This window comes from Callorhinchus milii, unplaced genomic scaffold (genome assembly GCF_018977255.1).
Source record: "Callorhinchus milii isolate IMCB2004 unplaced genomic scaffold, IMCB_Cmil_1.0 Scaffold2, whole genome shotgun sequence".
NCBI lineage: Eukaryota > Metazoa > Chordata > Chondrichthyes > Chimaeriformes > Callorhinchidae > Callorhinchus > Callorhinchus milii.
This window is the reverse complement of record NW_024704743.1, coordinates 20540223-20684401: the sequence shown is the minus strand read 5'-3', so window position 1 is coordinate 20684401 and position 144179 is coordinate 20540223. Positions and strand designations below refer to the sequence as shown.

The 144179-nt window shown below is 40.1% G+C and overlaps 1 protein-coding gene across 1 annotated transcript; it reads left to right on the top strand.

Moving 5' to 3' along the window:
- The first annotated feature begins 66780 nt into the window (after positions 1 to 66780).
- Positions 66781 to 125139, top strand: pip4k2aa (phosphatidylinositol-5-phosphate 4-kinase, type II, alpha a). Its single transcript, XM_007889794.2, has 9 exons — positions 66781 to 66896; positions 78050 to 78146; positions 95216 to 95368; positions 101946 to 102092; positions 107951 to 107989; positions 112154 to 112267; positions 117111 to 117366; positions 121230 to 121333; positions 122813 to 125139. The coding sequence occupies exons 1-9, from the start codon at positions 66832 to 66834 to the stop codon at positions 122891 to 122893; spliced, it is 1056 nt and encodes a 351-aa protein (XP_007887985.2). The 5' UTR covers positions 66781 to 66831; the 3' UTR covers positions 122894 to 125139.
- Positions 125140 to 144179: the final 19040 nt, after the last annotated feature.

Genomic DNA, 144179 nt, shown 5'->3' with positions numbered 1-144179 from the left:
ATTCACTTTATGAGATTATATTTGATTTTGGTTTAGTTGTGGTTACTATTTTCATTTCAAATGAGTATTTTGCGAGCATATAATAATTATGCTATTTATATTTGAGTTGTTTTAAAATACCAGATTTGTATAAATTTGTAAAATATCAGGTTTGTTTGTTTGCATAATGTTTGCATGTAAATAATATTAATAAATTGGTCACTTCAATCCACGACTGTTTGTGGGACACTGCTGTGCACAATTGGCTGCTGCATTTCGCCCACAAATATACAGTCAATTCACTTTACAGTGTGTTCTGTGAAGCGCTTTGGGACGTCCTCCCGACGTGAAAAGTGCTATATCAAAATGCAAGGATTATTATTATTATCTCGAAGACGTGATAAAGCGCTATATCAAATGCAACCATTATTATTATGTATACTTTCTGTCACATTCTTCGGAACTTGGTCTGTTTGGTCCAATTTTCAAAGGACATTATTTCTTATCCAGCATAGTTTTTAAGTGGAGAGGAAGAAATGACCTTTGAAATTAACATTTGCTAATTACTTGAAATATTAGGTGCTTCTGAAGTGTGGAGACTGTTCAGTGTTAAGTCAATGTTCCCTTTTCTCAACATGAATGGAAAATGTTCTCCAGCTGATAAATTTCTCCAGTTGCTAATCTTTCATTAATATTATTAAAGAATGTGAATGTTTTTACTGTAAAATGTTTATGTATGTATCAAGTATGTACCTGTATGTCCAAAACAGGTCCCAGTACCCAATGAGATTGCTCATTGGTTCTGAGTCGATGCTATCTTGCTGTGCGTAACATTGCTGTGCACAAATTGGCTGCAGCTTTTGGCTACAAAATATACAGTCACTAAACTCCTGTGAAGCACGGTGCGACATTCCCCCCCAAAGTGAAAGGCACTATATCAAATGCAAAGACTTATTGTCTAAGAGATAACTAATCAAAATAAAACCAAATTAACTCTTTAAAATTTACATGGGAAATGTTTCTGCTTCTTAGAAATCACCTGGTCATGTAGTTTTTTTTGGACATCTTCGAAGAGCTCCTTTCAAATAAGATATTGATTGTTTTGTATCAGTAAATTGGTAGACTTAAGGTACACTTGGGTTTTTCCTCAAGATTTATGTTGTGGGTCTTGTACAGTTCTGTAATCAAATAATTATCAACTGCAATTTTGCACAACATCTGTCTACTTCCTGATTTAATTACTCTATTACAGAATTGTTGCAGGCCTGAAGGGTGTAAATACTGCTTCCTCTCTCACACCCAGACCATTATATCATGTTCATTGCTACATTTAGGCTTGCCCATTGTTAGTTAAAATGTATGGCTTTGTACGCACAAAGTATAAGCTTACCATAATTCCCCATTAATAGAGCACCTGTATGGAATAGTGTGACCTTTTAATTGATGAGATGGAGGAAACTATTTGAACTTTGTTGGCAGACTGAAGACCTCTGGCTTCAATCACCAATAACTAGCAGTCAGCAGCCAGTTGGGTTACGGAAAGGAAGGCAGACCCACAGACTGCTCCAGTATGACTACCATAACCTAAGAAGTGCACAGCAGAGAATTACAAGGCAACAATACAATGATGGGCTTCAGTTGACACACTCTGAAATATGTGCAATTTATACAATTACAACAAACGGCAAAATTACATTTGTATAGCACCTTTTGTGTCGCAAACGAGGGACTTGGGTTTGATTCCCGGCAGGGCGAAACATTGGGCAAGTTTCCTTATTCCACACGCCTCTGTTTACCTAGCAATAAGTAGAAACACAGTTAGTCGATTGGTGGATCACTTTTCCGGGGGTAATAATACCTTAAAAAAAATAAAGTGATCACTCAATCCACGACTGTTTGTAGGACACTGCTGTACGCAGTTGGTTGCCGTGTTTCGCCCACAAAATATGCAGTCAATTCACTTTACAGTATATTCTGTGATGCACTTTGAGATATCTCGAAAACGTGATAAGGCGCTATATCAAATGCAAGGATTATTATGTTGAAGAGCTAATGCAATTGAGGAGGATTAGTTGATTAAGTAAGCAAATAATGTTAGACTGGTTTTATAAAGCACTGTATTTCTGGGTCCTGATTTTTTTTGTAGCATTGAAAAATCAATATATGATAAAATTATTAGTTCATAATAAATGCAGAGTTGTTGCATTTTGCTGTTCATGGCTCATTTCTTGTGCAACGATCCCCTGTTTTGCTATTTGGGTTCAGATCTCCTGCAGCTATTGCAAAGTAAATACTCACAGTGTTACAACACCATGTGATGAAAATTGCGAGGTGAGATGTGGTTATTTAGTCCCCCAGTGAAATGTTATTCTGCGTGGGACAAAAAGTAAAAGCATTGTGCACAAGCATAAATGGAAATGTTAACCATCAATTGTTCAAAATGAAAAACAGTTTGCAGTTGTTGCTTCTCTTCAGAAATGATTCAACTTCAATTTGTTGAAATCGGCTGGGTTTGGAAATCTTTCAGTGGTATAAGCAATAAGCCTCATTCTAAAACCATGAATGTGAGACTATTCCTTATTGGATTGTAGACAGACAAAAGATATTTAATTTAGAAACCTGATTTTTAATGTTTCTGATTGCATATTAAGAACACTTAGTTTTGTCGGATCAAGCAATTCAAACCTTTTTAAAGTGGACTCCTGATTTAGCTATGTGCTGGATGTGGGAAAATATCGGTGAACTGCTGTTTTAATTAGTGCTGTGAGGAAATGATCCATAAAAAAAGTTGGATTCTCGCCAAATGGCTACAGTAGATGAACTGTTAGATCCTATTTGTTGTCCTTCATGAATCTGAAAGATTTCCAATGGAATTCTGACCTGAAAGTGCTAAAATATAACCTGCACTGCATTTGTTTCACTTTAGTGATTCCAACTGAATGGTGTGCCTATAATGCATGTTGTACTTTAATTGGCAAAATCCCACTGAGAAATCAGATACCAAATCAATTTTGACTCCAGAGTGAGGGGGTGGTGAAATTTCAGGATTGTTTGTCTGGAGTGGGCGACTTTTGTTAGATCTATCCTGTGTTTTCTTATTTCTGGAATATAGCTGTATATGACATTTGCGTACCTTTTAAGAACAAATAAGTACTCAATTCATTCTTCAATGCATGTGAATCTTAATCAGCAGGTACAGAATTGTGGTCTCCCAGTGGGTACTCCCAGTGGGAATTTTACACCACCTGCCAATCTGTTTAGTTGTCACAGGTTCTCAGATTATATTTGCAGTCCTTCAACAACAACACATTTACATTTCACGTTGGGAGTCCAATATCAAGAGTAACTGAAATTCTGCTATTGCTAAATAAAGTTGGGTTTGTGAAGTTAGAGTCTCCCTACATTTCTTTCACAAGTTTCTATCTTAATTTGATAATTTGATTCTCTTTTACTTATTTCTGTGGATTACTTGTTCTTTGTTTCCTATTTGCCATTTTTTGCCTTAAAATTCGGATTTCTTCATTGTTCATGAAGAATAGTGGGTTTATTGTAGAGGAGATTAAGAAGGGTGGTAGGGGAATGCTCAAATGGAGTGTTAACACTGGCACGGACTAGTTGGGCCGAATGGCCTGTTTCAGTGTTGTACAGTCCTATGTAATTATTACTACTGTGACAAAATTTTAAATTAACAGATGTGAAGCTGTTGTGTGACCAAAACAAATCTCCAGCTCTCAACAGTAGTGGTTCTAGTATGTCTGGGAGAAGCTTGGAAACTTATATTCCAAAGTACTAGTGCTTGGGTGTGAATGTGTTTGGATGAAGATGTTCTCAAAGGTCAAGTTCTTTCATATCTTGAATTGAATGAGGCTTCCCTGAAACTCGATCAATGATTTTTTAAATTCAAAGGCTTTGGCCGAGTGTGAGAGATCCCTAAAAATAGTTTATCTGGCGAGACTGAGGAGGAAACATCAGAACTGCAGCAGAGTTTGTTTCTTTCTTTACTGTGAAGAAAAGGACCGATTATAAGGCAAAACAGATTACCCGTAATCTTCCTTTTTTCTATTGTGTTTAATTCTTTTAGTTTGACTTTGGTGCTTGTGCATGTGTATATAAACAGTATATCTGCTTAAAATATACCTCAGTTTATAAGATTTGCTTAGATTTTGTAAAAGAAGCTGGTGTGATTGTTACATTTCTGTCCTTATTTCGGGGAGACTTAAAAATGATTTCCCGGTCTTCTATTATCAACCCAAGGTGGTGTGAGCTTATTTGTTTGCACCTAAGTAAATGGTGCATGCTGCAGATAGGCTCAGAAGGAGTGAAGCTGGGTGCATCTGAAATTTGTAATAAGAATAATCTTGCATTTAATACTGCGTCTTATTACATCTTTGAGACGTCTCAAAGTGCATCACAGAATATACTGTAAAGTGAATTGACTGTATATTTTGTGACCACGAAAGGGACAGCTGAGGTCATTCAATAGAGATATAGAGACCAGTTAAATAATCATAAATGTTTTCCCTAATGAAGATATCCATTACAGTCCCATGCCATTGATGTTCTTCCCACATATTTTGGAGCTTTATTCTACACGTATATCCAATTTCATGTTCGCCTACAAAATACACAGTAAGTAAACTTCACAATAGAATTCAGTGAAGTGCTTTGAGGTGCCTTTCTGACGTGAAAAGCACTATATCAAATGTAAGCATTATTATTAGTTTCCCATTATTCCTAATTTTGTGGTAAATGCTAGGTTTGATATTCTTATCCCCTTAACAAAGTACAAATTATTTATGCTAATGGAATACTGCACAAGGGAGAGTACTACACACACCCCTTGGGGCATCCCTCTCTCCACTGCCTTTGTGCGTTGAGTAATTTTCATGCTAATTAAGATGGTGTACCCATACTCTATGAACTCACTCAAATTATTCCCAGTTATAGAGCGATTTTACTCAGGCCGAGCAGCTCGATATCTATTGTTATGAAACTGGTGCTCGACCTGTAGGGGAGAATCTGATAATGGATTGTCCGGTGTGTAGTGGGGAATGGAGCTTGGAGAGTACTATTTCTTTCAATACCTTCCTTCTATGTAAACATGACTGTGCCAATGACCTAATTGTTCCTACACCGCATACTCCCTGTGGTTGGAACTTTGTCAGCATTTTAACTTTATCGCAGGGCAATATAATTAGTTTACTGTACAGAAACATTTTATCATAATAAAGCTGAGGTATCCCAGAACTCCCTTGATGTTTCAGTGGGTTGGTGCACTGAGAAATGTGGTTCTTAGCGGCCTAGACCAGGGAGCTCATGAGCGCCAGTCTGTGCTGAGTTAGTTGATCTCAGCTGGAGATGTGCTGAGATCACCACTGTTAACGTATTATTCTTGGCTCAGAGCAAAGGTAAACCTTAACATTCTTTTGTAGTATTATTCTAAAGAAAGATGGCAGAGCAATGTGCCCTTAAGAGCTCTGGGACACTGCCCTGCGTGAGGGGCACTATATAGACGCAAGTTTTTTTGTGTGGCTCTTGAAATATTGCTCCTTGAAGCTGACGTAATGTAGCCAGTATGAGTGGTGGGATTGAGCGGGAGGGGAATGCAGAATGTTCCTGCCTTCCCAAGCCTAACCCTGCACAAGCCATGCTCTCAGCTGTTTGTTCTTTATCATACTTTTTTTTAAAAAAGTTAATATATTGTACAATTAGTACAGGTGATGTAATGTAGATGAGATTGCAATAAAGATATTAAGCTAGAGAGGACGTGTAGTAAATAATATTTTTCCACTTTATCAGAGTTGGGGATATATGTACAACTTATAATATTGTCTATATGCTTTTGGAAATTTAAAATGAATAAATTGCCATGAATTTATTAGTTGTACAATATTGCAGGATTGCAGAGTTTCTCTCTCGTGCACATTTTCTTATTTCCCTTTTCTGTGTGATTTCTCTTTACCCTCACCTCAACAGAATAAAGCAACTGTATCGCTCCACATATGACAACAATTACCCTGTTTACCAAATGGTGTAAAATTTATGATAAGCAACTGACAAGGTGACATGTTTGGCAGTGGACTGTCAGAATTGAGCCAACCCTCTGGCAGACTCGGGAGCCAACCCTCTGGCAGACTCGGTAGCCCAGTTCTTGAGCCAGATAAATCCACGGTATTCTACGGCACTGATGATAACAACCCAACCAGCCTGGCTCATCAGCAGGACTTGGAAAAGCAGACAAGTCACTGGCTGTAGGGGATCCTCTTACTTAGCTCCTGGTAACCCAGCAAGCTAAAGTCCTAACTGGTAAGGGGGGGGCTAGCTGGTTTGGATACTTTTAAGCATATTAATGAATTTCCGCATGTGTCAGAAACCTGGTAGACCAAAAAAAGAATCAGCCGAGGGATTCAGAGAGTTTTGTTCAAAAATGCAACTAGAGAAAAGAAAAAAACAGGTTATTTTGAGGATAACTTTTTAAAGAAATGTTACAGCTCTTCCACTACACTTTTCAGCATTGGACACATCGGTTTGTTTACTCTAGTTCTGGCAAATGTGAGCCTATTAAGTGGATTTCCTGTTTAATTTGAAGCATTTGCATTGTGTGACCTTGTCAACCTGCATTTTTATAGTTTTCCTTTTTCTTAAAAGCAAGGGATTGGGGGGGGTGGGGGGTAGAACATTCAAGCAATAAAGTTAGCAGACAGCTGGAGTGTGATAGCGTTGGCAGTACACAGGAAATGTACACTATATTTAGCTCAGGGACATAGCTTTTTCATTGTCCTGCCCTTGCCAATGCCACCATTCTGCATTAAAGTTCCCATTGAGCTGCAGATTCCCCTTTTGGCATATTGCAACTGAAAAGGTTATGCATTGATGCAGTGTCATGTTTTGTTATATGAGGCTGAGTAGTCCATTGATTGCTTCACTGTGTTTGTGAGAAATTTACTTTTTAAGTGAGGCCAGTAAAGACTCGCTACTTTATTGCCCTGCTTTTCAATAAGTATTTGTGTTTGTCTGTAATGGACACTATTTGGGATATCCTTGTAATTGATTGCTTGTTGAATTTTCTGCAACTATGACACTTTGGAGTTTGAAAGTACAGTGCCTTCTAATATTATGGTATTGATTTAACAATTTGCCACGTGTGAAGTTTAATGTGCTGATTGAGGTTTAACTGAGGCTTGTCCATGTTTCCGCTCTCCCCTCTCCTCGATCGAGGTTTTCTGCAAAGTTTCTTACTACAGTTCTGCAAACTGAATTAAAAGTTAAGACTGAATTCAACAATTTGCCAAATGTTGCAGCACGCTCTGAAATGTTGCGAAAATAGAGTAAGGTTTTGCAGTAACATTGTAATCTCATTATTACGATATTGATTCTGTTCTGTCAGTAAGTTTGTTGCTGACGTGTAGACTTGGTGGACACTATCACATTTTAATACTGTAGTTGGGTGCCACATAACAGCAAGCAGAATGAACATTCTCGGAAATTGACCTTTTTTGGAGATTTAGTTTACAAAGTTAACAGAACGAAAGAATAATTGGTCATTCTGCAGTATTAACTTATTATAGTTCAGGATGGTCCAATCCTTTGGCTGCCAGGGGTCAGATTCCCTATTTGACAAAGGTCCAAGGGCCACATCCAGCGTGGGCCTAGCTGGCGGCCCGAGGGCCACATCCGGCCCGACAGTGATTTTATCTGTCCCGCAACCATTTCCAACATTCCAACTTCCGCGCTCTCCCTCTCTGGTGAACGTCCTCCCAGAGCAGCAGCAGGAGTCGGCAGTTGGGAGAGTGGAAATAATACCGGCCTTTACTGCAGGTCTGTCAGGAAGGCAAGCGCATCTCTTACCAACCGTGTCCTTAGCAACTTAGTCTGGATGCCGCCCGCGGGCTGCCTGTTGGACCATGCTGTTATAGTTGACCGTAGGGTCAACAGCAAATTGCCCTTGTAATCTCCAAATAAATTTCTGCTAATGTAAATAGTGTATGACAAATTTGCTGGCTAGGCTTCAGTTCAGTTGGTGACTAAGTGGGGAGAGGAGAGAAAGGAAAAAATATCAGACTGAGTTCGGTGACCATTGGCACCTCAAACCCAGTGAAGTTAGCAGAATTTGATCCCGTTTTTGTTTATAAACAAATGAAGAAAATTGTGGAGGTTCTGACTATCAAAGTCATAACAGGAAAATTAAGTTTCAATTTATGCTGATTGTTGAACAGGACAATAACTTTGCTGATGAAACGGTTTTGTTGTAGAGGAGCAAAGAACAAAGAGATGGAAACAGAAGTTTACTGAAGTGATTTAATAATCATAGATATAAATATAATGGAAATTACAGCAAAGCACAAGATCATTTGGTCCATCAACCTTATGGTGATGCCCGCTGCTCTTTTTTAAAAAAAATCAGATCCAGATCTGTATAATAATAATAATCCTTGCATTTGATATAGTATCTTCTAGACGTCTCAAAACGCTTCACAGAATAAACTATTAAGTGAAATGACTGTGGATTTGTGGGCGAAGCGACCAAATTATTATTGTTTTCTTTTGAAGGATTATTATCAGGCGTGTGGAGTAAGGAAACTTGCCCAAGGTTTTGCCCTGCCAGGAATCGAACCCAAGTCTCTCGCTTGCGAGGCGAGTGCTCTCACCACTGAGCTGCAGGACTCCACAATATATTAAGATCAATTGATTAATAGGATCTTAATTTAGCCTTAACTACATTAAATTATCTTTACAAACAAAGTATGTTTAAAAGCCCAACAGACCCTGGGACAGATGTACACCAATTTAACTAGTCGTAATCGCGGTGAACAGGACAGTAACTTTGCTGATGAACGTTTTGTTGTAGAGGGGCAACAATAGTCAGCAAAGTACAATTTCCAGTGCACTTGAGATTCAGATACATATACTGTGCAGATTACAACGTATAGTAATTAAACTGATCAGTGATAAAATACACGAACATTGTTCTTTGCACAGATTGTAATTCCTAATAAAGCATTTCCCAGTAAACAATCCTGACAAAAAACAGAATGATGGCTACCGCAGTGGCTGATGACTCAGTGATAGATTATTGTGAATATTTTTGTGATTAATTTTCCAGGCCTTCTGAGGTTGGTTGATGCCAAAAATATTTTGGGAATGGGAATATGCTTCAAGTTACTGCCAGCACAGATTTCCTTTATCTTCCCTGTTCATTTATTGTTTCCACGAGGCAAACTCAGAGGCTGTATTTTGGTTATTTCTCCAATTTGAAGGTTAATATGCACTTGTAAATCATAAGAGATTTTAACCAGTCTTCTTAACCACTTAGCGCCCGCCCTCTCAATCTCCATTCCAGGCCACTCTTACTTGCTCCCTTCCTTCTTTCAAGACATGTCTCAAAACGTATTGCTTTGACTGTGCTTTCAGTCACCTTTCCCCTTCTCACCCCTCCCACGCCCAATCTGCTCTGGTGCCTAGCTGGAATTATCAAGCGCTTTGATGTGAAAGGCTCTATATAAATATAAATTGTAATTTGAATTGTTGTTCACTTGCGACTTGCAGATGCATCATGCTCAATTTGGGAAAGTTTGGTTGGAGAACTTGAATTGTGCAGGCCATTATATTGCTGCAGTATATCTAGAAACTGGATATACTGGGCTTTAACAGGCAACAAAAATGCACAATTGTTTTTGCTTTAACATTTGTTCAATGACAGAACATGCCTGTATGGTGAGGGAGGAAGAGAGAGCAAAAAAGGGAGAGGGCCTGTTTTCTAGAAATAATGTAACTGTGGTGTCTACATGCTTTTTGTCCCCTCTCCAGACCTTCTTCCCCCCCACCACTCCCCTTTGGTTTTAGTGGAGTGTTGCAGTGTTTGCACCAATAATCCGCGCCAGACTGATGAGTAACACGTAAACATTTTAATTCTGTTTGGCCATCAGTGTTGTGCTGGCTGCTTGACCTTTCCAGTAATAAATTAATGGGACTCCTCCGTGATCTGTTTTTAAATGGCCCTTTGGACAGTGATCCGAAGGCAAATGGTTTGTTTAAATGATGGAATCGTTCCATAATGATTGGAGACTGCTCTTTTTTTCGAGTGTTAGCGTTGCCAAGTAGCTGTATCCGTATTAAGTTATTAAGTTCAACTCCATTGTGAAAATAACAACACCTGAAAAATATCTTTTCCAGACAAAATTGCAAGTCGATCAATTTAATTCTGTTTTGGACACTTGCTTTACAGAATAAAAGTATCTAGTAGTAGTTTTATATTCTTCTTACAGTACTTCCTCTAAACAAACCCTCTTTTTCGGTGGTAATAACTTTGCTTAATCTCTGTCCCTTTCATTTAATATTCTAAATCCCTTGACATGTGCAGATAGAAGATGGGGTTTTAATGCTAATTTTAATTGCTTCCAAGTGAAGGTTTTTTTTAATATGTAGGCTGTGATGTGAACTTCTGTTTAAAGGTGCTGGTAGCTTATTGGTTACAAAGCTCACTGTTCTTTGGACTCTGTGTAATTATGAATGTGAGTACACACTGAGTGTTTAACAATAATAATACATAATTATCCTACATTTTGTATAAAATAGATTATTATATTATCCTCCTTTCACGTCTGGAGGATAATATAATAATAATAATCCTTGCATTTGATATTGCGCATTATCACATTGTTAAGACTTCTCAAAGCGCTTCACAGTCAATTCACGTGTAAAGCGAATTGACTATATTTTGTGGGCAAAATACGACAGCCAATTGGATGTCCCAAAGCACTTCACAAGATGTACTGTAAAGTAGAGTGACTGTGTGTTTTGTGAATGACCAATTTTATTTGGGGGGGTTGTTGGCCAGGACACTGGGAGAAACCGCCTTCACTTTTCAAATAGTCACTCATGTCCCCTTAAATAGGCAGTTTATTATAGTAATAATAATAATAATCCTTGCATTTGATATAGCGCTTTTCTTGTCTTCTAGGCATCTCAAAGCGCTTAACAGAATATACTGTAAAGTGAATTAACTGTGTATTTTGTGAGCGAAACGCGGCAGCCAATTGCACACAGCAGTGTCCCACAAGCAGTTGTGGATTGAGTGACCAAATTATTATTGGTTTTTTTCTTGAGCGATTATTATCAGGCATGTGGAGAAAATATTTAACGTTTCATTCAAAGGACATTACCTCGAACAATGCAGCACACCCCCAGCACTGCATTGGAGTGTCAGTTTAGACTACAGTATACAAGTTCCAAGTCCTGATGTATGGCTTGAACCCACAACCTTCCTATAATTATTTATTATTATACATGATCCTGCATAATTCAAAATAGTGTTCCATAAAATGTTGACTAAAGCAAAACTCTCAAATAAATTATTGGAGACTTCACCATTGTATACATTTAAGCAAATTCTCCCGGGGTAATTTCTGCAATGGCTGCCTGCTTGAATTTAGTCTTCAAAGTAATACCTGTCCACTACATCGCTTTTGCTGTCATTTATCTGATTTCAGAGAGATTCAGACTCTTAGAGGTGTCCTGTTAATGCCCAGTCAGATGCTTTCAGCTTCTTTAAAGTTAAGGAGTCCATACTTTAAAAGAGATGAGAGAGCTAAAGTAATCATTTTGTGGAAGGGGGAGGGGTGGGGAGAAAGTAGAAAATGGGGGGGGGGAAATTCTAATCTTTTAACTGCCAAAAATGTAATTAATAGAAGTACTTTTTTTTCCCCTTCATTTCCTGAGTCTCCATAGGAAAAATGCAGAGTAGCACTGAATTGTACACGCTGGGAAAGTTCCAAGTTTGATTAGTATTCTGTGCTGCGTTTGCTGATCTCAGCGAGGTTGGTGAAGGTGACCTCTTGGCATCTCTGGGTTGCAGAAGGGGAATTCTTGGCCAGGGTTACAGCTTCTGATTGCTATTATGTCTTTCGTGGTTGAATAGCTGAGACCTGCTTTCCAGACTCACGAATGGACACTTATGGCCCGACCAAGATTCCACGCAGTCAGACTGTTTTGTCTTAATACTGTTTTTAAGATGGAGCAGAATTGTGGAAACTTCTTAAGTGTAGTTTGGAAGCCAGTTCTTTTTAAGAACTGCAGGAAACCGCTTCCAAATTAAAACTGAATTGAAGACGATTCTGCACAGTGTTAAGTCTATAGGACTACTTTGTCATTAACGTTGACTAGGTGGAATTTCAGGCCTGCGGTACAGTGGACTGGAAGATGGGGGTGACGGGGAGCTTGCATCCTATGGAACAGTTTCCTAGTGTGGGAGGAGGGAGTGGGTCGATTCCCTTAGGAATGGAGAGAGCTAAGGTCTAAGGATTACTTCCTTCGTGGCTGGAATAGGCTATGGGGTCACTACCTTCAAGTGAGCCCCAAGGGTGTCATTGCCTTTAAGGAGTCCCGACTTTAAAAGAGATGAGAGGGTTAAAGGAATCATTTTTTGGAGAGGGATGGGAGGGGAGAAAGTAGAAAACTAGGGGAAAAAATTCTAATTTTTGAACTGCCAAAAATAGTAATTAATAGAAGTACTTCTTTTCCCCGTTATTGAAAAACAAACACATTTTGTTAGCCGTCGGCCTAACTCACTCTCATCTTAGAGTCAGGAAGTTGTGGGTTGAAGTCCCCTGTTTCGAGTTTGAGCTCATAATCCAGGCTCGCACACAGCGTTACGAGGTGTTCTCCCGAGTGAAGGACCCTATAAAATTACAGCTTGTTGCTGTGGAAGTTCCAGTGCAGTGGCGGAAGAGCACTGACACCAAAGGTGTCGTCCTTTGGATGAGACATTAAGCTGACTGTTCAGGTGGATATTAAAGATCCATAATGCTACAATACATTACAAATTTACATTTAAATAGTGCACGCATACTTGCCCGTACTACAACAACAACAACAAGATTCCATTTATAAAGCGCCTTTCACGTCAGGAGGACGTCCCAAGGAGCTGCACAGTTGGGTCATGACCCGAGCAGGGGGGAAATGGTCAGGGTGAGGGGAGGGAAGGGAGGGAGCAAGGAGGGGGGAAATGGTCAGGGTGAGGGGAGGGATAGGAGGGAGCGAGAAGGGGGAAGAGAGTCGAGAGGGGAGCTGAAGGCACGGTCAAAGAGAAAGGTTTTGAGACCGGCCTTGAAGGAGGAAAGGGAGGAGGCGGCGAAGGCACTGGGGATAGAGTTCCAGAGCCTCGGGGCTGAGAGGCTGAAGGCCCGACCACCAATGGTAGGGCGATTGGGGCGGGGGACGTGGAGCAGACCGGAGCCGGAGGAGCGGAGGGTACGGGCTGGTAGGTAGGGGGATAGTAGGTTGGAGAGGTAGGAGGGAGCAAGGCCATGAATGGCCTTGTAGGTGAGGATGAGGATCTTGAAATCAATCCTCTGGGGGATGGGGAGCCAGTGGAGGCGAGCGAGGGTGGGAGTGATGTGGTCCCGAAGCCTGGTGCGGGACAGTACACGAGCTGCAGAGTTCTGGATGACCTGCAGCTTGTGGAGGGAGGTGGCGGGAAGGCCGGCGAGGAGAGAGTTCCCATAGTCCAGCCTTGAGGTGACAAAGGCGTAAACCAGGGTTTCAGCAGCGTGAGGGGTGAGGTACTAACTTCTGTACTCCCATCATACCGATTCTAGCCAAGCTCCACTGGCTCCCCATGACTGAACGGGTCGATTTCAAGATCCTCACCCTCGTTTTCAAATCCCTTAGTGCCCTGGCACCTCCCTACCTCTCTGACATGCTTACCCCACAACCTGCTGACTCCATTCCACTGGCCTAGGCTTTCTGCATGTCCCCCGTGCCCTCTGTTCCACTATTGGTGGCCGCACTTTCAGTTACTACACCTCAAAACTCTGGAACACTCTTCCTCTATCCCTCTACCTTGCCTGTTCCTTCCCCATTTTCATATCGCACCTGAAGACCTTGCTATTCGACTGTGCCTATGAGCACTTCCCCCACCCCGTGGCTCGGAGTCATGCTCCACCTCTGTCAAGGGCTGAGGGACATGAGGGGCGCTTATATTAATGCAAGTTGTTGTCATTCATATCAGGAGGATATCCCAAAGAGTTTTAACAGTACTGGCTGGGCACTCGAGCTGGGGGTTGGTAGCCGAGTGGGGTGCGGAGTGGAAAGATAATAATAATAATCCTTGTGTTTGATATAGGGCCTTATCACATCTTCAAAACGTCTCAAGGCACTTCACAGAATATACCATAAAGGGAATTAACTGTATATTTTGTGGGTAAAACACAGCAGCCAATTGTGCACAGCAGTGTCCCACAAACAGTCGTGGATTGATGTGACCAATTTTTTTAAAAAAATTTTGAAGGAATTATTAACCCCAGAAAAGCAATCCGCCAACCAACTAACAACCGGGTTCCTACCTACTGCTAGGTAAACAGAGATGTGTGGGGTAAGGAAACTTGCCCAACATTTTGTGCTGCCCAGAAATTGAACTCAGATCTCTTGCTTGTGAGGCAAATGCTCTAACCACTGAACTACAAGATGACTGAAACACATGAAGAGAGGAGAGTTTCTCCTGGTGTCTGTCCTGAGCCAACAATCCTTCAGATATTAATTGGTCATGGCTGTTTGTGGGCATTGCTCTGTGCAAATTGGTTGCCGTGTTCGCCCAGAAATAGACAGTCACTACATTTTATAGTAAATCCTTTGAAATGCTTTGAGACATTTTGTCGATGTGATAAAACACATGCAAGGATTATTATTTGAATGTTATGTGGCTGTCTTGGAATAATAACTGTTTCCCACTGTGTGTGGACACTTTTCTTTGCTTGCTTTCGTTTGATTTATTTGAGATTTGCTTTTAAGAATTGCGCCAGTTTATTTGTGCTTAAGTTGGCTATCTGACTGTTGTTCACAGCATGCTAGCTTTGGTGCAGGCCACTGAGAATAAAAGCTTGTATTCTCTGACCCAACTGTCCAGCGCCTTGGGACGTCCTCCCGACGTGAAAGGCGCTCTATAAATGGAATCTTGTTGTTGTTGTAGGACTGTTATAATGACTTAATTTTGCTCTCTGAGTAACATTTTTGTTGGTCTCTAATGACCTTAGGCTTGCTTGTTTTCTGTATGTTGTTTGGCATCTCAAAGTATATTGTACCTGTGCCATATTAACAAATTGGCATGATTCAAATAAATAGCCATTTTCCACTCCAAAGCCCCTGACAACTCAAGTTTGGTTTGTGAAATCAACGATTGCCTGCCAAAGTGACACACATGAAGAACTTCCCTATTTCAAACAGGATGTGTACTGTTGTAGTTTAGATAACAGTTCTTAAAAAGAACTGTGAATTGCACTTGAAATTACTGGTATTTTGCAATACAGTACATAGTTTTGCATGTGCAGAAAATCCAGGATGTTCATCTGTCCCATCCCCCACCCCCGCAAGAATTTGACGATATTCTAGCACCAGCAATATGTTTCCCCCTCAATTAAATCATCCACAGGCATGAGGTTAACATTCCACATGTATGCCAATGACCCCGCCCTCCCACCACCTCGCCACTTCTACTCTTGATTCCAGAACTACTGCTGCTCTAACTGGATGTCTGTTAGACACTCAAAACATGGGTGAGATTTCTCTTCCTTCCAGCTGAACGTTGGTCATTCACTTCATGGTTCTGTGGGACATTGCTATGTGCCAATTGGCAAAGTACGGTCATTACACTTTACAGTAAATCCTATCAAGCGCTTTTAGACATCTTCCCAATGTGAAAGGTGAAATATCAACTGTAAGGATTAAAGGATTTTTAATATTATAATATCAACCAAAAGAAGTCTTCCTGTTTGGCTCTAGCCGCCTTCATCTTACATCCTGCCCTCACTCTCTGCTCTTCCAGCTCTGGCTTTTTGCTTGACAAAAATGGAAACCTTGCTTAAGAGTATTATTATTATAAGAGTATCCAAAACAGACTTAGTTCCACATATGCATGCTATCTTCAATGGAAATAATCCTGTGTCTGGAATGGTGTGCACACTATTCCTTGGTGATCCACATCATCTCTGTAAAGCTCTTCAAGACTACCCGGAGTGAAAGGTGCTATAAGTGCAAGACCAGCAATCAAAGCACCATCTCTTTTTAAACAAGATGTTAAAATGTGCATTTGCAAAGTGGCTCATAGTGCAATTGCTTTGATTCTGAATTGACCTAGTGGCAATCTAATGGGTTTAAAACCAGTGTCATAAATGTTTGAGTAGTGATCCTGTTGGCATACTTTTGACTATGAATGAATACATCAGTAGGTTAAAATCTTGATGATTCAGTACATGGAGAGGCCCTCAGATAATTGGGATTCCACTCTAATGTTACAGATATCTGAATGCGAAGCCATCTGTAAAATCATAGTGATGGTTCCTGTTTAATATATAAAGTATTTATAATCAGTTGTGGTGTTAGCTCATGAGCAATATCTTTTTTTATATATCCGTGTATAATATGTCCAAAGGCCGCAAAATGTTCCATTGAATGAATATATCAGTAGGTTACGATTGTGGTTGTAAATGCATCTTTAATAGTAGTTCTTATTCATTTAGTAAAATTGAAATGTAGATGGAATGAATGACAGGCATTCCAGAGATTAGCAAATTTAAGAAGATGTCGAGCTAATTGTTCATCTTAATGTAGCCAAATTACTGTCATTCTGAACACCTATCCATTCACTGAGATCGATCAATAGGAAACAAGCCACAGAATTAGCAGATGCAGCCAGGCTCAGTTTAACCCTTTTAATTGAAATGCTGAGTTTAACCCTTCAAATAAACTTCTTAGTTTAACCCTCAGTTTGGTGGCTATTTAAAGTTCAAACTTGTTTTTAAATTTTAAAAAACCCTCTAATTTGGGGGATTTTAAGGTAAAGCTCATTGAAAACACTGCAGATTCCTGCAAAAATTATGACAAATAATTGAGGGGTGAATAATGTACTCAAAGTTTTAGTGTATAGCATTTAGATAACTAGAAGAGAAGTGTTTCATGTTGGGAGGAAATCTTTAAAATATAATAATAATCCTGGCAGTCGATATAACACCTTATCAACTATCCTTTCTACCCCACATCTGCGCCATCACCTGTTCTGCCTTCCCCCAGCTCCGCAACGTCGCCTGGCTTCGACATTGTCTCACACTGCAGGCGGCCGAAGCCCTCATACACCCTTCATTACATCAAGGCTCGACTATGCAAACTCATTCCTTGTCGGCCTCCCCTACTCCTCCCTCCACAGGCTGCAGATCATCCAGAACTCTGCAGCCTGTGTCCTCTCCCACACTAGGCTCTGGGATCCTATCATCCCCATCCTTGCCCAACTCCACTGGCTTCCCATCACACAGAGGATACAGTTCAAGATCCTGGTCCTTATCTTCAAAGCCCTCCACAGTCTTGCTCCCCCCTACCTCTGCAACCTCCTAACCCCCTTCCATCCTGTTTGCTCCCGTCCCCCGCCTTGCTCGGCCCACTATTGGAGGGTGGGCCTTCTGTCACTCTGCCCCCACCCTCTGGAACTCCATCCCACAGTCCCTCCATCTTGCCCCGTCCCTTGCCACCTTCAAGATCCACCTCAAGACCCTCCTCTTCAACCGTGCTTTTGATCTCCCTCCTTCCCCCCCTGCCCTCCACCCTCCCCCACCCCGACCCCCAGCTCAGGTCCATAACTCTGGCTGTCCAGTGCCTTGGGACGTCCTCCAGACGTGACCTATACAAATGTAATTTTGTTGTTGTTATCACGTTGTTGAAACATCTCAAAGCAGGATATACTTTAAAGTGGATTGTACTGTATTTTATGGGCGAAATGCAGTAGCCAGTTGCTCACAACAACGTCCTGCAAACAGACATGAACTGAATGACCAATTTTGTTCGGAGGATTGTTGGCCAGGACACCGAGAGAACTCCTTTCTCTTTCAAACCATGCCATGGGATCTTTAATGTCCACCTGAAAAGGCAGACTGGGCTTCAGTTTAACGCCTCATCCAAAGGATGGTATTTCTGACAACTGAACCCCCCCACACTGTATTGGAGTGACAGCTGAGATTGTGTGATTCCAAATCCCGATATGGGTCTTGAACCACAACCTTCCAACTCAGAGGCAAGAGTGCTCGCAACTGAGCCAGGGTGACACTCAATGCAAAACCCAATTCTAGTGTCCACTAAAATCTAATTGCCTCAGAAAACCCCTGATACTGGAGCCAGTATGAACAGTCACATGAACAAGGGAAATAACTTGGTTCCATTGCTGGCATGTTGCATTATGATGTCTTACAAGGATAGAAATGACATTAGATTATTTTAAGACTAACTGTCCATTTGCCTCTTGTTCCTGCAGCATTTTAAGAACTAATTGAACTTGCTTATCAAATGTTTAACTAGATTTGATAATGTTCTGAAAGCTCAAGTTTTGTTGAGTTCCTTAGGTAGGAAACAACCTCTCTTTTTGTTTGTATGCTTACAAATGTTACATTAACACAACATGCTTGTGTTTTAAGTTAAATCTCAATATTTCTCTAAAATGTACAACCGGTCAGCCTTTTTCTTTATGTAGTCGCACTTGCAGGAGGTCACTTGATCTAACAGCCCTGCCAATTTTCCATGCAATTCTTGATTTTCAACTTGTACTGCTTTTTCCTTTGTTCAGTGTTTCGCCCCCACCTTCCTCCCACTTTTTTTTTGTCTGAACAATCTTTAGTTTTTCGATTTGGGTTTAGTCTCTTTGTTGCAATTGCTTACAATTTTTCTTTCCCAGACCAACAGCAATTATTCCAAAGCTGTCATTCCAAAGCTTCAGCGCCTTGGGATGTCCTCCTGACGTGAAAGGTGTTATACAAATGTAATTTGTTGTTGGTATGTGGCATTGGTGCGCACTAATTCGCTGCCGCATTCACCCATAAAATAGAGTCCGACACAGGGAAATGTTGATGCGGTGCTGGCATACGTGTGGAACTCTCATGCTGGTTTGAATATTGTTAAGCATGATGATGAGCATCCTGTTTGTGTCAGACTCCTGCCTGACCAAACCTTCTGCTTACGATCATGTTGCTTAAAAATCTCTCTAAGCCCTACCCTAAAAATATCTTCCTATATTAGGAAGGTTAGGTGAGGAAGTGAAAGATCATTGGACGTTTTCTTCAGCGGATGTGGGCACAAAACTACATTTACACTTTGCTGTAACCAATGAGTAGGCAAGCTGTTAAGTCAGCAAAGCCACACTTAATTTTGATCATACAAGTGAAACCAACCCCATTCATTGCAGTGGTAATGCTAGCTCTCAGTGTATCATGTAAACATTGCTTGAAACCTAAATGATAATTCTGTACATTGATGTTTTGTGGCTTAATACTGGGATGAAAGAGAAGATGAAATATGCATGTGACTTAACACTTGCATTGGTGCTGAAATACCAGCATGCTGGAAATCGGGTTCTGTGGATCAGTAAACAGCTGTTGCTCTTTTGTTGTGTTGCCCATCCATTCTCGTCTGTCTTTAAAGCCTAATCTATCTCAACAGTCATGAACAATCTGGGATCATCCATATCTCTAAGCACTGATGTGTGTGTGTTTTTTTTAATAGTGGAAATAGATGATAATTCCAGAGAAATTTTCATGTTCGAAATCCATATCCATGTTTGGTGGTTGTACAGATAGTTGGAAATTTTGTTCAAGGTACTTTGTTATAATAATCCTTGAATTTGATATAGCCCTTTTCACGTCTTCTAGACGTCTCAAAGGGCTTCACAGAATATACTGTAAAGTGAATTGATTGTATATTTTGTGGGTGAAACGCGGCAGCCAATTGCGCACAGCAGTGGCCCACAAACAGTCGTGGGTTGAAGTGACCAATTTATTAATGCGTTTTCTTCTTCAGGGATTATTATCAGGCCTGTGGAGTAAGGAAACTTGCCCAAGGTTTCACCCTGCCGGGAATCGAACCCAGGTATCTCGCTTGCGAGGAGAGTGCTCTAACCACTGAGCTACAGGACTCCAGGATTTATTATATTCTGTATTTGAAACTTTCACTGTTAACTTTTTGTCTTGTGAAAGCATCGACTTATGCAGGTGTCTTGTTCAAATGGCCATTTGTCATGTAGTAGCTGGGACATTGATTGTGGACTGTGTGTTTGACTTTGCAAGACAATCTGTACCAAACTCTATCTTAAAATCCAACTACTTTTCAGCAGAGTGAGATGAGTCCCTCCAGGGAGAGAGTGCATTCCATTCCAACAATATATTTTTGGTATTTCCATGTGCAGGTGAGATACATGGAATACTCAGTTTGGTTTCAATACTCTTAAGCATGGTGATGGGTTTCAGTATGTTTCAGACACCCAGCTGACCAAAAAAAAATTCATCATAAATGGGTAGTGAATCTAATGACTAGTTGTGTGTGTATTTCCTTTCTCTCTGTCTGGGAAATCTGGAAGCAAACTATATCGTGTGAAGGTCATGGATTAGTGTTTTATTGAAACTCTTATGTACTCAACTCCGTAATTTGATCACTGTGTAAACAATTGATCTTGATTCAACATTAACAAAAAGAATTGAACTATGTTAAAATGGCTTGGCTAATCCCTTCAATGTATTTTAATGTTGCAAAAATATTCATTAAAAAGATAGACAAGATGAGAAATTGGGCCAGGTTTTACATGTAATACTCCACTCACTTTCTACTTTTTGGCTGCAATGTTTTGTCCTTTAGATTCTTCTCTAAACCTCTGATGTTTCGATCACAGCTGTTCTTTTGTTCCACCGTTATCATCCATGAGGTATTGGAAAACCAAGTAACAGCTGAGATTCAACCACTGTAACCTTATAACACACTGGACATTACAATTACAAGCTAGGATATATTGTGTACAGTGGTGAGAATGGCAAGAGACTGCAAGAGGATTTAAACAGATTAGTGAATGGGTTGATCAGTGGCAATGAGTTTCAATGAAAGGAAATGTGAATTGATTCAGTTTGGTAGAAAAAACGAGCGAAGGGAATACAGTATGTATTGAATGGCAGCGGCTGAGGAGCAAAGGGATTTGGGAATGCAGGTACATAGGTCATTGAAAGTAACATTGCAAGTGGCAAAGGCTGTATATACTGCAGATGCTGTAAATCTGAAACAAAAACAGAAATCACTGAGCAGGTCAGGCAGCATCTATGGAGAGAGGAAAGTGAGTCAATGTTTCGGGTCCATTCTGACGAAGGATCCTGGACCTGAAACGTTGACTCACTTTTTTTTTTGCTGCCTGACCTGCTGAGTGTTCCCAGCGACTTCTGTTTTTGTAATAATATGCTGGGTTTCATACACAGAGGCATAGAGTAATAAAAGTAAAGCAATTGTGCTAAGTTCGTATAAATCATTAGTTAGGCTGCACCTGGAGTATTGTGTCCAGTTCTGGGCACCTCATTTCAGGGAAGATTTTAGAGTAGTGGAGGAGATGCAGAGGAGGTTTACAAGAATGTTTCCAGGATTGAAGGGCTACTGTTATGAAGAGAGATTGGAGAGGCTGGGCATGTTTTCATTGGAGCAGAGAAGGTTGAGCGAGGACCTGATTGAAGTTTACAAAATCATGAGGGGTTTTGTTAAGGTAAATAAAGAGAAGTTATTTCAATTGATAGGGGAGTCAATAACTGGGGGACATAGTTATAAGATTAAAAGAATAGCAAAAGGAGCATTCAGGAGGATTTTTTTTCACCCAGAGAGTAGATGGGATGCAAGACTCCTTACCAAGTAGGGTGGAGGCTGAGAGTACTGTAGCTTTCAAGAAAGAAGTACGCAGACAATGAAAGAGAGGGGTTTGGAGATAAGTGTGTGTTGTGGGGGGGCGGAATTGAAACAATATCCTTGCTCTGATACCCGCTGCAGCCTTGCGAGGCCAAATGGTGCCCCTCTGTCCTGCAGATTTCTATGTTTCTAAAACTTAATCTGTGCTCTTTGCTGTTGTTAAAATGTTCTTTTCAACTTAAAGCAATGTCGACTTCAATATTGGGCATTGCGATTTCTGGTCATGGAGTATGCCATTTGAACTTTAGGTTATTTTAAGTATACCTCTTATCAGTTTTATGTAAAAAAAACACAATTGCTAACTTTGGAGCATACTCCAAAGAAATGTGCCTGTAGGTCTCACACCAGCTACAGTGTTCACCAAATATGTACTCACCATCTTTAGAAGGTCATGGCAGATCTTCTGCTTAAACTAGATGAACTCTAAACCATGATACAGCAGTGCATATCCACAGATATTTGATTGTGAACTCAATAACTTCAAATGCTATTTTTATCAAATTGGTAAATGGCTTTTGATCTTCAGCCTGTTTGTGCTGGAGTGTGTGTCTGCCACTGTTGACCTGTCATCGCTGCTCACTTTTAATTCCACTAAATGTAATGCATCTTTCCCTTGTCGTCAGACCAGCTTAGATTTCAAAAGTCAGTTTACTGGAGCCAGCCTGCTCGTTTACATTCAAACAGCTCAGTTAATGTTAAGAATCCAAAACCATTTGAATAACAAAAAAACAAAATGTGTTACAAAGTGTTCAGAGACATGTGGAGTGGTTTCTGTGACTAAAACTAGAAAAGGAACTGGATTTGGAGAAAAGGTGACAATCCAGTCCTTCAAAAATGCTGAGGCCACTCATAATTTGGACTGCCAAATAACTAATAACACCCCAGTAGTAGACGACAACAACAACAACAACTACGTGTGTGTGTGTGTGTGTGTGGGTGTATATAGCAAGAGTCTTATCTTTATATAAATCATATAATTGCCTAAGTTGGACCTACACCCGAGACCCATTCAGTTTCCTACCAAAAACACTTAGACTTCTTTGCACTAATCGTATTAATCATCTCCTAACTCCACTCCCTTGTACTCCTTTACTCTTGCACTTATCAGCTCCGTTGAATCGTGGGAAATCAGGTCTTGAACGGTCGATGCATGCGGGCTTACTGGCCGGATGCAGTGAATCACGGAAATGTAGCTTTTATCCGTCTACACTTGCGCAGAGGAACGTAATTTTGTGAGAATTTTGATGAGTAAATAAAACAGTGTCAATGCTTTTATGGCCGCTTGATGATGCTTTGGGATATTACAGCCCTTTGGTGATATCTTTTTTTCAGAGACTTTGGAGGAGAGAATTTTAGGCTTTGTTCTTGTGGTAATAATGGCTTTAGGATTGAAGACTGTCCAGCTCCTGGGGGCATCCTCCTGTTGTGAAAGACGCTATAGAAATGCAAATTTGTATTGTATTGTTGCTAACGATTCACTACCGAATGTCAATAATAAATGCAACTCAACTTTTACTCACTTATTCTGCACCTTATTCCTAACTTATATTTCCCCCCCCCCAAGAAAATAAGCACGTCAGATTGGAGCCCGAGTGGTTGAGGAGGGATAATGATGGCGATTTTTCCAGATGGCACGTGGAGTCTGGTCATTGATGATTGACACATCACGTTGGGCAGCATTTCAGACCCAGATCTGATGAGAGGGTTGTGTTACATGTTTGATGCTGATGCAGTGCAATTCACATGGCGAATCAATGAAAATCATGTAGAGCAACTGCGGTCTTCATTTTCACACACCCTCTGCTGCCCAGGTACCGCTGTCTGTTTTGAAATTGGGGCCTGCATTGAAAGCATAAAGTGTGAACACTGAATAAAAATAGCAGGGCGCTCGCTGTCACTGTTACAAACTTAGCACATTTGGCCTTGCCAAAAAAAGAATTTGTGTCCGGGCAAGAGAATTCGCCCATCGTGCTGCTCAGAGTGTATCTGGTTTTGTTTCCTTTTTAATGTGGTGTGTGCAGTATTTGAATTTGTTACCCTTTTAAAGCGTGCTGCTGGTTTTCAATTCAAAGCTGCAGGATATGTGAGCAATGTTAGTGTTCAATTCCATTCAGACTGGAGGCTGCAGAGTGACCTCTGTATAGTGCTTCCAATGTGTTCTTTCACTGTGGAACGGTTCAGTCTCCTTCTCCAGTGTGTATCCATAGCTGCCCTGTTGTTTCCGGTAGCGGGCTTCTTCTTCTGCTTTTTCTTTGAAAGAAACCACCAACAACAAACTCAAATTACCCCCACTGCGTGTTTTCATTTGGTGTTGCATGTATTTTATTTATATGTACACACACACACCACACGCACTCAGACACACAAACATGCATATTTTCTACAGAAGGCAAAATACTGCAGATGCTGGAAATCTTAAATAAGAAGCAAGTCGCTGGAAACACTCAGCAGGTCAGGAAAATGAGTTAATGTTTCAGGTCAATGATCTTTCGTGAGGTCATCGACCTGAAACATTAACACACTTTCCTCGCTCCGTAGATGCTGCCTGACCAACTGAGTGCTATCAGCGACTTCTATATTTTCTACAGTTAGTGCACTGGTCTCATTTCACCATCCTGTTTCTTGCAGAAGGCTGCGTGTTCAATATTAATTTTTATGTGTTGAGTAAGTACTTGAGCAGCTGCTAGTCACAATGGTTTTCTCAGAGATGATTACTTCCTCCTTTCTTTTTTGTAATCACCTTATTGGTTTTACATGGACGTCTTACAGGCAACTTGCTTAAGGATCTTGGATATTTCCACTCCACTGTTTCACCTCCTGGAAATCTGGTTATTGCCACTGTCTATCTTACCTTCACGATGAGTGGCTAACACCACTTACCTAACGCCACTTACCGTACTGATGTAGATCGAGGACCCATCGAGCCTGGGATTTTCTTTGGACGTGAAAGGCGCCATATAAAAATGTAATTTTGTTGTTGTTGCCTGTTCGATTCCTATCTCACCATCTCCACTTCGTTGCCTCTAACGGTTTCTCCTCCAGCCCCCGCACTGTCACATCTGGCGTCCCCAGGGCTCTGTCCTTGGCCCTCTTTAATATCTACATGCTCCCCCTTGGTGACATCATCCGCAGACATGGGGTCAACTTCCATATGTATGCAGATGACACCCAACTCTATCTTTCTGCCTCCACCCTCAACTCCAGAACCACTGCTGTCTTGACATCAAGTCCTGGATGAGGGCAAATTTCCTACAGCTGACTGTGAACAAGGCTGAGGCCCTCCTGATTGGCTCACGCCAGTGCCTCTGCAGCTCAGGCTCTGGCAGCATCAACCTCCATGGTTGCACACTTCAACTCACCGCCAGTCAGGAACCTCGGTGTCTTGTTCAACCCTCAACTGTCTTTTCTTCCCCACATTCAAGCCATGACCCGCTCTGCCTTCCCTCACCTCCGTAACATCGCCCGACTCCGCCACTACCTCACCTCTCAGGCCGCTGAAGCTCTTGTTCATGCCTTCATTACCTCCAGGCTCGACTACGCAAATGCCCTGTTTGTCGGCTTTCCCAACTCCTCCGTCCACAGGCTGCAGATAATCCAGAACTCTGCAGCCCGTGTCCTCTCCTGCAACAAACTCCGTGACCCCATCTCCCCCACTCTCGCCCGACTCCACTGGCTCCATATCCTTCAGAGGATCCAGTTCAAGATCCTGGTCCTCACATATGAAGCCCTCCATGGCCTCGCCCCACCCTACCTCTTCGACCTCCTAACCCCCTACCAAACTGCCTGTTCCCTCCGCTCAGCCGGCTCCGGTCTGCTCCACGTCCCCCGACCCACCCGCCCCACCATTGGCGGGAGAACCTTCAGCCACTCTGCTCCCAACCTCTGGAATTCCAACTTCCCATCACTCCACTTCACCCCCTCTTTAGCCGCCTTCAAGTCCCACCTCAAAACCCTCCTCTTCGACCATGCCATCGGCCCCTTCCCCTCCCCTCCGTTCCCCCCCCAACCCCAGCTCAGGTCTGAAATGCTGTACTCCCGACGTGAAAGGCGCTATACAAATGTAATCTTGTTGTTGCAACTGCTCTTACCGCTTCCTGCGTGCATACGCAGCATGGGCTTGATGACCCATTAGCAAGCTGACATACAACACAATAAAAATTTACATTTATATAGCACCTTTCACATCGGGAGGACATCACAGAAGCACGGACTGGCAGGAGTTTTTATGTGAGGATCTGATTTGATGGACCCAAATCAGTGTGTTACAGTGTAACACTGTATTGTTTTCCTTCAAATATTTATGCAAGTGTTTCTAAGCAAGATTTAATTTGAGCAGTTGTCAACTCCACTTCAACTGGGCTTGAGTCCTTTTAACACGCACATATGGCTCTCACTTTTGAGTGCACACAAAACAAAATGGTCCCAGTGGTCATTCGCACATCTTGAAATTGCTTTCGATAAATAAAGAAGAAAAAACATCTAAGCTGGAAAGCTGCCATGTCAGTATTATGAAAAATATTCTTGAAGTCCCCTGTGATAGTGGAACAACACAATGTGCTCGCTGGTGCTTTTCGTGTTGTCAGTGTATTGCAAAGAACAGCATACATCTTTGAGTGGATTCCAAGCCTTCAAAACAATCCTCCAGTCCAACTGATTTCCTGCACCATTTGTGTATTACATTTTTTTTATTTTGATAAACATGCACATCCTAACTAAATTTTTAAAAATAAAAATCCTGCCATACTCCTGTATGTATTAATTCCAGACGATTTATTGATTCTCACCCAGGTGATTGAGATGTAGCTAATAATAATAATCGATAGCTAAGAACACAAATAGAAAAGTTGCGGGAAAGGGTTTTGTAACCATTTGTAGCTTTATTTGGTGGGACCATCTGGGTGCAGTTTTGTCTCTAATTTTAAAAAAAGGGTTGAGTTGTCGGAAGGAGTTCAGCTGAGGTCTACTTGATTAATCTAGAAATTATGGGTCACTGTTGGACTTTTATCTCTTGAAAAGAGAAGACTGAAAGAAGTTTTTGGATAGTATTGTTTAAAGTTATGAAGAGTTTCGAAAGGTTGAGTTGCACATAAGTTTTTATGCTGTGTAGATATTCCAAGAATGGGGAGGGAGGAGGTCTTTAGAATGCATGGGACATGAGAATAAAAGGAGCAAATGGGAAATGTAGATATTTCTTTAATAAAAGGGTTCGGCAATAACAGATGCAATATGAAGGCTCATCCGATTTAAGATAGTTGTTAAAAGAAACAGAGTGGAGGTTAGGAAAAAAAATTTCACCCAGCAAGTTGTTCAGATCTGGAATGCATTACCTGAAACGCCGATTCAATAACAACTTTTAAGAGTGAAGTACATGGGTATTTGGGGAGGACAGGATTGCAGGGCTATGGAGAGAAGGCGGGCCAGTGAGATTAAGTTGGATTGCTCTTTTAGGAGCCGGCGCAGACGAGATTGGCCGAATGGCCTCTTTCTGTGCTGTATGATTCTTTGATCCCCATGAGAACCATTAATGTTAGCACTTCCCAAATTTAAATTAGTTCAATAACATTTCACATTTGTTATAGCAGAATATTGTACTTGTAAAATACTAGAGCTTATTACGCTCCCAAAATGGAGTAAGCTCACAAAATATACAGTCAAATCACTTTTCAGTGTATTCTCTGAAGTGCTTTGAGACGTCTCGAAGAGGTGATAAGATGCTGTATCAAGTGCAGGTATTATTACTAAACTCAGAGTAGAATTTGCAGGAAAATTCATAATAATAATAATAATCCTTGCATTTGATATAGCGCTTTTCACGTCTTCTAAAGCGCTTCACAGAATATACTGTAAAGTGAATTGACTGTATATTTGTGGGCGAAACGCGGCAGCCAATTGCACACAGCAATGTCCCACAAACAGTCATGGATTGAAAATGACCAATTTATTATTGTTTTGTTTTTTGGAGGGATTATTATTAGACGTGTGGAGTAAGGAAACTTGCCCAAGGTTTCGCCCTGCCTGGAATTGAACTCAGGTCTCTCGCTTGCAAAGCGAGTGCTCTAACCACTGCGCTACAGGACTCCACAACCCTATGTGAAGTTTCCTCTATGTATTGAAGGGTATCCATACAGTATCCTGCCCACATTTTTTCTGAATTAAATCCAAGTATCAAGTAAATTTCCTGTTTAAAGAGGGAGTATTTATATTTGCATGATCTTTAAAATAGGCCACCCCCCTTTAAATATTTGTGTGGTCGGGAAATATTACAAAAATTTGATTGGTCTTCTCGCCCCGTGTGGTTGTACTGGCTTCTGAGACCTGAAATTTCCAAATGCTTTAGCCTGTAAAACCCTTCTATCATTAAAAAAAATGAAGATTTCGTAGATTTGTAAAAAAAATTCTTAAATTCGGTCTTAGTTGGAACAGCAACAAATTGCATTTATGTAGCGCCTTTCACGTCAGGAGGACGTCCCAAGATGCTGGACCATGAGGGTTTTGCACCCGATTGGGAGGCCAATTTTGGTTCTTAAAAGGTACTGTAATTTTTCATAGGCTAAGATAAGGTGTCATTTGGGACCTCTGTTATTTACCTGAGGACACTTTTTTCCATCTTATTGTTGCCATTTCAGTCCGAGTTTAATAATAATAATAATCCTTGCATTTGATATAGCGCTTTTTACGTCTCACAGAACGTCTAGATGTCTCACAGCTCTTCACAGAATAGACTGTAAAGTGAATTGACTGTATATTTGTGGGCGAAATGCGGCAGCCAATTGCACACAGCAGTGTCCCACAAACAGTCGTGGTTTTGAAATGAACAATTTATTATTGTTTTATTTTCTTGAGGAATTATTATCAGGCGTGTGGAGTAAGGAAACTTGCAGAAGGTTTCACCCTGCCAGGAATCGAACCCAGATCTCTCGCTTGCAAAGCGAATACTCTAACCACATAGCTACAGGCCACACAAGTTTACAGTTGATTAAAATAAAATTCAGTTATAATTTGGGGTGTGGTGGGAATGAAGGAGGAGGAGAAAATAACACAAATTTAGAGAGCGGTTCACTGAGTTCAGAGATCCAATGAACAGGGTCGGTGGTGCTCAATAGGTGATTTACAATCCTCTTTGCTCCTTTCCAGCGCCTTGGGACGCCCTCCCGACATGAAAGGCTATATAAATGCAATTTGTTGTTCATTGTTTTTACGATTAAATGAAACAAAATGGCTTTCATGTCATGATTAATTTTTTTTTGAAAATATATATTTATTTATAAATGTAACATTTTGTACAACAGGAATCCCAAACAAACACAACATCTTCTGTTACAATTTTTTCCTTTTCTCCCGATACAAAAAACATTCCGCTGTTTACGGTACATTCCTTCCCCACACATAGGTTGCACACACGTTTTTTTTTGGGACGCTCCCTTTAACATAGTTGGGGGTTGATACGTTTCAGTTGTCTTGTGAGGCTGTATGTCAAGAAATTGGAAGTCATTTGGGGCAAAATGTATAAAAGAATTTTACCACAGCTCTGGCGTGCGTTAGTCAAAATTGTTCCTGCTGTAATAATAATAATAATAATAATAATAATAATACTTGCATTTGATATAGCGCTTTTCACGTCGGGAGGACGTCCCAAAGCGCTTCACAGAACACACTGTAAAGTGAATTGACTTTATATTTGTGGGCGAACGCGGCAGCCAATTGCGCACAGCAATGTCCCACAAACAGTCGTAGATTGAAAATGACCAATTTAATTATTGTTTTTTTTTGAGGATTATTATTAGGCGTGTGGAGTAAGGAAACTTGCCCAAGGTTTCGCCCTGCCTGGAATTGAACTCAGGTCTCTCACTTGCAAAGCGAGTGCTCTAACCACTGAGCTACAGGACTCCGCTGTAGTTTCCACGTGCAACTTCATTTCTTTTTCTTTAGCACTGTGAGCTGCGCAGGTGCAAAATCTTTTGGCAGCCAAAGGGTTTAGAGTGAGAAACAAACAAGAAGCATTTTTGCTGGTGGTGCTGAAATGCTCTCTTGATGTGATGCCAAGAAGCGTGGGAGTGCTGCATGTTTAATGTGGGTCACAGAGGCTTTCCTGACTGCATTAATAGGGAGTAATGTATGCCAGAGACCTCCTCAGTAAGTTGGTTGAAGAAAGCTTTTGTTTAACATGGGTCTGAAGGTGACAATGAACTTATTTTTGAACTTTTTGTCAGCAAAGATTGTTCCGGTAGTTGAATGTTATTTTCAGTCTTTAAATAATTAGCCCTCAATTTGGTGAATTGCAGGAACACTGTACTGTGAATTGTGTAGGCATACTGATTAATGCTGACAATTTATTGCAACTTTTAGTCATTTTTATTATTTCATTTCTTGGCATACTGCCCACTTTCAGCTGGTTGGGTAAGTTGGTGAGAAGGTTTGGGGTTTTTTTTCATTTGGTGTATAGCGCATTATCAGGTTGTCAAAACATCTCAACAAGCTTCACAGGATATAGTACTGTGTGTTTTTTTAGGCGAATGTGGCCGCCAATTTATTCACAGCAATGTCCCATAAACAGCTGTGAATTCAATTACCAATTTTTTCTGGAGGATTAAATAGTGTCATGGGATCTTTAATATCCACCCGGCGGGAGCTTGGTTTAACCACTCATTCGAAGGATAGCACCTATAGCAATGCAGAACTCCTCCAGCACAGTACTGGAGTACAGTGAGCTCAAAATCTCAAACAAGGGATTGTTTGACTCTGAGATTAGAATGCTACCAACTGAGCCGAGCTGACAACTAAACATTCCTGCTGAGTTTCATAAGTCAAATAGTTGGGAAATTAACTGGTAGGATTCCTCACCAAACAAATTAAAAAAACTTGTGTGGCAATGGCCCCATGAGATAGTTTTCTGTTCTATTTCCATCCTGAATGATCACAAGTGAAGCTCTAATGAGGAAGACTCTCGGTCCATGTCACATAGTCGCAAGAGGTTCAAATAAAGAAGGCCCATATGATTTCATCATTCCCGAATGCAGACCCTACCGTTTTTCCATTTACTAGTATTAGGTGCAGGTTGGCGAGAACCAAGACATGGGGACCCCAGTGTATGAATTGAGATTCTACTGGAGTCTAACTGGCTAAAACGGCTTAGCTTGTCATTTAGAACATTACCTGGAAAGCTTTCCCGTTGTTTGTCCAGCTAGGAACACCCTCCCCATCAGGGCTTTGGCTTGCAGGTTAATGGGAACTGAGGGGGAAGATTCCCTGCCCCCAGTGACTGGTCTGTCCTTCCAAGTTCTGCTGATGAGCCTGGCTGTGCTGTCATCATCAGTGCCTTGGAGTACTGTGGACCCGCCTGGCTCAGGCACTGGACTACTGAGACCGCCAGAGGGCTGGCTCTATTCCGATATTCCGTTTTCAAGTATGTCACCTTGGAGCCAGTTCAATTCCTTGTTCAACATGAAATTTGTGAGAGCATTGTCCCCATCTTTGCATTAAAGCTTCTAGCTATTTTTGGAACAATTACAGTGCCTTGGCCTCAATCACCCTTTCTCGTAAATCATTCCAGTCATCAGTTACCTTCTGGATAAATAAATACAAGTCACCTCAGTCTTCGAGAACATCAACTCCATCATCATCCTTTTATACTTAAATGAGTCCAGAGACTTGTCCTTACCATTTTGTTTCCGGTAACTGCTCTGCATAAATAATCACTCCCTACACTGAACCTTCATCCTGATAATTCCTTAAAACTAAATAAAAAATAATTTGGTCACTCAATCCACAACTGTTTTGTGGGACATTGCTGTTTGCAATTGGCTGCCGAGTTTCACCCACAAAATATACAGTCAATTCACTTTACACTATGTATGTTTCCCAGTGATCAGTCCATCTGAACATCCTGGGATCGCTTTGTGAGATCTCGGCTGTTCCCTCCACAGTTTGCAGCCCCCAACCCCCCACCACCACCACTACCTGCTCCTTACCTTGGTGGTGTTGGAGTTTTTCTCCTCTGAAGGTGAGTTTAAGTTTATGAAAGGATTTGATAAGGTGGACATAAGTAGGCTGTTTCCACTTGTTGGTAAATCCAAAACAAGGGGGCATAAATATTAGATGGCAAATGTAAAAGGGAGTTTAGCAGGAACTTCTTTACACAGAGGATGGTGAGAATGTGAAACAAAAACAGCAATATATTTAATGGTAAACATGGTGACTGCATGAGGGAGAAAGGAATGGAGGGGTATAGAGGATGTGAATGGGAGGGTGGAGGCTCATATGGAGTTTAAACATGGTAATGGTGACACTGATGCGATGGGCTAAATCGCCTCATTGCTTGCTGAAAAATTCTGTCTCTATTGGGCTTCTCACAGTTAAATTGGGAGATTACTGCCTTAAAGTTCCGAGGTTGGTCATCCATTAAAAATTTGGCTCAGTTGATAGCACACTCACCTCAGCGCCAGAGAATTGTGGTTTTGAGCTCCCACCAGGATTTGAGGTCATTTGAGGCTGACAAAGTGGTGCTTTGCTGGCTTTCCGATGAGATGTTAAAGCAAAGACTAGCTTCTCTGTTTGTTCACATGGGTGTTGAAGATCCCTTGGCATTATTTTAAATTCTCTTGCTGTTCTAGGTTTGCCTTTCATCCAAATTATATTTTTAGTGCTGTGTGTGAGACCTCTTCTTTCTATCCCCCCCCACCCCGATCCCATTTGTTCTGGTTCAGAATTCTCATCTGCCATACAGAAGACCCAGATTCGATTGCCAGTCAATGTATTGACCTTCGTGGAGTAAAAGAGTGCTCACTCACTCTTATGCCAATCCTTAACTTCCTTCCCTATAGCCAGATACTTATCTGTGTCTTGCCCTTAATGCCTCATTTCCACTTACTAAAAATGTGTTTGTGAAATGCACCACAAACATCTGATGCTTTTTATACAAATAGTTCTCTGTTTAGTTTGTTTTTTGTGGTTATGACTTCCATTTTTGGGCTACTAATTTTGGCTTTAGTTTGTTTTAAATTCAATGTACTAGATAAAGGCACGAGTGAGTGAAAGGCAGAAAGCGTGCAGAAGAGAAAAAAGAGAAAAGCAAATGCATGTTACCTGAGAAGCTTGAACAAAATATTTGCTAATATTTCTGAAGTTCCTGGAGAAATCATAAATTATTTGTATTCCTTCAGCTCTCCCAGCTCTTGAGCAAGCTTTTATTGAAGTGTTCCTGTGGAACTTTGAAGCATTTACACATGCTCTTTGTCCCCCCCCACCGCTGCAAAATAAAATTCTGAAAAGGTTTATTGTAACATGGCACAGAGCAAATGAGACAGAATTTCAGCTGTGGCTTTGCACTATACACTATACAGCTGATCCCAGTGCAAGTCTGCAGGGAGGCCTGCAGTGTGTAAACTACTTGTGTCATAATTGGCCTTTATCTGATTCGAATCGCTGCTTGCTTCACTCTCTGCTGCTGAGCTGATATAGTTTCCTGTTTGAAATAGCTTTAGCCAACCAAGTCATTGCTGTGACAGAATTGATGCCATTTGCTAAGTGCATCAGTTTGTGTTGAACTATTTCTTCCTATGCTCGACTAATAAAATCAAAATTCACCTGAAATTGAGATTTAAATTGTTGTTTTTCCGTATAGAACACTTGCTCTTAAATTGCCCATTCCTACCCAGAGCCTAGTCCCAGAGGTAGAAGTGATGTGGAAAAACACAGCTTCCTGAGACGATGTGCTTGACCGTCATGGTTCATTCCTGTACGTTCCTGAATGGTCAGATCCGTTCTCAAAATCCAAACTTCTGTTTCCCTCTACAAACTGAATGAATTGTGTTTTCAGAATCAGTGCTTCTTCAATCATATTCATCTCAGAGGATGGACTCAGTTTGTGCTGTTTCAGAAGCACATCAGTATGAACTTGTTTCTTTCTCTCTCTGTTTCTCAAACTTGCTTTTTCGCTCGCTCTCTCACCTTTCAAACACCACAAGCTCCCTAGTGCATGCCCTTTTACTAATGCCAGCCTGTCCCCATAGCTTATTGCTATGAGAAGAGTCAGGTTGCTGAGAGTCTCTAAAATACAATAAAAATGGTATTCCTGGTCAGATCGCCAACTATTATGTGGTAAGAGTTCAAATCTTTTTAAAATTAGAACAGAAAGCACATTGTATTTATCTTTCAACAAACTGTATTGGTTTTGGTTGTATCTATTTATTATTTTACTGTTTGAAATCATTGTTTAACCTATAATTAGAATTAATATATGGAAGAGAAGCTGCTGGAAAAATGTTCCTTTAGGAGTTTGGCCATCATACAGGACAATTTGGCATTCCTTTCCACCCTGATGTGTGCATATATAGGCCTCATTCTCAGAATACACCCCAGGCTTTTTTTTCTTTTGTTATTGGCACCAGTTGTTGTCAGCAAAATATTTTTAACACACTGCTTAACATGATCCCTGAATGGTTACCTCATTGCCTTTTTGAAATCTTTTAACATCTATTTTTAGCATTTGTTTTTTATTCAAGTTGATTTGCATGGTTAATAACAAACCTTACATTTTAATATATCGCCTCATATTGTGGAGGCATTGTGAAGTGCTTAACAGAATTTACGGCAAAGCGTAGTGCAGTGATTGAATCTGTAGGTCAATGCGGCAACCAATTTGCGCACAGCAGTGTAACACAAAAAGCCATGAGGTGAATGATCAATTTTATCAGGAGGATTGTTGGCCAGGACAATGAGAAAAACTCCCTTCTCTTTTCAAATTGGATCTTTAATGTCCACCTGAGCAGGCAGACAGGATCTCAGTTTAACACCTCACCCAACAGACATTATCTCTGCCAACGCAACACTCACCAAACACTACATTTGAGGGTCATTCTAGACGATGAGCTCAAGTCCTGACATGGGGCTTGAACCCACAACTTTCTGACTCAGAGACAAACGAATGCTACTGACTGAACCAGGCTGACAGGCTGGTTGGCATTTACGAAAAAAGGAAGAATATGACTGGATGTGGCGGACATCAAACTAGAAGTTGGATGAATTTATAGGTGACTGAGGGAACAGTTCAAGAAATCTCTTAAGGAGATTTTAAAAGCAGGAAAAGAGAGAGTGAGGATAAGTGGATTTGGAAGAGAGTTTGTGGTGATTGAAGGTTGGTCTTCTCTTCAATCACAATCAAGTTCACAAGATCATTTGTATCGGTTTTCGGTTCTGCAATATAATAATAATAATAATCCTTGCATTTGATATAGCGCTTTTCACGTCGGGAGGACGTCCCAAAGCGCTTCACAGAACACACACTGTAAAGTGAATTGACTGTATATTTGTGGGCGAACGCGGCAGCCAATTGCGCACAGCAATGTCCCACAAACAGTCGTAGATTAAAGATGACCAATTTATTATTGTTTTGTTTTGGGGGGATTATTATTAGGCGTGTGGAGTAAGGAAACTTGCCCAAGGTTTCGCCCTGCCTGGAATTGAACTCAGGTCTCTCACTTGCAAAGCGAGTGCTCTAACCATATGTGTGTGTTGTTCAAAAAAGGTCATCAACATTATGTATTACTTCATGTGATGTACCAAATCAGCTTACTCAAACTTTCCTTCTATCAAACTTGTCCATAAGAAAGAGGGGCAGGCCAATCCTACAGTTGCTCAAGACCCTAGTCGCTATTCGTTGCCATGGGAACCATCTCAAATTACTGTACCGTATTGTGATGATCTACTGTGGGATATCTTAAAAATAGGGTGCTAACCACAGCAAAGGAGCACTTTTGTTCCATATTTGCATCCGGCCTATCCTGGTGAGCGTGTGGACACCTTGCAAACAAGAGGATATTCCTCGCTGTTGGCAATTTCAGTGTTCACTTCACCCACAATTAAATACTGTAGTCCTGGTTTGGGCAGGATGCAAAGAAAATCATGTTTTGAATTTTGTTTTTTTTGTGTGTAAAATCCAAAGGTGCCTTGGGATTTATAGCTAGGGGAATAGAGTATCAGGATAAAGAGTGCATGTTAAATTTGTACATAATATTGGTCAGGCAGCAGTTGGAATATTGTGCACAGTTTGGGCTCCTCATTATCGTAAAGATGTTAAGGCATTGGAAGTGTTACAGAGAAGATCCACTAAGATATTTCCTGGAATAGGGAAAAGCTTGATGGACCTTTTTTTCTTTGGAGCTCAGAACGCTGAAAGGGGATATGAGAGCTTTATAAGATGATGGGAAGCTTAAAAAGGATGCCACGGAGGATTATTTCCAGTGGTCAGTGTCAACCTCATCCCCTTCTCTCCAATGGGCTTACACATTCGATGCTAAACAACAGATGTACTCAAAACATAAAGTATTGGAATCAAAGTTTTATTAGAACGTATAGTTGATCAAGCCGTACAATTGTAATGGAAAGCTTCAGCATTCTCTGACTGTTCTGATTCCCAACGATTGCTAAAAGCTCTCCTTTCTTACATACTTTTTTTGTTCACTGAGACCAAAATGATCTGATCCCTAATCTAGACGTCCTCTAAAGGTCATTGGTACCAAGACACCAAGTTAATGAGCATTTCGATGATCTAAAAATATTATCAGGACATCTTTACTTTTCAGTGAGTTCTCTGTTGGTCAAGAACACCTTGCTAAATCTTACTAATTGGATACTAATACCGTATCACTCATTCCTGTGGTAACACTTTGCAAATGTGTACCAGATTACAGATTGCAGCTAGTCGGTAATTGTGATGACCTTCACTCTCTACCTTGCTGTACCATAGTCAGTAGTTTTCTGTAAAGCCCTTTGGGACGTCTCGAAGTCATGATAAGACGCTATATGAAAGGCAAGGATTATTACTGTGGTTAACTGTTGCAGTGCTGAAACACCTGATCGTCAGGAGATCTAGAACCAAAGGGCATAGTTTTAAAATCGGAAATGGGAGATCCAGGACGAAATTCCAAGGAAGTTTTTCACACAGCGTGCTGGGAGTATGGAATTTCCTGCCACAGGCATGAGTTGAGGTGGAAACCATATGCTTCACATTCAAAAAAAGATTGGCCACATGGTTGATGGAGAATAAAGTTGAGGAATATGTGGGGGATAAGATGGAATATTAGACTAGGTGTAAGATCTAGGATGTGGAGTAAAACACTACTGGACTGGATGGGCCAAATGGCCTGTTTCTGAACTGTACTTTCTATGAATCTATAATGTATCTGTCCCCTCTCCAACATTGAAGAGATTTCACTGAATTGCCACGTTTTGGTTAAAATTGAATGGGGCAGCACCATAATAGTGCGCTTAAGGCAAAAGTCCACGCTGCACGTTAACATTTGCAACCATCATAGTACCAATGATAAAACTACACACTCCTTTCTTTGCCTATGGAACTCTCACCCTAACTGTTTCCTCACTTGGTACCTTTCCCAAGTATGCACAAGTAGTCACAACCTGCTGAATCGGATCATCTGAACTTGCGCTAAACTGGGTAAATATTGATAACTTGTTGCTAACGCGCACAATCTTGGTTTGCTGTAGAGATGCTTGCAGACGTTTCCAACTTACTGCTTTAGGAGGGATGAGATATAGGTTGGTGCTCATAATTCCACAGGCAACTGCTCCTGATTACAGATGTCCTACATGGGAGGGCATGAGATTAAATCCTGAAAGTGTGACACTTCTTGAAAATAATTTTTGACATGTTCATAGGAACAGGAAGGAGTAGGCTATTCAGTCCCTCAAGCCAGTTCCGTCATTCTATAAGATCATGGTTGATGTATACCTCAACTCCAGTTACATGCCCTTGCCCCATATCCCTTGATACCCCTTCTTATGAAAGCTCTATCCACATTAGTCTTGAAGATGTGAATGGATCCAGCATCCACAGCCTTTTGTGGGAGAGAGTTCCAGATTTCCACCACCATTTAAACATCAGGGCGGTTAGCATTCAAGATGGTCAACATTGTTCCGGTACATTAACTTGTCTTCATCAGTCTCAAATAATTTCAAAGTCGTGTTCAGGGATCTACCCATAAAAATCATCAAAGCAGGATCTGGATATTGTCATAAAACTGCTGCATAGGTTGCACTGGGAACTTGGGCTCCCTCCCTTCCCCCATCCCTTTGCCATTTAAATCGAACTTTACATACAAGAATTTGTTTTCTTTCCTTTTACATAAAATGAGCTGACTACCAAAAAGCTGCTCAGATCTTCTGCGATTACTGCTGTATTTCATATTCATAATCACTTAAAATAAAGGATGTCTACCTCAATCACACAGCTGCTACCAGGAACTGGTTTCTGTGACCCACCACTCCAATACGGCTGTGTCCAGAGTTTAACACACTGTGATGAATCATAGTGCTCAGGTTTTAATCCTTTTCCTTCCTTTGTATTGTGTATCAGCCTGGCTCAGATGGTGGTATTTTCCAGACTGAGTCACAAGGTTGTGGCTTCAAGCTCCACATCAAGACTTTGAACTCTGTCTAGATTGATGTTCCAATGCAGTCCTGGGGGAGCGCTACATTTTTGGAGGTGCTGCCCTTGGGCTGAGACATGAAGTGCTTTGAGACTGTGAATTTTGTAGGTGAATAAATGGAATAGCTTTGCAGGATTCTAATGCATTCACACATGAGTAACATATTGGTTAGAGAACTCGCCTCGCAAGCGAGAGGACTATAGTTCGATTCCCAGGCAGAGAGAAACATTAGGCAAGTTTCCTTTCTCCACACATCTCTATTTACCGAGCAGTAAGTAGGAACCTGGTTGTTAGTCAATTGGCGGATTGTTTTTCTAGGGATAATAATAAAAAATAATGTGGTCACTCAGTATACGAATATTTATGAGATGCTGCTGTGTGCAATTGGCTGCCACGTTTCACCCACAAACTATACAGTCAATTCACTTTACCTTATATCCTGTGAAGTGCTTTGAGAGTCTCAAAGACAGGATAAAGCATAATATCAAATGCAAGGATTATTATTATTATCAGTAGGGGGAAACTAAGCTGTCTAATGACAGTCTAAACCTAGTTCATGCTCCCTGATAGTGGGCGAACAATTCAACACTGCCTGCTGCACAATGATAAGAGCAGACCTTGAAGGATGAAAAAAAGGTCATATTGTGTGAATGCCACAAGCCAGTTATCTCTCTGGTAACTTTTGTGAATTGCCTCACCCAAAACCACTCCCTTATGACGATAAGACTGTTTTTATCATTTATTAAGCTCTCAGGTCCACATGCTGCTTGGTCGTCTTTGATGTTTAGTTCATAATGGGTAAAAGCTGCTCACTGCTTAGTCGTATAGCGTATGTTTGTCTTTGTCGCACAGTTTCAATGTACATTTTGTAAGCTTGACAATAAATTGTGTGCTCTTTGCAGCTTAGGAACTGTGATATGAAAGAACATACTGTCAGTGATTCAAGATGAGAATTAATTTACCTGCCATAGACCGCAGCAGTTATGTAAATGTTGGACCGTTCATGACACACATCTGACATCTAATATATACATTAGGTGGTATGACTGTTATGCAATCCTATATCAATGGTGGAGTTATAGAGAAAGGGTTTGTGTTGCAGAAAATTTAGTAAGGGTCTTGCTTATAATTAGAGGGTCATGAAACCAAACTGCCAAACAGTGCGATTTGTTGAGACAATCGCATTGTAATGATCTTGCAAAGATGGTATTAATAAGCTAAAACATTTAACCAGACATTCGACTTGTAGCATTTACTTGCAGCTGAAGAAAGGGCAGGTTAATTAAAGGATAAAGTCTGTGTATGAAATGTTGAATTATGTATCGTTGCCAGAGGTGACTGAGTGACTCATTGCTATAACAAAATCTGCTGCTTCGCAAATATTTTCATTGCACTCGTGGAACTCGATGGAAGAGAAATCTGTTTGCTGTTTTGTGAAATTGGCTTTGTGCTCCTGGAGACTTTATCCAAATGAAAAGTCAGTGGAAGCAAGTGTGGGTTCGATATTAACTTGCTCTGGTGGTTGCTATCCTGAGCTGTTGATGATTGCATAAAGGCAATTAGAGCGTTAGCAAAATGTGTTGGGAGGAGAAGTTTTAGTTGTTAAACTAAATGCACTGTATCAACTACAGTACATTGTTCAAATGAAATGTATACCGACTTCATACAGGCATAGTAGAGGGCACTTGTTAGTACATCAGTAATATCCACACTGAAGGTATCTCCATATCTGGTGGATTATCTTTAATTTGGTCTTCTTTCCCTTTCCACGAAAAATAGGTATTTTTGGTAACTGTTTGGCACTCTAGTTATGTGCAGGGCAGCCAATGTGTGTGAGTATTTCACTTCAATGATGTGGGAGTAGTTGCTTCATGTTGCACTGCACACTCAACAGTTCTCCTACCAATGTAGGTAATGTAATCTAGCTTGCAAATCTCTTGCAACAATCTGCAATTGACACCTCCACCCATCCTAATTCAGCTCCCATAGCTGTCTATTCAAGTGTAAACCTGATTCAATTGGTGGCCCTCTCACCTCAGAGCAAGAAGGTTGTGAGTTCAAGCCCCAGCTATGTCGGATCACAGTCTAGGCTGCTACTCCACTGCGAAAGTACTGCAATGTCAGAGGTGCGATCTTTTGAATTAGATGTTTTTTTAAAAAAACAAAGAGATCCTGTCTGCCAGTTCAAGTGAACGTTAAATATCACATGTAACTCTGAAAGGAGAAGGGAGATTTTCCCCAGTGTACTGCTACTTGCAAGCGAGAAACTGGGTTCAATTCCCAGCAGTGCTAAACGTTGGGCAAGTTTCTTTACTTCACATACCTCTGTTTAACTAGCAGTAAGTAGGAACCCACTTGTCAGTCGATTAACAGTTCGCTTTTCTGGGGGTAATAATTCCTTCAAAAAAATAATGATAATAAATTGGTCACTCAATCCACGACTGTTTGTGGGTCGCTGCTATGTGCAATTGGCTGTCATGGTTTGGCCACAAAATATATATTCTGTGAAGTGCTTTGGGATGTCTCGAAGACATGATAGAGCGCAAGGATTATTATTATTACTTTGCTAATTAACAACTTGATATTATTAACTGACCAATGTCAGTGATCTCTCCCCATCTATTCTATCAATGCCCCTCATAATTTTAAAGGCTTCTATCATGTCTCTTCGGTTGAGCATTTTTGTTAGAAATGAACATTGTGTAAACAGAGGTCTGCTTTTGCAGGAAAGGAACCTATTGGGAAAATTGGAAGTTGGCAAGAAATATCAACAAGTGACGAGGTAGCATAGTGAACTGCAAGTGTGGAAGTCAAGATAACCTGCCTCACGTTTGTTTGGCCATCTACTGTTCCGAGGACAGTAGAGGTTTATCACGGCGAATGCTTCACACCTGGAGACAAAAAGCCGGATTGGTCCCCTGAAGGCTTAGTGGGTAATGTTGGCATGTGTTCATCATTGAGACCAAAAGGATAACCAGTCTGAATGTGGTGATAGCGGCTGGGGCAGCATTTGGGTATTACAATTGGCCGCAGCATTTTGGCGTCGGGGTGAAAATCAGCAGAGGTTCCTGCTCCCAGTTGCTTTTCAGAAACCTGGGCTGGAAGATGTGCATATATGAATATCTGGTCAGTATAGGTTTGGAATCGGCTATGATGTCCACAGAGAAGAATAAGTTGCTGGTGGGGTAAAAATGACTGCTTCTGCTTGTGTGCACTAGCAGTGACTTAGTCCTTCCTTCCTCATTGGGGTAGAGGGTGGGAGGGGAAATGTATATAATATTCTGTAGATGAATGAGACCTCATCCTGATGCATGACTGAGTTCAGGAAGTGACTTGCTTGCCAGCTGGAGAGGCTGCCTGCCAAGGAACGTTTGGCTCCAGTGATGCAAAAAACTTGCTTTTGCAGACCATAGAGAAAATTCCTCTGGGCCAGAAAACCTCAAGGTTTGACTTCTACTTCATTGTTCCCCCCACAAAGATGAGAAATGCTCTGACTCATTATAGGCATGAATGTCTCAAAAACATTCCTCTTTCTGGAAAAAGTTGGAAAAACAGTTGATGCATCCAGAAAACTGGCAGTCGACCATAAACTTCAAGGATGTGTATTTTCATGTTGGGGTACGAGAATCTCCGGAAAGCAAACTACCCTTCTTCACTCATGTTAACACACAGAAAGCTCACAAAATGTTTGTCCTTAATGGTGATCCTTCTTGAACTCCAGCATTTTTACTCTAGCCATATTCAAATGGTCAGCTTGTTTCACTCCCCCTCAGTGTGCATTGACAGCAGCCGTGAATTTACTGGGGAGGTTACTTTTTTTTTAAAAAATGGAGAAAAATATCACAGGAGCTGTGAATATTCATTCCTGCAATAGGTGCTTGGAACTGGATAGCTGTGGTCATTGATTGGTTACCAAAAGGCTACTTCAGTTCCAAATTATCTTTCACACTTTTGGCTCATTATGAGGATTGAAACAAAGCAATATTTTTGGACATAGGCTCACTATGAGGTGACTGCAACCCATTTGTTTCACTGTTGTGCAGAACATGTACTGCTAACAGTATTCATAGTTTTTAGTTCCCAGTTGCTCTTTCCCGTAACCCCTGTAAATTTAAATTCACAACAGTTTGTTGTACTGCCTCTTAATAATAATAATCCTTGCATTTGATATAGCGCTTTTACATAAGAACTTAAGAAATAGGAGCAGGAGTAGGTCATTCAGCCCCTCTAGCCTGCCCCGCCATTCAATAAGATCATGGCTGATCTATTCTAACTCCGCCTTATCCCCATATCCCTTAATCCTTTTATCCACAAGAAACGTCTTCTTGACATCTAAAAGCGCTTCACAGAATACACTGTAATAATAATCCTTGCATTTGATATAGCGCTTTTCACGTCTTCTAGACGTCCCAAAGCGCTTCACAGAATATACTGTAAAGTGAATTGACTGTATATTTGTGGGCGAAACATAGCAACCAATTGCACACAGCAGTGTCCCACAAACAGTCATGGATTGAAATAACCAATTTTATTCCTTTTTTTCTTGAGGGATTATTATCAGGCGTGTGGAGTAAGGAAACTTGACCAAGGTTTCGCCATGCAGGAAATCAAACCCAGGTCTCTCGCTTGCAAGGCAAGTGTTCCAACCACTGAGCTACAGGATTCTAGTCTCCTTTAGAGATCTCATCAGCTCTAAATAATGAATGACAATAAATGGATATGCACAAATAATATGGAAGCTAACTATTGTTTTGCACAAGTAAGACCACACTTTGCAAATGACCATGAAAAGCAAATTGCTTATTCAGTTTTATTATGGAAGGATGTGCCGTCTATAGGTTGCATTTCAATCAGTGATCTTAAACTGAGCCCATGTGTTTTGTGCCTTTGACAATTATTTTTGAAAATAGAATAAAAATATTAGGGCTATCGGAATTATCAGAGTATTATTGCCTTCAACAACCAATGTAAGGATATGGTTGGTTAAAAATGCAATCAACCCACTAGTAATGAATAAAATTATGTTTTTTTGTTAATTGGGTTGAATGCCTATTAGAAATATTTGACATTTGGTATGGATTGTTCACCACAATTTTTAAGAATGCCATCTTTACCCCCTTATTGCCTTATTGATGCACACCTTTTGCCAATTGAATTGCTTGATTTTTGTCTGTATACTAATGTTGTATTATATAGGTTTGCTAGAAAGTATTTGTAACTAGGTATAGTCTTTGTATTTGAGACAGCCCCTTTCTTTTCGAGCGGACGTCTCAAAGCACTTCACAGGATATGCTGTAAATTGTAGTTACTGTATTTTGTAGGCAAAAGGCCTATGTTTTTTGTATAGAATGGCCTCAACTAGTTTATTGTATTTACACATGCAACCTAGCAATACATGATACTCCAGCAACCTATAATACTCATCTATTCTAAATGTCTGCACTTGTTGCTACATTTAAAGATGCATCGGAATTTGATTGAAAAGCAATCTTTGCAGATGTGGGATGCCTTAAATGACTAAAAGAAGATCTTCTCCAGTTTCAGTATTTAGTTCTGCTGTTGAAATGTTACCCATCGACAAAATCTGTTGAGATGACCTCATTGGTATATGTGAAACGGGTGTGCGATGAGTGATGGGGTCTTTTCATTTGTCAGTATCAAACAGTGAGTAATAGAATGACTATTTTCTTCCTGTTTTAAGCCATTTTTTGCATTTTAACATCCTGTTTTTAAATAGTTTTGAATATGATTTTCGATAAATGGCTGTTAATTTACAGCAATTTTCAGTTGTATAGTGTCTTTCACGTAGGCTAATGTCTTGAAGCGCTTTAAAACTGGATTTACCAATTTTATGACAAAAGCATATATTGTCTTGATATAATTAGAGTGAAATGTTGAGGCATTCAGTATCGATCGGAACCATATTTCCATTATTTCTGTCCAGGAACTCTTCATATAAACCACCAACTTAGTGGTCCAAAACTTATACAATGGATCTAGTTTAGAAACTATTTAATTTTGATTACATTTCCCGATTTTGCACCTGTTGCAAATTTAGCAATTTATGCCACATGCCTTTAAAGAACAAATGGATAAATTTATGTTGGGTGCGTTTACTTGGGGGGGAAAAGTACTTTTTAATAACAATAACTTGCATTTATACAGCATTCTTCATGTGAGGTAGCTTCACGGAATGTGTTTCATTTGTGGAGAGTTTCCTGTGTTTTGTAGAGGGATTAATCTATATTTGGGCGTTATCTACTTTCTGTTTATCAACTCGATTCCAGAGTAGGCGGGAAAGAGGAGGAAAGAGGCGAAATTCACTAACGTTTGCCAAAATCATTGATAGCTTTAATTCTTCATTTCTTTAGTTTATTTTTAAATAAAACGTTAACTGCCTTTTTTTATGAATGTGCTTGTAATCCGAAACCTAAACGAAAGGTGGTGATCATGTCAATTGTAGCTATTTTGTAATTATGTCATTTTTTCAAATAATATTGTGATTTCTCTGCAAACTCATTGCACAGATAGACCACTAACTATGAAGAATACATTCCAAACCTTTGCTCATCTTGACTAGTAAGGTTTTTATGTTGGCTGTAATTGGCAAAGTACCCTAAGGAAAGGGAGGAAATTAACTAGGGCTGTCACCCTCTATTGCAGTTTCCTGCTAGAAATGTATGCGAGTGGGTAGAGTGAGGACTCTCGTGGATTCCTGTAATTTCTCTCTTCCTTTCTTGCCCATACAATGGTCCAGTAACATGTGAAATGTCCTGGCTGCCCTCAACACATGGAAGAATGGCCACTTAGGTGAGTGAAGTGTTAGTGAATTTGTACCCCAACAAGAGTCCGTGCCCTTAGGAGAGAAAGAAAATGGGGGAAAAATTAAACTTTCACGTGTAAAACAAAAATAATTAAGGTTGCAAAGTGTTGCTCAGAACTCTCAAAACGTAAATGACTTATGCCTGCTATGCACAGTGCTGAGCTCCTCTCCAACTCCCCAAGTCAGTGTTTGCAAGTCAAGGATGAGAAGGTGCACGACAGCAACCAGTATCTGTTCCTGGATCCAACAACAACAACATGGATAAGAATGGACATTCAGCACGATGAAGGATCGAGGCATAACCTATTGCTGTAAATTAGTGAAGAGGACTCTGTTTGCAGCAACTTCCTGCAGTATTTAATTTTGCAAGTGTTTTAATTTGTGTGCTGGTTTGTTCGAATTGCTTAATGTACATTAATTTACCACTTAATGCTGCTAACACTGTTTGCCGGACTCCTCAGTTCTTCCATGCACAGGTTGTAGACTAACCAGAACTCTGCAGCCCATGCCCTTTCCCACCATTGCTTGGTTCCATTGGCTTCCATCCCCCAGTGGATCAAGCAGCCAACTGTTACGCGCTTTGGGCCCAAAGTGAAAGCCCAATGTAAATTTATATTGTATTGTTAGATTCCGAAGTGAACCAGGGCTGAACCAAAGCTACATTTCCATAGTCCCTTAACATGCCATGAATCTGCACAATTTATGTACATTTATTTATATATACATTTATTTATGTATACTTTCTAAACCCAGTGTCTCTTAGTAGTTAGAATTGATGAGAAAAAGTGTTTAGTGATTTTCTTAGACTGTGTGTGTGAAATCTTTGAACAGTATGTGCTAAAGCTGTCATTGAAATGGATATTTTAAAGAGAAGACTTTTTTAAAAAAAATAAGCAAATGTTACAGCAAAGGGAACGTGCAGTGATACAGGAAATAGAATGCGGTGGAAAGCACAGCAGAGGAACTAGAAAGTGTACTCTAATACTAAAGAAAAGGACTTTGCTTCTCTTTTCAGGTCAGTAAGTGGTTTTGGCAGAGCGGGCAGCTTGCTGAGCTGTCTTCCTGTGCTCTGCAACCAGCATGCAGATGTTTGAGCACAAGGGCACTGTTAATTTAGGGCTGTAGTAGCCTTTCTGGCTCAGACCAGTTTTCATGCAATTTGCTTCTATTCTGTTGCCCTTAGGCTACCCAAAGAAGCCTCTCCCTGTTGCCTAGCTTCACTGTTTTAATTACAGTAACCTCAGTATCCCACATTGCTTATGGCTGTCATTAACAGAGGACATTTTTGTTTTAAGCAAACTTGTTTCGCAATCCACAATAGAGAAGTTTTTGTAAGCCTCCAAAGAGGGTTGTATGGCCTGCATCTATTTTTTTATCTAAAGTTATTTTTAAAAATAAAAGTTGTCTTGAGGGTTAGGCTTGGGTCAAAAGACAGTTTAATAATTAAGTAGATTACAGGTTGTGCAGAAGATGCACTAATTGCCATGGTACTGTGCATGGTGCATTGATTTCCAGCGTGATTTCCTCTAACGCACAATGCAAAGTGATTTTGTTTTTATTGGCTACGTAATATGCCTTGCAGACCTTTTCAATATAAGAGGGTATATAAGTGAAAGATAATTAAGTGCGCACAATGATGTCTGTTATTACTCAAACTAAGGAATATTCCAAAACGGAATAAATAACAGCCAGGACAACAAGGTGTAGTGCCATTCATGTCAGGATAACATCTCAAAACGCTTCACAGGGATACAGAACCCGAAGCGAAATGGGAAGGAGAGGGAGGTGACCAAAAGCAGAAGATCAGTAATTTAGCAGCTTTTTCAACTACACCAGCAGTTGAAATTGTAACTCGTCTCATCAAAATCACAAGCAAAATGATAATTATAGTATTTACACGACATTGAGTGACCAGTTGGTTACATTGCAACAAATGTCTTTCATGCACGTAAATGGGTTGAAATTAGCAGTAGGCCCCAAGTTTCCAAAACGAGAGTTAGTTTACCGACAGATTAGATCTTTAACACCTTTGAAAAGTATTGAAAGGCATTCAGCCTTTACCATTGCAGAGCTGACAGCAACCCACGTTATCTTAAATTAAACCTTTCACCTACACATGGTTTAATAAATTGTGCTGAAATATTGATCGTAGCTTTTTTTAAAAAAAAATTTATTAACCATCTTGGGGAAAGTTCCAAGACTGAATAAATAACATCCAGAACAACAACTGCTCATTAATAATAAACCGAAAGGTGGCTTAATGAACCATCCAAGAATTAGTGTATGTTTTAAGGTGGTTACTTGTAGTTTGTCCTCCCTGAGCATACTGTAGGAACACATTTGGCACAAATGTAGTTGAGTAAAGTTTCAATATGGATGTACTGCATAAATAATTTGATGCGTTACAAATAGAGTATAACCTGTCAAGTTTGTCATCTATAGACATGAGCTTCAGAACTGGACACTGGTCTTCTAGATCTCTTTCCTTCTGGTTTCAGAAAAGAAATATACGGCATACTTCAACCGGTTTTGACAGTGAACCAAAACACTCCAAGATAATCCACTCTGAGACATCAATGGTTATAGCAAAAGCTCTGATTGCTCTGTCAATTCCCTCTCCCATTTCAGTGCATCCAGTAACAAAGAATAAATCATGTCTAGGTAACTGTCCTGACCAAACCAGACTAAATGCTCAGCAGATTCATGTTGAAGATGCATCCTAGAAAATGACCCTGGTAGCCTTTTTTGGTCAGCTTGGTGGCAGCAAGTCATCCCACTGAGCTCCTGTTAACCCGGCAACGCAAAGCACTAACAGGTAGGGTGGTCCTAGCTGGACAAGCAGCGGAAAAGCTTGCCAGATAGCGATATGTCAATGGGAAGCCAAGCTATGCAGTTTTAGCTGGTTAGACTCCAGCAGTACTCCAAAGCACACTCTGGGGTCCCCAAGCCATGGCTCTTGCCAACCTGCGCCTAATAAATTCTGGAATTAAGTAAGCAGGATCCATCTCCAGGGAGAGAGTGTACATGCCATTCCAGCAATCTATGTGTAGGTGGGATGCATGGAATTCTCAGCTTGGTTTGGATACTCTTAAGCATGGTGATGGGATTCAAAATGTGTCAAGACACCCGGCTGACCAAAAAAAATGCTTGGGGAAGGGATGTTGATACTGGTTGGGTAACTCTGCAAGCTTTAGTGGATCTATCGCTGCTGTTTCTTGGAGGCTAGCCAAGAAGAGAAAGAGCAGTGTACTGAGGGCAGCTCCTCTCGGTTACAATGGGATGTGATCCAGCAGCAGACTTGTGCAGTGCCCTTCCTTCATTGGAGGGCAGTAAAGCCTTGTTTGATAATCTGTATTTGGACTGTGTACTTCTGGGCCTGGAGCTAAAGCAAAATATGGTCTTGGCTTTTCTAACTTAGTTATTATTCCACCTGAATTTAAGTGGTGATGCTTGGCAAAAAGCTTACAACTGAAAGAGGTTGTAGCTCAAGCTGCTTTGTGCTTGGTTTACAATTTAACTCTTACACAAAGGATCAAAAGGTCCAGTTGCAGTGATAACAGCCCAGAGCTGGTGTTATAGCAATGTAGTGGCCAAAAAATATAAATAATGTTAGTGAACTCCTGTCCCTTCCAACGTAACAAGAATCCCATTGTGTGGCTTTCAATTTTTTACACAGTGAACACAGGCATTTGTTCACTTGGTCTGGACTCAATCTTGTGGCACTGACATCGACTTACATCAGTTTTGACTATAGATGGATTTGCTGTTGTGAAGTTGTTGAGAGGTCCCAAATTCTACTTCGTTTTAGCCATTTTGCCTTCAGATTTAAGTTTGGTGCGTAACTGTGGAAAGTTACTCAATTTAGTCTTAATTTGAAAGCTTTTTTAAGAACTGTGGAAAAGTGGCTTTCAAATTAAGACTAAATTTAAGACTTTTTCACAATTTTGCACCATCTTAAATTCTTAAATTTTAAGGCAATGGTCTTGCAAGGCTAAGGCAAGGTGGATTTAAAGTCTAGCATCATTACAGCTCAGAAATGGTATAGGAAGTGAACTTTTTTGCTCAACTAAGTGTGTTAAACGAGCAATGCAACTGTAGTATGTGTGTTGCCTTGGAAATGGAAGTCCCATAACTTTATTGAGCTGGGAGTGATGTTGGTGGACTGGGATACAGCATATAAGTGCATTTATACAGTGCATTTTCTGTGGTGTTTTGTTACTATTGAGACAGCAATTATTGTTAGTTTTTGGCTTGCCAAATTTAAAGATAGGTGCTTCCATTTTTATCTCCATCCTACGCATAGTTTTGAAGTCTTGCGAAATTTGGCATAAGTTTGATCTGTTTTTGTCGTTCTGCCATTATAACAAATTAGTATTTAGCAGTTACAAACATTACAAATCTGAGTGAGATAAGGGTTTTTATAAAGTCAGTGTACTTTTTAGACATGTACTTTTTAGACATGTACTTTTTAACATTGACAAGATTAGTACAGCAATGAGTGTTATTTATGCATTTTTGGAATAAGGATTTAACTTTTTTGAAGGAAAGACATTTTGCAATATTTGCAATGAGTTTTCTACAGGTCTCTGTCTGTTGCATTTTACTAAATCATAAGATTTTTAAAAAATGTACATTTGGAGATGTCACAAGACAAATGGAAAAAAAAGTATACATTTTGATAATTGGGAGAGTCGAAGGTTGGAATTTGCAGTGGAATCTCATAGCCTTCCTTATTTATAACTGCTCCACCAACCAACAGGAACACAGTAGTACCCATCATAAATTGGAATATTTTTTCCTGATTTCATATCTTTTAAATGGCTTTTACAGTGGAAAAAAATGTCTTATTAATTTTGAATGTATCCAATTTTTCCTAATTTTTCTCCCCGTTGGCAAATGCCTCTGCTCTACACACAATCTACACACTATGCAACCAAATACAGAATGGAGAGGTCACGTGATTTTTATTGCAATTATCTGAGCTGTGAGAATGCGGATAAGGAAAGAAGTTGTGTGTTAACAGTGGGTTAAAATAGATTGGCATGAGAATTAGAATTTAGTCTTGGCTGACTAATAGAGTGCACGGGGTGTACTGCAAATGTTGGCGGTGCCATCCTTCAGTTGAGATGTTAAACTGAGGTCATGTCTGTTTATTCAGGTGGATATTAAAGTTCCTACCCAAAAAGAGGAGGGGATTTTTACCAGTGTCCTGGGCAAGAATACTCCAAATAACATCGGTTATTCATTTCCTGGCTGTTTGTGTGATTATTATGTGCTATTGACTGCTGTGTGAATCTACGAATACATTGCACTTTACAGTAGAATCCAGTAAGGTGCTTCGAGACATTTCAGTGACACAGTAAGTCACTATATCAGATACAAGAATTATTTATTTAGGTAAGTTATTGAATGCAATAGTTGCTTTTGATTTATCAGAGGAAAAAAAAGTGGAAGTGGTACAAAATAATGAGTTACTGTAATGAATGTATGAAGATCACAAGATTGGTTTGGATGAAGAAGGCCCTTTGGCCCAACCCAATCTCATTTCAGAACATCCACTCTACCAGCCCCCACATGACAGCATCAAGCTGCTTGTTAAATGCGTCTGGTGTCCTGGCCTCAGCTAACTTTCGTGGCAAACTGTTTCAGTGGTGTAAGAGTATGCCTTAGTTATAATTTTAAATGTTTATTTTACTCAGTGCTCTGGAACAAACCTCTCTCTTTGTTTATTTAATTCTCCACATGCAGACAAATTACTCCCATCATCAGAAGAAGGGCCTGGTTCCTTTGAAAATGTTATTCAATGGTGATTTTTGTGCACATCACATGATAACTCCATTCCTACTGTGTAAATACAGCACCCTGCATGCCATTTTCCTGACGTTTCATCATATGTAGCAGTGTTGTTGGTGGGGGAGTAGTTTTTTGCTGTATTATTTTCTGATTATGTTTCAGATTTTGTTTATTTAACATAACATAACATGTAGGAGCAGGAGTAGGCCATTCAGCCCTTTGAGCCTGCCCCGCCATTCAATCATGGATGATCTTCTAATCTAACTCCAGCTAATAACCTGACCCTGCCTTATCCCCATATCCCATAATCCCTTTTGCAATAAGAAATATATCTATCTCAGTCTTGAATATGTTCAAGGACTGAGCGTCAACAGCCTTTTGGGGTAGTGAGTTCCATACATTCACCACCATTTGAGTGAAGACGTTCTTCCTCAACTCAGTGCGAAAGGGCTGGCCTCTGATTTTAAAGTTGTGACCCCTGGTTTTAGTTTCTCCAACCAGGGGAAACAATCTCCCACTATCTACTCTACCATGCCCTTTGATGATCTTATAGGTTTCTATAAGATCCCCTCTAATTCTTCTATATTCTAGAGAATTGGTCAAATTGGTCAGCCTATCCTCGTAACTCGTATATTTACATTTATTATAAGTTTTTTTTGTATTGTATTCACCAAGCTTATAAGTTTTGTGTTTAACCTATTTTATTTGTTACCTAAAATGTTTTTTTGAATTGAATACGTTTTTAATTTGCATCAAAATGAGTAATTTACTCATATTCTTATGACTATTGAATTTTGTACTTCTACTTTTATTGACACAACTTATCCTTCCTGGCTGGTACAATGTACATTGACTGCATGTGCATGTCAACTGTATACAACTTAATCCATTCAAATGGACATGACTCAAAATAGTTTAAGCACTGGAAGGTTAGTTTGCTCTGTTAAAATGTACATACCATGCAAAAACTTCTACTCTCTCTGAGATAATTCCTGAAAGAAATCTACGAGGAATATACTCTGATAATAATAATAATAATCCTTGCATTTGATATAGCGCTTTTCACGTCGGGAGGACGTCCCAAAGCGCTTCACAGAACACACTGTAAAGTGAATTGACTGTATATTTGTGGGCGAACGCGGCAGCCAATTGCGCACAGCAATGTCCCACAAACAGTCGTGGATTGAAAATGACCAATTTTTTATTATTGTTTTTGGTTTTGGAGGGGTTATTATTAGGCGTGTGGAGTAAGGAAACCTGCCCAAGGTTTCGACCTGCCTGGAATTGAACTCAGGTCTCTCGCTTGCAAAGCAAGTGCTCTAACCACTGAGCTACAGGACTCCACTGATGTTCCACTGATGTACATGACTGATGTTCATGAGGGATTCAGTCATTTAAATCTGGAAAGGATTAATGATGAGGAAAAACTAAAAAAACTGGGCTGCTCAGTCTCATAAGCGGACCGTTAGAATGGGATTTTATACAGTTGCTTAACTGGATAGAAAATGTAAACTCAAGTAATCATTTCAAGTACATTTCAAGTTTGATTCCTATCTCTCTCACCGTCTCCACTTTGTTGCCTCTAACGGTTTCTCCTCCAGCTCCCACACTGTCACGTCTGGCGTTCCTCAGGGCTCTGTCCTTGGCCCTCTCCTCTTTAATATCTACATGCTCCCCCTTGGTGACATCATCCACAGACATGGGGTCAACTTCCATATGTATGCGGATGATACCCAACTCTGATTGGCTCGCGCCAGCGCCTCTGCACCTCAGGCTCTGGCAGCATCAACCTCCATGGTTGCACACTTCAACTCATTAAGCCAGTCAGGAACCCAGGTGTCTTGTTCAACCCTCAACTGTCTTTTCTTCCCCACATTCAAGCCATGACCCGCTCTGCCTTCCCTCACCTCCGTAACATCGCCCAACTCCACCACTACCTCACCTCTCAGGCCGCTGAAACTCTTGTTCATGCCTTCATCACCTCCAGGCTCGACTATGCAAACGTCCTGCTTGTCGGGCTTCCCAACTCCTCCCTCCACAGGCTGCAGATAATCCAGAACTCTGCAGCCCGTGTCCTCTCCCGCACCAAACTCCGTGACCCCATCTCTCCCACTCTCGCCCGACTCCACTGACTATCCTTCAGAGGATCCAGTTCAAGATCCTGGTCCTCACCTACAAAGCCCTCAGTGGTATCACCCCACCCTATCTCTGTGATCTCCTAAGCTCCTACCAACCCGCCTGCTCCCTCCGCTCAGCCGGCTCTGGCCTGCTCCACGTCTCCCGACCCACCCGCCCCACCATTGGCTGGAGAGCCTTCAGCCGCTCTGCCCCCAACCTCTGGAATTCCATTTCCCAATCACTACGCCTCACCCCCTCCTTAGCCTCCTTCAAATCCCGCCTCAAGACCGTCCTCTCTGATCATGCCATTGGTCACCCCCTTCCCCCCACCCCCACCCCCCCCCCAGCTATACAAATGTAATCTTGTTGTTGTTGTACTCAAAGTTCAGCAGGAGAAGTTGTGTTTAGGGCTGGGAAAGCTAAGTTTAAGGCAGACCCAAAACAAAGTCTTTTTTTATATAGAGTAATCAACAGCTCCAATGGGTGAGTCGTTGACTTGAAACAGTCCATGGATATGTCTCCCTGTAATACTAATAATAATCATTGCATTTGATATAGTGCCTTATCACGTTTGTGAGATGTCTCAAATCGCTTCATAGAATATTCTGTAAAATGAATTGACTGTATTTTGTGGATGAAGCGCGGCAGCCAATTGCGCACAGCAGTGTCCCACAAACAGTCAATTTTTTTTTGAAGGAATTATTACCCCCGTAAAAGTGATCTGCCAATCGTCTAATAACTGGGTTCCTACTTACTCTTAGGTTAAACAGGGGTGTGTGGAGTAAGGAAAGTTGCCCAACGTTTCGCTCTGCGGTGAATCAAACCCAGGTCTCTCGCTTGTGAGCTACAGGACTCAGGAAGTTGAGATGGTGATTATCCATGCTTTGATATAGCACCTTATCATGTTGTCTCCAAGCACTTCACAGGATTTACTGTTACAGTTTATAAAGTAAGTTACATTTATATTACATTTCTGCAGTGCCTTTCATGTCAAGAGGATGTCCCAAAGCGTGTTTGTAGGCGAACAAATGAGATCAAATAATAATGGTCCTCATCCGAATCTTGCATGAAATCATATCGGGAGAAGGTACGAAAGAAATTCATCTGATTGTAGCTTCTTGACCAGCTCTGAAACATCCATCAAGATCACCTAACAATTAGACTTTTTTGGTAGTTCTACTTTTTCAAAAAAATCCATTAGCTGTGAAATCTAGCCGTGGAGCCCTGTAGCCTATTGGTTAGAGTGCTTGCCTCTAAAGCCAGAGGACGTGGGTTCGATTCCTGGGCAGGGTGAAACCTTAGGCAAGCTTTCTTACTCCACACACTTCTGTTTACGTAGCAATAAGTAGGAACCTGGTTGTTAGTCGATTGATGGGTTGCTTTTCTGGGAGTAATAATTCCTTTTTAAAAAAATTTTTTTTAAATTAAGTAATAAGAATCACTCATTCTCCAACTGTTTGCGGGACGCTGCTTTGCTCAATCGGTTGCCGCGTTTCTAACCAAGAATTTCCGAGAAATTCGATTCATTTTATTCTGTTTGTCGTTTTGACCTTGGTGATGATCAAACCTTTCACGGTTGCATTACTTCAATGTTGGAATCTTTACTGTGGACTTCATACAAGTGGTTAGACCACAGATTATTTTAGAGCTAGTGGCAATGCTGCTGAATGGTGAACTATGCTTTTGCCTTCGCTTTTAAAGTCAAAGCCTTGGGTTATCTTAGTCAGCGTTCAAATAGACCCAGATAGCCCTTGCTGACCTTGCTGTTGATGAAGATGTTATCTGACATGTGCCTCTGTATATTGACTGAAATACTATGGCTTGAAGGATTCAGTGTGGATGTTAAGAAGTTCCTGGCGCTGCTTTTGTTCAAATGAAGTATATAATCTTGAGGCATTGCAGGATACTACTCAATTGATTAGGATTTGTCCTGAAACCTTTTAAATTATTTTTTTCCCACATTTGTTAAATTGTGGAATAAACTTAAAAAAATTATTTGTATTTTATTTGGATTTTGACTTTCTAAGAGACATAGCGCTATTTCTTAAAATGTCATCCTTATCATTTTTACAGTTTTAAGGTACATGTGTAATGCTTAGAGTTTTATAACTGCAAAATGTAGGGTATAAATGTCATACAAACTGTGTTGAGTACCTATAAACAAAGCATGCTGTTAAACTCCAATCGCTCCACAGTATCAACCCTTGAACATACCAACGTGACATTTCCGTTTTCCACATCAGCTAGTTCTTTGGCCTCCCTGAGTGAGGTTGTCGCTTAATGCTAAAATGTAGGAAGCTTGTATTGGGAGCTCATGCTAGTCTATTTATCTAGAGTTACATACAGTAATACTTTACGGAGACAGGCAATCTTAGGTCCAACTAGTCTGTGTTGATGTTTATACTCTACATTAGTCCAAACCCAGCCTTTGCCCTCTCCATTTCCCCCCCTATTCCCTTTCGCATGGCATTCATCAATACATTCATCAATACTTCTCAGATTCATTGATACTAGAGTATTTGCTTTGCACAGCTTCTGGCAGTAAGTTCCACATTTTCACCATCTTCTGCGTAATTTAGATCTATTACTAACTACCTTATATTTATGCCCTCTGGTTTTGGCTCACCAAGTGGAAACATCTTATTAACATCCACCTGATTGAATCCTTTCATAATCTTAAACATAATTGAGGATTGAGGAACATAGGCCTGGACCGGTAATCAAGACTCCAACAACTGTGTAAAGGGTTACAATGTGATGTCGATAAAGATTTTGTAACTTCTTCAAAGTAACTTTCAATGGGAACCAAATTGTAGCCTCTAGCTAAGCTACATATTTTTCCTTTGAGCTTCTTACCATAACTCACCGAAACAAAGAAGAGGCACTTGCACTGGAAACAATGGAGTTATTCAAAGAGGAATAATTTCCTACCATTTTTCCCAAATGTTGAAACACAATGGTCACATAATGCATTGTCAGTCTGTGATCATCATAATTACATCTGCAACGAGTTCGCCAGACAGTATAAAAGCTCTGCTTCATCTGTGCCAATGTTAAGCCACTTTTCAAAGCTGTCCTTTGATCATTCATTTTTTTTCCTGCACAAAGACTCGTTCACATCTTATTCTCATTGAAGTAAAACTCTATGAGAGCAGCTTTTAATAATTCAGAATCATTAGGTTTTTTGGGGGGAGGGAAGAATTGCACTTTCCAGTTAGAACACGTTACATTACCCATTTGTTTTCTTGCTGTAGAAAATTATCATCATCGTGCTAGAAACTTGTCACTGTGTGTGATGGGGGGGCTCTCCTATTGAGGTGTAACGGGTAGTGGGATCATTTTCAGAGCAGCTCTTGTTATGAGAGTGAAAGTTAACATACTTCTGAGCCCTCGTCCTGCTCTCAATGCTCCAAGCTGGTAAATAATAATAATCCTTGCCTTTGATACTATGCTTTGCATCCTGGGAAGCTGCCTTGGGCTGTCCTCTCAACATGAAAAGTGCTTTACAAATGTAATTTGCTGTTGTTTTCTCAAAGCGCTTCATAGGATATACTGTAAAATGTAGTGACTGTATTTTGTAGGCAAACGCATCAGCCAATTTGCACACAGCAATGTCCCACAAACATCTAGGAAGTGAATGCTCAATTTCATTTGAGAGATTGTTGGGAAGGGACCTGGAAGAAACTCCCTTTTCTTTTTGAATAGTGCAGTGGTATCATTAATACCCACCTGAATAAGCAGACTGGACGTCGGTTAAATGTTTCATCCAGAGGACGGCACCTCCAGTTCAGTCACGACATGGCACTTGAAACTCCAACTTTCTGACGTGGAGGTGAGTGTGTCACCAACTGAGCCAGGCTGACTCATGGGTAATTCACAGCAGGTGTTGATTTGAAAGACTAAGTTGGGAAGAACGCTCATCTTTGTCCTAAAATTTGCTGACCAAGCCCTAGAATAACAAAACTGGAGCACTAAAATCCTGTGATCCGCGTTTGATTTCCTGATCTCAGTGGTGTTGCTGTAGGGAGCATAGAGTAGAGGCCAGATGTTTCCTTGTTGAGCAAAATATCTGTTTCTGGGTTGATGTTGGACACCTGCGTGAGGGTATGCTAACAGAATTAGTGGATATTTGGTAGGCTGACTTGTTTTTCTCATTTATGTGAACAGTTTGAAGGTCCAATTTAAATCAGGAGATGGAATTGAAATTAATTGGGGGAATGGTGTAATATTAAACCATTGATTTTACATTCTTATTATTACATCATCAAGCCAAAGTGCAACACACTAATCCTGTAAATTCATATGAAACCCCATTTACAGAGACCATTCTGGTGGATCAGTGGTAAATTTATCACTTAATCTGGTACTCCATCCTACAGACCAGGAAGGCCCAAAGTTTGATTGTGGTTATTGTGTGTGCGTGTGTGTTGTGTGTATATATCACTGGACTCTCTCACCTTTCCCAGACCAGGCGGTAAAATTCCATTTCTCTGTACCTTTAGTTAAACTGAGTTCCAAACTATGAAGTATGCAAAATATCATGGCCTGACCTATCCTCAATTTATATTCCCTGTCTCTTTGGGAAAAACGTCCTCTTCAATCTATGTTGGGGCAAATGGTAATTGTGGAGTCTTGTAAGTCAGTGGTTAGAGCACTCGCTTTGCAAGCGAGAGACCTGAGTTCAATTCCAGGCAGGGCGAAACCTTGGGCAAGTTTCCTTACTCCACACGCCTAATAATAATCCCTCCAAAAAACAAAACAATAATAAATTGGTCATTTTCAATCTACGACTGTTTGTGGGACATTGCTGTGTGCAATTGGCTGCCGCGTTTGCCCACAAATATACAGTCAATTCACTTTACAGTATATTCTGTGAAACGCTTTGGGACATCCTCCTGACGTGAAAAGCGCTATATCAAATGCAAGGATTATTATTATTATAATCACTGTGTGAAGAATTGTTGCTGTGATCTGTGTTCTATAAAACTGCTGCCTTTTCAAGTACTTTGTCACGTCCTCCTGATATGAAAGGTGCTATAAGTGTAAATTACATTGCGCAACTAAATGATACCTTTGTAACTGGATAAGCCACTTGCATTTATTTTAAAGTAACAAATGGTCTTGAGGGTTAAGGTCATATTTATTAGATTATGTGAGTTTGGTCTATATAAATGTTGTTGTTTTTAGTTGATGAACTAGATGTAAATCCTGACCTAACCGTACAGCGCCTTGGGACGTCCTCCCGACGTGAAAGGCGCTCTATAAATGGAATCGTGTTGTTGTTGTTGTTGCTTTAATGTGTTTTAGAAGAAACTCGTACAATCCAGATGGGGTTCTGGACAGTTCAAGGTTTGCTGCCAAATGGTAAAGTGTGTTGGCATCACTGCTTTTAGATGACCTTAAAAGTTGTCCCCATCAGGTGACCTTGCCATGATTATAATTCATTGATCGACATACTACACTATTACTTGCCTTTGATGCATTTAATTGGTCGTGATAAATTTTGTTGTCAAAACCTATCTAACTCATCACATTTTAAAGACCTCTAGTAACAACAGCTATAATACACAGACCCATTTAAAGACAGATGCTACAACAAACGTTTCAAGTAGGATAACATCTTGAGGGCTTGGTAAAGATCATGTTGGACTTCGAGCAAGAGAGAATGGGGAGGTGACCATAGGCATAATTGAAGAGATGGGTTTTAAGGTGGGATTGAAAAACAGATAAAGAGGGGGTGAGGTGATGGACATGAAGGGACTGGGTACCTTGAAATCAATCTGTTGAGAATCACTGAAGCCGGGCGAGGCCTGGGCGATGAGTTTGAAGATTTTGGAGTAGGTGAGGATACGGACAGTAAGTTATGGACGGTGGAGCTGGGTAGACCAGCAAAGAGTAAAAGTGAGGGCAGGAGGTATCCAAGGCGTGTAAAAGGATATTGCAGTATTCGGTGAGAGAGGCTCTCAGATACACAAATTTGGAATTTGTTTAGGAGGAGCAAACACTAACCTGAAAAAGAGGGCCAAATGGGCTCCTATGTGTCATCCTCTACAACCTCCTTCGTTACACAGTATTCAGTGGTAGGATATTTATCAAGAATGTACAGAAAGGTTTATAAAAAAAGGATACTCAGGGAAATCAGTTTTCAACAGCTTCTTTTCATTCTTCCATATCCATTTTTCGTTCAACTATTGGTCTAGTTGGGGAAATATTGCACTTTTCTAAATTTATTCTCCTTATTGCTTTCGATTGCTGCATTTCCCAATCCGACTATCAACATTTTACTTTGAACTCGAATGCAATTCAGATCACCATTAAACAGCTTACAGAAAATAATTTTATGTCAAACATTTAGTTTGCCCTCAACAACACTCAATTCTTTGTAAACTCAAGGTTTTTTTTCAGCTCTGGGTAACGATTTCATATTCCATCACTTTACTTGTGTTTCTGGGCAAAATTCAAGTCATCTCATGGGTCATGTTGCTTGTTTTTCAAACACGTGTTCTCTCTCTTGCAGACTTTCTTTTTTGACTCCATTTTAACTTATTATTATCTACACTGTCTTACTGTCGATATTTCACTTCTACTACTGCAGTCAGGGGTTTTTACCACCCTAGTTTATTAAAATTTAAGCCCTACATTGGTCCTTCAGTAAAACAACTCCAGCTCTAGAATATAGCCTGCCTTCATCCCTACCCCATCCTAACTTTTGCTTTTGTCATCTTCAGAACTTGATTTTTCTCAATGGCTTTAATGGGCTTCTGAGGTTGACCCTCCATAAGCTCCAGGACTCTAATACCTGTGTCCTCTCCCATGCTGGGATCTGCATGTCTGTCACTCCCATCCTCTAACATTCTGTACTGACTCTTCATTCTCCAGCAGATCAACTTCAAAATCCTCATTTTGACTTTCAAATTCGTCTTCGCCCTTGCTGCACCCTTCCTCTCCCATCTCCTCCAACCCCACTCTCAAACCCATTCAAACCCATTTTCAAACACTCTGGCCCCTGCTTTTTGGAACTCTCCCCGCCCCCCCCACCCCCACCCCATAGAAACCTCCCTCTGCTTTAAAACCCCTTTTAAAAACATACTTCCTTGCCCACGCTTCACCTTTAGTTAACTCCCACCTACCATCACCACCCCTTAACTTCCCACCATGTTTATGATTCCACTCCATCCCAGGAGTATTAGCTGCTTCGAGACATTGCCCATTGTGCAGGATACTAGGTAAGTTACTGTTGTAGAAGATTTTGACACTGTGGTTGTTTGAACAAAGTAGCTGATGCTGCACAGATCAACAGATTTACAACAAAGTAGTTGATGCTGCACAGATTAACTTCTTGAAAAAGAAATGAGTAAGGTTCCGCTTAAGAACCATCATAAAGGATATAGAATCGGTGCAGATTCAGTTGAACAGATATTTCCAAGAGATTCAATGATTTGTGTGCTGTGAGCAGCAGCCAAATCTGGAGATGAAAATAGACCAGAACTGAAGAGTAGTAATGGATGAATAATGTTAAGGTTTTAAAGTTCAGGAAATAATTTGTCTTCTTCCCTCCTGCCTCCCGAGAGAAAGTGATGGGGTAATTTATGGTGATAGTTGTTAGTTTTTAAATGAGCAAGCTGAATGTACTGCCAAATGGCTTCTCCATATTCCATACCTTACATTTATTTCTAAGTTAGTGTATTTAGCATGTGAATTGGGTAATTCAAGGTTTCCATTTTAATTTTTTTTTAATCCTACAAATGGTTTCATTTCCATCATATCAATTGATTTTGATACTCAAACTCTTTGGCATCACATTTCTTGGAGATTGAATTTTGCTGTGAGTTTGTTTTTTGGATAAAGGCTTCACAAATCAGTGTGCATCGCTAAATAATCAGTGCATGCATATCTCTCTATTATGAAGAGTAGGTCAGTTGGCAGATGAACTATAAAAGTATTCCAATTAAGATATAATAATAATAATATGGCTACCTTTTGAATCAACACTGTCATTTTGAATCTCTGTTTGAAAGATTGACTCATGAGACCATCTCCTTATGTCTCAACATGCTCTTCTTCAGCAAGTTACTATTCGGTGCTCTGCTGTTTACATCTTATCAAATTGTGTGCATGTGCTCAATGTTGCTACAGATGCAATGTATTTTATTGTTTCGGTGGTGGACTGTTAGTATGTGGTATTTAAATTTAAAAAAACATTTACATGCACATGTCAGCCTGGCTGCAAACCCTTGATTGTCCAGCGGCTTAGGATGTCCCGCCGACATGAAAGGTGCTATATAAATGCAACTTATTTTTGAGTTGGAAGGTTGTGGGTTCAAGCTCCATGTTGGAACTTCAAACTCATTGCCTAGGATTGCCATTCCAATGCAGCCCTTTGGGAGCACTGTACCATTGGAGGCCAATATCACATTACATAATCTTGTAAAATAAAAATCGGTTTGTCTTATCAGTTTTGGCAATGGTTGCAACTCTTGTTTGATCTGAATTACTCATTGATGCTTTTAAAGTTCATTTTAACAGGAAAATAATCTACACTGCTATAAATGTTCACTTGTTAAATCTGGTAATTGAATCAGGAATTTGACCTGTAGCTGTGTAGATTTTACTTTGTTGCCTATCAAGGACTGGTCTCTGAAGTTCAGAGACTAGCATTAGTTTACTAATTTGCAGTTATTTTACAGAATTGCATGAAGAACTCGTTCCTTAGCATTACCAGAGACTCAGGCAATGTGAAGACCTTGATTATAGAAGAGAGGGGGGAGGGAAATCATTCTATGCCATAGGACCATTAGAAAGTTTTCAAATTGGTAGTTTGAAGACATCCTTTATTTAATGGCCATAGGATTTTTCTCATGCTTGGTAGTCTAACTCTGGTGGCTGTGTTAATGTTTCTACTGCCTGTGGAATCATCTCTTGCAGGTGAATGGGAGTGCTGTGGTGAGCAGGAGTGCCTTTCAGCAATGTTGCCAGAGTTGTTAGCTCATTTGATTGAGAACCAGATTTACATTCGGATTTTCACCATCCTGTCAGTCGCTTGACATGTTGTGTCCCAAACTGTATACTGTAAGTGCTGTGCTATTGTGGCTTAAAGTCACGAATGTGCAATTTAAACTTAATTTCCTAGTTAATGCATGAAACTATTTCTGTTGCAGTAATGTCTATTTGGTGCTAATCAATATGGCAATTTGAAAGGTGATCTTGCTGAGAATATCTGGTTTGCGCTAATCTACACAACGGTGAATATAATAAATGGGACGTCAAAAAACATTACAATTTGCTCAGTTATTTTGTAACTGTTTTCAACAACAACATGCATTTAAATAGCGGCCTTCACACAGGTAGTGTGTCAGGGCGCTTAACAGTGACGGAGTTTGATGCCGAGCCAGGGGATGGGGAGAAGGTGACCATAAGCACGGTCGAAGAGGAAGGTCTTTAGGCAAGATTTGAAAATGAGGAAGGAGGGATTGAGGGTGAGAGTTCCAAAGTATTGGGGTATAGTGGCTGAAAGCACGGATCCCGATGGTGGAGGGAATGAGGGCCAAGCCGGAAGCCGGAGCCAGCCAAGCAGAGGTGATAGAATGAGGAATAAGCGGGTAGGATAGGTAGGGAGGTGCCTGGGCATGAAGCAATTTGAAGACGAGTGTGACGGTCTTAAAGTATATACACCAATATAGTTCTGCTTTCCTTATGAGGAAGTTGGTTTTGATGCAAATTCAATCTGTATTCAATTGTATCTGTTTTGAAAGTGATTATAGTGCTCTTCATATCTTTGGATGTTCTTGACCTCACNAAAAAATGTATTATGCAGTTAATTCGGTTCTTGATTGTTGATAAATATAGTATCTAAATGCAGGTAGATCTGCACTCAATCTGTCCAAATCTGTTTCAACCTGCTAATCGATGAACATTAATGCCAATGTTTTAATATTTAGTTTGCCTTGTTTATAACTTGATAATGAACAATAAACTACACTAAACAGCCCTGCCTCAGTTAGTTCAGCTGGTTTGTGAAAAGATCTGTCAGACAATCTGGTTTTAATTTTATAACTGAACTAAATGTACCATATTCAATTTCTATTTCATATGCAGATAGTAAGATAATGTTCAGTAATTATTTAGCACCAATATTATTACTTTGAATAAACAGACTTCATGTGGTTATCATAACCACTGCCATAAGAAGATTGTTTTTAGTGTTAAAGACAGAGTACATGTACTATGTAAACCTCGTTTTCACAAATAGGATGTCAAACTTTTATAAGCTAGAATTCTTCAAACTGCCAATAAATATGTAAATTCGAATTATTGATGCTTGTTAAACTTATACTCGTGGAACATTGAACAATCATTTCCTTAGTTCTTGTTAGTATAATTAGTATAACACTACTTTCATATACTATCATATCGAATGACTTTTACTTTTAATGCTATTTGGATAAGATCAGTGTGCTCTGTTTTTAATCAGACTGCACTCGTTTTAGATAACAGTACAAAGTATCTGATTTGTTTTCCAATATCGAGTGTGTTTATGTTTTTTTCTTTTAAAAATGCTTTGTGGAGAACTGGTGATTGGGAAGGAAATTAACTAAACACAATAAAAGGTGCTGAGTGGATGCAGAGCTTAGCTGATGAGAGGAAGGGAATGTTAAAGGATCTGATATTTTGCCATCAAACTTATAGGGGTCTGATTGGAGTAGAACATTGACCTTTGCTTATGCCAAAAAGCAACAAGAGGTAGTTTTGTTCCAAAATGTAAGAGTTTGCTCTATAATCTGCTATTTTGCGTATTGGTTAGAGGGCACTCATCTGTCTTGCAAGCGAGTGGACCTGGGTTCGATTCCCAGCCAGGGCGAAACATTCGGCTACATGCCTCTGTTTACCTAGTAGTAGGTAAGAACCCAGTTGTTAGTCAATTGGCAGATGGATCACTTTCCCTCCAAAAAGATATATTTTTTAAAATTGGTCAATCAATCCACGACTATTGTGCGCAATTGGCTGCTACATTTCACCACAAAGTATTCGGTCAATTCAGTTTACAGTATATTTTGTGAAGCGCTTTGAGACATTTCAAAGACGTGATAAGGCGCTATGTCAAATGCAAGGATTATTATTATTTCAAATGTTTTATTCAGATGTATTGTACACCTGGGCCTGAAGTAGTTTTGTTGTTTTTTCTCATACAGTCATCAAGATAGATTTGGATTGAAAAATTACATTGCTGGACACCCTTTTCCAGCACTTGATTCAAATTAATTCACAACTCACTTAAGATGGTGTAATTTTTGTCAGTTCAGTGCTATCCTTCGAATACACCAGTGCTACAACAAAGATGTTTGCCAGCTGGGAACACTCCAAATGACTTGTGGCTCATTTATGTTTGGTTGTATATACTGTTGTTCTGTTTAGAAATTGCAACTACATTGTTTGTACTATTTTATAAAAAAGATTTCAGCTTTTATTGGCAAGGGGTTTTATGCAGTTAGCCTTAAACTGTGTCTCAATTGCCTTGAATTTTGTTCAACTCTATCTAGAGAATAAACGATGACTGAAAGTACAGGGCAATATAAAATTGAGTATTTTATTCAGTCACCAGAAAGTTTTGTCTGCAGGGAAGTTGTCTGATCCGTGTGCCTGTTGGGGTTTAGTTGGGGTTGTGCTGTACATCTGAAATGTCAGCCTAGACTTATAGTGTGTCAAATGCTTGTTTGCTGCACTCTTATCTGCAAAAGCTTGTGACTTCCTGAAGGAAATGATGCTTTGAAACTGTTACAAAAAATACATTGCATTGCATTTGTGAGGCTGCAAAAAAAAGGCATTTATAGTTCCTTTATCTATGAGGGTGACTTTTGCATTAAACTTGTCTTTGCCACTCGTGGGGTTGCTCACTGACAGTATTAGGCATTTGAAAGTTACCCATGAGTAGACTCTTTAGTCATGTCTCCTGCAAGCCAGTTGTTAACAGTGAGGTTAATTGGTACCTAGAAGAATGCATCATCTGTGTGGACGTGTTTGACACCAAAATTCTCTTAATTATTGTTGATGAGTGAGAATTAATGGATGGCATTAAACATCTGTTTCAACAAAACCTTACACGAGAATTCTTAAGTCTTTATCTTTCAAAATGCAAAATGGGATAGGTCAACCTCAAAACACACAAAATATATTCTGCACGTGTACAAGTTTTTCAAGTATTCTTAAGTAATGTTTCAACATGTAACTACTGAATAGACTGGAGTAGCTCATTATATTTTGACTTTCAATACTCCTTGTGATTTTATCTTATTTCAGATATCCACCTAAAGTATGAATACAGAGGCTAATATCATATCCTGTAATTACTGTGCAGTCTGATAAGCCTGCAAACTGAAAGTATCTTTCAAAATCTGACCTAGCACTTGAAAATATAAATATGGAGAAATTCTGCCAATCGAGTGAGAATTGCCTTCATCATGATGTGGTTTCTCTGTATGCCAATTGGTCATACAGCTTTTTTTAAAAAAAATTATAAAGTGCCCAAAAGTTTTTCGATAATGAAAACATTTGACTTTTTTTCTGCCTTAAATACCACCACGTTTCCTCATGTGGATGAGATGGTCATGATTTGCTTTTATGTCCATTTATCCCACTCCATCATGACTACCATGTTCTTTTGTTTACACTCCTCATGACTAAATATCCCAGCAGACAAGGCTAAGTCTACCCTAGCTATAAGGATTTGTCATATCTGGCTACTGGTCAGACAGTCTCCATAGAATTGCCCAAACTAACACTGCAGTACAATGCTGAGAGACTGCTGTATTGTCAGAGATCCTGTCCTTCCAATGAGACATAAGAGACTATCCTCCTGGGGTGGTAGGTAAACCTTGGCGCTGAATATCTGTAAATTTCCCGGGTATTTTTGAGATTGAGCTGAGAATGTTACAGTTTTTCTTGCTCTCCAACATAACAAGAGAACGATTGATGGAAATCAGATGTAAGAAAAATGAAACCAGCCAACATAAAAATGGTAACGGATTGTCAGAATCGAGTCAGCCCTCTGCGGCGGTCTCGGTAGTCTGGTTCCTGAGCCAGGCAGGTCCGCAGTATTCCAGGGCACTGCTGATGACAGCACAGCCAGCCTGGCTCATCAACAGGACCTGGAAGGGCTGACCAGTCACTGGGGGCAGGGGATCATGGTTTGGGTTTGGATAGTCTTTGGTGATAGGGTTTGGTGGGTTTCATCGTGTGTCAAACACACGGTTGACCCCCCCCCCCCCAAAAACGAGACATTAAACCAAAATATTAATTGGTAAATTCTCATTTTCTTTGCGGTCGGAGCCAAGACTATGTAGTTTCAGTGCAGATGGGCACAGATGATTGACTCGATGATGCACTTCAAAGATTGTGCTTTATTACATTTAGGTTGGTGAACCACTTCTATTGGGGATTGAAAGCTTTCTGGTTGGTTATAATAAAAACTGCAAAGGCATTTTTATGCTGTCTGGTTTCATTATCAGTTTTCTTACATGTGTGATTTCCACCAATCTTTCTCTCGTGATGTTGGAGAGAAAGAAAAACTATAACAACGTTCTTAGCCCAATCAGCATGACTGTGTCATTTATAAGCTGGTATTTTTGCTTTTCATTGCACCCAGGAACAAATAGAAAGTAGCTTGGAAATGCAGGAGCAGGGACTATGGGATGGAGTTCCAGTGGGTGGAGGCAGAAAGGCTGAAGGCCCGATCGCCAATGATGGGGCCGGTGGTGCGGAGAACATGGAGCAGGCCAGAGCCTGCTGAGCGGAGGGAGCAGAGAGGTCGATATGGAGTTAGGAATGAAAGTGCTGATTCTCGTGTGAAGGTTTAAGTTAAAATGCAACTGTATAGATTTTCGGAAAAACTTTATTGTTTTTTGTTTCTTGCAGATCAATGAGTTGAGTCACGTGCAGATTCCAGTAATGTTGATGCCGGATGACTTCAAAGCCTATAGCAAAATAAAGATGGACAACCATCTTTTCAATAAGTAAGTTTCATACCTTATGTTTCTTTCTCTGTCTTTCTCATTTAACAATGTTCTGTAAAGTAATTAAGATGTGCGGGTAACCGTTGACTAAAATGCTGTACGTTGAGATCCATATCCTTCATTGTGATTCTAACTACAATAATGGTATGCCTTGAATCATCCTTCATTCTTTTGCCTTTACAAAGAGGGAGAGCCAGGAGAGGGCTTCAACTTTCCTTGCTGGTGTCCCTGATAGACTGCTGAGGTCTGAAATCCCCGAAGGGAAAATCATTGATGTCAACCTGTCATTCAGTGAAATAGTACATCAAAGATCACCGTTCTGCCTTAAGCAATCTTCATGTACGTTAATCTGGCTATTCAGTTCTTACATTGATTTTTTTACGTTGGGACATCTGTTATAATTGACATTCGGTCTCATGCATGAAAATTCTACCAATTTATTCAGAATAAAATATTTTGTTTCATTTGCAAGTGCTTGTATCCTCCGGGTCTGGCCTCCTCCTCGTCCCCCGAGTCCTCCGCTCCACCCTCGGCGGCCGTGCTTTCAGCCACTATGCTGAGGGGCTTTGGAATTCCCTTCCTCACTCCCTTCGCCTCGTCCCCTCTCTTCCTATTTTCAGGTCTCTGCTGAAGTCCTTTCTCTTCGACAACGCCTTTGGTCACCTTCCTCCCCCTCCCCCTGGCTTGGCCCTGGGATCCATTACTGTGAAGCGCTCTGAGACGCCGTCCGGCATGGAGGGCACTATATAAATCCAATTTGTTGTTGTTGTATCATAGTTGGTATCATTTCATATAAATACTTTTCTGATTTACTTGCATCAGCTGAATAAAAAGCTTATATTTTGTCATAGAACTTACATGTATCTGTCTAAAATTCTGCAATAACTTAGGTCTGTGTTTGCGCCTACAAAATATGACTTCTTCCATCTGGCCCTGCAAAGCATTTCACTGAGTTTTCACATTTCAGCTAATACCTGCTTATAGGACAATGTTACTCTACAGGGGTATTTTTGTCTTCCAAGACCTTGACCTCTCACCATCTTGATATTATATCATTCCCAGATTAGGACTCAGCTATAAATTTCGATCCAAAATATTCCTGTAAAATTTCACTGAACACCAATCTCTAACCTCTGTTTTGTACTCCAAACTCTATAGATCATTTTTATTGCCTCAAACTCAACCCAGTTGTTGCATGTCGATAAGAATCTGTCTTCCAATATTGATATCCATAGTTCAAGCTCCTTATGTCCATCTGGGCTTAAATCCTGCAATTATATTGTGCTGGAAAACATTTCTTACTTGCTTGTATCCTCCGGATCTGGCCTCCTCCTCGTCCCCTGAGTCCTCCGCTGAAGACTATTGTAAATTGACCCAAATGTCCATCTATTTCTATGGGTCCTGTTATTGTAGAAGGGATCGGGTAGACATTTTGTAAAAATCTGTTCCAGGCACCAGCTCTCCAGGAAACTTGTCTCTTCTAAACTAATCCATTTTGTCCGTTGACTGCACCTCTTTGGTTAGAAAATGCTAAATAGAATGAATAATAATAATAGTCCTTGCATTTGATATATCGTCTTATCACACTGTTGAGACATCTAAAAGCGATTCACTGTAAAGTGACTGTATTTTGTGTATTTTTCAAATGTTGCACATCTGAACGTTACACTTGCCCAGTTTGCAGATTATTAAAACCCTACATAAAGTGCAGCTGTGCACTGGATTTATGATAGAAGTTTATGCATCAGTTATTCTTTGGATGTATAGATAGTTTTAGCTATTCACTGTCAGGAAAGGACCACTCCTGTGATCTAATATTTTGCTCAATAAAGTCCCACAAAAGGTCCATGAGATGAATGACCAATTGATCTGGACACCGTTATTCAAGTATCAGTAAAGGTATAAGCCATGACTTGCCCAAATGATCTCTGGAATGAAAACTAGGAGGAAAATCTCAGACTTGAACAAGTGAGGCGGAGGTTGCTTAAAGGAGATTTCTGGGGTAGTGCTGACTGAGTCTGAGTATGGAATGGGAGTGAATAAATACTCCCTTGATACATTTCTTGATGAGATTCTCACTATAAACTTTTTTTTCCATCATTATGTTCAATTAAATTAAGTTTTGTAGATCATTCTTAAATACTTCCTCAAGCTTCACTGAAAAAATAATATGCACATCTCTTCACACTGTTTATTACTGGACAAATGAGGTGCTGAAAGTTCTAATGTCTACCTGTCAGCATCCTTCAACACTTGTGCTTTATTTTGCCCACAGACTAAATGTGGAAAAGGAATGGGAAAAGCTGATTTGGCAATGAATCCCTAAATACGAGCCAAGACAGGGTGACTAAATTGGAGCGTGGCTCCAGGCATCACCTGGAGCTGATGCTTTCAACAGGAGCCCCCGTGTACTCCGCAGTACAGCTATGGCAGTGCCAATCAAACTGGGATTGCTCCACTGTGATTAGTTTGAAGCTCTCGGGTGGGCTGCTAAACCGTCCGGGAACAAGTTTTCTTTTAAATATTAAAAAAAACTAATTGAGAGCTATAACATTAAATAGTTTGTGTGCTGTACATTTGTACAGCACAAAACTGATTGAGAGCTATAACATTAAATAGTTTGTGTGCTGTAGATTTGCCAAGTACTGTATTCCCAGAATAGACTATATCAGAGTAGATAATAGTGGTGGAATGATTCAAAGTATTCTTTTCATTCATTATCTATCACTGGTAATCCTTTTTGTGTGTTTTTTAAATCGGGTATATGGTAGAGAGCCCGCTATCCTTGGGGATTAATCGTAACCAACGCAATTCTGGATATGAACACAGAGAAGATATTGAATTGGTGCATTTCTCCTTCCTTGTTCTCTCTCACTTTTTATGACTTTTTAGTTGTATGTGCATGTGAGAGAGAGAGAGTCTTTATTCATGTACTTGCCTGAATCAGATCTCGCTTCCTCATGCAGCTTGGGAACAAAATGTGAACCTAGTAACCATGAACGAAAGTAATTTTTTTGCTGACATTGCTTCACTTCTAATAGATATGGCTATTAGTATGTGGCTTCACAGCATTTTACTGTAGCTGATGTTGAATATAGTTCATTGTAAAGGTCAGGAATAAATCCATTGTCTATTAATTTATATACAGGAGAGTTCAGCACACATTACAGTCATTGAACTCTCACAATCAGGGTTGTTATTTGGAGGCCTTAGTTTTTATTGCCCAAAACTGCTACGGTTCTTAGCAGGTTTCAAGACATTATTGTGCACAACCAGAAGGCCATCCATTTAATTTTGATGATCACTAAAGTGACAATATTGCTTCTTCTTACTTTGCTAAAACATTTCAGCTTAAGCATTAAAGTACAATAGGTGCAGTGCAGTCATCGCCATTTGTCTGAGGATAAGCAGCTGTCTTCCTTCTTGTGCTTGTTTTCCAGCAAATCATCTTATACAGTATGTGGCAGATTTGTTCCATGATTGTAATATGTTGTTGGTCAGTTGTGCAAATCCCAACATTTTGAGCTACATCATCTATCGTGTTTCCTGGTGGTTTTAATTTGCTTACATGGCTTAAAAACGAAAAGAGGTTTTTCAGCAAGTAGAAATTTGTTCAGCATCCTGTTGAAAGCAATGGAAGAGTTCTGCTTTCTTGGGCATGTTTGCATGACTAGTGTTTCCATTGTCCTCTTTAGTATGCATGACTTTCCAGTGCTGTCATGTATTTCTCTTTGGAGGAACAAAATGGTCAATGTTGCCTGTTTAACATAGGCATCTGTCACTGACCAGGCAGCAGTCTCCAGTTTCTGGACAGTCTTACAAACAGTGCACATTCTGTTGCCTTTCTAAATTTGGTTGAAGTTTTGCAAGCGATTGGAATAAATTCTTGAAAGACACAAATTCTTGATGTCACTGTATAGGACTTTGCTGAATACAGTAATTCCAATTTGGTTCCTCTGGCTTTGTAGGATTAAAACGTGTCTATAGCTGGTCATATATCCAGTATGTTTAATTCATTTTGAGCAGTTACATATTTACATACTAGTGTTTTTTTTAAACACAGCTGTCTTTGTGTGCAGTTTGAAAAACAGTGAAACAATTTCCTCCACAGGCTGCGTGATGGGGGCCTTGAAGCTTTACTTGCTGCATAAATCTGCCAAATGGTTGACAAACCATAATGGCTAATATATTAATATACTAAAGTGCCTGGTATATAAATAATATGTATATATAATAATCAATATGCATCGATTAGGACTGGACATTGTAGTTACATTTTTGGCTACATTATGTGAAATTAAGAGAAGCTGGATTTCTAAATTAGATGTCTTTTTTTTAGATAAAACTGGCTTTTCTAGTTCCAGACACCTACCTAGTTCCCAAATCAATCTTTCTGTGGTTCTTCAAAGAATTCAGCAATATTCTAAGAAGCTTTTTATCTCCCGTGGCAGTGCTTTGATTGGTATACACGCAGAATGGTATCTGACATCTCTGGCAACGCATCGTGCTTTGGTTTCTGCACGGCTGTTTTCTATTCGTTGCAGGAGCCACACACACAAAAAAAACCCTGATGAAGCCAATGATGTGCTTTCTCAAGAAAATGGCAGGTTGCTAACGTGTACAAAAACTACTTCTGCCTCAATCAGCTTTATCTTCATCTGCACTTCAAAGAACTCAAGACGTTGTCCTCCCTGCAGCAATTTTGTTGTACTGTATTCTGTTTGAGCTATAGTGTCGCTAAATGTCATACTATCCTCTAGTGGATGGTAAAAGCACAGCTACAGATTTTATAAAATCCATCTGCCAATCCTTGTTTTGTCTGTAACTCATCTGAATGAAGATATACTGATAACCTCAAAAGATCCATATTTTGGACCTATTTTGTGACGAATAATAGTTATAACCACCAACCCTTCAGTCTTCATTATTTCTTTATCTGTGTGAACAAGTTTGTAGCGGGGGCTAGCACACTGTGTACAGGTGTGTAGCGGGGGCTAGCACACTATGTGTACAGCAGTATAGCGGGGGCTAGCACACTGTGTGTACAGGAATATAGCGGGGGCTAGCACACTGTGTGTACAGGAGTGTAGCGGGGGCTAGCACACTGTATACAGGAGTATAGCGGGGGCTAGCACACTGTGTGTACAGGAGTGTAGCGGGGGCTAGCACACTGTATACAGGAGTGTAGCGGGGGCTAGCACACTGTGTGTACAGGAGTGTAGCGGGGGCTAGCACACTGTATACAGGAGTATAGCGGGGGCTAGCACACTGTGTGTACAGGAGTATAGCGGGGGCTAGCACACAGTGAACATGAGTGTAGTGGGGGCTAGCACACTGTGTGTACAGGAGTGTAGCATGGGCTAGCACACTGTGTACAGGAGTGTAGTGGGGGCTAGCACACAGTGTACAGGAGTGTAGTGGGGGCTAGCACACTGTGTGTACAGGAGTGTAGTGGGGGCTAGCACACTGTGTACAGGAGTGTAGTGGGGGCTAGCACACTGTGTGTACAGGAGTGTAGTGGGGGCTAGCACACTGTGTGTACAGGGGTGTAGTGGGGGCTAGCACACTGTACAGGAGTATAGCGGGGGCTAGCACACTGTGTGTACAGGAGTGTAGTGGGGGCTAGCACACTGTGTGTACAGGAGTGTAGCGGGGGCTTGCACACTGTGTGTACAGGAGTGTAGCGGGGGCTAGCACACTGTACAGGAGTGTAGTGGGGGCTAGCACACTGTGTGTACAGGAGTATAGCGGGGGCTAGCACACTGTGTGTACAGGAGTGTAGTGGGGGCTAGCACACTGTGTGTACAGGAGTATAGCGGGGGCTAGCACACAGTGTACAGGAGTGTAGTGGGGGCTAGCACACTGTGTGTACAGGAGTGTAGTGGGGGCTAGCACACAGTGTACAGGAGTGTAGCGGGGGCTAGCACACTGTGTACAGGAGTGTAGTGGGGGCTAGCACACTGTGTACAGGAGTGTAGTGGGGGCTAGCACACTGTGTGTACAGGAGTGTAGTGGGGGCTAGCACACTGTGTGTACAGGAGTGTAGTGGGGGCTAGCACACTGTGTGTACAGGAGTGTAGTGGGGGCTAGCACACTGTGTGTACAGGAGTATAGTGGGGGCTAGCACACTGTGTACAGGAGTATAGCGGGGGCTAGCACACTGTATACAGGAGTATAGCGGGGGCTAGCACACTGTGTGTACAGGAGTGTAGTGGGGGCTAGCACACTGTGTACAGGAGTGTAGTGGGGGCTAGCACACAGTGTACAGGAGTGTAGTGGGGGCTAGCACACTGTACAGGAGTGTAGTGGGGGCTAGCACACTGTGTGTACAGGAGTGTAGTGGGGGCTAGCACACTGTGTGTACAGGAGTATAGCGGGGGCTAGCACACACTGTACAGGAGTGTAGTGGGGGCTAGCACACTGTGTGTACAGGAGTGTAGTGGGGGCTAGCACACTGTGTGTACAGGAGTGTAGCGGGGGCTAGCACACTGTGTACAGGAGTGTAGTGGGGGCTAGCACACTGTGTACAGGAGTGTAGTGGGGGCTAGCACACTGTGTGTACAGGAGTGTAGTGGGGGCTAGCACACTGTGTGTACAGGAGTGTAGTGGGGGCTAGCACACTGTGTGTACAGGAGTGTAGTGGGGGCTAGCACACTGTGTGTACAGGAGTATAGCGGGGGCTAGCACACTGTGTGTACAGGAGTATAGTGGGGGCTAGCACACTGTGTACAGGAGTATAGCGGGGGCTAGCACACTGTGTGTACAGGAGTGTAGTGGGGGCTAGCACACTGTGTGTACAGGAGTATAGCGGGGGCTAGCACACTGTGTACAGGAGTGTAGTGGGGGCTAGCACACTGTACAGGAGTGTAGTGGGGGCTAGCACACTGTGTGTACAGGAGTGTAGTGGGGGCTAGCACACTGTGTGTACAGGAGTGTAGTGGGGGCTAGCACACTGTGTGTACAGGAGTGTAGCGGGGGCTAGCACACTGTGTACAGGAGTGTAGTGGGGGCTAGCACACTGTGTACAGGAGTGTAGTGGGGGCTAGCACACTGTGTGTACAGGAGTGTAGTGGGGGCTAGCACACTGTGTGTACAGGAGTGTAGTGGGGGCTAGCACACTGTGTGTACAGGAGTGTAGTGGGGGCTAGCACACTGTGTACAGGAGTGTAGCGGGGGCTAGCACACTGTGTGTACAGGAGTGTAGTGGGGGCTAGCACACTGTGTGTACAGGAGTGTAGTGGGGGCTAGCACACTGTGTACAGGAGTGTAGCGGGGGCTAGCACACTGTGTGTACAGGAGTGTAGCGGGGGCTAGCACACTGTGTGTACAGGAGTGTAGCGGGGGCTAGCACACTGTGTGTACAGGTTTGTAGCGGAGGGTTTGTTTGTCACGGATGAGGCCGTTTGTAGCGGTTTCCACAGAAAAAGTGCGTCCACACTTTTCTGTTGGCCCAGCTTATGGGTTAGGACATTGACTTGCGGGGTTAGCATGACCTGCTCCCGGTGACTCATCATCCACTGAAGAGCCAGACCTGGCGCCTTTTCATCAGCATTTCCTCGAGTAATGCGGACCTGCTCGGCTCAGGAATTGGACATTTTGTTGCCAACTGAGCCACATCAGCTACAAGGAACGTGATTACTCTCATCCCCTCCTCCATGTACCAGGAGGATAGTGCTTTTGAGAGATTGTGTGCAATTTGCTGCAGTTTGCAGAAATTGTAACACGTTCACACTTGGTTGAATTCAGCCTTTCTGTTGACCACAGATGTTTTTTTTTAAAAAAAACACAAATTATGCCGTGCAAGTAACAAAATTCATATCTCACATTTTATGACCCAGTGAAGTTAGGATTATAGATGAGAACTTGTGTTATTTTTCTTGATCTTAGCAATTGCGTTTATGCAGAAAATGTCATTCTCTAGGTTGGAAGTTGTACTCTGGTGGTTTTCTGTTCTGCTGATTGCTATCAAAAGTGTGCTTAAATCTTTTGAATATTTTTTTCTATTTTGATTCTACAGCGGAAGCTTAGCTACAGCAGCTACATGCCTGCTATGTTGGCTACGATAGAAAGATCTAAGATTTATATTTCCTGTAGAGCAAATTTCACCAAATACAAGACAGTAAATGCTGGCGTAATAAGAATATTTCGACTGATGTTTGGTGAAAGAATACAGCACGGAATATATAAGCCTTTAAACCAATTTCAAATGGTTTAGTCTTTAGTCTTTTACAGATAGTGTAATAAGCAAGAAATACTGTTAGGGGCTTGATTTAAACTTAAAAAGTTTGGTGCACAGATGCAGCAATGTGATGTGTTGTCGCTGTCTGCAGAACCTAATTGATCAATGCAAGTTTCGAGGCTTGAGTCCAACCTGTATCAAATAGCCACCATATGATCACTTTGAACAGGAAACGCAAGTGGCTTAAACAAGCCCTTGAAAACATGACATTTATGTATAAAGTCCCATTTTCACCATTTGTGTTATTTTCAACAGTTCGTTTCTGACAAGAGTGGTTGCCACTATATATAATTTAGCAACAATGTAATGATTCAAAGTCAACATACGTAAGTGCCTGTAGAAAAAAAATTAGGTTTCAGGCCCAGGTGTTTACTGTATTTTATAAATCATTTGCCCCTGCCACTTAAAAAAAAATTGTGGTGTCAGCTTAGCTCTTACTTATGGGTCAGAAGGTTGTAGATTCAAGCCCAGGTCAGAACTTGAACTCACATAGTCTTAGCTGACACTCCAACGCAGCAATGGGGAAGTGTTGTATTACTGGAGGTGCCATCCTTTGGATAAGACATTACACCAAGGTCCCTTCTGCCTGTCCAGGTGGCCGTTAAAGATCCCATGGCACAGTATGAAAAGAGAAGTGAGTTTCTCCCATTGGCCTAGCCAATAAATCCCCCATATAAAATTGTTTGCGGGACTTTGGTGTGCACAAATTGGCTGCCTCAATCGCCCACATATACAGTCACTCCGCTTCACAGTAAATCCTGTGAAGCGCTGTGGGACGTCCTCCCGATGTGAAAGACGCTATACCAAATGCAAGGAATGTTATTATAATTGGTGGATGTGTTGAAATATTTTATCTACTATAGGATTCTGAAGCAAAAATAGTCGATTTGTGCTCTAAAATAAATAACATACAAGATTGAAGGCAAGTACTATCCTGTTTAAAATGTGTGCCATTACAGCAAGAATTTGTTTGCTCTATTATGACAAGCAGCATGGAATCGAACTATTACTTTATCACAGTTATGATCTTTAGACCTATCCCACCTCCAGTTTGGGTGCCCCTGTGCATGTGCTTTGGGACGTGAAAATTGCTATATATTTGTAAATTGTACACTGTTGTGTGCAATTGGCTGCCAGATTTCGCCTACAAAATACACAGTCACTACACTTTACAGTATATGCTGTGAAGCGCTTTGAGACATCTTGAAGATGTGAAAAGGTGCTATATCAAATGCAAGGATTATTATTATTGTGAAAATTGCGGAAAAGATGCTGAATTAAATACAAGCCAAAGAAAAATGCTACAGCATCCTATGAAAACACATCCAAGGCAGATTGATCTTTGTTTCATTCCTCCCCAATATTTTCATAAACTGAAGACACAATTACACCTTCAGATAATAAAGTTAGGCTTGTGCATCTAGGTGTCAAAAAATACAAATGGCCTTTTGGGATTTAGTAGCCTCAATAAACTTGTATTTTCTGACTCTAATGGAGGTTTTTTCCCCCAAACAATGCAAATAATCTGTTCCAGTTGATTTAACAATCAAACTATTTTTGCAAACTGAAATTCAGCTATACAGTGGGAGCTCTTAAAATGGCAGACCTCAGCAAAAAACGTATTACAATTCTGTTCCCTATGGGAGATTGGTAATCTGATACTCATCCAATGAAATTTGTATTCTCTATACAATTGGTCTGCCTATTTTGATTGCTGTGCTTAGAAAATCCTCGGCATTTTTGTGGTTCAGGAAAATTATCCAATGACGCATTTGGACTGAGACGGTCCCAGATTCAATCTCCAGTCAATAGCGAACTAGTCAGCCTCCTCATTGGTTGATCCAGGAGGAACAGATCAGTCATTGATGACTGAGGTTATTTTCACTCAGCTCCTGATAATCACAGCTGAAGCCCTAACTGGTAGGATGATCCTAGATGGACAAAAACAGTGAGAAGTTCACTTCTGCTGTGCAATGGTAGGCTGCGTGTGTGTGTTTTAACTGGTTAAACTCCACCATTATGCTGGTGCATACTTTGGGTCGCTAATCTTTACTTCTAGCCAACCTGCTCCTAAATTCTTTGGAAGAGGGTAATCAGGATATATGGTGAACATTCCATTATCAAATAAATGAAAACCATACAAACAGTATGTAAAACTCTCATTAGTTTAGTTTGGAGACCTAAGCATGGTGATTGGTTTTTATATGTCAGATACCCTGCTGACCAAAACAATCTTGTTAAATATCATGCTCATTGTCCAGTCTCTTGCATTAATGATGATTATTTGATTTATTATAGGGTAGATCCCATAGGTGGAATAAAGAGCAAAATATATATTCAAGTGAGCAAGAAAGAAATTTTGGCTTGCAGGGTTAATAGCATGTATTCCAGACTAAATGACAAAACATAATTCACTATTTAGCCTCATCCCAGCATTCACTTCTCATAAGCAGGAAGGAAAATGAAGGTAAATGAAATACTAAGTCTTTCATGTCTTGTTAAGTCCAAGTCTTAAATGTTGTGGAAATGGTCAGGAGTTGAATCATGACTAAGGAGTTTCTTCATTAAAATTACATATAAGCAAGGAAGCTTGTCTGCAGTAAGGTCAGGGGTGGAGATCCGTGCACCAAACACTTTTAAGATAGATACAGCCTTAATCTTCAACCTCTGATGTCATTTATCCCTTCTGTCTGTTCGATTCCATGATGATTTTAAGAGTGAGCGGGTAACATGCTTTAATCCACTGCTTAATCCACTGTACCTCCTAATAACTGCGTAAATATGCATTGAACAAAAGTTTTCTACTACATGCAATTTAATATTCCAGTAATTTTGAACTAAAATGATTAGTTAGCTTGAACCTAATAATATTTATACAGAGCAGTATCTAAGATTTATCATGTCTGTTTACCAGGGAGAACATGCCCAGTCACTTTAAGTTTAAGGAGTACTGCCCTATGGTCTTCCGAAATCTTAGAGAGAGGTTTGGAATTGACGATCAGGATTTCCAGGTAAGTCTGCATTGTGATCAATTAATTAATGTGAAATTCCCACAGTCATTTCTTTGAGCAATTAGTCAATTTGTTTGGTAATTCAGAGGCTAAGTAGCCAATCTTTTATTTTGGAGATCGGAGTCTCAGGACCTGCCTTTTTTATTGGACTTCTTCATTTCCTGAGCTGGGTGAGATTTTGCAAATCCCTCGCTAAGATGGAGTGTTCTATGGAAGCTGGGTGTTCACACGAAGGGCAAAACTGCAACTGGGTAATTGGCAAACATGGTCCATAATTACAACAACTAAGCAGCACATGAACATGGTGAAATCAGAGGTTTCGATCTCCCAAATCATAGGTCCATTTTTGTTTGTTGGCACGCATGGCTTACAAGGAAGGAAAAATGTAACCAATCTGAATTTTTTAGATTTCCATCTAATAGCATATGAAAATAACATTTTGAAGTGGGTTTCTAAATCTAGAAATCATAGTATGAAGTTTAAACCCTAAGAGCAAATCAGATTAGTTGGCAGAGAGATGGAGAGTTGGAAGACCAGGATGTGTTTGATCCACTTGATGATTACTGACTCACCAAACTGACTGACAAACTGTACGACCGGGGTAATTGCACGTGTTTATAACACTCATCGACAGACGCCTATGAGGAAGAAAATCCTATTTAAATGGTTGTATAGCAATGACAGAGAGGTTTCAGATGACTTGTTTTGAAGGGTAGATAGGGTATCCTGACACTTCAGTGTTGTCAGGACTTAATGTGTGAGGCTGACTACAACTCATTCACAACCTGGTAATTACGAAGATCTGGACCACGGTTTGTCATTATTATACACATATATTCTTGGTGTAAACTCAATTTACAATCCTGCATGAGATCTTTTTGCCTCTGATGTGTGTAAAATGTTGTCAAACCACAAATTACTAACAAAACAGTTCTTCATGTGGTCTGGGTGTTTAGACTGCTGAATGCCTGACTCGTAAACCAGGGAATATGAAAGAAAGTATAAATTCAGGTGACTAACAATATCATAATATATACAATGACACAAATTGCATTATTTACCTTTAATTTCATCCTGTAACGACATGGTTTTATCCATACCATGTATATTCCATGTGCTTTTCTTAAAAAAAGGGTGGGGGTGTTGTTGTATTATAACACTACTTTCATTGTAAATCATATGTTCCCGCAGAGATCCTGTTTAAACAAATGTATGTGTATCTGGTATCAAACAGCAGTGTATGTAGATTTCAATATGAATCCATTTTATCCTGTTTTATATTTTTCTAGATACTGTATCTATTCTATCCTGCCCCATACCTCCTCTGCATCCCATTCACCACCGTTTTTAATATGTTCAGAGTGTCTCTCTTCGTTCCAAATGTTTCCATCTGACTGTGAATGTTGTTGCTACATCAATTACAAAACTTATCTTTACAGCATTACCAGCTGATTTTACACCTGCTCCTATTTTCCCTTGACAATGCATTGTCATGCTTTCCATCTCTGCATCCCTCAGGACGTATAAAACATAACTCTTTAATTCTCATCCCCCCATTGTTTTCTACTCCTCTCTGTTTAATATTAAATACTGATGTTGCCAAAAGGTGGTAGCTTACACTCTTTGGTATCGATCCCTCTGACATGAAAGGTCAAATGCAAGGATTATTATTGTGATAGCTTATATTTTGTTTCAGTTTTATGAAGACACGTGCACCCTACCCAGGGGCTGGTCCCCTTAACTCATTAATCCCCATTTCATAGTATTTCACATCAGCTAATTTTGTGTTCCAGGTTTCTCAGAAGTGGCGTGATTCTCTTGCCTTCCACACTCAGCTGGTACTTTTTGGGGAGCCCCATTTGGGTAGCTTCTCATGGTCTATCCCCACTTCAGCATAAATCATCTACTTTAGATTAATTTTAGAGAAATAATCGTGTCTCCATTTATATTCCAATCTAACTTCTTTGTCAGCCCATCTCAATCGCAAAGGTGCATGTTTCAATGGGTTATTACTTCTCATTTCTGAGAGTGTCTGTCTTCTTTCCCCTTCTCCCATTAAAACATCTGTCGACAACTAGCAGCTTTTTCATGCTAACCACAGACTTGTCCCCTTTCACCTTGTGCTTTTGCTTCCAATGAACCTATTGAGGATGTACAAAAGGTTTATTTAATTGGCATTTTTAGTATGTCTAGTATTTTCTCCACAGGGTCGAATAATTTCAATGCTCATTTAATTTTACTTTTATTGATACCTGCAGCAGTAAAGTTGCAATATGCTCTGTTTGTGGCTGCTGTTAATCCTAAATTTTTTATCAGTCCCTTTTCACACCACTGAGGCTCTTAAGCTATGTATCCTCTGATCGATATCTCTTGAGTTTTAGAAAAAGCCTCAATGATTTCCATCTTTTTTTATCTCACTGGTAGTTCTGTGCAGCAAGGTCTGTCCATTGATAACTTAATAAAAATTATCATAGGTGAATGGGCAAATTCAGGACATTATTCTATCAATGCTGTATTATCTAATTAAAAGATGGTGATGTCATCCGCAGACATGGGGTAAATTTCCACATGTATGCAGATGGTACCCAACTCTACCTCTCTGCCTCCACCCTGAACTCCAGGACTACTGAGGTCCTGGCTGACTGCCTGTCCGACATCAAGTCCTGGACGAGGGCCAACTTTCTCCAACTCAACGTCAGCAAGACCGAGGCCCTCCTGATTGGCTCGTGTCAGCACCTCCGCACCTCAGGCACTGGCAGCATCAGCCTCCACGGCTGCACACTCAACCTCACTAAGCCAGTCAGGAACCTGGGTATCTTGTTAGACCCTGAACTGTCCTTTCTCCCCCACATCCGCGCCATGACCGGCACTACCTACCACCACCTCTGCAACATTGCCAAACTCCGCCACTGCCTCACCCCTCAGGCTGCCGAAACCCTCACCAATGCATTTATCACCTCGAGGCTTGATTACGGGAACTCCTTCCTCATCGGCCTTCCCAATTCTTCCCTTCACAAGCTGCAGATCATCCAAAACTCTGCAGCTTGTGTACTCTCACGCACCAGGCTCCGCGACCCCATCACTCCCACCCTCACCCGACTCCACTGGCTCCCCATCCCCCGGAGGATCGAGTTCAAGACCCTCGTTCTTACCTTTAAGCCATCCGTGGCCTTGCCCTCTCTTACCTCCCTGACCTGCTGACTCCCTACCAACCTGCCCGCTCCCTTCGCTCATCAGGCTCCAGCCTGCTCCATGTTTCCCGCCCGACCCGCCCTACCATCAGTGGCCGGGCTTTCAGCCTCTCTGCGACCACACTCTGGATGACGATATCGATATCCCACGGTCCCTTCGCTTCCTCCCTCACATCCTTCAAAGCCGGTGTCAAGACCTTTCTCTTTGACCGTGCCTTTGGTCTCCCTCCCACCTCTCTGCCTTCCCTTGCCCCTACACCACCCTTCCCCTATGCTGGGCCCCCAACATCTGACTTTTCAGCGCTTTGGGACATCCTCCTGACGTGAAAGGCGCTCTAAAATGTAATTTTGTTGTTGTTGTTGCACATCTTCGTTGTTTGTGCTAGAGAAAGTGTAACAGTTTTTTCCAAATAGAAATTTGGGGAATTCTTAAATTCATTTGAAGAATTTGCATGTACCACCTTCCTCTCCACACTCTCCCTTGCTCATTGTCCAATCCTTTCTCTGTGAAATGCTCCAAGACATTATCCTACACAAAGGGCTCTATAGCAATGCAAGTTGTGGCATAAGAACTATGGAAAAAAAAGGCTGAATTTAGGAATTTTTTTTCAATATTGTACAATCTTAAATTTGAAGATAGACCATTAAGCATTTCAGCCTTCACATTATTTCTGTCCTTCTTTTCCTCCATCCACCACCGGGAATTTGTTACAGATGATTCTCTCTTTACCTTTAAACTTCTCAGGTTTTAATGAGAATCCACTTTGCTATGTGTTACTCTGTAATGGTTGAATGTGGCCCCCAAACTCTCACATTCTGTATCATTTGAAATCTCTTAGCACCTGGTTAATTTTTCCAGTCTCGTCTGTCATTCCTCCTATCTAATTAACTTTAAGGGTAGCTGGTGAATTAGTAATTAGCTTCAAGACATCTCAGGGGCAGGGACCTTTAGCTATATATACACTATTTCTGACAACTTCACATATGTAGTGTAGGTGACAGGTGTCCACAAAGTCAGCAAATTAATCAAAGTAGTAATCCATGAGTATGCAGTGTCAGACTGACTCAGTTGGTAGCACACTGGCATCAAGGACAGATGCTTTGGGGTTTAAGCCTAGGACGGGATTTGAGTTCAGAGCCAAGGTTGATGATCCAGTGCAGTAGAGGGAAGTTCTGCATTGTCAGAGGTCCCATTTGACTGATAATTAAAGCAAAGTCTGCCTTTTGAGGTTGCTATTGCAGGTCCACTATTCTAAAAGAGAAGGATGTTCTCTGTCCTAACCAAAATTCTTCCTGATAAATGTCCTGGTCATTCACTTCATGACTGTTTGTGGGACCTTGCTCTGACCCTCCGCTTGCCCCTTCCTTCCCATCTTCAGATCGCACTTGAAGACTTTCCTCTTCGACAGTGCCTGCAGTCCACCCCCACCCCCTCCCCCGGCCTCATACTCTGACACAAGTGCTTGGAAGCGCTACCCTGTGTGAGGGGTGGTATACAAATGCACACTGAAGTAGAAGTTGATCTGTCTAATTAGCTGCCATATTTTCCTACAAATATGAAATCATTACACTTGATAGCAGTCATCTGAGAAGTGCTTCGAGCTGGTTTGTTATGGGCAGAATATAATGTGCAAGGATTATCATAATGTTAATACTGACTGACTGTAATTAACAAAAAAGCATTAATGCACTAATACACCTTGCTACACTGCACTATTTATACAATTGTGGCAAAATGTTTTTTCTATTTTTAAATAAAACAACATTTTTAAAATTTTATGCATTTATCTTGCAGTGTTAATTTTACAAAGCAAGGACTCGCTTCTAATTCCGTAACTGCAAAACACTCGGATGTTTAATGAACAGTTTTGTTAAGCCATGGGTGAGGAGGCAGGGGAAACCCATCAAGTTTAATAATAATAATTCTTTAATTTTTTATTTGATATCGCGCCTCATTACGTTGTCAAGTCGTAATGTACTTCAGTGGTTAGGGCATTCACCTCGTAAGCAAGAGGACCTGGGTTCGATTCCCAGGCAGGGCAAAAGGTTAAGCAAGTTTCCTTATTCCACACATCTCTGTATACATAGCAGTAAGTAGGAACCCGGTTGTTCATCGATTGGCAGATCGCTTTTCTGGGGGTAATAATCCCTTAAAAAAAAAGATAATAATTTGGTCACTTAATCCATGACTGTTTGTGGGACACTGCTGTGCACAATTGGCTGCCATGTTCCACCCACAAAATACAGTCAATTCACTTTACAGTAGATTTTGTGAAGCGCTTTGATACGTCTTGAAGATGTGATAAGGCGCTACATAATAATAATCCTTGCATTTGATATAGCACTATATCATGTCTTCGAGATGTCTCAAAGCGCTTCACAGAATATACTGTAAATTAATTTGACTGTATATTTTGTGGGTGAAATGTGGCAGCCAATTGCACACAGCAGTGTCCCACACACAGCCATGGATTGAGTGACCAAATTATTTTAATTTATTTTGAAGGAATTATTCCCCCCTGAAAAGTGATCCGCCAATTGACTAACAACTGGGTTCGTACTTATTGCTAGTTAAACAGAGACGTGTGGAGTAACAAAACTTGCCCAACGCTTCACCCTGCCGGGAATCAAACCCAGGTCCTCTTGCTTGTGAAGGGAGTGCTCTAACCACAAAACTACAGGTATCCTCCTGTGTCACTGTTATTAAATGCACAAATTATTATTATAATTGTTAAGACATCTCAAAGGACTTTACAGAATATACTGTAAAGAGTTTTGGACTGTTTTGGGGGAAAAATGCGGCAATTTTTTTTAAATTGACATTAGTACAATCTTAAAGGGATATGGATATAATCTAAGAGATAGAAGATAGAAGAGATAGAGATAGAAGAGCAAAGAGATTTAGAGATTCAGATTAACGAGAATCTTAAATTAAATTAACTGGCTGTGGTTTCTGCAAGAGCAGAATGCAACATAGAGCAATATTTGTTGAAAATTTATAACTGGAAACTAATATCTCCCATAAAAGTGAAAAATTGGACCCCGAATTGTTCTATTACATGCAATTATTCCATACAGGAAAAAAAACAGGAACAGTCATTTACGGTGGTCCAATCTTTTGGCTGCCGAGGGCCAGATGCCCTATTTGAGGCCCTAAATGTCTGCGGGCTGCATAAGCAATATTTTTGAGTGTGCCTTCCAGAAAGATAACATTTATGGGTTATGGAGGGAGCGGGTGGGTCAGATGAAATGGAGGGAGGTGTGGGAGTGGCGGGATGAAACCAGGCCGTGAGTCAGATCCAGCTAACAAGGTTTGTTATCTGGGTGCATTTTATACTTGTTTAGCATACATGAAAAAAAGGTTACTGGATAGGATGCACTCCACCGCAGAATGTACAGGTGAAACAACTTGACAGACAATGGTAGATATGGATCTTATTCTTATCTTATTTGTGTCAGCTACAGATAGGTGCCAGCATTAAAATATAATAGAAGAGAATTGTTTTTTAAAAAAAGGCTTAAACTTAAGAACTCATTTACGTTTACGTGAGAATTATCACTCAAATGTGTAACTGTGAGCAGCAGTTAAATTATCAATAATGATTTCCATGTATTACAATACAAAATACAAAACCAATAAACCCAAATTAGAAAAATTAGATATTAGAACTTATTAATCATCTTGATCTGAAATAGTAGGTGTTGATTGTTTCTGCAATAAGTTTTATATGTGCAGGCAAAGGCAATCAAAATATAATTAGTTTTAGAGGTGAATATTCTTGCTGACCCATGTTCCGAAATCCATGTAAAAGCAGACTATTTTCCTGCCGTTGTCATTGGCACAAATTTATTTCTGTTGTGTTCCATCGTATCAAAGCTTGTTGGTAAAGAAACGACTAATTAGCCTCTCAGTTGCAGCACAGAGAATGAATAATTATTTCCATACCATGCTGTATTTGCAGGGTCAAGTCATGCAAGGTGCCATTAGTTGACTAGACTCCTAGAGATTAGAACTGACTAATGAAAATTACCTTTAATGCGACCTTTCTCCTTGTGAGGTTAACAAACCTAATCCAGCTACAAAGGGGCTGGGAGCGTTCAGTGCATTTTATGTGTGGGTTGTAAACACCGTTATGGGTTGGCTCATTATTCTATTTGAAAAATCATGATAGTGGTGTTTGACAAATATCCTACTTGACTTAATTTGCTTCTTGCATTAATGTCCCCTTTAACACACACTGCTTCTGACTATTTCTACTCTAGATGGATAATTGTAGCTATAAAAATAGTGTATACAGTTTGTCTTAATATGTTCAGCTCTTTCTTACAATTTCTATAAAAAATTCTATGCTACTTCTTCCTCCACTCATTCTGTTTGACACTCTTCACTTCGGTTTCCATCTAACTCACAGCAACAAGACATCCTCATTCAAAGATATGAATGGCAAACTTAGTCTGCAACCATATCGTCTGCAACCAGGTCTCCCTGTGTTTCTGCTTTGTCCTTGCAATAATAATAAAATATCCGCAAAATGGATTTATGCCAAAAATCAAGAAATAACTGAAACCACACTAGCGATCCAACATGGACTTACCTAGACTCATGCCAATGTTGGGTGGGGGAGTATGGGTGCATGCTTCTTGACTGCCCCAAAGGCCACTTCCGGCCCGCGGGCTGCAGGTTGGCCATCACCGGTGTAGGGTGAATGTGGCAGCCAGTTTACGCACAACATTGTCACACAAACAGCCATGAAGTGAATGGAGAATTTTATCCTTGACCTCTCCATTACCTTCAAACACCATTGACCACTCCCTCTTCCATCATTATCATTTCTTCCTGCTCCATCTTCATGGCACTCTCCTAATTTCGCTCCAACAACCCGACCACCAATTTAATTTTGTCTCCTCAATTAACTGGGCCTCCCATGGTGCATATTCACTTGCGATGTTCCTCGTGGTTCTACTGTGGGCCTGTCTTATCGAAGGCTACCCATTCGTGACAACTAACTCTCACTCTCTCGGTCTCCATTATTATCTCCACTGCTGTCTTGAACAACTACCTGTTAAGACCTGGATAAGCCTCAACTTTCTTCAGGTGTGCATCAGCAAAACTAAAACCATACAGTTTTGGTGATTCACACCAGCAAACCTAGTCGTTCCCACTGGCTCACCTCTTTGCCTCTGGCTCCAATTCTCCGATTTCTTACTCCCAACTTCAGGAAACAGTGTGCAATGTTGTATTTTGTTTGAACCTCAGCTACCTTTTAAGCCCTATATCCAATCTTTTGACCAAGACTGCTTTTCTCCACCTCCATCCCTTCCTTACTCCCAAAACAAAAGAAACCCCCATTCATGCCTTTGTCACCTCCAGAATTGTTTTTTAACTGTATTTTCACTGGACTCTGTAGCTTGACACTCCATGCTCAAGCTCATCAAGAAACCTCTCAGCTCATATCTACTTGGCTCAGCACCTTGGGACATCCTCCTGATGTGAAAGGCGCTATATAAATGCAATTTGTTGTTGTTAGCTCTGTTTGCCCGTCCTCTCCATGCTCATCAGGTTCCACTGGCTCCCTGTCCCTCCACTGAATTGACTTCAAGATCTTCATTCTAACCTTCAAATTCCTTCAAATTCAACTGTGCACTCTAACTGCCCGCATCTAGTATTGGTGACCAAGCTTCCAGCCACTGGGATCCTACTTCCTGGAACTATCTGCCTCTATTCCCCCTTCCTGTTTTCAGACCTGCCTAAAAATCCAGCTCTTCCTTTGGTCTGTACCCTCCTAACCCATAATCTAATAGAATAGACTAACATGCTGGAGTGGCTGAATGGCCTATTCCAATGTTCCAAACCCCCTTATTTTCCCCCTTGCTCAGGTTTCCACTTTGTCTCTGGAATGCTCTTCAAGGTATGAAAGGTGCTATATAAGAGCACCTAGTTTATTTGTGTGCAAGGCGGGGGGCCTTAGGAGGGGATGTAACTCTTAACAACATTTTCCTGGATTCTAACCTTGTCATCTCAAGTAATTAAAGTTATTTTTACCCTTCTTATTTGTAAACAATTGAAAGTATTTATCCAAACGTGTCCATAAAAATGTACCCGCGTTAGAATAAATCACAAATCTTATAAGGCACATTCTTATAGTTATTGAAGTATGTTAGATCATTTCCTTGCCTGCTGTTGTTTCTTTTGATGAATAGTTTGTCAGATCTTCCAAACTGGCCATTACTGCATAATGTGCACAGCAGCAGAGAACTGGGATGATCAAATTTATTCTTTGGGGGAGGAGGCGGGCTTCAACTCTCAAGTGATTGGGGAAGAGAATCAGGAATGATTTATAAAGGACTTTTTCACAAGTGAAACAAACTTACATTCATTTTAAAAATAATGAGTCACAAGGGTCATAATGTTGGTCAGAGGGGCAATTTGAAAATGAATCTAATTTAAATTTAGCCAGTGAATGGTGAATGCATCACACATCAGTGGTAATGCAGTACAGCGGAAGAAAGACAATTAAGCAGAATAATATGGATAGTCTGCTCATTTGGTGGCACTTTTGCCTCTTAAATCAGAGGGATTATGGGCTCGAGGCTCATGACAGGATTTTGAACTTGCACGGCCCAAACTGACACTAAAACAGAGTGCTGGGGGAGCGCTGTATTGTTTGAGGCGGCATCCTTCAGATGAAGAGACTTTAACCTGAGTTTCCTTCTGGCCTGTTCGGGAAAATTGTTAAGTATCCCAAAGCACAATTCAAAAAGAGAAGGGAGTTTCTTAGTAGGAGTACGCTGGCCAACAATACTGCAGATGTCCAATTAAAATTCGACATTCACTTCCAGCCCTAAAAATGGCCGACTGACTACAAAGCTGTTGGATTGCTGCTGATGTCATTTAATACATGTTGTGCTCAAGAAATGTCGCTGGTGTCACTTGGTAGTATTGCCGCTTGGAACATTTGATACGTTATGAATATATATACATATATATATATATTCATATAATCTCTTTCCATTTGTAGTATAAATTCCTTCTACTTAATCTGGGAGACACAGTGACATTTAGTGTTTACATAGCATTAACGATTTCATAACATAAATGTACAACATTTGACAAACATTTACTAAATCCCATTGACGGTACTAGAGTGTGACTTCTTCCTATTCAGCTGTATTCTCGTGCTGTTTCCATCATACGCCAGACATCAGTCACTGGGAGCAAGAACTTCCGTTTCCAAGGTTACACTTCCGGGAATATGCTGTGACAAGTTGGACCTTAAATTTACAAACTCTTTCTTCTAAAAGTATTCATACATGTACAAAGTATTCATTCATACAATATCTATTTCTCGCACTATAACCATGTCATATATATATAATCATAACTGTGGTTATAAATGCTGATTTTTTTTCTAAACTGCCCAAACACTAATATTTCTTGCATTTTAACCTTTTTCTCTGCAACATGTGTCCCTCAATCTAATGTGCATAATAATAATACATGTTAATAATACCTGCTAAAAGTGGGGTTAAATCTAGAATCTGTTGAAAGTTTTACTGCAAATACTTGAAGAAAAGTACAGTAATTTACTAACTTTGCCGAGTCCTTCTGTCTCATTTTTTGTACATTGAGTTAGCTCCTGATATTTTCCTGCTTCTCGTCCACCCCCAACCTCAAAGGTGATTCATGTTAAGATATAGTATTGCTGTTCACGTGGAATGAAGCACTTTGAGATGTTCATTCTACGTGAAAGATGCTATAGTATATAAATGTAAGTTTCTTCTACTGTTCCATTGGTCACTGGCCACCGTCAAGCACATCATCCTAGAAGTTATTTTTAATGTCTCAGGCTTGACAACTTGATACTGTTAGGTTGTTCCAACATCGACTTTCTTGTTTTCTCACATACATACGTACGTACGTACGTACACACACAAACACACGCACACACATTCAGCCCCTCGAGCCTGTTCCACCATTCTATAAGATCATGGCTGATCTGTACCTCAGCTCCAATTACCCACTCTTACCCCGTTGCCTTGATGCCCTGACCTAACAAATATCTGTCCACCTCAGACTTGATCTATCCACCTCAGTCTTGGTTTATCTATATTTATCCTACGACTGTAGAAAACCTAATCATTGGTCCTTATTCCCTGCCCTTATTGTTGGAAAGATGTCTAGCTGGGGTTCAAATCTCCCACCCCACCAAAAAGGTACAAGCTGTTGGCCCTTGTAGCCCTTTCGCATTGCCAAAGCATTTTAACTTGTGATCTTAAAATTCAAAACTAACAGTCACAAGTTGATTATTTTTCTCAAGTTAACTGGCATGTTCTTTGTATATTGTAAATGATAGTATAAAACAGTGGATGTAATTGTTTCAAACATTTGTTTGGAACTCAGTCTGCGCGTGATAGGCCTTAAGTCAAAAATTTGGTTAAGGGCAATTTCTAGAGCTTTTGTAAAGCAAGGTCTGCTTTTGCTCCCTTTTGTTTTTATTATGTATGTGTTTTAAAAGGCATCCTCAGATGAGCAGTGATCTTTTTACTGCTTGTGCGGGAAAATACTATTGAAAGCAATTTTCATTTCTTTGCCCAGGACCACCTAGAATTTTCACTGAAACGAATTAGATATTTTCAGAAATATTCAGCGTTGAAGTTATTGAATTCTTTCATAATTTTACTGCTTGAAAGAAAATAACTGGCAGCGAGATCCTTTAATATAATAATAATCCTTGCTCACTGCAGTGTCACACAAACAGTTGTGGATTGAATGACCAATTTATTATTGTTAGTTTTTTTGAAGGAATTATTACCCCCGGAAAAGCGATTTGCCAACCAACTAACAGCTACTTACTGCTAGGTAAACAGAGGCATGTGGAAACTTGCCCAACATTTTGCCCTGCCGGGAATCGAACCCAGGTCTCTTGCTTGCGAAGCGAGTGCTACAACCACTGACTCCATATGTTTGCAACATGAGATATATTTGAAAATCTATAGCTATTAACCTTTCTAACTTTGGATGTCAACCTGGGACAGTCTTGGTCAAAGGTTGGGGATTCAAGTCTCACAGTCTAGGCTACCTTACCTGCCTGTTCAGATGAATGTTAAAGCTTCCAAGATCCTGTTTGGAAAGAGAAGGGAGTTTTCCTCTCAGACGACAGGCCAATAATCCTCTAGATAAATTGATCATTTACCAATTCACTATGGGGTTTGTACAAAATTGCTGTGGTTGCAAAAAAAAAAGGCCCTGCTCTTGGCAGTAATTAATCACTTTGAGATGTTTTAATATAATTAGATGCTATAAAATTCAAAGTTCATTAGTTGGTTTATTTTTCAAAAAATATTGTTTATATTGGAAACGTCCAATTTGCAATTGGAGGTGAATATTAAAGGACACCATACTCTTGTCCCAGTCTACCTCTGCAACCTCTTCATGCTGTACCAACCCGACTGCTCCCTTTGCTCAGTGGGCACCTCGCCCAATGTACCCCACCACTGGCGATTGGGCTTTCAACCTAGCTGCCTCCCACTCTATGCAACTCCATCCTGGAGTCCCTCCGACACCCCATCCATCATCTCTTTCAAGGTCTTTCTCAAGACAACAACGACGACGAACAACAAATTACATTTGTACAATGCCTTTAACGTCAGGAGGACTTCCCAAGGCGCTGAACAGTTAGGGTTTTGGACCCTGGCTGGGGGTTTTGGATCAGAAGGGGTGGAAGGCAGGGAGGATAGGGGTAGGAGGGTAACCTTTTAGGTCAGCCAGCAAAATAAATTTTCTTAATTGAACATTTCTTGATTTTTACCATAAATCATGCTTCCTCATCCACACCTTTATCACTTAATGGTTGGATTCAATTGTTGCCTACCTAAGCTCCAGTTCTCCACACTCAATAACCCATGTTCTCTCCTGGACCAGGATCTGAGAACTCATCGCCCCCACCCTCACCCCTCAACTTCATTGATTTCCCATTTTCCAGTGACTGGATTAAAATTTCTTGTCTTCCCTTTCTAGTCCTTCTAAGGCCTCGCTCAACCCAACCACTATGACCTCCAGTAGCCCTACCTACCCTGGCCTCTCCCTCCTGTCAGCAAACTCTGGCCTGCCCCACCCTACCATTGCCAGGCAACCTCTCTCCTGGTCTCTGGACTCCTTGAGTCCCTCCACCTTGCCCCCTCCTTCACGGCTATCAAAAACTGCCTCTTTGACCATGTTTTCTTTAGCCTTTCTATTTCTCGCCCCACAAACCCAACCTCGGATTCCAGTCAATTGTGTTAAGTGCAGAATTTATTTCAAAAAGGCATTTGGGACTGGGTGGGAGGGGGGCAGTGATGTTCAATGAGAACAGGCTGGGTAAGCAAAACTGCAGTATGTCTAATGGTGAAGCTACTTTGAGAAGCCCGGTGCATCAATGACAACAACAAATTGCATTTATATGGTACCTTTCACGTCAGGAGGATGTCCCAAAGCTCTGGGAGTTTAATATAAAAAGGTCACAGAGGGGAAACCCTTTGTGACCTTTTCAACTTACAGGAAAATTCGACAAGCTAACCTTTTATCACGGCATGTTATGGTGCACTTTCCCCCCCAATACAGCTCTTGCAAGTCAGGAGTACTAATTTGGAGTAATAGGAGCCCTGTGCTTTTATAGCAAATTGTACACAGTATTTTTTTTAAATAAGGTTATAACGAACAACTACTTTGGGCCATAACTCAAAATATTGTTGACGCTATTTCGTTTTGTTTATTGGCTTTATGCCAAAACATTACAAGACAGCTGTTTTCTTATGATAAATATATTTTGCTCTCAAAGAATTCTAACATACACTAGAGCTATGACTGGTTTCACTGATTCAGCCAAAACTTTGGAGAAAGTAGGGCAGTATTTCTGCCTGTTCAAATAGAACCTGACAAAAAAAAGCTCATCACACCCACTCCCTTCAATGGCTACGTTAAACCTACTCTTTAATCTCTTTGGAGAAATCTCTGCATGGGAATTTCCTGTACCCAAAAGACAGTCACACAAAACGTTGCAATATTCATCCATCTCCACCACTCAAGCTGTTCTCCAGTAAATAACTATATAGTTCTGTAAGCATAAACCAGGACATTTACTGCTTCATTCACTCCACTCCGGAGACTCTGGAACTCTGCCTCAATCCCTCCGCCTTGCCCCCTCCTTGTTGTCCTCCTTCAGATCACACCAGAGGACCTTCCTCTTCGACTGTGCTTATGGTCAACTTCCCTCTCTCCCAGGCTCAGTGTCAAGCTCCACTCTCAAGCTCTCCAACTCTACCCCACGTGGAGGGTCCTATTTTAAATGCAAGTCGTTGTTGCTTTTACAAGGTGACTTGTATATAATCATTGCTTCGGGGAAGAAAGGAAACATTCTCATCTCTCTAGACCTGCTTGAGACTTTTTCATATTAGATTTAAACTTTATAGTTGCTTTCTCGTTCTAATCTCGCACTCTCTAAATCAGGTTGAGATAAAAACTGGTGATTAAAAACAGTTGGACAGAAGAAGCATCACTAAGGGTGGAATCAGAGGCTTGGCTTGGTATGAGAGAGTGGAAAAGTAAATCTAATTTGAGAGTGTTTGCTTTCATGAAACTGACAGTATGAACACTGAGCAACTGTCTGCATGGAATCTATCTTCTCTCTGTGTGAAAATCTACCCTTGGGAAAGGTTTCGTTTTGATTAATGGAAACTTCATATTAAAATGCACCAAGTTGCCACATCATTGTCTCTGCCTCAGGAACCACAACAACTTGCATTTATATAGTGCCCCTCACGCAGGTTAGCAACTCAGAGCACCATATGTCACTAGCTTGAATCCAGATGCTAAAAGTACCAAGAAATCTCTGACACGTTCTACAGAGCATTTCATCAGCAATTGGTTTTCTTTTTAATTTTTCTTGCTTCTCGTCCTTATACTGTGAGTGTGTGTACGTGCGCATGTGAGTTTGCGTGTAAGGTTTGAGGAGCAGAGCAAACCTAAAGTTGTGCCTTTGCAATTAATCTACAGAATGTTAAGTGGGTTACAGCATCAGGGGGCAGGAAATGTGTGAAGCAGACACAAACAGTGGAATTGGGCAATGTCAACAAATTTAAATAGGTGCTGGATTTTTGGTAGGATGAATGATTAACAACAACAATTTGTATTTAAATAGTGCCCTTCAAGCAGGATAGTATCTTTGAATGAGTGAAGGGTATGAAATGGAAGATGGTGTTAGGCAGTATTTTTCAAATAAACATTAAACCGCAGGATGGACAACAATGGTCTTTTTTTCTAAATTCCAGATTTCAAATCCATTCTTTCATCCTGTTCTTAGAAGCCAAAAAGGTCCCTGTTTTTCTTTCAGGAGTCAGATGCAATAATCTCTCCTGCAGAGGAAAACTTGGCATGCTATTGATTCAAAGTCAGCAAAGTCTTGAGAGAGACAGTGACAGAGATAAAGAGAGAGAGATTCCAGAGGCTGAGATAAACAAACAAACATAAATAAGAAATTACACTTTGAGGAGGGAGACATTAAAATGACAATGATTCAACTAACTTGGAAGGCCAAGCACAGATGTCGTTGTGAATGATATGACAGCACAATTGATCCTGTCTTACAGTTCTGGACTGCCTCCAGCCAGAACACTAGGGCACAAATAAAGTTATCATCCTTGAATAAAGGTGCAATAGAAGGTTAAATTATGACTATATCTGGAGCTGTATTACCTATCCAATAAGCTTGTGGTCCTCATGCTTATTTAAAATTTTCATTGAAAAGTTCTATTTTCTTGTTTCCCATCTCATTCTTTACAGCACTTGGAGGTCCGGAGTTTACTCTTCTAAAGTTCTGCACATCTGCTGCCTTTGCCAACAGCAATCTTTTATTCCTATCAAATAATATCAAATCTAATTGCATAAAGATCACCAGAGTAAACATGGTTTCTCATATCCACATGGCTAATCTGTTCCATTGGATGACAAAATGCTAAATCTTGTCCAATCTGTCTTAATTCATAGCTTGGTACTTTGTTTGACATGTTGGTTTAAGAAACAGAACCTGATTATGTTTTACAAAATGATTTCTATGTTCACCTCTCCTTTCTGGAGTTGATTTAATTCTTAGATATTGAAATCCTCACGATTATCATGTTATAATTTGCTAACAAAAAATTTGTTAGTGCATAAACAGGTACTGTATTTAACTTCAACTAATAGCAAATTCAACAGTTAATCACAGTTCTAGTTATTACTTGTTGCCTATTCATTTCTATATTAATTTCTGTGTATGCTGAGTTGATGGCCCAGTTAATAACTTGTTTGCCTCTTACAACAACTTTTATAATTTTTTAAAAAAACAAATAAAATGATAAACGCTCATTTTAATTTCCACCCATGTCGTTTCTGCTTTCGTCCCCTCTGCTGTTATAGCCCTCTAATAAAAAAAGAATATTATCGCCTGATTTTAATACCATTCTCCCCTTCAAGGCTGGACATTCTCCTGAGGTGAAAGACGCTTTATAAATGTAATTTGTTGTTCAAATTTCTAGAACAGACTAACAATATGATAGCTTATATTCAATTGAATATTTGTTTTATTTATTGAATAGATGCTATCTGTGGTGATGTACTGATTTGCACCAGCTATACTTTCTCCCTATTCCTTGTGGTACATTTTTAGAGGCCAACATCATTCCTGATCAACCTTTTCCCATTGCTTCCCAATGCCATTGTCTACTAGCAGCAGGAGCTCACTGTCTGAGAGGAACCACAGCATTGGCACTAAAATTCTGCACCATTCACAGTCGACCAAAATGTAATGCTCTCAGATCAGAACTCTGTGAGCTCGATAAGAAGGGCTTTTCTTTTCTTTGCAGAATTCAGTGACACGGAGTGCTCCTTTTTCAAATGACTCTCAGGGTCGAAGTGGGGCTCGATTCCACACCACCTATGACAGAAGATATGTGGTCAAAACTATTTCCAGTGAGGATGTGGCGGAAATGCATAATGTGCTGAAGAAGTACCATCAGGTAAAGCTGAGCAACGTGTAAACTAACTAAGACTTTTTTTGTTGACCATTCTTTCCTGTTAAAAGTGCACAAGTATTTGATGACCTACAAAATACACAGTCAGTATCCTGTGTGACACTCTGAGACTTCTTCCCAATGTGAAAGGTGCTATATCAAATGCAAGGATTATTATTTATTGTTATAATTTACCCTCATCAACCCTTGAAAGTGACCTTCAACATCAAATTTTTTTTTAAAAGAGTTCTTAAATACTGAAATGCTAGCATTTTTTTATTTAGAACCTAGATAGAGCATTAAGATTAAAAGCTTCAAGGAAGCATTTTTTTTGGTCAGCCAGATGTCTGATACATGTGGAAACACATCACCAGGCTTAAGGGTATTCGAACCAGTCTGAAAGTTCCATGCCTGTCACCTACTCATGGAAATTCCTGTGTTTGGAATGAATTTGGGGACTCTGTTCCTGGAGGAATGCATCTGTTTACCTAATTTGGGAGACTATTAAGTGTAGATTAGCAAGAGCCAAGGCTTTGGCACCCCAGAATATGTATTGGGGGGTACTGCTGGAGTTTAACCAGTGAAACCACATAGCTTGCCATTGATATTGCTGTCTGGGAAGCCTTTCCTGATGCTTGTCCAGATAAGACTCTGCTGGAGATATTACTGCTGGGAGAACAAAAATAGGCATGTTTTTAGCTTCTAAGAACCTGATAAAAGAATAGATTTGGATTGGGAAACTGGAATTTAGAAAAAGATCGTTGGCTTGCAGGGTTAACAGGAGATAAGTAGGAAGAATATCTGCCCTCAGTGACATGCTCCTCAAAATCCTGCCGATGAACCAGCTGGCAGGGCCATCATCAGCAGTGCCTTGGAGTACTGTGGGCCTGCCTGGCTCAGGAACTGGACAAGCGAGACAGGGTTGACGCTATTCCAACATTCTGTTGCCAAGCATGTCACCTTGCAGTTTAGTTCCAAGGAGACCCCACGGAACCACTCCCCCACCCACCCGCATGAGAATAGGCACCAATTGGTCATTTCACATCCAACAGGCACAGGTTTGAGCCCTCACTAGAGGGATGGCAGGTACCAGGAACTCGGTGTGAACTTCCTGGTGGGCAGCAGGAAATATGAAATGTGTAAGAGCATTGCCATCTACTTCCTGCTCACTCAGACACACATCCCTACCATTGTTCCATCAGCTGGAGTTGCGGAGCTTGAGCAGTAGCTTCTTATTTCTCTGCATACCAGTGAAGTTAGATTCCAAGCCCTGATTTACAAATGTTTGTCCACGAGCCCGAACTCCCATGTAATGGGAAAAACAAAAGTTTGGGAGGAAAGTTCTGAGGCACAGTGATCAAATAAAGAGCGACAGGAAAGGTTACGACTGAGTGAGAGGGGATGGAAGATAGAATGTGCTTGATTCATAAATCTGATGCTGCCTTTTCTGTCTACTACTGTGGATGCAAAGTAGAAGTGATGCAGCAACTAAAAATTGATCCTCGGCGAATGCCACTTTGGCAGATATGAGCTGATATAACCTGCACTTCTCACTCAAAGTTGCAATACAACTTGAGGAGCTCTGATTTTCTTTCAGTACTAATAACCCTTGCATTTGTTTGTTCTGGAGTGAAACACCCCCCCTCCCCCCTTTTCGACCATGCCTTCAGTCACCCTCCTACCTCTCTGCCCTCCCTCATCCCAACCCCTACCTCCCCCCCACACTTGGCTTCCTGATCCCCGACTGTTCAGCACCTCGGGACTTCCTCCCAACGTGAAAGGCACTTCACAAATATAATTTTGTTGTTGTTGAAATAGGGCACGCATCAAGTTTCAGACACATATCATTGCCATAGCCATCATTGCCATCGCAAGCATTCCCGGCAGGGTGAAACTATGGGCAAGTTTCCTTATTCCACACGCCTCTGTTTACCTAGCAGTAAGTAGGAACCCAGTTGTTAGTTGATTTGTGGATCACTTTTCCAGGGGTAATAATTCCTTAAATAAATAATTTGGTCACTCAATTCATGAGTGTTTGTGGGACACTGCTGTGTGCAATTGGGTGCCACATTTCATAGAATCATAGAATGTTACGGCACAGAAGGAGGCCATTCGGCCCATCGAGTCTATGCCGGCTCTTTGACAGAGCAACTGACTTTTATTAACCCACTCACCAGCTTTCTCCCCATAACCCTGCAAACCTGTCTTCTCCAGATACCTATCCAGTTCTCTCTTAAAAGCTGTTATCGAATCGGACTTCACTGCCCTTTCGGGCAGATCATTCCAAATTCTAACAACTCGCTGAGTGAAAATATTTCTTCTAACCTCCCCTCTGCTTCTTTTGGTAGATACCTTAAGACTGTGACCACGAGTCACAGACACACCTACCAGCGGAAACAGCTTTTCCCTATCTAGCCTGTCGAAACCTTTAATGATCTTGAAGACCTCTATCAGGTCCCCGCGTAACCTTCTCTGCTCTAATGGGAAAAGTCCTAACTTTTCCAGCCTGTCCTCATAGCTAAGCTTCCCCATTCCTGGTATCATTCTCGTGAATCTCCTCTGCACCCTTTCCAGTGCCTTAATATCCTTCCTGAGGTAAGGTGCCCAGAACTGGACGCAGTACTCCAGCTGAGGCCTAACCAGTGTTTTGTACAGATTAAGCATAACCTCCCTACTCTTATACTCTATGCCCCTACTAATGAAGCTCAGTACACCAAATGCCCTTTTTACTGCCCTATCTACCTGCTCTGCCACCTTCAATGAATCGCTTACTTGAACGCCCAGATCTCTCTGTACGTTCACCCCCTTAAAATTGAGCTACCAAGCCTATATTGCCTCCTATCATTTTTCCTACCTAAGTGTATCACCTCGCACTTATCTACATTGAAATCCATCTGCCACATGTCTGCCCATTCCACCATTCTGTGTATGTTTGCCTGCAGTCCATCACAACCTTCTTCACTATTTACTACCCTACCTAACTTGGTATCATCTGCAAACTTGGAAATAGTGCTCCCTATGCCCAAGTCCAGATCATTAATATATATTAGAAAGAGCAGTGGTCCCAATACCGATCCCTGGGGGACACCGCTGCACACCTCCTTCCATTGCGAAAAACACCCATTAACCACCACCCTCTGCATTCTGTCACTCAGCCAGTTCCTAATCCAAATGGCTACAGTCCCCTTAATACCGTGGGCCTCCAGTTTTTTTATTAACATCTTATGCGGTACTGTGTCAAAAGCCTTTTTAAAATCCATGTAAATAATGTCCACCGCATTTCCCTCATCAACCCTCACAGTCACCTCTTCAAAAAATTCTATTAGATTTGTTAGGCAAGATTTGCCTTTAACAAATCCATGTTGGCTGTCTCTAATTACCTTGTGTTCCTCTAAGTAGAGATTTATTTTGTCCCGGATTACGGTCTCCAGTAGCTTTCCTATTACCGGACTTGTCTTTCTGCCCCTTTTTGTAGAGTGGGGTAACATTAGCTACTCTCCAGTATCTTGGCACCACTCCTGTGTCCAATGACGATTGAAATATAATGGCCAAAGCCTCCGCTATTTGAACCCGTATCTCCCACAACAACCTTGGGTGAAACCCATCTAGTCCTGGTGACTTATCAATTTTGAGCCCAGTCACCCACAAAACATACAGTCAATTCACTTTACAGTATATTCTGTGAAGAGCTTTGAGACGTCTCGAAGACGTGATAAGACACTATATCAAATGCAAGGATTATTATTATAGCCCCATTTCATCAAAACCCCAACCTATTAACTTAACAAAGCAGTGTGAATCACTCCAATGACAGCAAGCAACCTTACTGATCAGTCAAACACCACAGCACCTTATCATATCGTTGACACGTCACAAAGCGCTTCACAGAATACATTGTAAAGTGGATTGACTGTATATTTTGTGGGTAAAACATGGCAGCAAATTGTACACAGCAGTGTCTCTCAAACAGTTGTAGATTCAGTGACCAAANTTTTTTTGGGTGGAAGTGGGGGGCATTAGGATTATTACCCCCAGAAAGTGAACCACCAATCGACTATCAACCAGGTGCCTACTTACTCCTAGGTAAAGAGAGATGTGTGGAGTAAGGAAATTTGCCTAAGGTTTCTTTTGTCTTTTACTACAATTAGCATTATTTTAAGCATTCATAAGAACTAGATCTGAATAGAAATTACCCCTGGTGAGATCCATAATTACATTTGGTTTAAAAAGCAATTCTGCATCGTATTCCGTAATTTTGATTCTGTTTCCAATATTTCCGGTTTATATTTGGTTGGTTGGTTGCACATAATCTTATCTCATCACCAACCGTGTGCATCAAAATAAACATGTTCAACAGATATGGTGTTTGACAGATCAGTAAGGCTGCTGTCATTTGAGTGATTCACATTGCTTTCTTAAATGAATAGTTTGGGTTTCTGATTAAATGGATACGAGTCATACGAGTCTGAAGCTTGATGTGTGGACTATTTCACCCCTCCAGAGCACACAAACCATTTCAACAATGACTTGGTTGGTTTGAGGGATATACTGTTTTCCCTCAAACATATTGAAGTGCTCCAGGATGCTACCCTGGATAAATGCAAGTTGTTGTTGTTGTTTTGGTAGAAACAAGAGCATTAGAACAAACTGAATGTCCTTCTGTAGCCGGGTGACCTTAAATAGTGACAAATTGGTTACTCCTGTTACAAATCGAGCAGTTCCAGTGGCATAACTGCAATGGTGTAAGTGGTGCAGTCGTGCCAGGGCCTAAGAGGTTTTGGGGGCTAACCCATTGGAGATGGACAGACGTGTGGTCTTTCACTCCCCTTTTCGATGTAGCCACATCATGCATACACTTCACCGGGGAGAGAGAGAACACGAGGAGATTGAGATGGTAAAGATAAGCAAAATTTGAAGAGTCTTGCACCAGTGCCCCCTGGAGTTCTGTTACACCACTGAGCAGTTCCTACTTTACATATTTCTACAATTCATTAATATCATCTGAAAGTGCCAAACCATTATAAAGCAACAACAACAAATTACACTCTGATACCAGGTTGACTGACTGTTTATGGTTCACCAAATAAGGTGTATACAGTATTTTTTTCCAATTTGAAACTAGCACATTTGAGAAGTTGGGACACTGAAAACTGTATTGAAATTTGTATGGTATTTCAAGATAAAAAGAATTGAAAGGTGTTGTATATCATATTTAATGTAATTCAAACAATTTGATCAAAGCGTACCATTTTCTGAGCACCATACAAGAATAACATTTTCAACGTTATTGTGAATTCCTGCTAATTCGAGGTTGTGTCATCTCTTCTTCAAGTTAGTTGCAAACGAGATGCCTCTAGGTAAACTATTAGGGATCAATCAAATGCAATACCTACAGCTGAATGTGACTAATTCAGCAATATAATTACAATTCTTTTATTAGTTGTAATATAATTGATGTAATATAATTTACAAGTGTAAGAATGGCAATGCAATCTTGCTTTAAGCAGTTAGTTATTGTGTCTTCCTTGAGCTCTTTAACTTTTTTTTGTGTAATAGTACCTAGCTGAAGTTTTTTTTAATGCCTTTCTGGTTCTAATACAACTTTTAATCATAAATTCTTGTAAAAGATGCATTATTGGCAGATTGTTTACATTTTTATGTTTTTAAGAACACATTTTTATTACTTTAAGACAAATTAAACCCTAACATTATAGATTTCAATATAGTAGATTTGTTCCTGCCAAGTGTTCTGACCTCTTGATACTATAGATCAGATTGGATTGCTCCAGGTTTCTCCATGTAAGTGCTGATATTTTACCTGCCTAAGTATGATAACTGTGGCAATCCTTTCAAGGCTAGGACATTTTGGCTGCATGCTTCTGCCCAATAGGCCTATAGGATTGTCCAAACTCATTTCACTTCAAGCAGCAGAATACACAAGACTTTAAGGTAGATTGTGTGCTATTCCAGTGTGGCACTGTTCCCCATTATTTACATTTTTATACATATTATCCTTTTCTACTCTTCTGGCCTGAGTATCTATCTTAAGGCAGCATCCCAACCAATTAGACTTCCCACAGCCTGCAATGTGTGTTAAGATTGCTTGCGCGAAGTGCTGAGGTAATGTACAAACTGAAACCATTAGAGATTGTTTCTATTTGACAAGCAAATTTACGCAATCTACTTACATTTTTTCAATCAATTTAATTTATATTGTATCAATTTATATTAATCAACTTATCATTTTGCACTTTACAGCAAACTCCTGTGAAGCTTTTTGATGTGAAACAATGTGAAAGGCACTATGTCAAATGAAAGGATTATTATTATCATCCTGGACTCGTATGACCCCAACCCCCACCCTCCCCACCCCCATCGTTCTATGGGTCAATCAAGCAACACATCCCAGTAACAGCACAAACCCGGAGCCAGTGACTGGCAGCAGTTGTGTTGTGCACTTGTTTATGACATTGAATAAAAATATTCTGGATCTCAATAACTGGATAATAACATGGTTCTCTGTACTTTCATCTAAATTTGAAAACCATGTAAATGAATGTTCTTACTTTTGTGCTCTCCACAGTATATTGTGGAATGCCATGGAAACACCCTCATACCACAATTCCTGGGAATGTACAGACTGACAGTGGATGGGGTTGAAACCTACATGATTGTGACGAGGAATGTCTTTGGCCATCGACTATCTGTTTACAGGAAGTACGATTTAAAGGTAACAGGAAATTGTTTATTTATGTAANTTTTTTTCTTGCTTGAAAGCTTTTGGGCTTTGATATATTTAGAGAAATTAAGAACGCCTCCTGCTCTGTGTTAACTTATTCTAGTCTCAATTTTAGTTACATAACTGCGTATTGCATGAAACAAACTGGGAGATTCATAGGTTATGTTTTCCTACCACTTATGATTTGTAATTTGCATGTAAATCTATTGTATCTTGCAGTCTAATTGCAACTTGAATTCCACTTGAATTTGTAAATATTGGATGCAGAAGTCAGGCACACTGACTTGTTGGAGTTCTCATGTAGCATGATCTCCTTCCTGGTGTGTCAGAGCAGAGTTCCTGTAGCTTGACATAAAGCACATCTGTTTCAAGTAAGATGCAATATTTTTAAATCCTCTGCAAATCATCTTAAGGAGCTGAATGCAATGTGCAAAGCTATTACAAGGACCATATCTCAAGTTTGACTAAAGTATTAATGTGCAGTAAATAGCATTTACCATTTATGCAAGTGTTTGGTTGCATAACAATCGTATAAAACACTGCACCATTAATATTACATTACTGAACAGGAGCTATCACTAGTTACAAGAAATGATTTTGTATAGCAAATGATCCTGTTGTTTCAATTTATGTTCTCTCCATCATTGTTGATGTGTTGTCTTCATTCTTTTGGTTTTGGCAAAAGCTGTATCAAACTCCTCTTCATAATCTAGGATATTAATCATTATAAAAAGGATTACTCCCTTAATCTGATGGCAATGCTTGTCCATAATTGCAGCATTTTGCAAAGTGTTAATCAGACTAAATACAGTATGGGGTTTCAGATCAGCTCTTTCAATTATAAAATTTATCTTCTTTGTAATTAAAACTTCCTGAAACAGGATCATCCCCAATATATCGGGTTACAGCAGATCTGTACCGAATCCAAGCCATCAATATGGTTAGAATTTCAACATGAGTTTTGTTCACCTTGTTTTTTAAGGAAAAACCTCTTGCAGACTTGATGATGCAGAGGAATACACTTCTAGAGTTGTTAGCGTGTTTGAGGTGGTCTTGAAATGATTCCAATAATTATACAGCATGCTTTGTTTATGATTGAAAACTATAATTAATGTTGCTGTTGCACCAACTTAGATCTAAATAGAGGCCTAATTGTGGAAGAGCCTTGTGCAACAGCTCAATCAATCTAACACAAGTTCAGAAATTGGGTTGAATGGTCATTTCTCATTCCGTGCTTTATGTTTTTTACCGTTTGCTTCTTTCCATTTCCAACAGTAATTTTGTTTTCAGAGATAAATATGTATGAGAGCCCTGAGGCAAGGATGTAACAATCTGAAAACAGTTGTTTATTTATAGGCCTGTAACTTTGTGAGGAGAATTGTATTTCTTTCAGGATTTAAAGAGAAACTCAACCCTATTTTATTTTGTTTTTGCACTTTATAGAACTGCTTAAAAGTGAACGAGATGCAAAGGGATGGACATTAGTACAGATGAGTGAATCAAGTGCAGAATATGCTGGCGATTACCAGGTCAAGGTGAACAGGTAGATAGAGAGTACTATATAGGCTATTAAGAGAAGTGGCAAGGAATCAGTATAATTGAGTGGAGGGTGAGAGTAGAATTGAGATAAAATAGATAGATAGGAAGCAATTGGAAGGGAGATGTGAAAGTCCATTGTGATCGATTGCTTAGACGCAATCAGTGACTGCTTTTTATAACATTATTAAAGTAAAGTACAGTACTGGACTTGGCTGCTGTATTGTATTTTGTGTTTAAGTCTACTTCAACTTAAACTGAAAAATTGGTAAACACTTAGGTTCCAGTGATCTTTTTAAGAGTTAGACCGATGAAACATTATAAATTCACTGCATTTCTCTAAAGCGATCAGAAGGTGTCAAAGAGATCTTCAGAATGCTAATGAGTAGTCGGACCTGGTTTTAATTGCCAAACCATGAATAATATGAGCAGAAAATGAGTAAGTCTCGAGCAAAGCCAGTGACCCGAAAATCCTGTTCTAAACAGTGGGTATGTGGAGCAAAACTATCCCCAAAAGCAGTTAATGCATATCAATTCGTTATTTTTATTAAATAAAGCAGTTGTATAAATCTCTAATTAGGAATAAAATTGAAGGTCAGAGATGATCGAATCCTGCATGTTGGGTGAGGTTCTTGTAGTGCTGATGCCACTGAAAAGTCGTGTGAGTAAAATAATTTTAGCAAAGGAGCAATATAAATGATGTTCTAAACCTTTGCCTTATCTTTGGAGCTTTAGAGGAATTTTGCAGAACTCAAGAGGAAATAATTGGAGTAACATCCGTGATGGATTAAGTAATTATTCTGTGAAAATAGCATTTACTGTTTTACTTAGGAATCTGTTCTTCTTATTTACTATTGTTGCTGTAGGAGGAGAAAAGGTAAGCTGATAACAACAGCTTGCACTTATATAGCGCCCTCTGCATCGGGCGGCGTCTCAGAGCGCTTAACAATCCTGGAGCCCAAGGCCGAACCAGGGGGAGGGGAAAAGTAACCATAGGCCTGGGCGCGACCTGAAGATGGGGAAGGAGGGGGCGAAGCAAAGGGGTTGAGGGAGTGAGTTCCAAAGTTTCAGGGAGTAGTGGCTGAAGGCACGGCTGCCGATGGTGGAACGGAGGATTCAGGGGGTGTGGAGGAGGCCGGACCCAGGGGAGTGGAGGCAGCGAGTACTGCTGTGGGGAGAGAGGAGGTTAGAGAGATAGGGGGTTGCCAAGGAATGGAGGGATTTAAATGTTAGAGTGAGGATCTTGAAGTTGATTCACTCTGTGGCAGGTAGCCAGTGGAGTTTGGCAAGGACTGGAGTAATCGAGGTACAAAGTTTGGTGCGGGTGAGAATGCGAGCGGTGGAGTTTTGAATGAGCTGGGTTTTGTGAATAGTGGAGGAGGGGAGACCAGCGAGGAGGGCATTAGAGTAGTCCAGCCGAGAAGTGACAAAGGTATCTCGCTGATTAAAGGTGTATTTAGAACTTCTGTTTCTACACTCACACTATTAAGTTAAGTTAAACAACCCACTTTCATTATCTATGGCTTTCACCCTTTTAAAGACCTGGTTTTACCTTGATTATCCAGCTTGGTTCTGTACAGCCGTCAGCCTGGCTCAGTTCATAACACATGCCTTTAGGTCACAAGGCTATGGGCTCAAGAACCAAATTGGATCCTATAGTCTAGGCCGACACTCACCTTTAACTTCTAATAATATGTCTTCAGGATGGATGCTAGTACTTTAACACTTTATTATCCATGTTAATAACAGCAATTTGTATTTATATAGTGCCTTTCACAACAGGAATTGTACAGGTAGAGCTAGGGAGACATTGGAATAATCTAGTCTGCACGTGGATGTGATGAGAGTGCAATGGTAGACTGTGGTGTGGTCCAGACATCCTCCTGACAATAGAGGCGCTAAATAAATGTAAATTGTATTTATTGTATTCCCATGCCTTTTCTCTTATGCTTGACAGGCATTCAAATATCAAATGCAAGGATTATTAAGTACAGGAAAGTATCTTTGCCACGTAAAGTCGATATGCTTCATGTAATTCTATTATATTTTATGATTAATCCAACTGTCTTTTTCTTCATTCAATGGTTTACTCACTTGTTCCTTTTCTACAAGGCTACAGCTAGAGTCTGAGTTTCAGTCCTAAATGTGTAATGGCAAATCTGCGTATTCTCTATATGTTAATTCCTTATTCCAGCACAAATCATCTCCGCTTCACAGATGCTGTTTCTGGATACCTTAGTTGTAGTCTCCCTTGAAGAAATGATAGATTTTATTCTTTATGGACTTATATGCTGTATTTTTGTCACGGATTTTGTCCTCAAATTCCCTGCAATATATTCCTTAGCGAATAACTCATTTTTTAAACCAAATATACTTTTCTCATTGTTTGCTGAGAAAAGTATTTAGGATCTATGTAATAGGTAATTGTGCCAATGCAAATTACACTGCTCAACCTTTTAACTCAGTTTAATTTGAATAGATGGTCAGTGTCGACATATAGGATCACTACTGCATTCACTGTTGTGCTTGCCTTGTCAGAAATACTCAAACACAAACTGTTGAAGTAACAGTGTTTCTCGAGGTGTTGTGACTACAACAACAGCAAAATTACATTTCTAAAGCGCCTTGCACGTCGGGAGGATGTCCCAAGGCACTGGACAGTCAGGGATCAGGACCTGAGCGTGGTGGGGGGAGGGTAGGGCTGGAATGAGGGACGGCAGAGGGGGTAGGAGGGCGGTTGAAGGCAGAGTCAAAAAGGAGGGTCTTGAGTCGTGCCTTGAAGGAGACAAGAGAGGGAACAAGGCGAAGGGATTGTGGGATGGAGTTCCAAAGGGTGGGGTCAGAGAGGCTGAAAGCCCGGTCGCTGATGGTAGGGTGGGTCGGGCGAGAGACCTGGAGCAGACCGGAGCCTGCTGAATGGACGGAGAGGACAGGTTGATAGGGGGTCAGCAGGTCAGAGAGGTAGGAGGGGCAAGCCCATGGGGGCCTTCAGGATGAGGATTTTGAATTCTATCCTCTGAGGGATAGGGAGCCAGTGGAGCCAAGCAAGGGTGAGGGTGATGGGGTTGTGGAGTCTGGTGTGGGAGAGGACACAAGCTGCAGAGCTGGATGATCTGCAGCTTGTGGAGGGAAGAGTTGGGGAGGCCAACAAGGAGGGAGTTTCCTGGATATGGGGGAGAAAGGACAGTTGAGGGTCAAACAAGACGCCCAGGTTCCTGACTGGCTTGGTGAGGTGGAGTGTGCGACCGTGGTTACTGAGGTGCGGAGGGGCTCAGTTTTGCTGACATTCAACTGTTTGAGTCAGCTAATTGAAAGTTGGCTCTCATCCAGGACTTGATATCAGACAGACAGTCTGTCAGGACATCAGTTGTCCTGGAATCGAGGGTGGAGGCAGGGAGATAGAGTTGGGTGTCATCCGCGTACATGTGGAAGTTTACCCCATGTCTGCAGATGATGTCACCAAGGGGGAGCATGTAGAGGTTGAAGAGGAGGGGACCGAGGACAGAGCCTTGAGGAACACTGCATAAGATTGTACGGGGGCTGGAAGAGAAACCATTGGTGGAGACAAATTGGAGACAGTGTGAGAGATAAGACCTAATCCATTCAAGGGACAGAACCTTGAAGGTTGAGGTGAGAGGAGAGGCTGTGGAGGAGGATGGAGTGATCTATGGTATCAAAGTGTTGTAATAGGATTTATATAGTAGGATAAATGAAACTTATGGAGAGCACCAAGCAGGAGGAAAAGTGGGTAAGTACATAGGTAGGGAGGGTTTCCCTAGATAAAGAATAAGCTGCTTTTTTGTTGTGGTTATTTAATTTGCTAGGTGTACCACATATTCTTTTGCTCCAGAGCACATACCCACTGAAGCCAAGAGGAGTAGGCAGAGGAACAGCTCCGATGCTTTGGTTAGTGCTACTCTGAAGCGGCTACCAGGTGTTCAAGAGCAGGCAGACGATGAACGTATCTCTAGTTGTAGGGAGTGCCTGGTCTCTGCTTGTGATCTTCCTACAGTTGATTGAGATTGGGAACGCTACAGTCTGGAGAGTGCATCTGCAGACCCACATTCCATCCCCTCATGCTTCATCACGCCACACTACCAGATTGCCCTCAAGGCAGCTGGCTTTAATAAGACTATTTCAGGGCAGGTGTGATGTGTCAAGTACCGTGTAGATGTGCTGAGTACTAATGTTCAGTAAATGATAGCTGCAGAGCATAAAGTTCATGATTTCAAAAAATGCTTTTATTATTCCCAAAACATTCAGGGGCTTAATCTGTGTGTTGCAATGTAACAATACATTCATTTGTTTTTCAGGGTTCCACAGTGGCCAGAGAAGCTAGTGACAAAGAAAAGGTAAAATGGAGTTTCAAATTGTATTCGTACCCCACAGGACTGATAGCCACACCAATTGGTCCCGGCCCATTTGCAGATAGGCAAAAAGTCAGCTAATTGGCCCCACTTGTAAAATAGAAATTAGTTGGCCAACTTAATACATTGGAGTTATACTACCTGTGCCTGGCTCTCTCTCTCTCTGACTCTCATTTCCACTTTGACTATTTCTGAGTGTGTATGTGTGTGTCCACGTGTGTCTCTCTCTCTCTGTCTCCCTCTCCCTCTCTGTGAGGCAGCAGAGGTGGGGTAATGTTGCATAAGTGAGAGTAAACTGAGTGAGTGACAGGCTCAGATGTGGAGCTTGAAGCACAGTTGGGGTGGTGGGTGGGGGGAGCAAACAAGACTCTTGAGAGGTGCGCTGTCTCTGTGAGGTGGAATGTGTAAATGTCAGATCAATGCAGTCAACACCTGAGTTGAGAAAGTATTGATGGGAGCCAAACAGGAGAGCTTTGGTCTTGTTGACATTCAACTGAAGGAAGCAACGGGGCCAAACTACATGACAGGAGGGCATAGTAATGAGAAATATTTCCTGTAGTTATTTGGAGAGAAAAGTGAATCATGTAATTAAGGAAATTACTTCACCACTCTAGTCATTTCTCCCTTATGTATTGCATTATATCCTGTAATGTATAAAAAAATTAATAAACAGCACATGTCCTTCATACTCTGCCAGTCATGTGCGATTATTGATTCATTTGTACTTCAGTGGAAAGTATACCTTAATATCAGTTTTGTAACTTGCTAGCAATTTTACAATGAGCTGATTAAACTCTTCCATGTTGATATAAATAATCCCTTATATTTGACATAACTCCTTATCACATCTCAAATACTTTGGAGTTTTTTTCAAAAGTATAGTGACTACATATTTGTGGCCAAATGTGACAGCAAATTTGCGTTCTGCAATATCCCATATAAACATACTGAAAACTAATAGATTTGGGGATAGTTGCAATTCCTGGTTTACTTTTGACAAACTAAATCTAATAAAAACTGTAGTTCTGTACCATCACTAAGCCAGTCAGGAACCTGGGTATCTTCTTTGACCCCGAACTGTCTTTTGTCCCCCACATCCGCGCCATGGCCGGCACTGCCTCCGCAACATTGCCAGACTCCGCCATTCCCTCACCCCTCAGGCTGCCGAAACCCTCACCCACGCATTCGTCACATCAAGGCTCGATTACGGGAACTCCCTCCTCCCTTCCCAACTCTTCCCTTCACAAGCTACAGATCATCCAAAACTCTGCAGCTCGTGTACTCTTGCGCACCCCATCACTCCCACCCTCGCCCGACTCCACTGTCTCCCCATCCCCCAGAGGATCAAGTTCAAGATCCTCGTCTTCACCTTTAAGGCCATCCATGGCCTTGCCCTCTCCTACCTCTCTGACCTGCTGACTCCCTACCAACCTGCCCGCTCCCTCCGTTCATCAGGCTCCGGCCTGCTCCATGTCTCCTGCCCGACCCGCCATCGGTGGCCGGGCTTTCAGCCTCTCTGCCCCCACACTCTGGAACTCCATCCCACGGTCCCTTCGCCTCGCTCCCTCCCTTGCTTCCTTCAAGGCCGGTCTCAAGACCCTTCTCTTCAACCGTGCCTTTGGTCGCCCTCCCACCTCTCTGCTTTCCTCACCCCTAAACCACCCCTCCCCCATGCTCGGGCCCCGACAGCTGACTGTTCAGCACTTTGGGACGTCCTCCCGACGTGAAAGGCGCTCTATAAATGTAATGTTGTTGTATCTATACTTTTTCGAGGATTAGTAAATGTAGTAAATTCCTACACTGAATATTTTTAGATTTGAAGATTTAGGTTTCTCATTCGCACAGAAAGGATTCATAAATTTTGTTTCCATGGGCCTGGTGTAACAAAAAAGAGGGCCTTACGTTTCACCTCACTCACTGCAGACAACTAAGACAAATTGCCAAATAGCAGGACAGCATAGCCTTAGGGTAATGGGGAGAACGAGCAAGTGATTTAATGGAAAAACAAAGCAGGCTCCATTCCCCTTTGCTTTTATGCACCAAGTGACTGTGTGATGCCTGAGTAACTCTATTACAGAAACTCTGTAAATGGGCTAGAGAAATGCAGGAATGATTAGTAATTATTTTTAAGTAGGAGTTTAAGAAAAGAAGGGCAATAAGTTATTTGGGTTGTTATTTCCTGCAATAAGCATTATTATTATTGTGAACGGTGTTCTCTTTGTCTATTCTGTTAAAAAATATTTATATGCAAATACTTTTATTTTGGTTTTCTCTATTCCTCATTTTAACTACTCTATTTATTTCACTATATTAGAGTTTGAGTTGTTGAGGTTTTATCAGAGCACAGTGACTTTTTTGCCATTTACCTATTTTCAAAACATGTTTTAACCTAAATTAGAAACCTCTAGAATTAGGTGCAAGATTACCATCCCTTTGGATTTTAAATCGAAGGGTGTTATCAAGGCTTTCAGTAAGAAATACCTATAAGGAAGTTCAAAAGCAAATTCGGGGATTATTTCAATTTGTAGATTCTAAATCTGAGAAATAGGTAGCCCGACACTTTTAAAACCAGATTAAAACCTGGCATTGAAAGCAGAATCAGACTTTGAGGTGTAGAATGTGCTGATGTTAAGTATTCAAATAAAAACAACAGCAGCAAATGCCAGGAAGGTTAATGTGCAAAGAAGTCTTGAAGCATACTATCTTGAATCAGCAAGTATTACATTTCAGAACTGTAATTAAAAGTAAGCATTCGCTTACACCAGCAATAAACGTCCACCCAGTGAAATGAAGCAGCAAATTCAATACAGCATGTAAAAGTGAATTTCAGTTGAACTTGCTTGTATTCCTGTGTGTAGACTTTTTGACCAATGTTATTGACTAGTAGTTCTGTAGAGAACACTTTTTTTACCAAATGGTTGATTCCATAAAATTCTTGTTCATTTTTCTGAAATACTGTAGGCCATGATTGCAAGGCCTTATATCCAAAATATAGTTTGTAGACCAAAACTGCACTATAGGATGTGCCCTCCAACTCTTTCACACTATTGTAGTTTCCTTTTAGTAATTAATGCTTTGAATGGATTTTTTTTTAAAAAACAGGTTGAGTTGAACCTTGACTCTACTTTCGCTGGGAACACTCAGCAGGTCAGCAGCATCTAGATCTTCTCTGGTCTGCCTGTTTTGTTGCAATCTTCTCTCCCCCCCCCTTTGTCTTGCAGTATTAACATCTCTATTCCCCTGCTTCGTTGCAATTCCACCCCCCCCCCCTTGTTTTGCATCATTAACACCTCTTTAATCCATCATCCCCTGTCCTCTACCCCATTTTCTCCTTTGTCTTCCTTGCCCTGCCTCCCCCCTCTCTGTTAGGCCTTAAAAGCCTCTCCCTCCCACTATGCCCCAGTTCTGACGAAGGGTCGTGGACCCGAAAAGTTGACTCACTTTCCTTTCTCCATAGATGCTGCCTGACCTGCTGAGTGTTCCCAGCCACTTCTGTTTTTGTTTCAGTATATTGCATTTTCTTGATCCTACTTTGTCTAAACATCTCAAGTTTCCTAATTTTTTTTGAACAGTGACCATTCCTTGTGAGCTAACGTTAAGTTAATGCGAAATTCACTGACACTTGTGCCAAAATTGATTTACAGAATATTTTTAAGCTATTCTTAGAACGCTGTAAATGAAGGACACGGCAATGTACAGGATTGGAAAAACAGTGTGATTTGTGGCTTCTTATCTTTATATACATTATGGTGAATCTAATTCTTTTGAACACATAGAAAAGCACTGCCCAAGTCTATTGTTGCAATCCAGTTATAAAGTTTGTCTTGCTCAGTTATGCTGTGCCATATATAATCAAGACTTTTTCTTCCGTTTTGGACCTCTATTTAACATATTGCTGTGGGTTAATCTAATAGTTATCTTCTCAATACTTTTGTATTTCTGAATGACTGAAATGTATTCCTTTTATGCTGTGTCCTTCAGCATTAGACCAGCAATGATTTTGATGCAACACATTAGCGCCACCTCTGGTTCATTCATGTCACTTCTTCTCAGTGTATGAAATATTTTTATTAACACTGTTTTAATAAAAAGGAAGATGCTCTTCATAACTGCAAATTTAGCTGATTATGCCGTGCATTTGTTACACAGGCCAAGGAGCTACCAACGTTGAAGGATAATGATTTCATTAATAACGGCCAAAAAATCTACATCGACGAAAACAATAAAAAGATGTTCCAAGAAAAGCTCAGGAAGGATGTTGAGGTAAGAGGGAGGGAAGAAGTTTATTCCTTGCAGCTGCTGTTTTAGAAGGTAGCCAAGCTTCTTGTATGGACAATTTACTGTTCACTTGTGTTTTCTCCCTTTGCGCTTTGAGACGTCTCAACTAAGGAGGTGCTCAGCCTTTGCAGTCTTCTTCTAACGTGCTCTAACTCTGATCTTTCATTGTTGTGCTGACCCCTTATATTCATGAGAGATTCTCTGGTACTTGTACCAAAATCAATTTCAGGGGAATTTAGTTAGTCTTAGAGCACAAAGTTTAGAGCTGTTTAGTACATACTTAGAAAAGTAGGAATGTACTGAACTACAAAATGTAAAACATTTTAACTTTGTTTTTTAAAAAAAGGCTCTTTCTAATGTAATTCAATTGATTTCTTCACCAAATAGCTATCCAATTCCCTTTCAGCTTATTTCTCACACATTCCCTTTCAGTTTACACCTCACACATTTCCAACTGCCCAGCACACGCAAGCAATCTATTCCACCCTGATTCCAAATCATGTGCTTGACGGTGCATGCCTCTTTGCATCTTGTTCTGAAACATGAACAAGCTGGAGTTGACATGCAGAGCCTTGCACTCAGGACAGGGAGCACTCTGACAGCAGAGTTATTCCAGCAAAAGTGATGTCTTCTTCAGTGGGGCACTCATGGTGATAGCGCAGCCTTCTCTACATGGAGCTCCTTTAACATAAGCCAGAACCAGTAGCACTTTACACCCACAGCTAGCTTTTATATAGCACCTTTCACACAGGATAACTTCTTGGAACGCTGATGATAACATCTTGGAACGCATAGAGTAAAACATAAGGTAAAAGGGATAGTGTGTTGGAGCTGGATAGAAGGTCTATGGAATATTTAAGGTACACATCTAGAGGATAGAAGAGAAGACTGAGACCATAATGGGCAGGCTGACATAGAGACAGAATGATTGGCCCTGTCATGAGGAAGGTCAGACATTGGTGCTTTGGGCCATAACATGAAGAAATGTTGTCAGTCATATCTTTGGAAGTAATGCATTTGGTACCTATAAGACCCAAAATATTAAAAAGAATATGCAAGTACAACCAAGATTATTTAATACACTACAAGGAATCGTGGATCAGATTTTATCAATGCTTCTTGTATATTCCTCAATTGAATTTGCACAAGTACTAAAAGATTACATTTTTTCAATTACATATCAAATTTAATATTTTCAAATATCATAAATAGACCTTTGATTGGCAGAAAGTAAAGGGAGGATTTATTTGAATGGACAGCTTGCATTTCATATCTGCTACTTCGATATTTTACTCTCCATATATGCAGCTATCCATATAATCAAACATTAATGCACTGTTGATATAAGTGATATAGGGCATCAACTCAAGTTAGTTTAGTAAACAAGCAAATGGGGAGCTTAGGAGAATTTTTTTCAGACACAGTAGTTAGGATATGGAATGCCCTGCAGGAGCGGAGGTTTGAGGCATAATCCATATTGGTTTCAAAAGGGAATGAGATAATTTACCTTAAAGGGAGTCAACTATGGGATATGGAGAAGTGGGACTGAAAGGGTTGTTCTTAAAGGAACCAGCATAGACACAATTGTAATCTTAAATTTAAGGTACTGTGAGGAATTTGTTTTTCCTCTAGTCTCTTCAGAACATATTTAATTATACGTAGTTTAAATACTTTACTCATTAAATCCGCTTTAATCGGAGTCCTATAACTTAGTGGTTAAAGCACTTGCCTCACAAGCGAGAGGACCTGGTTTCAATTCCCAGGCAGAGCAAAATGTTTGGCAAGTTTCCTTCCTCCACACGCCTCTGTTACCTTGCAGTAAGTAGGAACCCAGTTGTTAGTCAATTGGCAGATCGCTTTTCTGGGGTAATAATCCCTTCAAAAAAAAAGAAAAAAATTTTGCTCACGCAATCCATGACAGTTTGTGGGTCACTTGCTGTGCGCAGTTGGCTGCTGCGTTTCACTCATAAAATATACCCAATTAATTTTACAGTATATTCTGTGAACAGTTTGAGACATCTCGAAGACGTGATAAGATGCTATATCAATTGCAAGGATTTTTTTCGACAAGATAATTTTTTCATTTTGATGTTGTCCACCGAAAATATAGTCTGGTAACTATCACTTACTACCAAAATATTGCATAAGTGAATGAAATTAGGTTTAATAGCCGAATATTTGAGGAGTTGAGGACATTCAGACAAGTTTCAATTCATATTCAACTGTATTTGACCAAAATGTTTGGCTTTTTAAATATATTTTATGCCGAGAGTATTTTTAAAAATTATATATTAATGAAATGCGTTAAACATCATGGCTTGGATTCACAACATTCACAGAGATATTAATGAAATGACCATTCTTATTGAGGAGAGGAGTGAGCCTACAGTCTGAGACTGAGGATTGTGTGCTTTTGTTTAATATTGTAATACGCTTAGATGACCTTTTCACTCTTTTTTCAAAGGCAAGTTTACCATAATAATCTGTGTGAAATGGAAAGGTTTATAAGGTATCTGAAAAGCAGCTGTCTGCATGTAGCTGATATCTTCTGCATTTTAATCACTATGATCATTCAATAGGAACTGCAAGTTGATTAGGTGACAGGTAAAAATGGGATGATACTCTTCAAATAAAAGTGGCATTTTGTTATATTGCTATATGACTACCAATTTTGCACTTTTTGCATGAATTTTGACAAACAGCAGAAATATTAAATGTGTAGCATGGAGAATACATTTTAAGGTGGCTATTGTATAAATGAAATTATTCAAAGTCCCAATTCAAATTCAAAATAAGTCAGTTCTTAGTATATGTGTGTGCAAAATATATTCTTAAAGTAGAAGTGGGTGTAGATGTAAATCTTGGCTTCTGGTTGTGTTTAATATATAGAAGAAATATATTTTCCTAGTGATCAACTAGAGATTTTTGGAAAAAAAACTTAGAGACTCCTGGCATCACAATCATTGATCACCATTGTTTGAAAGACCGAGAATGAATTAACTGTTTACATCACCAAAAAAGATTTGTCACTTGATAGGTGACTCACTGCACCTTCCTTGTTATTCAAGAAGGGAGGAAGGGCAAAAGCAAACCAGTATGGTTATGGTTACTGTCACTGTTGGGAAAATAATTCATCAACACAGAATCCTCCAATATTTGAACACAGAAATGAGTCATTCAACCATTAAATCTGCATCGGTGTTTTTCTCCACATGAGCTTTTAGTTGAACCTCAATCTGCATATTCGTCATACCCTTTAACATTTGTTTTCAAGTATCTATATAATTCTCTTCAAAATCTATTGGTGGGAGAGAAGGTTAGTCGGGTCACTTTGGGACTGGCTGAAAGGTGGCAGCATTCCTTGGCAACCGAATATCAGATTCAAGTCAACACTTTGTAGCGATCTCAGTAATAATGATAATCCTTGCATTTGATATGGCGCCTTATTACATTGTTGAGATGTCTCTAAGCACTGCACACGATTTTACTGTAGATCGTACTGACTGAGTTTTTTAGGTGAACACGGCAGCCAATTTGTAGCTATGAATTGAATGACCAACTTTATCTGGTTGCTGAGCCAGGCAGGTCTGCAGTACTCAGGATGAAAACCCATCCAGTGTTGCTCAATGAGAGGACTTGGAGGTCCATTCAACTGGGACCAGGGATTCTTCCCTCTCAGTTCGTGTTCCCTTGCAAACCAAAGTCTGAAAAATGGGCTGATCTTAGCTAAGCAAACCACGAGAAGCTTACCCAACATAACATGCTCTCAATAACAAACCGTAAAATTTTAGCTGCTTGAACACCAGTAGTACCCCGTCACACATTATGAAGCCCCAACATTGGTCCTCACCAACCTGCACCTTATACTTTCCAGAATTAGGTAAGGAGGGTGTATTCCTCCAAGTAGACAGTGCACTCTTTCCAGACATGGGGAAGTTTCCAAGTGTAGATGGCATGCATATATAGATCTCTGTCTAGTTTGAATACTCTTAAACTGATGATCAGTTTGTGTATGTGTCAGCACACCTGGTTGATTAAAAAAATCTAGAATACTTTAAATGAATCTCTCTACCCTGCTTCCTGATAGAGAATTTGACTTTCCAAATACTCAGTAATAATAATCCTTGCATTTGATATGGTACCTTATTACATTGTTGAGGCGTTTCAAAGTGCTTCACACGATTTTACTGTAATTAAAATATTGTAAATATTTCATTCATTTTGGATTATCTTAAATTGTGTACCCTCTTGGTATTAACTTGTTGAACAGTGTAATAATGTATTGCTTAATGCCCTTTATTCCATCAATCGTTCTTTTTTGCAATAGCAAAACCTGTTACTTTCTGTAAAAAAAACTCCATTCAAAAGGTGATTGTTATGTCATTGTTTCTGAAACTTGTTTATTAATTAAAATGTATTCCAAGGTTACACTTTTATAACATTTACAATTGAATTTTTTTTAAAAAAGCCTGAGGGATTCATATAAAGTTTTTGATTCACTACCATTTGGCTTAATGGTGTATATTATCATAAAATAATAATAATAATCCTTGCATTTGATATAGCGCTTTTTCATTGACGTCTCAAAGCACTTCACAGAATATACTGTAAAGTGAACTGACTGAAGATTTTTGTGGGTGAAACACGATAGCCAATTGAGCACAGCAGTGTCCCACAAACAATCGTGGATTGAATGAACAAATTATTATTTTATTTATTTATCAATGAAGTTCTCTTCAAGTTGATTTGTACATCATTAAAATTTTGTTCCTGCTTCTATAATCAATGTTCAATGGCTTTTCTGACACTTTCTTTAACTGTGCCATAGTTCCTTGCTCAGCTCAAGATCATGGACTACAGTCTTCTGGTGGGTATTCACGACGTTGAGAGAGCGGAACAAGAAGAAATAGAATTTGAGGAAAATGATGAAGAAGAAGGAGAAAGTGATGGAGCTGGAGCCCACACTACTGGTTCTTGTGGAACTCCTCCTGACAGCCCTGGAAATATACTGAACAGCTCAAGGCCGTTAGCACCCGGCGAATTTGACCCAACTATTGATGTTTATGCCATAAAAAGCCATGAAAGTAAGCAACATAATTTAAATTTGTATGTTTTTATTTGGGATGTTTTTTTGTTTATTTAGATTTGGTCTGTTATTTCCATTAATGGCATTCTGGCAAGTCCACACAGAGAATGAATGTTTAATTGTATTAATAATAATAATAATAATAATAATCCTTGCATTTGATATAAGGCTTTTCACGTCTTCTAGACATCTCACAGTGCTTCACAGAATAGACTGTAAAGCAAATTGACTGCATATTATGTGGGCGAAATGCGGCAGCCAATTACGCACAGCAGTGTCCCACAAACAGCCGTGGATTGAAGTGACCGATTTTTTTTTTTGGAAGGATTATCATTAGGCATATAGATTAACGAAACTTGCCCAAGGTTTCGCCCTGCCAGGAATCAACCCAGCTCTCTCGCTTGCAAAGCATGTGCTCTAACCACTGAGCTACAGGACTTGAATTGTCAGTATTATCTGAATTAATTTGAGTCAGCCATTTGGTAAAATTTACATAAAGACAAATTACAGCATACTTGTGCTAACGTAATTTTCTCTTACAGACCAAATCTAAATAAACAAAAAAAATCCCAAATAAAAACATACAAATTTAAATTAAGTTGCTTACTTTCATGGCTTGAGATCTACTAATTAGGAACGCCATTTTTTATTTTAAGGATTATTTTGTGATATTTCTGCTGTCACACTTCAAATTGAACTCTTGGCTTGGTTGCAATATAAACAGAGAGCATGAAAAGAAGCCATGGGGATCTGATTTGTATCTATTCCAGGGATACTGACCATAACTCACTCCTGACTTTGCTTGTGAGTTTTCAGGTCAATGCCCTGATCCAAAAGATAAATTGAATCTATGGCCTCTCTATCATGCTTCAACTGTTAGGTTTAAAATAAAATTCTCAGTATATATTTCACAAGAAGATGTTTATTGTGGAACAAACAATGCAGCAAACGTTGCAGTAAATCACAATGTGGTAAACATTCACAAGCTCTAATTAAATGAATCAAGTAGTTGTGTAGTTTTATCATTAAAAATGAATAATTAACTAAAGATTAAATTTAAACACCTCAAGTTTTATAATGGATTTCTCTATTACAGTCATCAGTAATTACTTTGAAGGGTAACTGAGAGCAAGTAAGATGAAAAGATAGTTTAGGAATGTGATTCACACATTCCTAAGGGGCATGTACCTTCATCTGAATTACCCCATGGTTTTAAATATAATTAAGTGAAGTCTCTTAGAATCTATTTTAAGTAAGTCTGTTTGACTGGGAGGTACTATGTTTTCATCACACAAAAAAATAATGTGGGACACAGCAGTGCGCAATTGGCTGCCGATTTCGCCCACAAAATGTACAGTCAATTCACTTTACAGCATATTCTGTAAGCGCTTTGAGACGTCTCGATGATGTGATAAGGCGCTTTAATCAAATGCAAGAATTATTATTATCAACACGATTGCCCAGCATTATTCTGTATCACACACCAGTCATATGAAAAACATTAACAATTAAATAGCAATTAATTGTCCACTGCTGAGTAGCACCTGGAAAACATGTTAGCCTGGCTCAGCTGTATTTTAGCAATGAAACATAACCATTAATTGTGGAACTTTACATTCCGGTCAGGCAGAGTCTTTGAACGTTTGTGTGATTGGCTGCAAGTAATTAGACGTTTGTGGCTTGAACACATTCCCATCACCTTGCCAACTGCATTCATGTTGCCTATAAACGTGAAGTTATAGCTGGGATTCTGCCAATGTTTGACTCTGGACTTGGCAAGAGGTGGCAATCCTATGTAACATGATCACTGTTTTACTATCCTATTACATTCAGCAGCCAGCAGCAGTGTTGGTTAGTCTTTCTTCACATACACTAAGTATTGTAACACTTTCCGTGCTCAGCAGTCAAAAGTGATTTTGAGTTTAAAGTTGTAAAGTAGCTTAACTATTCAGGTTTATAAATGGATGTTGCACATTGGCAATGTGTAAATATACAGGAATGGAAAAAATTATCTGGCCATACCCAAATTTTAATGTACCACATCCTCATCCTGAAATATTAGACATTTGAAAACAATTTAATAATACTTGCATTTAAATAATGCCTTAGCACGTCGTCAAGATATCTACTTTCGATACAAAGCTGTGTTTTAGATGTCTATATTAACAAGTTACCGTTGTTTGCCTTTTGAATGAATCAAAAGAAACTTCAACCCATTAAATGTTACGGACGGAATTCAGTGTTCAATGTTGCCCAAATTTATCACACAAATTTGATCAAGATCAAAGTGTAAAATTCCCACGTGTTTGTCAAACTTTGTAAAGTGTGTAAGAGGAAATAAAGAATCTGGATAGAAGCCTTGGTACAGAAATAAATAGGTTTCCTGCTCATTATTATTGGTTTACAGGTGAGCATTTATTTTAATAAGTGAATGCTAAAATATATGGGCAGTTAAAGACTGAAATTGAAATATCAAAAATATCTTTTGACTGATGATTCACGGGAAAACATTTTGGTTAACTTGTGTTTCTTGAAGCAGGACAAATGAGGGAGAAGTACTTAAGTATACTCCACCTACCTGTTTTTATGAAATAATATCACTGCTACTTTCTAAGAGAGAATTTGGGTTAGTGCATATCTTTCCCATCTTGGATGTGCTATTACAGGCCTCTACTCACACACACAGTTGGTCCATGTGTCACGAAAATGCTGCCAAAACAATCATGCACGCTTTTGTCACCTCCCGCTTTTATTTCTGAAATAAATTTATTTCTGAAATAAATAAATTATTTCTCTTCACTGGTCTCCCGAGTTCCAGCGCCCACAATTTCCAGGTAATACATATCCTCACCCGCACTAAACTCCACACCCCCATAAATCGCCAGGCTCCACTGATTCCCCATCTCCAAACAGATTGACTTCAAGTTCCTCACTGTCCCTTTACACCCTAGCACCTACTTACCTCTCTGATCTTCTCATTCCGCACTCCTCTAACCGCGCTCTCCTGCCCTCTCAGCTAACCAGTCGGCTGTGTGTCCCCTTCCCCCTCTTTGCTACCGTCAGGGACCAAGCCGTCAGTCACTACACTCCTAACCTCTTGAACTCCCTGCCTCTATCCCTCTGCTCACACTCCTCATTATTTATCTTTCAATCCTACTTTAAAGCCTGCCTCTTTGACCAAAACTCTCCCTCACTCAGAGTCTAACCCTAGTGCTGTGAAGCTCTCGGATGTTATCTTACATGAAGAGCACGGTGTCAAACTCTTGATAACTCGTTGCTCCAAGGGGAAAATCCGCAGCGACCAGTTATCAGGTGTGTTGAGTTAGGCATGGATACTTTAATGGTAGTGACAAGTTAAGCCAGGAGTTGTTATCAGGAGTTTACTGTCTATTGCATCTATGATGTGTATTGTGAAGGAATTTCATTTGGTTGTATAGAAGGTGATATCATATCAACCATATTGTATTGTGAAGCAGAGGTACTTGTGCCAGGAAACGTTGTACCATCTGAATACAATGGGTGCATCCAGGTGCTCTGACTCCTGGATGCTGCCATGACATGTGCCTTTAATCTGGATCTGGTGCAAATTGGGATACGAGGTAACAGGTTTCAAAGGAAAGAAAACGTTATCCCTAAGAGAAGTTATAAATAGAAATATCAATCAATGTACACGGGGAGCACTTTTCTTCTTTTATGCTATGCAAAGGTAAAAGAAGTTGAGACGGTGACTAGTTACGTGTTAACTAGTAACTCATCGCATTCTCAACTATAATGGAAACATATAATTGTTTCCATCTTTGAAAATACTTTACTGTGCAGTTTATTAGAATCCAGTTCATAAACTGCAACTTTATTTTACAGACTCCCCAAGGAAGGAGGTGTACTTTATGGGAATTATTGACATTCTGACACATTATGATGCAAAGAAGAAAGCTGCACATGCTGCCAAAACAGTCAAACATGGAGTAAGTAATTGTTCCTACAATGTGTTTCTTTTAAAATGCATTGGCTCTTACAGTTATAATAATAATAATAATAATCCTTGCATTTGATATAGCAGCTTATCACGTCATTGAGACTTCGCAAAGCATTTCGCAGAATAAAGTGAAATGACTATATTTTGTGGACAAATCGCGGCAGCCAATTGCGCACAGCACTGTCCCACAAACAGTGGATTGAATGACCAAATTATTATTATCATTATTTTATTTTTGAAGGGATTATTACCCCTGGAAAAGTGATCCACCGATCGACTAACAACCTGGTTCCTACTTACTGCTAGGTAAACAAAGGCGCGTGGAGTGAGGAAACTTGCCCAACATTTTGCCTTGCCGGGATTCAAACCCAGGTCTTCTCGCTTGCGAGGCGCGTGCTCTAACCACTGAACTACACTGAGCCGTGTTTCAGTTGGTGATAATCCCTGATGTTTGTATAATTTATTCAGGGAGGAGATACTCCGAGATTAAAGTACAAAATCTTGGAACGTATAGGACCAGCAAAGTTCACTCTGGTCCATCTGCCAGTCCCAAGGTCAAAAATCCCCCAAAGTATAATCCTACACTAATCTGTCCTTTATTTCCAATGTTTCTTTTCCAAACGGTTACCTAATTCCCTCTTAACGTTGCTGACAGAATCTGCCTGCGCCACCACCACCCTTGGTAGACTATTCCACACATTCACCATTCTGTGCCATTCCAAACAATCTTATGGTTCAGTTCATCTATATCCTCAAAAGTACTTGATCATATGATTTTAATTTTTAGTCTGTTTTTTTAAATCAAAGAAGTGACTTAACTAATTTAACTAAATATTATTGTTTTATTTTATTGATTGGGTATCAATTTGAAAACGGTAAATTAAAATATTTTAGAACTCGAGTTACCGTCATTGTGAACATGAAGTGGTTAAAGACTCGAGACTTAAACCTATCAAAAATGTCACTAATGCTCCATTCCATTTTTAGACTGCAGGATACACTTCTGCTATACCTGACCTGGAAATGTTGGCTGACACTGAATGAATCAAATTAGATCGAGTTCTATTTCTCAAAGCTAATGTCACCCAGGTTAACAATTTTGCCCCTTCCTAAAGTGTAAGGAATTGTTTAGGTTTTATTTTACCCTTGCTATGCTCCACCCATACAATTAAGATCCAGATTCTGGGACATGAGAAGAAAAGGGACACTTTTGAAAATTATTATTCTTCATATTCTGAAACCAGATTATTTGTTACTGATTTACAGAGTGCTAAATCAGAATATAATTATAATAATAATAATCCTTGCATTTGATATAGCGCCTTAACACGTTTTGAGATGTCTCAAAGCACTTCACAGAATATACTGTAAATTGAATTGACTGCATATTTTCTGGGTGGAACGTGGCAGCCAATTGTGAGATATGTTAAAGAGAAACCATAGTAATCCTATTTTCTGTGTGTTATAGGCTGGTGCAGAGATCTCCACAGTCAACCCAGAGCAGTACTCGAAGCGCTTCTTGGATTTTATTGCTAGTATCTTGACATAGCCTATCAAGTGTAATGTGGGGACACATGCGGGAAAGGGGGATGGGAGGGGTGATGAAGACGTGGGACAGAAATGGGGCTCAATGAAAAAATGGCATCTGCAGTGTTCGTCTTGCTGAAAGCGTTCCCTTGTTTACATCTTCCGGATAAGATGACTGATGGAAAATAGCTTTAACTGCTTCCTGAAACTCCCAGCACAGTACTTGCTATTAATGACTTTATTTTTACCAAAAAAAAGGAAAAAAATTTTAAATCTGCTCAGAGTGCACTGCTTTCACAACACTCCCAAGACTGGATGTGATGGAACTTTATGGGAAGAGGTACTCACAAAACGGGAAGAAAATGCATGCTAATTGACGCAAGCAATTACTGGTATCAAACTATAAACTGTGGATCGGTTTATCACTTGAACTGAAAGAGGCAGAGCAGTATTCGTTTAACTTGTTATTGTTACACTTTCATTGTGCATGCTGGCACTCCTAAGGTAGCTATATACGGTATATTGTTTGTTCAAAGGGAGTCCTGCCATAATAAAACGTTCAAAGTATTGTAAATTTATGTCAAAGTCAATTTGTCTTAAATCACCACTTTGGGCAGCTTATACTAATTGTATGTTTCAGAAAAAAAAGTTCTTGGATGGGATGCAAATAAGAAATCAAAACATTTTGCTCACTGCTATTAACAGTAGTTGGATGATTTGAAGTTCTTATAAACTGAATGGCCACAGTACAGAAAAGATACGCTTTAAGTGCTAGGATTTGCCTTATGATTATTTAGCATTGTTTCGGGCAACACTTTACTACATTTCTAGCATTCTTTCCCTTTTTAAAACAAAAAAATAGGGTACATGCTAAAGGCTTTAACATCATGAATATCACGATCATCACATTGGATTTCACTGTAATTGTTTGAACGCAGTGATAGAATGTGAAGCTCCATTTTTAAACCGTTCAGTTTATCCTTGAATTAGCAGATTGATTTTTTTTGTTTGTTTCATATCTTAACTTAAACTTAACCCGTTGTTAGAAAAGCAAAATTATTTTCCTTCCTATGCTAATAGTTCATAACTTGCAATGGTCGGAGACTTTGTTTGGGGTCAAAGCATAGCTAGTTAATTCATGTTAACATGGCTTCCAATAAATTCTCTGCAATGGCAAATGTTCTAAGGCGGCCTTGGCATCTAATTAAATTTGATGTGAATTGCTCCTTCCATCGCTCATCTCATTTTCATATACAGTACCAACCATTTAAGATTTAGGAGCACGCTAGTCATATTTCAGAATTCACTTGGTTGCCTTTCTGTTTGAGTTTTGTAGCCGTAATGTAAATTGTAATAAATGGTTGCCTGAAACTGTGGCCATCCTCGTTACCTGTTGATGCTTTTAAATAAATAGGGATTGATCGAGTTATGTTAATTTCTGTACTACCGTCACCATCTCAATTGTGTAGATTATGCCATGCTACAGGAAGCTAACCTTGCTTAATATCTTCAAAGTACACATTGTTCAACAGTTGTGCCTTTTCCCTGGTTAAATCATTGAAGTTACTGTTACTACTATTATATCAATTTCATCACCTACAATTATTAAACTGTGCTCTCCCTTGACTTATGGGTGTCTGAGCAAACAAGGAGTGTCAGAATGCCTTTCCTAGTAAAAATGTATCCATGCTGTTTGAACAACAAACTTGTAAGCGCTTCACATTAGGTAGCAGTTACCTAGATCGCACTTGGATTCCAGTGAATTTCAGCATCTCCAGTGGCCAAAGGCAGTGGTATCCCTGTGGCTATGTAATAATTTAACATTGGTTTTGTTACTCTTGGTATAGTGATGTTAACACTGTAATGTAAATGTACAGTTATATATTTTATGTATTTAAAAAATTTAATTTTTTCCATAATCGTTGTGCCGGTCACTTTCATTTCAAATATTCTGTAGGATGCTGTGGTTTCCATTAATAATGGAACTACAGGAAGCAAGCCCTATGTGGGAGAAAGAGGTACACTTAAAACAAAATTTATTTTGGCAACATTTTCCCTCTGTGGCTCATGTGTATTTTAAATGCTTTAGTAGCTTAAAATATGACGCACATTGTTTTGTCTGCAGCAGTCTTTATTGGTCATTCACGTAAGGTGAAGTGTTCTTTTGTTTAAATTGAGGCAACGTCATGCAATATGTACTAGTGCTGCAAATTACACACTCCATAATAAACTTTGCTTTATCAAATAAAGCACTTTGTTGTCTCAAAAGGTACTTGTATTGCTGTTATCATTTTCATACTGGTACTACTAACTGCAAATGTCCATTCTAACTCAAACATTTCCAAAACTTATTTAGGAGAATATCGAGCCGTTAACCACAGGAACTAGTTACCAACTTCAGTTTATGGCATCCATTTCCCTCACAGCTATTCAGCATCTTAAAGTGTCAGCAGTTCATTTTGAATTTATGGAAAAGGACTTCATTAGTAGCAAAGTATGTTTTTTTTTGCGGTCAGCTGGGTGTCTCACGCACGCTATGCTTAATGGTATCCAACTCACAGTTTTACAGATGGACGCCACTTACAAATGGAAATTTCCCTGTGTGTGGAGTGGAATGCGCACTCTCTCCTTGGAGGGACGCATGCTGCTAACCTAATTCCTAATGGAAAGTATTAGGTACAGGTTGGCAAGATCCAAGGCTTGGGGACCCCAGAGTGTAGTTGGGGTACTGCACTGCTGGAGTTTAATCAGCTAAAAGCACATTGCTTGTCATTGAAAATATTTTAACTGACGAGCTTCCCACTGCTTGTCCAGCAAGAACCATCCTACCCATTAAAGCTTTGGCTTGCAACAATAACAATTGCATTTATATTGTGCCTTTCAAGCAGGTAATGCCTCGGAGCCTTTCAAGTCACTGCCCCCTGTGACCGCCTTGGCATCTCTGTTGCTAGGCCTGCTGTTCTGTCATCAGGAAGCCCCTGGAGGGGCTCTTCTACTTGAAACAATTTTAAAGAAAGTTGAGCTCTTTATTTCCCCACAAACCCGCTTTTTAAAAAAGCCTAAAACACTGAAAATAGTTGTTGAAAAGAGGAGGGCTGCTCAATGCAATAACAACAACTACATGCATTTATCTAGCGCCCTTCACGCTGGGTGGCAACCTCAAGAGCTCGAAGTACATCTACCAAAGTAGGCACATGGTGTCCAGGCCAAAAAGCAGAAATTCACCTAACACAAAGGAGTGGCTTATTTCTTTTGGAGCCGATCCATTTAAGGACCATTAATTGAAGGCAGTCTTCATGTTCTCATAACCAGCCAGAAATAATTTCGACCAATATTCCAGCGTGTCTTGAATTGCCAATGCTTTGATAGCCTAGTTGCTAACAACTTCAGGAAGGTAGTGCCCTGTCAGTGAACCCACTCAATCCTTCTCTACCTTTACCAATGGGCAGTCAATTCTTTTTGTGAATGTTTTGTATTTTTGGCAGCTGTGTGCGTTACCTTTCTCATTCGTGCTAAAATCCATCCTATTCTTTAACGCAACTCCACTTCACTTGGTCTTTCTTGTTTAAATCAGTCAATCTCTACAGACTTGGTACAAGGCCACCTTGTTTGCAAGTTTCATGTTATTGAATGAAGTAACTACATCATTTTGGAAAAGTGTACGCTTGTGGTAATCTTGCAAGTTAGAAAACTACCCTACAGAATACCCAGCCTACCATCCATCCTCCCATCACAGCATCGAGCTGTTTTTTAAATGAATCCAGCATTCTGGCCTCAACCACTCTTGCTGGTAACCTGTTCCAATTGGTAATCACCCTCTGGGTAAAGAACTATTTTCGTGTGTCTGTCCTGAATCACAATCAGCCAATTTTCATAACATGGAACCAAGCAAAAATGGAGTCTGCATAAAAGCACTGACGATATACCAGGTCTTGATGACTAAATGAATGTATGCTCCAACAACATGGAAGTCTTAATCATTGTGTTATTTTTACTTACCACCCTGAGAGCTGTTAAAGCATTTAATATCTTATCACAAATGGCTATTATGATTAAGATGATAGTCAACACTCTTTTAAATGTTTCTAAGTATTCACAGAATGCTGTTAAAGGATACAGGAAAGAGCAAGGAAATTGGGAAACAGCAAAGGCTTGTTAATCATGAATGGGATCCTTTTGTGCTGTATTATCTATGACTGGGGCAGAGGGGGGTGGGAGAGATCAATATTTACTTTTGCTACACCCTTATATTTTAAAACCTATGACATGATAAGGTGCTATATCTAATACAAGGATTATTATAATAATTATTATTGTCAGTCCCAGACCTTTAGCAGTTGGCATACTGCATGGGTTTCCCCTGACTGCTACAGATTCACAGAATAGAATCATTATGCCCCAAGTTACCAATTTACAATGCATCCAGAATAATCCTTTTATATTTATCTTCTCAAAACCTTTTGGAATTTTGAAGAGATATTTTAGATCCCTTTCCCTGCACCAGTGAAAACAGACCTGATTTTTCAAGCCTAGTTATATCATTTTTTTCATAACTATAACCACTGAGCCTTCAAATCATTCTTGTATTCCAGTTCCATAGTTCATGAATTGTGCTTTGGAAAAGTACGAGTAAACTTTCCTCAGCTCTTAGGAGGTATAGCATGAAACTAGCCATTCAGCTCAACTAGTCCGTACCAGTATTTATACTCCATATGAATCTCCATCCATCCTATTCCTCTTTTCGTTTCCCGGCTTCCCTGCCCTCCATCCCTCCTGATCCCAACCCCAGCTCGGGTCCAAATTCCTGAATGTCCAGTGCCTTGGGACGTCCTGACATGAAAGGCGCTATACAAAAGTAATTTATTGTTGTTATCCCTCTATTCCCTTTCCCCATAAATAACACAAATAATGATTGCGACATATGAAAATAATTGGGTATTACAAACTTATAGACTGTACTCATCTCACAATACTTACTCCAGTGATTTCTTGATATAACTGAGAAGTTCAGGCAATGTAAAGCAAAATACTGGGTCAGCTCAAGATCAGGACTAAGGTAATAGTCAAAAGAAATAATCTACATCTTAAAGTATGAGTATGCTGTGCGCAATTGGCTGCTGTGTTCGCCCACAAATATACAGTCAATTTACTTTACAGTATATTCTGTGAAGCGCTTTGGGACGTCGAGAAGACGTGAAAAGCGCTATATCAAATGCAAGGATTATTATTATTAAAAGTAATTTGCAGATGCATATTACAGACATCTGCAGTTAGTATTTTTTGCACCTGGGTTTTACAATAATAGTTGCATTTGATATAGCACCTTTATTACATTGACAAAGTATCTTAAAGCACTTCACAGGATTTATTATAAAGTGTATTGACTGCATATATTTGAACACAGCTACCAATTTGCACACAGCAATGTCCCACAAACAGCCATTGAGTGATAGGCCAATGATTTATCTTGAGGATTATTGACCAGGAAACCAGAAGAAACTCCCTTCTATTTTAAAATAGTACCATGGGATCTTTAACGTTCACTTGAACAGGCAGATGGATAAACGTCTCATCCAAAGGACCACACCTCCGACAATGCAGGACACACGTCCCAAGGCGCTGGACAGTCAGAGTTTCGGACCCGAGCTAGGGGTCGGGATTGGGGAGGGTGGAGAGCAAGGGGGGAAGCGGGGTGATCGAACGCACGATCAAAGAGGAGGGTCTTGAGCAAAAGATAGAACAACAGCAACAACAACTAGCATTGATAGAGCTCCCTTAACGCCGGACTGCTTCTCAGAGCGCTTATCCAAACACTTGGGGTATGCCACAAATGACCATTCAGGATGGGAGGAGAAACCATTCGTGGAGATAAAATGATGGGGCTGGGGCAAGTAGGATTCAAACCAGGAGAATGAGGTTCCATTGAGGGGGAAGAGAGAGGAGAGGCAGTTGAGGAGGATGGTACGGTTGACTGGGTTGAAAGCAGCGGAGAGGTCCAGAAGGACAAGGAGGCAGAGGGAACTCTGGTCACAGAGAGGACAACATTTGTGACTTTGACAAGGGCTGTCTCTGTGCTGTGGGCCAGGCAGAAACCAGACTGGAGGGGCTTGAATAGGGAGTGGAGAAAAAGGTGCGAGTGAAGTTGGGTGGCAATAACATGTTCCAGGACTTTAGAGATGAGGGCAAGTTTGAGATGGGCCAGTAGTTTTGAATCCTCCACACATTTAAAGATTTCCTGCTAGACTTGTCCCCTCATTAAGAAGTTTGTGCCTGAAGACTCACAATTCTGAGGCACTGAGGAATCTACCTCAATCCAATGTGTACTTGGATTATACAACAACAACTTGCCCTTATAAAGCGCCCTTCACTCAGGGCAGTGTCTCAGAATATTATAATATTTCTTGCATTTGATATTTCGCCTTTCAAGTCAGGAGGACATCTCGAAATGCTTCATAGAATTTGTTGTAAAGTGTAGTGAAAGGATTGCATTGATTTGTAAGTGAACTACAAGTTATCTGGATCATTTGTAATTTTCTTTAATATGTGGTCACTCTTAAGTCTTTTTTTTCAGCCATAATGAATGACCTTAGAGTTTGTAATTATATTGTATTATGAATCCAGGCTTATCAGTGTAGTTCAGATCACATTTCTTTTTGATGAGTTTAACCAAATAAATTTCAGATTTTGAAGCATCCTTAAGGGCTAACCCTGATGTATTATTTCATGGATCAGTCCCAGACCTATTGCAATTATCTTGCTGTATAGATTTCCCTTTCCCCTTATATATTCATTATGCCCCTTAGTTACCAATTTACCAAAAATTCAGAATAACCATCAATCTGTCAGTCTGAAAAGAAAACTTGACAATGACGAATGAAGCCATTCTGCGACCTCTCATAGTATTAGATGTCAGTGTGACTCAGTTGTTTTTCACTCTACCCACTGGCTCTGAAGATTGTAGGCTGGGATCATGATCTACTCTAGGTGACATTCCAGTGTAACAATCTGAATTACTAAAATCACAGAAAGGTGACAGGTGGAGTGTGGCATCAATGTCCTTCTGTAATGTACTGTACATGAATTGTAAAACAGAAGTCCTGTCTGGCTGTTCAGAGTAATGTTAAAGATCCCATTTTTATTGTGTCAGCCTGGTGGCCAACAAATGCAAAAGAAAATCACAAATGCTTAAAAGTATTCAAACCAGTCAGAAATCCACCTGTGATTCTACCTACGCACAGAAATGTCACTGTGTCTGGAATGGAATGAGTACTCCCTCTCTCCCTTTGAGCAATGCACATTCCTTACCTAATTCTAGAAAGCATGAGACATAGATTGGGAAGAACCAGGTATAGGAGATACCAGAGTGTGCTTCGGAATATTGTTGGAGTTTAACCAGCTAACACTGGGCAGTTTACCATTTAGAGCAACATCTGGCAAGCTTCCCGCTGCTTGTCCCACTAGGACCATATCCATTAGGGATTTGGCTTGCAGAGTTGAGCAGATCAATAGAAAAAGAAAAAAACATGAGTTCCTACCTGTGTAAATGTTAATTCTCTGTAACTTTATTTTAGAATAAAATGGAGTCCTGTAGCTCAGTGGTTAGAGCACTCGCTTTGCAAGCGAGAGACCTGAGTTCAATTCCAGGCAGGGCGAAACCTTGAGGCAAGTTTCCTTACTCCACACGCCTGATAATAATCCCTCCAAAACCAAAAAAACTAATAAATTGGTCATTTTCAATCTACAACTGTTTGTGGGACATTGCTTTGCGCAATTGGCTGCCGCGTTCGCCCACAAATATACAGTCAATTCACTTTACAGTGTGTTCTGTGAAGCGCTTTGGGACGTCCTCCTGACGTGAAAAGCGCTATATCAAATGCAAGGATTATTATTATTATTATTATTATTATTATAGAAGGCATGCTAATTCTTTCTTTATGAAGAAAACTCTATACATGAAACAATATACAGCACATATTACACCATTGAGACAATGAGCAGTGTGTATTGAGATATGTATTTTACAGGATATATATTTTATAAATATATATATAGGATATGTATTTTACAAGATCATCCTCCTTAGGGGAAAAGTAAGCCGGGTCTCCTTGGAGCTATACTGGCTCCAAGGTGACATGCTTGGCAATGTAATGTCGGAATCGAGCCAGCCCTCTGTGGCGGTCTCTAGTCCAATTCCTGAGCCAGAGGGGGTTCCGTAGTATTCCAGGGCACTGCTGGTGACGACACCAGCCTGGATCATCAGCAGGAACTGGAAGACTAGATCAGTCATTGGGGGCAGGGAGTCATCCCAAAGCACACTCTGGAGTACCCAAGCCTTGGGTCTTGTCAACCTGCGCCTAATACCTTCCAGAATTAAGTAAGCAGGATGCATCCTTTCAGAGTGTGCATTCCATTCCAACATCTATCTATGGAATTTCCATGTGTAGGTGGGATGCATGGAATTCTCAGCTTGGTTTGGATACTCTTAAGCTGGTGATGTGTTTCCGCATGTGTCTGACACCCAGCTGACAAAAAATAAAAATAAATATCACAAGATCGCACTATTAGTTTAAAACAAAAATGTTCTTTAGCCCATGGGATCTCATCCCTCCAGAATGCGCAACCTAATGTCCATCCTTCACAACATCAAGCTGCTTTTTAAATGAGTCCAGTGTCCTGGCTTCAACCACCCTTCCTGGCAACCTGTTCCAGTCTTTAACTATCCTCCTGGGTAAAGGAAAAAACTCTTGGTATCTGTCCCAAAATTGCCCTTTCAAACTCTAAACCTAATTCATCTTGTTCTACTGACTTAGTGCATCCTTAGTATTATACTGGGTTTAGTTTATCATTTAAAATTTTATACACCTCTATTATGTCTCCTGAGAGACATAATCTCTCAAGATTGAAGAACCCTAGCTTGCTTAATCATTGCCTACAGCTCATTCCTCTAACACTGCGAGGTCACCCATGGTGCATCCTAAAGTATTGTTCTGGGTTTACTCTTTCAACCCCATTTAAAATTGTATACACCTCTAAGTTGCCCTCTCAAGACTGAAGAGCCCTAGGTTGTGTAATCTTTTGTAAAATGATACAAAGTTCTTGAAATGGAATATACTGTTGAAGAACTGTCATTGAAAATCAGTTCTTATGAATGGCAAAGGTTTTTGAGTGACTGGATACTATTATTGAATGTTGAGATTAGTGCTCAGCCTACTAAGGAAACCTTAAGAGAACTTCAAACACTTGTGTATTTGACGAACATTTCTTTCTGAGGCTAGGATTAAAGCAGTGCGCCTTGAATTCTGATGTACTCTTGTATCATCACCTTCCCTAATTACTCAGTGTGATAACATCTGCCCACGTCCTCTCACTGTCTGCAACCTGGAAACATTCCCTCCAGTTCCATTGGTTCTGATTAGAGTCTGCAGTCAACTCCACTGTGTCTTGTATATGTATTCCCTTATCTCAGTGTCAGGTTGTTTTGAGCGGCTGGAATGTAGTTGCTATCTGCTTTGTAACATGAGCTTTTTCCACATCAGTCATGTCGATCCATATTTCTAATCAACTATTTCTTTCAAGAAAGTACAGGCTCAGATATCATTTATGCCATTACTCCATTTCTGGAAATAATCATAGAACAAAATTACAGAGAATATAATGCACATTGAAATGAAATTGGTTAGTTACAGAGATAAGAGATAGTTCAGGAATAATTTAGTAACAAAAGTGAACAAATGGCTTAGACTCTGCTTCAGCGAGAACCAATCTGTAATTCAAGTGGCTGAGTTGAGTTCTTGATTCCCAACAAGCAGGTTGAGCTTTTAAGTCCTGAAGCTGCCTATCACTTGAACTGTCCTGTCAGATAATCAGCGATGTATTGTGTGATCCTAGCTAAAGGAGGAATGTACAGTGAGAAACATCTTTCGAGAAAAAGGGAGAGGAATGATTATTAACCCTTAAATTATTTGTAGCTGAAGAGCCAGCTATTTTGTATTTGAGATTTTCTATAATATTTCTATATTATTACAGGAATGTTACACTTGAGATATTAGCTGTAGGTTCCTATTGTCTCATTGGGGCAATAACATTAAAAGTACCTAAATAAAACATTTAAAAAGGTTTGCCCTGCCCTTTACTTCATTTCCTCTGTTCAATCTCAGCTGGCCCTAGGCTTTTCATATCTATTCACCACATTATGTTTAGTTGTTTATCATGTTATTATCCACTTCAGTTTTATTTGGACTTATTCCTTATTTATGCTACTATTATTGTCTAAAGATACCTGTTTTCTTTGCATCCTGGACTTTCTCTAAGAGCTGAGACTCACAACATTTGGCCACTGATTAGCAACTGAAAGACCAAATCTGTAACCAATCTAGAGACTAGATACTAAAGTGTATGTTGGAGTGTTAAAGTAACCAGGTTAAATGTTACACTGCTTTTTAGTTGCCCTTCATAAGAATTAAGCTCCTGATAAGATAATATAGTATTAATAATCCTTGACGTAGCAGCTATAACATTAAAACACTTTACAGTAATTACTTTAAAGTGTAGTGACCGTATTTAAAGTTAAAAGCAGCAATTTGAAAGTATCAGCCTGGATTGTGAGCTCAAAGTCCCAATGCACAGTGACAATCCGCAACCTTCTGTCCAAGCAGCGTGAGTGCTACCAACTGAGCCAGCTGACCCCTAGATAACTTGCCAATAGTTCAGGGAAACTGAAATGACATATCTCATTATTGAACACCGAATGTTTTAACAACAGACTTTTTTTAAAAAACATGGACGTCCTTCCCAACATTTTGTATGTACTCTTCGGTTCTGTTTTTGGATATCTGGAGAACAGGACACACACTGTTCTCAGCCCCTGCCAGTATCTAATGAGCATGTTTGCTCAGGATGCAGTCTCATGTAATTCATCTACTGCTGTTTTGCGGTGTCTTTGTGTATTAAAGAGCAAAGGTTGCATTCTGTGGAATATAACCACCGCACTTTACAAAAACTCTTTGAGACATTTCAGGGTGGTAAGAAAATCAAGGATTATTATTATTTTACTTTGTATTTTTTTCAATGGGAAGATTTTGAGGTCGGAGAGATGTATTTTTAATCGATGATTTTTATACAAGACAATGAACAAAAATACTGGGAATTGAAAATTGATATCAGCACGCACAGAGCAGAAATTGAATCTGGGACTGCTTTGATGGCTCAGTTTCTCAGTGAATAAACTGACTGAACCATCAGGGGGAGCTCGTCCTTGATGTTTATAATGTCATTAAGGAAAAAGCTGGCTCCTGGCTCTTCAAACACAAAGAGGTTTAATTGGCCTTGTAACAGAACACTCGCTGCGCATGCCTTTAGTTGCATATTTACAGAATTCCTTGAATGCCTTGAACTCAACCCCACATGAACAATAATAATAATAATCCTTGGGTTTGATACAGCGCTTTTCTTGCCAAGAAGACATCTCAGAATGCTTCACAGGATTTACTGTAAAGTGTTGTGATTGGGTATTTTGTAGGCACATTTGGAGTGAGTTGTATGACTGTAGTTTCTTGCTCTGAATGATTGTATCAGATCACTTCCACTGTATACACAGAACATGATATTACAGTATTTTACAGGCGTATAACACCCACTTACTATTGCATTTTGCCCACAAAATTTATAGTCAATTCACTTTACACTAAATTCTGTGAAGCGCTTTGAGACGTCTCGAAGACGTGATAAGGCGCTATATCAAATGCAAGGATTATTATTATTATGATTACTATTAATCCATCACATGCAAGAATTATTATCCTTAATATTGTTGCAACAAACTGCATTTAACACTTTGTTGATTGCTACAGTAACAGCCAAATATTAAGAACTGTTTTAGTAAAAGCTGTTTCAGTAAATACTGCTTAGCAATCTACTTCAGTTACAGAATGTTGTAAAGCTGAAATTACGTTGCAAAATTGTGGAAGAGATTGGAAACTGCTGGAGATAAGGTAGAAAATCCTAGTTAATTATACCACTCTGTCCTTCTGTTCTGTGTGACAGCGTAATTGTTTTATATGATGAAGAATCCATATTGGTTTCATTGTTTATGTGATTCAAGGTTTGTGTACGAGAATTGTTGAGTGACACAGGTGTGGACATATGACTGAATAGCAAAAGAAATTCTTGCCCTGGACCACATAATAGCCCACTATATTCAGACTAGCGAAACAGCATTACTGAAAGCTAAGGGTTATTGTGGCTCCAAGATGAGAGTTATACAATAAAGTTGTATTGTTCCTTCTTTTAGGTATTTGTGAAGTGAACTGGCAATATTAAAATATATATGCAACAGCCCAGTGTGACGGGGAACTGTTACAGTACTCACTCCATGGCTGTTTGTGGGATGTTAGTTGCCTCATTTTGCCCACAAAATACAGTCAATCTACTTTACAGTATATCCTGTGAAACGCTTTGATAATTCTCGACGCAGTGGTCAATGCAAGGATTATTTTTATTAAAGGTATCAGATCCAATACACGATCTATGCTAAGGTAGCTGATTTCAACTTAAAGCTCTCTGGTGCTTTTGTCCCCGAGTCAGAAGTTTATGGGTTCAAGTCCCATATTGAGATTTTGAACTTGAAGCTGGTCTAACACTCCAATGAAATGCTGGAAGTGTGCTTCGGATGAGATGTTAAACCAAGATCCCGTCTGCCTGTTCAGGTGGACGTTAAAGATCCCACGACACTGTTCAAAAAGAGAATGAAGTTTCACTTAGCGTCCTGGCCAACATCCCAATGTGTTTACAAAATACAGTCACTACAGTTTACAATATACCCTGTTAAACGCTTTGAGACATTCTCCTGATGTGAAAGGCACGTATTCAAATGTTAGAATAATCACGATCAGAAAAGAATTGAAAAGAATTGGCCTTAGAATCCCTGGACTACGGAGAGGAAAATATAAGTCTGAGTTTCCATTCATGGTCTAAGAGAAATAGGAATGAAAAACCTTTCTCCTGGAAAATGCATTATGTAGATATTGAATGACGATCAAGGCAAGTCTTACCTGTGATGCCTCACATAGATGAAAAGCCAGTCAACACTCATTGTCTTAGCCCACACAAAAAGAATTAGGCAAGTTAGCACAGGACTGTTAATAACTACCATTATTGCAAGGATGTTACATTTTAAATATTAGCAGTCAACTTGTAGGCTATCCTAATGACAGGAAGAGGACCAGGGTTCACAGCACTTAAAATAAAAATACTTCCAATCTCAACAGTATGGCACAGACCAGGCAGGAAATTAGATGTTGAGTTTTACTAGGATTTTCACATTAATTGGTAGTATCATAGCTAATGAGGTCTAACTGTGGTGCAATTATTACTTATTGAAAAGATTAAGTAAAAGGAGAATAGCTGGATATACTTGACCATGGAGTAGTCTCACAATAACATACAACTGTGGCACTAGTGTATTATAACGTTGGGTCCATCTGTTAGATAATTACTGTATTTCCCTAAGGTGTTTTCTGTTCGTTATAATAATGATAATAATTGCAATTTAGTATAGCGCTTTTCACAATGGGAGGAAGTCCTAAAGTGCTGCACAGGATTTGCTATGCAGTGGAGTGACTGTGGATTTGTGGGCGAACAAATAATAATAATCCTTGCATTTGATATAGAGAATTATCACGTAGCTGAGACATCTCAAAGTGCTTCAAAGAATATGCTGTAAAGTGGATTGACTGTGTATTTTGTTGCCATAAATGTAACTTGGATATAAACAGAAATATGTGGATCATAATCCTGGAGCTAGGAATAAGTTAGTAAATGGGAACAAGTGTAATATGGAAATGAGGCACATCCTGCTCCAAGTCCCCAGACCCACCCGCCCCACCATTGGCGGGAGAGCCTTCAGCCACTCTGCCCCCAATCTCTGGAATGAAATCTCCCAGTCACTCCACTTCGCCCCCTCTTTAGCCTCCTTCAGTCCCCCCTCAAGACCCTCCTCTTCGACCATGCCATCGGCCACCCACCTTCCCCTCCCCTCCCTTCCCCCCCCAACCCCAGCTCGGGTCTGAAATGCTGTACACTGTCCAGCGCCTTGGGACGTCCTCCCGACGTGAAAGGCACTGTGCAAATGTAATCTTGTTGTTGTTGATGAAGCAATGCAGTCATCTGATATATAGAAGACATGGTGACTGTTCAAAATAGAATTATTAGATCAGTCGCTATTGCCATGGAAAGAATTGAAGGCACCATTTAAACTGTGAGGTATGGTTTGCCGTTCATGGGTGGCAACTTTGCGGTTGGAGGAATGCTGGTTGCTTAGTGTGGGATTTTCTGTAGTGCTTGGATGAAGCGGGAACAGCTGTTGGAGTTTAACATTGAGTCCATTCTGCTATGCTCATGCACAAAACTGAAATGGATCCATAACGATCATATTTCATGGGTTTTACCTCATGGAGTAAACATTACTGCCCATGGTGTGAAATATAGTAATAAAAATGTTTCACTTGGGATAATGTTGGGTCTTTGGGTCTGAGATGCTAAGCATTAATCATATAATTCGCTACAGCCAGCGAGAAGAGAATGTTTCTAACCTCTCAATTTTAACCTTACCGAGTAAATTGGATTAAATTGCAAGTCTGTACAGTTTATACAACACATTCTCTGAATCGTATTTTCACTGTTAACTGTGTCTTGTAGGATGCAGAGTAAAACTATAACCTTATTTGGCTTGTGCATAATTGTTCTAAAATGCATTAACGAACAAAAAAACAGACCTCAACAAGCTTGAAAGAAATCTAAAATATTTTGTAATTCCAAGAAAACCCTGAGTCTATCACCGCATTATTTAAATCTATTATAATCATGTTAAATATAATACTAATCCTATAATAATCATCTTTACATTTGGTATAGTGCCTTTCAAGTCAGGAGAATGTCCCTAACCACTTCACAGGAAACACTGTAAGGTGGAGTGACTGTGTTTGTTTTGTGGACAAATGCAGCACCCAATTTGGACCCAACTATGTCTCACAAACAGCCATGGAGTGAATGGTCAATTTTATTTGGGGGATTGTTGGCCAGGACACTGGAAGATACTCCCTTTTCTTTTAGAATAGTGTCATGGGATCTTTAATTTTCACCTGAACAGACAGGTAGGGCCTTGGTGTGGTATCTGAAGGATGGCACCTCGAACACTGCAACATACCCCCAGCCCTGCATTGGAGTGTCAACTTAGATGAGATGAGTTCCAGGTCAGAGCCAGGCTCACACAAATATATCCAAATATGAATTGGTTGTTTTTTTAAAAAAAACATAATAAACACGTTTACTTACTTAGAATGTATTATAGTTAAAATTGGGTAATCATTAGAGACACTGAATTATTAGAGCATGCTAGTGTAATGTGATTTTTATAATGTGAGCACTCCTACCAATCTATGGATCGTGGATGAGGAGGGAGTAAAAGTCTAATTACGTTGAGTCATTTCCATGAACTTTTGGTGGTATAATTTCTGAATGCCATTGCCTAAAGTTTAGAAACAGATTTTTCATTTGACCTCCGATCAGAGATACTGCATATAATAATAATCCTTGCATTTGATATAGCGCCTTATCACATGTTCGAGACGTCTCAAAGAGTTTTATAAAATTTACTGTAACGTGAATTTGACTATTGAGTGGTGGTAGGGAAAAGAACAGTCTCAGGCTCAAAAATAGTGTCTATTACTCCATAATATGCTTCAATCCTCACTTTGGGTCCCACAGGCTTTGCGCCCTGGACTGTGGCTGAAAGTACAGAGAAGCTGATTTTTTTCTATGTTCCACAGCTGGGCAATTTGCTTCCACTTGATGTTTGTGTTAATGCCCCACTCAGTGCTGGCAACTTACCAAGTAGAGAAAATCCAAGACCAAACACCAGCTGAAGCTTATGCATGAATCAGATTTAAAAGAAATATTTTGCTTCTTTTAGTTAATAAGTTACAATAGGTATAGGATTAGGTCATTCAGACCCATTGAGCCTGCTCCGCCATTTTATTATATAGTGCAACTTTACGTTGTAACATAATAATAATATAATAATCCTTGCATTTGCTATAGTGCCTTATCATATCATTGCAACATCTCAAAGCCCTTCACAGAAATATTGTAAAGTGAATTGACTGTGTATTTTGCGGGCGAAATACGGCAGCCAATTGCGCACGGCAGTGTCCCACAAACAGCCGTGGATTGAGTGACCAATTTTTTGGGAAGGGATTATTATCCACTGAGAGTGATCAGCCAATCAACTAACAACTGGGTTCCTGCTTACTGCTAGATATAGAGAGGAGTAAGGAAACTTGCCTAAGGTTTTGCCCTGGCCAGGATTACACAATATATGATTTTACTAAACATGTTTTGTGAAATTGGTTTCCTAATTATTTCTTTAGCGAAGTTTGCTCATGGCTATAATACGTACCTTCATCCTTCTCGCCCATTGATTCATGTAAATATAAAATATAAGTGTAACATAAATACATTAAAAATAACATTTATAATATTAAATGTTGTAAATTAATATTCTACCACATACTTGGTAATAAATTCTAATGAACAGTTAAATATACTCACACATGCTATTTTAATCCAGTTAGTATCCCAATGGAGTAACATATATTGATTGAACACAAATTCAATAATGGATTATTTAGCTTGTTAACAAACAAAAAGAGAAAATAATTTGCTAAATGTGTACCATTACATACCCACTATAACCAAATGTGGTAGGAAGCTTAGTAATGATTCCATGTAATGATTGCGTATTTGGAATTCAGAGGGTTGATCACAACGTTTCTTTCTTCACCTTTTAGTCTAAAGCTGTTCTCCATTCTTCTTCTCTAATCCAGCCATGTACCCTGAGGACATAAGTTAATAACCATATATTCCTTTCACCCAAAAGTGCACTGGGCATTCTGTTCGAATGAGAGAACTAATATCATCCCTCCCTAGGGACATGACAACAGCTTCTTCAATCAAATCCTTCTCTGTCTCTTAACAAAGGAAGAACCTGTCACACTTACAGATCCACACATCTGGCTATGCAATGTCTCCTGGTCAATATAAATCCTTCAGAGAACAGCAAAATTGTTACGTCAGAAGCCCAAAGTAAGATCAAATGGCCCTCTTTTTCCCATTAATGTTTTATAGTGTCAGTGACACATACAAATTACTAAAGAGCGCACCATTAAATTTCATTTAACATAGTACAATGTTAAATAATTTAACATGAATTAACACAGCAAGAGTGGCTGAACATGCATAATGTCCATTTATAGTTTGTAGTCATACTAAATCGTACTCTTACAGGTATAATAGACTGTTAGCAGTCAATATCAAGTGTCAATTTCGATATAGCATGTTGGTCTGATCAAGGCTGAAACTCATTCAGACGTCTGTGTACCAGCACGTTTTTATCAGCAATTAGGTGAACCTGGGTAAACAGTTCTGGACCACAGTGCAGGAAATCATTAGGCTTGAAGAGACTATTAGCTTCAGGTTATAAAAAAAATGTATATTGCATGACGAAAAGAAAACTGACATAGGTAAGGACTTATTGGTCTTAATGTCCCAGGAAAAAATGAGTTAGAATGAAAGGGAGTTCAATGGTTTTGATTTCCACATAGTGAGTTTGCAAAGAGGAGGACAAATGTGCGATAGGAGTTATTCATCGCTTGGGAGAAACATATGTTGGATCAGTCAGGTGGAGCACCTTGATCTTTTTCAGTCTGTAGATTCCTGACGAACATATTAATAAGATGGCAACTTGTTTAGTGTCCGACCTTATCCGAAGTGAACTTAAGATTCTATCTTTCTTAGAATTAAGGTGAACACAATAAAATTCCCGTGAATACTGGAAGACACAATTGGGTGTAGGACAAGCTAAATAGACAGCAAAGGACAGGGACAGTGTGGTGGCGTATCTCTTAAAGGCAATAAAAAAAAGCTATTGGGTCTAGATGGAAACAACAACAACGAATTACATTTGTGTAACGCCTTTCACGGCAAGGGGACATCCCAAAGCGTTGGACTATCACAAATCTGCACCCGAGCTGGTGGTTGGAATCAGGAGGGGTGGAGGGCAGGGAGGGTAGGGGTAGCAGGGTTACCGAAGGCACGGTCGAAGAGGAGGATCATGAGATGGGTCTTGAGACGTGTCTTGAAGGAGGCAAGGAAGGGAATGAGGTGGTGGGACTGTGGGATGGAGAGGAGGCAGAGAGGCTGAAGGCCACTGGTAGGGCGGGCAAGGTGGGAGATGTGAAGGGAGCCGAGGGAGCGGACAGGTTGGTACGGGGTTAGGAGGTCACAAAGGTGGGGAGGAGCAAGGCCGTGAATGTATGTGAATCTTGTGCCATAGAATGCGGGCTCATACCTTTAATTTTAACCATACACAGATTTCCTCAGCTGGTCTTGATAAACCTAGATTTCAAGACAATGATTTGAAAGCTTGGCCCGTGCAGAATTTCACGCCTCTGGTGTTATCGAAATGCACACAGATTATATGGTTAATGCAAACTGTCTTTAGATCAGACTGAGCGTGTTTAAATATTTACTATCAAATGATGCCAAATGTTTGTTCAATGTGCCAGCCAGCAGAAGATCTCAAATGTCAACAGGAAGACACAATCCTAGAACAACCATTTCAAATCACTTAGCTCCCCCATCCCCTCACCTCCTCCACCACCACCACATGCACACACGCATACTTTTTATGAAGACACAAAGTGTCAGGTTAGCTTAACAGCTGTAAAGTGCTGTTTTTGTCTATTTGAATTCTGAAGCTGAAGTAATTGGGATGTCAATCACATGAAAAGTATAAAAACAATTTCAAAGCCGTGTTGTTTATAACGCAATCAAAGAAAGAAATGTATTTTATCCAGGTAGCGGAACACTGTACGTACTTAACCTTGATTTTGTAGAATTCATTAGCTCAGAAATATGAAGGAAGATGTTAGCAACAGAATTTGTATTTGCCGTTTCAAAAATGATCACTTTACAATACAGTATTTGTACCTCTGCCTAGTTAATCACTCATGCGATAGCTGAATGGAAATTAAAACATTATTATGCAAAATAGGAGTTTTACAAGACATTCGTGTGTGAAAGATGAATGACTGAATATTCATTAATCACTTACGTGCTGGGCAATTAAAACATTGGTGGCTAGAGAGCATTTTAAGAGTGAATTAGGATATACATTAATGTTTCACAGTTTGTAACAAGCATTCTTTATAATAGAAGTGAATGGGGCTGATTTCAACATTGAAAATATTTCCTTGGATTGGAATGATGCACAGGTTTCTTCACCTGGTCTTGATTAAAGAACCATTTAAATATCTTGAATACCATTTCTATTTACTGCTCACCACAGCAACACATAAAATAGGTTAAAATCTTACACCATTCATTATTTTTTGAAGTAAAATTTGACAGTGACACCATATTTTTTTATCACATGGTAGGTGATAAAAGAGATATGCGCTTTAATGTGTAGTTTAATAATAATAACCCTTACATTTGATATAATGCCTTATCACATTGGTGAGACATCTCAAAGCACTTCACAGAATATACTGTAAAGTGAATTCCTTGTATAGTTTGTGGGTGAAATATGATTAGAGCACAGTAAATCTTGAGAGAATTGTGGATTGGTCAAGATGGAAATTTTAAAAGTCATTAAGTACAAAACAATTTACATTTGTATAGCAACTTTCACATCAGGAGGATGTCTCGAAAGACATTAGTCAAACTCCCTTTAATTTTCTATATTTTACTCCATCTACAATCACAAGATGATGGGCAAGAAATCATTATTGTAATTTCTTTCTAGCTTATAATGCAGCTTGTTACCTCTCTGTCTCAATTGCAAACTATATTTTTGTTTCCCTTTCTCCTAGAATAAGCTCTTATTGTCACTCACCCCAACAACCCCCATGCCCCACACCACCCCTCCCCACCCCCCCCCCCCACACACACACACATGCACACATTTGCCTTTGAGTCTTTTGAGATTGGTTTTGTCCATAATTTTGGGGGGCTATGTGAATTTTTTTTAATAAAGCATTAAAAATTCCGGCTCCATATCGCCCGTGCCACATTTACAACCCTAAATAAGCATTGTGTGTCCTATTGTTAGCATGTTATCACTCACTTTCTAAATGGTAAGTGCACCCAAAAACTGATATAATTAATAGCAATTGTAAAAATCTATGCAATAATTGATTTACCAACAACAACATCAGAATGTTGGAAAGATGAAGATAGAAAAACATTAATAACGATGGTGCATTATTGACTAATGAATGCCAGATCGACTCAGTTAGTAGCTTCTAGCTCAGAAAACTATTGGTTAAAGTCCTATTTCAGAACCAGATCATAATCTTTCAGTGACAATCAGTGCAGTACTGGGGGAGCACCAAATTATTGGCAGTGCTGTGCTTGGATGATACCTGTCTAGGATGGACGTTAAACATCCCGTAACGAAATGAAGGGAAAGTTGCTCCTTGTGACCTGGCCGGGAATCCTTGCGATCATACGATTATTCATTTCATGTTTGTGGGAAAATCATAATCCAAATGGCAACTGTGCTTGCCTTCAAAAATACATATTAAACTGGACACAATAGACTTATCATTTTCTCAACTGGGAAATTCTACCCAGGGACTAGCCTTTCAGGGGGAAGTCCGGAGCAATATCTTAGTGTTTCCAGCTTGGAATTACTATTGCTAGGGACCAAAAATCAGGTTACCTCTGGAAACATTGTCCTGCTCCTATCTTTACATTAATATCCAGAGAGTCTGAAAGAGTTGCACAACCAATGCCCATCCACTGGATGTACAACAATAAAAAAGGTTAGAGATGAATTGCACAGGGACTCGGCAATATCAAAGCTTCCCATTAGTATCCTATGTTGCCTGGAAAAAAAACTGGGGAACATTAATGGGTCAATCAGACATCTTTTTCACTTTAATAACACCGACACCAGACTGACATAAAACTTGTCACAGAAAAGTGAGTATTCATTCTGGATTGCTACCCATGTAAAATGTGTTCACGTAAATACAATACAATTTACATTTATATAGCAATGGTTTAGATGCTGAGGCTTTGGGAGTTAAGAATATGAAGTACAAATCTGGACGTGGATGAATATTCTGTTTTGTTAGATTAGCTTTGAGTTCAGAGGACATTACACAATAATTTTACCAAGGCAATACAGTGGGGTGAAGTCCAGGCTACGTTTGTGGAAGGAGTTTGACACTTTTATGCTTTTAACT

Coding starts and splice junctions, on each gene's coding strand:
- pip4k2aa (XM_007889794.2), top strand. CDS start 66,832: ATGTTGATGCCGGATGACTTCAAAGCCTATAGCAAAATAAAGATGGAC. Junction 66,897..78,049: donor GACAACCATCTTTTCAATAA/GTAAGTTTCATA, acceptor TCTGTTTACCAG/GGAGAACATGCCCAGTCACT. Junction 78,147..95,215: donor TTGACGATCAGGATTTCCAG/GTAAGTCTGCAT, acceptor TTTTCTTTGCAG/AATTCAGTGACACGGAGTGC.